The 120,958-nt window shown below is 49.0% G+C and overlaps 1 protein-coding gene and 1 pseudogene across 3 annotated transcripts; one reads left to right on the top strand and one right to left on the bottom strand.

The window, feature by feature from the left end:
• Positions 1-6,593: 6,593 nt before the first annotated feature.
• On the bottom strand, positions 6,594-97,094 carry IQSEC2 (IQ motif and Sec7 domain 2). Of its 3 annotated transcripts, XM_025373579.1 has the most exons (15): positions 96,158-97,094; positions 66,325-66,354; positions 29,908-30,169; positions 28,572-28,973; positions 24,322-25,217; positions 22,766-22,927; positions 22,159-22,281; positions 21,014-21,180; positions 17,067-17,206; positions 15,526-15,651; positions 12,911-13,010; positions 11,860-12,021; positions 10,042-10,215; positions 9,501-9,550; positions 6,594-8,903 (listed from the first exon to the last, which is right to left on the bottom strand). In XM_025373579.1, the coding sequence occupies exons 1-15, from the start codon at positions 96,862-96,864 to the stop codon at positions 7,938-7,940; spliced, it is 4,467 nt and encodes a 1,488-aa protein (XP_025229364.1). In that variant the 5' UTR covers positions 96,865-97,094; the 3' UTR covers positions 6,594-7,937. The 3 variants fall into 3 exon arrangements, with proteins under 3 accessions (XP_025229364.1, XP_025229365.1, XP_025229366.1); XM_025373580.1 differs by lacking the exons at positions 9,501-9,550; positions 66,325-66,354; positions 96,158-97,094 and adding exons at positions 53,826-53,921; positions 55,895-56,013; XM_025373581.1 differs by lacking the exons at positions 6,594-8,903; positions 9,501-9,550; positions 10,042-10,215; ... (10 more) ...; positions 66,325-66,354; positions 96,158-97,094 and adding exons at positions 40,261-41,000; positions 53,826-53,921; positions 55,895-56,013.
• Positions 97,095-97,697: 603 nt separating this feature from the next.
• Positions 97,698-99,830, top strand: LOC112616284 (annotated as a pseudogene).
• The last annotated feature ends 21,128 nt before the right edge of the window (positions 99,831-120,958 follow it).

The following is a 120,958-nucleotide window of genomic DNA, read 5'->3' as shown; positions in this document are numbered from 1 at the left end:
ATCATCTATGTCATTCATCAGCTGTGGACCTACTGCATGTAGTTTGAACACCTACTGTGCAAATATTTGAGTACTTGTGTACATGCTGATTAAGTAATTTTGTTTTCCCCCATCAGACTATGAATTCCTCAAGGGCAGGGACCATGTGGCCTTATACCTCCTTAGCACTTGGTGTGTTAAGCAGTAAATTAATGTTGAGTAAACAAAAGAAAAATGAATAAATGTCCTTAGCATATATTGACTGAAAAATATGTATACTTTTTGCAAACATTTCCTGTTTAACATATTAAACATCCACTGTAAGCTTAAGGCAGGTAGGGAGTGTCATACCTTCGTGCAGTTAACTGTTCCTAATCAGATACTGTGCCAATTAGGTCCATCCTGCCTACTTCAGGACTGAGCTAAAGACATCCTAGCTGAGGGAACAGGGCACACAGGTAGGAGCTCATGCCCTGGGCTCAAAGAGTCATGCCTTACAGTCCCACCAGCTCTGCCATTTTCTAGTTTGTAACCTTGAACAAGTCCCAACTTCTGTAACTGAAATGGGGATACTACATACCTTGCAGAATTGCCGTGTACTTGGCACATAGCAGGCCCTCAGTATCTGGTAGCTGTTATTTTTATTTCTGAGAGTCAACAACCAATATGCCAAAACTCATTAAGAATCTCCTTTGTGTCAGACACTGTGCTAGTGCTTTTATTTTTTTTTTTTTATCACCTGAATCCTTATATTACCTTCAGTGTTCAAGATCTTTATCCCCACTTGGCTCGTGTGGAGACTTGTCCCAAGTAACAAAGATATTAAGTGACATCTTTCTAGTTTTCTAGGTGTCAGGGAAAACCTCAGCCCCTCTCCACCAGAAACACAGGTGGATGGTCCAACTGAACAGCTGTCTGGACAGGAAGCAGGAAAGCTAGGCAAAGTGATGCTATTCACAGTAATATCACTAGCCTCTCACATGGATAAGCATCTAATTGCCTACATGGCTAGTTCATGCCAATTATTTCCCTTAGTCTTTGCAACAGTCTTCGGAAAGATGTAGGTGAATTTACCCAGTCTGTAGATGAGGAACCAAGTTTCAGAAAGATTAAACAACTTGCCCAATGTTACACAGGAAGTTGCTGACTCTGGTCAAATGCTTTTCCTGTCGTTTGCCCTCACCAGGAATAGAGGAGGTGAGGGAAAAGGGAGCTGCTGGGGTGAGAGGTAGGGTGGTGGGGCAGGGCCCAGTCCTTGGCAATATGGGGCATGCAGGGTCTGGAGCTTGGACTGCCCATCGGGCAGCACCCCCAGGCCACCGTGGCTGTGACTGTGATGGTGGTGGTGGTGTGTGAAAGAAGCAGATGAAAAGGAGGCAGAGGCCTGGCCAGAGAAGGATGAGGAGAATCTAGAAGGTGGGAGAATACGGTAGATCCTAGGCTGAAGGAAGTTCAGCCTTTCCATCCAGAGGCAGTTCAGGGAAGGACAAAGAGCATGAATCAGGAATCAGGAGGCCAGATTTTGGGTCTCAGCTCTGCACAGTCTTCCTACAGGCTTCTTTGAGGTACTTTAGCCCAGACACATCCCTGTTCTGGAAAATTAAATAGAAATCACGTAGTCTTTGAAGCCAATGAGATAGAATTTATTCGTTTACAAATATTTATTAAATTTCTATTATGCACCAGAAAATTTTCTGGGCACTGGGAATATAATGGTGACCAAGACAGACATAGTCTCTACTTTCCTGGAGCTGACATGCACCCACTGAGATCTGCCAACTACCTCACCTTCCTGAGCCTTTTCTCCTTTATATAATGAAGCTAAATAATCCCTTCCTCACAGTGTTGTTAGGAGGATTAGAGATAATGATGACTGCCATTCATCAAGGGCCAGGTGCTATGAAGTAGGTATTGTTATCCCCATCCTACAGATGAGGAAACTGAAGCTCAGGGAAGTGTAAACTTATTCACCTCACATGGCTAGTAAGTGCAGGACCAGAACTCAAATTCAGGTCTGTCTGACTGTCGTACAACTCTACCTGTAAAAGTCTCAGATGGTGCTCCCAATGTAGTAAGGCATTCAGGAAATGGGTTTGTTCCCCAAGCCATGGGTCTTGCTGGGGGCCAACCAGAGTCTAGGTGCTGCAGACTTAAGAACTGGGATGCATCAAGGAGCTCACCCCAGGCTGGGGGCTGGCTTGGCCTCACCTATCCACCTGGGAGACAGGGTCTGACATGGAGTTGGTGCAGAGCAGTGACTGGAAGGCTCATCTGGGCTCAAAACCACACTCACCCCATTCGTGTTTTGTGTATCAACTGGGCGACACTGACTTTGTGTCTCACTTTTTTGGTTTGTAAAATATGGTCTCTTCCAGTTCCGAAGTAGGTTTGAGCTGTTGGTTCTGATTCCTAAATAGCTCTAGAATCCATCCCCTCCTCCTCACCATCTTCCACTCCTCTTGTGAGCCTTTTACTATCTCTAGCCTTTACTCTTAAAAGAGCCTCCTCAAGGTATCTGTGTGAACTCATGGTTTATTAGACAGAGGCAGAGAGAGAAATATCGACGTCTGGTATAGAAATATAGATGTATAGTATGTGCTTAATACATATACATAACAACAAAATGATTTATCCAAAATAATGTTAATTCAAAATGAATTATGACAGTAGTGGATTACAACTCACTGGTTAAAATAAAAATCCATGACTCCACGTTGATATAAGTAAATAAAGTGAGAGAAAAGGGAAAGTAGAATTCTAAATTATATAGAAGGAATGATGGAACTAGAAAATCATCAATGGATGCTCAAACCTTTACAAAATAAAAGAGCAAGCTCTTCAAATATTGCTGTAACACCTAGTGCCCAAATCTTGGTTTCTAAATGTCATTCTCTACTAAAAAAAAAAAAAAAACCAGGGCTCCTTGGAAGGGCTCATAAAAAGATGGAGATGTGCCACAGGACACAGGGGCTTAGAGGGCTTCTTACTGGCCAAATCTGGGGTTGTGAATATCAAAATAAAGAATGATGTTAATGGGTTATATATAAACCATTGAGTGAAATAAACAATCATTAAGTCCATAAGGATATAAATAAATACATGTAGAAGGGAAAGCCCTCCCTTATAGTGGAAAGCCAACTAAGACATGCCCAGGCCGGGTGCAGTGGCTCATGCCTATAGTCCCAACACTTTGGGAGGATTGCTTGAGGCCAGGAGTTTGAGACCAGCCTGGGTAACCTAGCAAGACCTCCATCTCTATAAAAATTCTTTTAATTAGCTGGGCGTGGTGGTGTGTGGCTGTGGTCCCAGCTACATGGAAGGTTGAGGTGGGAGGATCACTTGAACCCAGGAGTTCGAAGCTGCAGTGAGCTATGATCGCACCACTGCACTGGGCAATGGGATGAGACCCTGCCTCAAAAAAGAAAAAAAAAATACATATTGAAAGAATGATGGCATTTGAAAATCACCATTTGACAACCTCAGCCATAATAATTGTTCCAGTGAAGGCTAAAACTAGTGAGTGGAAGTTTGAGAGTAACAACATTTCCATTCATCTCTCCACAAGATACTCATTCACTACAATGGGGAAAGTGGTAACTTTACAGTGGAGATATTAGATAGCCCAATTTGTTACCTGGTCTTACTTTAGCTGCTGCTGAGGCCAGCGTGAGAAACCTGTTGGCAACAGAGTAACAGGGAGCAGCTGGGGAGACCTGCCTGTCTCCACGCTGCACCATGTGCTGTGCCTACCGCTGGAGCTCCAGTTCCCTTTCCTTTCTTACTGTGCTACTAACACATTGCATTCGCTCACACCTCCAGGCCTTTTCATGCGCTGCTCCCTCTAACAAATGCCCTTCTCTGTCAGGCTAAGTCCTACTCACCCTTCAGGACTACTCCACTAAAAGGGGGGGGCTCCAGAAAACGATGCCTGACCCCACCCACACACCCCAAGTTGGGTTTTCCCCTCCTCTGTGTTCCCACACACCCAGGGCTTCCTTCTGGGCGTGTACTTACTTTATCATCTTCACATTATCCCCACCAGGCTGTCTGTCCACTCCTGAAACTCTTGCCCTACACTGTCTGACGTGGTAGCCACTTACCCACATGTGCTTATTTATTTACATTTAGATTTAATAAAATGAAAAGTGCAGTTCCTCAGTTGCACTAGCCACGTTTTGAGTGCTCAGTAGCCACATGTGGCTAGTGGTTACCATATCGAACAGCACAGGTATGGGACATTTTGCTTATCACAGACAGACCTTACTGGACAGCACTGGAGAACAAACATAAGAACTCTGAGATTCTAGGACCTTTGTCCTTTGTGTTTGTTTGTTTGTTGGTTGGTTTGTTTTTGAGACAGAGTCTCCCTCTGTCACCCAGGCTGGAGTGCATGGGCGCGATCTCGCTCGGCTCACTGCAACCTCCGCCTCGCAGGTTCCAGCAATTCTGTTCTTTGTTATGTGTTGTCTCTCCCCATCTGTATCCCCAGAGAGATTGGCAGCAGCACCTTTGATGTAAGAATAGTCAATGGGCTTGCTGTCTTCAGGTCCTCAGAGAAATGGGGAAGTGAGGAGATTAACTACCCCTCCACAGTCTGGACAGTGCATTTCTGGAGGGGTGGAGGGGGTGAGGAGCACAGACAGCCCAGCGCTGGGACTGCAATGAGGACTGGAGGAGGAGAATTTAGGAAACAGTTGAAGGAAGCATGAGGAGCTCCCAGAGGGGCCCGGAAACTTGGTACACAGGTTGCATCAATCAGTAAATCAACCAATGCAAAGATATCTAACTCTGAGACTTAGAAAGAACCGTTCGTTCATTCATTCGATCAACAAAATTTTAGTACCATCTGTGCTGTGCCAGGCACTATATGGGGCAATGCTCTGGATGGGGATGATTCAGACCAGTGTCACTCCCACGCCACTTAAGGTATGGCGGGGAAGGATCTCAGAGAATGTGATGAAGGGCACATTTTGTGAAGGATGGGTTCTTCAAGCCCATCTTGCAAGGGTTGGGAAAACCTTCATTAGGGATGTTGGGGGGAGTATCGTGGCAGGGGGGAAAGGCACAAGTAAAATGCTGAGTTTAGAAAGTACACAGAGGCATTTTTGGGGAACAGTAAGTGGATGGCCAATGTGTGGGTGAGGAATGAGAGTTAGGACCACAGAGATTGGCTGAGCCACCTTGTGGAACACCTCCCATGTAAAGATAAGTGGTCTCTGTAGGTGGCTTACTGTGTGTCTGGCCATGAGGTAGGCACTTCACATGCATCTGTTAACTGTCCTGCAAGGTTATTATCCCCATCTTACAGGTGGAAAGCCAGGCTCTGAAGGGTTCGGTGACTTGCCAAATGCAGCACAGGCAAGTCACTGAGCCAGGATTTGAGTGCTAAAAGCTGAGCTTTGGAAAAATGCGACCAGAATCAAGCTGAAGGTAGGGAAACGATCGTGCAGCTTGGTCCAGCAGGGAAGAAAACTAAAAAATGTTGATTGGACTTGATTCAGGACCTTGTGGGTCTAAGCTCTTCAAACCCTCACGTCTGGTCCATAAGGCAGCATCAAATGTGTAGGTGGCCCCAGCTGCTGCTTTTGCTAGTTGTCTTCCCTGGGACACCTTTAAACATGCATACAAGGAAGAAAACAAATAATTGGTCCGAGCTGCTAAGAGCGAGGCCATCCAAACCATTCCCTTTTAGAGGCCATTCCAGATTCTAGGAAGGCAGCAAAAATAGTGACTGAATGCTGCTTCTGGGGAGCCTGCTGACTTTAACCAAGAACCATGGCTCAACCCCACTTCTCCTGCGCTAGGCTAAGATCCAGGACATAATCAGTGATGCTAGAAACACGTCCGTTTCAGAGGGAAGAGGTTTGGGAGGACTGGAAAGGGCCCTGGGGCTAGAAGTCAGGAAACCCCATCCTGACTTGCTGAGTGGCCTTGGGAGAGACACTTCCCTTCTCTCAGCCTGTCCTCTTCTCTGTAAATGAAAGGGAGTCCAGCTATTTGTTATCTAACATCCCAAGTATATATGCAGAGCTCTTAAAATGTATCTAGCCCTGTGCCTTCCAAATCACTCTCCCACCCTCAAGGATAGAAATGTGGCCAGCCACTGTGGGGATGAGGGAGAAGCTCCCAAGCCAGGCCAGGCCAGCCACATCCAGGGTGAGAGGAGATGCCCCAAGAGTGGAAGGAAGCATCCATCCTATGAAAGGAAGAGAAGGGAACTAACTTGCTCAGCTCTATCCTGGCTCCTTGGCATCCATTACTCCTGGGAATCATCATCATCTCCATGTGGCAACGGCTTATCAGCCCAAGTTTTACACTGAGGAAACGGAGACTCAGAGAGGGTGACTCTCCCGAATTCACATGCCTAGGAATGAAAACCCCAGGATGTGAACTGGATCAACTCCAAAGCCCATACTCTTGCCACTCTGTCACGCAAACTGTGCATGAAATGAGATAGAAAAACCTCCCTCACTCCCACCTCCCTCCAAGCAAAGCATCTCATCCACCCAGGTGCCTGAATTTCTAACATTAGCGCATCACCTCCCTGGGCTAAGGCCTCTCTCCACGGGCTCCACAGTGGGGAAGGGGCGCAGAAGTAGGAGGCAGAGGCAGGAGGTGAGCACAAGGTCTTTTATGAGGCATCAAATATACATTCTTATATACAAGGAGGAAAAAAGACAATGCCTGAACCCCAGCTCCTCTCCATACAGCCCCTTCCACTGTCACCCTCCCCCGCCCCCAAGCCCCAGTGGCCCTGGCCCTTCGTACAGCCAGGGTCCCTCTGTCTGTCTGTACTGTAGCCCATGGTGGAGAGGGGAGAGGGAGACAGGAGCTGAGTGAGGAGCTGGATATGCGGGGCAAGAAGAGGAGCTGGGGCTTGTAAAAAATATATTTATAATAAATAAACAGGGCTGCAAAAGGGCTGGAGAGGCAGCGGAGATTCTGATGGACAGAAGGACTCAGGCATTCTGGCTCCCAACCCCAGCTCTGATGGCTTCAATCTCTGCCTCAGGAAGGACATCTTGGGCTCATGGTGGCCCTTTGGGAGCCTCTCTCCCCAGGGCTGATGCTGGGTGCCCTGCCCCAGCGCGGTGTGTGTGGGCGATATCTGTAAAGTGCATTGTCTTCAGTTGTAGGTGGGGTAGGTGTAAGGGAATGGGGGGGGGGGCATGCAATATGGGTGAGGGAGGGCAGTGCCCTTCTCATCCCAGACCTGAGCCCCCCCAAAACCTGTCTGGACTTTGATCAGGATAAGAACGTTGCAGGGCGAGGCAAGTTCCTGAAGCCGAAGAGGTCTGGGCTGGGGCCTACTGGAGAAAGGGCATAGACTGGCTCGAGAGAGGAAGCACTGCCCCACGTGGGGCCAACATAAGCAGGGTCCCACCCACCGAGTGCATCGACAGTCCGTGTCCTCCAGCAGGCAAAAAGACACATGGAAGTGTGTGGCCAGGCCCTGAGGTCAGAGAGAGGGCCAAGCCAGCTGAGGTTTGACCACAACTCTACAGAGCACTCTCCTAGCCCCACACGGCCAGAGGAGCCCCGAGGAAGCCTTCACCTCGACAGCTTTGGACACCTGCCCTTCTCCGCCAGCCAGAGCTGACAGGGAGCTCACACAGGCCCAGAGGTCTGAGGCCACAGAGCTAGACCTCCAGGGAAAAGTGGGGAAGAAGAAGACAGGAGAAAGAGAACGAGGATCTCTGGAAGGCCCTCACCACTCCCCAGCACTGGAGCACCCTGAGTCCAGGCTTCAAGTGGCAAGGATCCTCGAATCTGGAAGGAAACCCCATGGCAACTGCTGGGGGTGAGGGGACGGGTCCCAAGGCAGGGAGGACATGGGGAGGAGGACATTGCTATGTGTATATATATTTTTGAAAAAACCGAGGAAGCAAAGAGGGTGTAAGGTCCCTCTCCTGTGGTTCCCCAGACTTTCCTGTTCCCCAGCTCACTCTCTCCATTCATCAGACCACGGTGCTGATCCGGCTTGGCTTGGCCTTGGGGTTTGCACTGGGGGGGTTGGCTGTGCCAGGGGGCCCAGAGGCGTGCAGCGGGCCATGGGGGGAGGTGGGCGGAAGGGGTGAGTGCGGGGGGTGGGGGGAGGGGGGGGGGAGGGGGGGGGAGGGGGGGGGGGGGGGGAGGGGTGAGTGCGGTGACAATGGTGACGGGGGGGGGTGGGGGTGGGAGTAGGAGCCCCCTGGTGGCCGGGATCCAGGGCCCCCAGCCGCGCCTGCTGCTGGCATCATCTGTGGGTGGTGGCTGAAGATGAAGTGCTTAGGGCCCTGTTTGTGGGCTGGAGGGTGCTGGGGAGCAGGACTGTACAGGGGCAGTGGGGATGTGGGCTGGTGCAGGGGGTGGCGGCCATGTGGAGCAAACTGAGGGTGTCCTCCAGCTCCCCGTCTGGGTGCCCTGCCTGGCCGGCCCAAGGTATAGTGTTGGGGCCCTGGGACTGGGCCATGGGCGTGGAAGTGGCGATGTGGCCCCACAGGTGGGGCTGAGGCGGGAGGCGGTGGAATGGAGCCTAGCTGGGGCAAGGGTGGGGGCTGCTGGGGAGGTGGGGGAAGAGAGGGCTGCTGGGGTGGGAGGTAGGGTGGCGGGGCAGGGCCTGGTCCTTGGCAATACTGGGCATGCAGGGCCTGGAGCTTGGACTGCCCATCAGGCAGCACCCCCAGGCCACCGTGGCTATGGCCGTGGTGATGGTGGTGGTGGTGGTGGTGCGTGGAAGAAGCAGATGAAGAGGAGGCAGAGGCCTGGCCTGTTGGCGGTGGTGGCATCTGGAAGGGCCCCTTGCCCCGCTTGCTTCCAAATAGGGAGCCCAGGAAGGATGAGGAGTTGGAGACGGGCCTCTGGCTCTTGTACTCCTCTGGCGGCGGGGGTGGGGGCGGAGGTGGCATCCTCTGGTGAGGGCGTGGACTGCTAATAACAGACCCCTGGAAGGGGGGAGGGGGGAAGTCAGGCCAGGCTAGATGCCCTAAACCCCCAGCCCTAAATTCCACCCCTGTCCCTGAGGGCTGGAGCTGGGGAGATAGCGAACCCCAAGTTGTAATAAAAACCAAATCACAGTCCTGTACTCATATGTGGAGCTCCCCAGCTTGCAAAGCTCGGCTGTCACATCCACTATCTCATCTGAGCCTCAGCTGGGAGAGGAGAAATTAGCAGTACCTCCTCCTCATCCCCATTTTGCAGGCAGGGAAAAGGTTAGGCCCAGAGAGGCAGAGTGACTCGCCCAGGGTCAAAGAGCAGGACTTGGAGGTAAGAGCTTCTCGTGGCCCAACTCCAAGGGCATCCCTACTCGCCGTCGGCCCTGGGGTTGAGAGGGGGCACGGGAGAGTGGAAGACAGGCTGAGAGACAGGCAGAATGAGGACAGACAGAGTTGAGGACAGATGGAGAGAGTGGTTGGCTGGGAGAGGCAGCCGCACGGTTCTCAGCAGGGAAGGGGGGAGCAACAGGTCCCCTCCTCCTCTGGGTCTCCATGGCCGGGGCAGGGCTCATGCAGAGGACGAGTGGGGCAGGAGCTGGCACTTACTTCGATGGTGCTGTCCAGCGATCCCACGCTGTTACGCCGCCCCCGCTTCCCTGCACCCACAAGCAAGGAGCCCAGCGTCAGAGCAGCAACCCCCCCTCCCTACCCTGCTGGGCTCCAGAGCTGGGCACCAGGCCTGGGCCCCTCCCGGGGACAGACACCCCATTATCCCTTTCCCCCATTGAAGAGGGGGAGGTGGGGAGGAGGAGAGGTGGAGAAGGAGGAGAGAGAGGAGGAAAAGATGGAGAAGGAGGAGTGGAGGTACAGGAGAGACAGAAGAGGGAGAAGAGGAGGAGAGGTGGAGCAGCAAGAGAGAGGCACCAAGACTGTGGCCCCACTTCACATTCCCTGGCCCAAACGCTGGGCTCCCCCTGCTCTGACCTGGCTCCCAGGCCCCCTGTGGCGCAGCGCCCAGGACTCTGGGTGAAGGCAGGGTGCGTGTGTGTGTGGCAGGTGGAGGGAAGGCTGGTGGCCAGTGACAGGAGGCAAAGAGGACACCTGGTCCCGTGTCTCCCCAGCCAGGGCAGGGGCCCAGAGGGCTTACCTGCATCAGAGAGGTCTCGCAGGGAACTGCTGAGTGCGCCCCGTTTGAGCCCATCGCCTGCCCCGTAAGTGTCCTCCAGGCTACTGCGGGCCATCGTCCCATTCACTGAGTCCTTGGCCCCTCCAGGCTGTGAGGCGTTAGGCCGCATCATACCTTTCTGCTTCTCCAGCTCCGCTGGGTGGCAGTCAGGGAGACAGGGAGCAAAGGTCAGGAACAGGAGTGAGAGCCCATCTGACTGACCCTAGCCCTCCGTCCTCCTTCCTCCTCCCTCCTCCCTCCCTCTGTCCCCAGGCTTCCTGTTTTGCCCCTTGGACGACCAGCCCTTGTCTCCCCCAAAACTGCAGCTCCATCACCGAAGTACCCTTAGTGCCCAGCTCCCGTCTTGCACCCTCCCTTCCTGCTCAGCCTTCCCTTCATCCCTCTTGGTGCCTGCTCTCCCTGTTCCATTTCCCTTCCTTTCACTCTTATGACTTCTCCCCTCCCATGCCCTCTTGCAGTCAGGTCTCTCAAAGCACCCCTGCCCTTCAAAAAAGAGCTTCATGGCAGATGGTTCACAGTAAGGACGGGAAGGCCCTTCTAGCCTATGGCAAAGGGCAATCTTTCCAGAGTTCAGTCAGTTCTCAGATACCTTGCTCCAGAGCAGAGGGGCTCCTGGAAGGGCAGGAGCAGGAAACTGACAGGAATCAAATCCTCTATTAAGTGCCAGGCAATATGCTGGGTGCTACACATACTTGATCTCTCTCAATCCTCACAACAGTTCTGAGGTCAGTATTAGCATCCACATTGTGCAGAGGAGGAAACTGAGAATCCGAGAAGTCTTAGAGCTTGCCCAGGGTCATACAGCTGGAAATGGCGGAGCCGACATTCTGGAAGCAGGTCTGCCTGATTCCAGAGCTTGGGTGCTTCCGGCCTCCTTACAGCCCCACCTCCCCACAGAGCTCATAGAAACACGTGTCTACTGGCCTCCCCTCGTCTTGGGCTGCTAATCCCTCTCTCAGGATTTTCCCAGGGTCTCAAAGGATCTGGTGAACTGAAACTTCTATCCCTGCCTCGCTGAGGAGTAGAGTGGCCCTGGAGCTGTGAAGGCCTCACCAAGGAGCTGTCCGCCGCCTCGTCTCTCTTTTTCTGTCTGCCTGCCTCTTTCTCCTTAACACCATGTTACTTAACTGTGACTGCTTAGCCTGGAGAAGAGAAAACTTGGAGGGCATCGGGAGGAATGAGATGTAATCACTATTTTCCATTATATATATATGATCAAAATGACTTGGTGTGACCCCTGGAGAGGATAGGCCACTGGGACTCAGCTCAGGAATTGATATGTGGGCAGAGGAGGAGAGAGAGTGGGACAGGGAATACAGATTTTTTGAATGCCTAAGATGTGTTGGGACATTTCGGCTACCTTGTCTCATTTCATCTCCTTGACTCCGTGAAGGAGACTTCATTACCCCAAATTCGTGTAGGAAGAAACTGGGGCTAGGCGGGTTAGGCAATTAGCTCCAGTTCACCCAGATAACGAATAGCATACCTGGGACCTAAAACTACAGTCCTACCTCTAATACTCTGATTCTTCTCCCTGATACCTTTCACTAGAAGGAATAGTTGGCTCATAATTAGAGTTTGGGATAATAATGGGGCTGGGAGGTAATGAGCCCCTTGTCACTGAAGGTATTCAAGCAGAGGCTGAAGAATTCTTGAAATGAGCATGGGAAGGTTGGACCAGCTAACCCTCAACTCTGAGATTCTCAGAGGATAGGATTCTTGGTTTCTGCAGGGCACTGTTTCAGGAGATGGGGGAGGAGACGTGGCTGGGCTACTCACACTCCACACGGTATTTCTCCATCTCCTGCACCTCCGCAATGGATTCGCGCAGGTCGGATGTAAAGCGCAGCCGGTCCTGGAGGCTGGGGGCATTGAAGATGATGAGGACTTTTCGCTCCCCACCAGGTACTGCAGACAGCAACTTGATCCCAAACTGGTAATCTGTGGAGAAAGGGGAGACTGGGCACCTCTGTTGGGATTGGTGGAGGTGGCTCATACCTAAAATAATTTTTCTTTTCTGTTCTTTTTTTCCTGAGATAACATCTCTCTGTCACCCAGGCTGGAGTGCACTGGTGTCATTATGGCTCACTGCGGCCTTGAACTCCTGGGCTCAAGTGATCCTTCTGCCTCAAGCCTCCTGAGTAGCTGGGACCATGGGCACGCACCATATGTGCAGATAATTTTTTTATTTTCAGTAGAGATGGGGTCTTACTATATTGCCCAGGTTGGTCTCGAATTCCTGGGCTCAAGCAATCCTCCTGCCTTGGCCTCCCAAAGTGCTGGGATTACAGGTGTGAGCCGCCACACCTAGCCCATGAAATAATTTTTCTACTGTCTAACTCTGATCATGCCTCTTCTCCATTTGAGCATATTTAGCAGCTCCCCTTTGCCCCAAAGCCCTCAAACTCCTGGTAGCTGTGGCCCCCTTACTTCCTGTACTGCAGGATGTAAAGGCATACAACTCTGCACTGCTGTCTTGAAACTCTTTCCTTCTCACCTCTACCTCAACTCACATTGCTACTGCTGCCCAGAGTACCATGAAACAGAGCTCCTCCTGGTTCATCCTTCAGAGCACAGCGTGATCACCATTTCTTTGGCCCACCAGAGAACACATGCACTGTGGTTCTCTGCAAGACTATGAGCTAACCAGGGGCTAGACCCGAGTCATACTCCACCCTGGCCTGCCCCTCATCCTGGGACCAAGTAGGTGCTTCGGAGACCCTTAGCCTGGTTGTAAGGGACTCCAAAAACTGGAGCTGGTAGAGATGACGGGTGAGCATGGGGGCCATGACATAGACTCTTGGAAGCTGGGATCCAAGAAGGGACTCACATGAATTCTGGAAGAGCTGCATGTGCATTTCCACGAGGGGGAAAGACTGACGGAAACTGTACGTCACCAAGATCTTCTTCTTCTGGAAAATTTTGGTGACCTTTGGCAGGGGTGGGAAAAAGACAAGAGGCAGCGTTTTGGGTGGGGAATTTCCACGTGGCACCTATTTCTGGTAACCACCCTCCCCTCCCACCCCATTAACAGACATACACACACAAATACACATGCCCACAAGCTGGGGAGAATGGCAGCTTGAGGGACAGAATGGGAGACATGGAAGAAAACGCAAGTTCCTGATGTAATGACCACGCACCACAGACATTTACCACATTTCCAGGAACTAACTAAATCCTGCTCCCTCCAGGAAGCCTGCTCCAACATCCCACAGAGATTTGTAAACCCCTTTTCTGAGCACCGGAATGATGATTCAGTACCTTTCCCTTGTCAGGCGCTATGCTAGTCCTCTGAGTGTGTGATCACCCCCTGCTGGACTGGAAGGCAGGAGTCTGGTTGTCGGGTTCTGTCACCGGGCCTCACCAGAGCCTGCACTTAATGGCAATCTCTGCTGAACCCATGTAGAGAGTTAACAAGTCTTCCTCTCAACAACCCAACGTCTTTGTCGAGTACTTGGGCACTCTGGACTCAACTAACACAGGTTGCAAACACCTCAGGCGGTCTGCAAGTGGCTCATAAAAGGAAATGTTTTGATTTCAGGATGGCATAATGACACAAAGCACTTTTTTTAGGTCCTTTGGGCTGTGAGCTCCCTGAGAACAGGGACTAATTCTGATTCATCCTGGCATACCCAGTGCCTAGCATACAGCTGGACACACACCAGTTTCAGTACCTGAGGGATGTCTACACATTGACTGTGTGGGCCAGGTACTCCTTGGGATAAGGCAGATTCCACATATAACCTCTTATTTCATTTCATCCTCATAACAACCCTGTGAGGTAGGGGTTAGCTCCATTTCACAGAGGAGGAAACTAAGGCTCAGAGGGAGCATGGAAATACTTCAGCTAAAGCAGCAATCCTCAACCGGGGGTGATATTGCCCCCAGAGGACATGGAGCAATATCTGGAGACATTTTTGGTCGAAGGGTTGCTACTAGCACCTAATAGGTAGAGACCAGGGTGCTGCTAAACATCCTACAGTGCACAGGACAGTCCCTGCAAAGAATTATCCAGCCTCAAATATCAACAGTGATGAGACTGAGAAACCCTGCTCTAAAGGAGAGACCACAGTGGGAACAGGATCACTGTCCTCAAAACCCTGGACAGTTGTCTTGGAGCAGAAGGACAACACTTGTTCTTTGTGATGCCAAAGGTTAAGTGCAGATGGTTGGAAGAAACCCACAGGGAGACAGATTCTATCAGTCAGAGCTGCCTAACAAGGCAACTGGCTGCCTTAGAGGAAAGCGGCTTTCTGTCCCTGCAGTCATACATCCAGTGGGCCATCTAGGAAGCTGGACCCTGAAAGTCCCTTCCAACCAGCAAAGTCCTAAGAGTCCCATCCCTGAAAGACAAACATCTCTATTTGTAATGAGCTCAGTTTTAAGAATCACTTCAAGCATTTTTTTTTTTTTTTTCTTTTTTTTAGACAGAGTTTCACTTGTCGCCCAGGCTGGAGTGCAATGGAGAGATCTCAGCTCACTGCAACCTCCGCCTCCTGGGTTCAAGCGATTCTCCTGCCTCAGCCTCCCCAGTGGCTGGGACTACAGGCACGAACCACTATGCCCAGCTAATTTTTTATATTTTTAGTAGAGACGAGGTTTCTCCATGTTGGCCAGGCTGGTCTCGAACTCCTGACCTCAGGTGATCCACCCGCCTCGGCCTCCTAAAGCGTTGGGATTACAGGCATGAGCCACCGTGCCTGGCCCAAGCATCTTTTTCAAATTTTGTTTTTATTATTTGTGTATTTATTTATTTATTTATTTAATTTTTTGAGACAGGATCTGGCTCTGTTGCCCAGGTTGGAATGCAGTGGTACAATCACAGCACACTGCAACCTCTGCCTCCCAGGCTCAAGTGATCCTCCTGACTCAGCCTCCCGAGTAGCTGGGACTACACACAACAGGTACACACCACCATGCCTGGCTAATTTTCATATTTTTTGTGGAGACAGGGTTTCGACATGTTGCCCAAGCTGGTCTCAAAACTCCTGGGCTCAAGTGATTCAAACTGCCTTGGCCTCCCAAAGTTCTGGGACTGTAGGCGTGAGCCATGGTGCCCGGCCCACTTCAAGCATCTTGATTACTGAAGATTTCTAGCCTGACCTGGGGGTCACAGGTTCACCCCTCTTCACACAACCCTATGGGCCACTGAGGTGCACAAGGATATTTCCTACCACTTCCCAGGTTGTAAGTCTGTCATCCCTTTGGTCCTCATATATTCTGTCCCTGTGCGTCTGTTACTATCTCCAAAGGAATCTGTGAGGAAAAGGAGGGGCAGAGAAGGCCTGGGCCTTGCCTGAGACCATGCGGATGGCATGGCAGAACACCTCGCCTGCGACACTCCACACACCACACCACACACCAACATCAACATGGCTCACACCAGACTCAGGTGTCAACCTCACTATCCCCCTTCCATCTCCTCCCCCACAGTGCTCATACCACAAGGAGATCATTGAAGAGGAAGACCTCTCGCTGATGCAACCCTAGCCTCTGGGGGCGGTTTGGATCTGGCACCTCATAGAGCTGGCAGCAGCAAACCAGTCGACGGTGAGGGAGAGACAGGACCTAGACAGGCATGGAGAAACAGGTGTCAGCAAGGCCAGCCCACAGCTTCAGGCCTCCTGGCACCTTAAGTTTCAACCACAAAAAGTTTACCTCTCATACATGTGTATCACTCTGACATAAGGGGTATCAGCAACTAAGGCCTAAACTTTTCTTCTACCTTGCCTTTGTCCCTCTGTCTGGAATATCTTTCTTGTCCAGCTCTGCATGGTCATATTTCAACTCCCCTTCAAATTTCCATCCCAGCCAGGCATGATGGCTCACGCCTGTAATCCCAGCACTTTGGGAGGCCGAGGTGAGCGGATCACCTGAGGTCAGGGGTTCGAGACCAGCCTGGCCAACATGATGAAACCCCGTCTCTACTAAAAACACAAAAATTAGCTGGGTATGATGGTTGGCGCCTGCAATCCCAGATACTCAGTAGGCTGAGGCAGGAGAATCGTTTGAACCCAGGTGGTGGAGGTTGCAATGAGCCAAGATCATGCCAGTGCACTCCTGCCTGAGTGACAGAGTGAAACTCCATCTCAAAAAAAAAAAAAAAATTCAATCCCAAAATTATCTCTTCCAAGAAGCCTTCCCTGATTTCTCCAGGCTGAAAATGGCCTCTTTCTCCTTTCTCTTCTCCTAAACTGGACCATAAGGCAGAAGTATTATATGTGTCTTTGTCTCACACCCCAACTGGTCTGTGAGTGCCCCCAAGGACAGAGACCACGTCTGATTCATATATATGAATGCCCAGCACCAACTCTGGTGCCCAGTAAAATGCTGGGCTCAGTGGAAAGGCATCCACAAATGTTTGTTGGCTAAAGCCTGTTCTTTTTTTTTTTTTCTTTTTTTCAGATGGAGCCTTGCTCTGTCACCCAGGCTGGAGTGCGTTGGCACGATCTCAGCTCACTGCAACCTCCACCTCCTGGGATCAAGCGATTCTCCTGCCTCAGCCTCCTGAGTAACTGGAACTCCAGGCATGCACCACGACGCCTGGCTAATTTTTGTATTTTTAGTAGAGACAGGTTTTGCGATGATAGCCAGGCTGGTCTGGAACTCCTGATCTGAGGTGATCCGCCCACCTCGGCCTCCCAAAGTGCTGGGATTACAGGCACAAGCCATTGCACCTGGCCTAAAGTGTGTTCTTGCTTTGGTTTTCTGATAACCATTAGCTTGGCCCTTCACTTAGGATGGACAGGCAAAGCCAGAGGCGAAAACGATGTTAATATTTATACAGTACCCACTATGGGCCTTGGAATGTGCTCGATGCATTCACTCTGCATCACAGCCTTCTGAGGAATGCATTATCACCCACTCCGTATTGCAGGTAAAGGGCACCTGGGGCTCAGGGAGGTGCAGTGACTCAGGAGGTGCACTTAGTGGCAGAGGCAGACCTGAACCCTGGCCCCTCTGCAGCCTTCCAAGGCACTTACTGGTTTCTTTCCAACAATCATGCGCTCCACAGCCTGCACCTGGGACACATGGTCATCGTTGGTCCGCAGTTCACGCCCCTGGATGCGCTGGTAGATGCCCACCAGGAGGTCTCGGGGGATGTCTTCACCATTGTCAACCCCTGGGGGAGGGAGTAACACAGGGATATGTCACATAATTATGGGCACTGGGTGGTAGGGATGCTCCACAACTCCCACACCCAGGCACGGGCCATGACAGTCAGGACTGAGGGTCAGTGGGTATCCTCAGCCCCTTAGCCAGGATTGGGGCAGGGAGGATGTCCTTCAACACAACAGCCAGTTGCTGTCTTCCCCAGGGTGGGAAATTTTCTCTCAACAACTCAGAATACACTGTAATTAAAACAATCAGATACTATTGTTTGCCTTTCTAATTAGCAAAAATAATTTTAAATGAAATCCAGTGCTAGGAAGAGTGCAGGGAAGTGGGCATGTATGGTAACATAACTCTTTTGGAAGGTAATTTGGCAAGAATCTAAATGTTTGTACACAGTGATTCTTCTTCTAGGAATCTACCTTAAGGAACTACTCAGAAATATGTGCAAGATGTATGTGCAAGAATGCTAGTGCAGGCCGGGCATGGTGGCTCATACCTGTAATCCCAGCACTTTGGGAGGCCGAGGCGGGCAGATCATGAGGTTGGGAGATCAAGACCATCCTGGCCAACATGGTGAAACCTCATCTCTGCTAAAAATACAAAAAATTAGCCAGGCGTGGCAGCGTGTGCCTGTAGTCCCAGTTATTTGGGAGGCTGAGGCAGAATTGCTTGAACCCGGGAGGCAGAGGCTGTAGTGAGCCAAGATCGGGCCACTGCACTCCAGCCTGAGCAACAAGATTGAGACTCTGTCTAAAAAAAAAAAAAAGAAAAAAGAAGATTGCTAGGACAGGCGTAGTGTAATCCCAGCACTTTGGGAGGCTGAGGCAGGTGGATCGCTCGAGCCCAGGAATTCGAGAGCCAACCTGGGCAACATGGCAAAATCCCATCTCTACAAAAAATATAAAAATTAGCTGGGTGTGGTGGCACACACCCGTGGTCCCAGCTACTTGGGAGGCTGAAGTGGGATACTAGCTTGAGCCTGGGAGGAGGAGGTTGCAGTCAACCATGATTGCACCACTGCACTCCAGCCTGGGCAACACAGCAAGACCCTGTCTCAAAAAAAATAAAATAAAATAAAAAGAATACTCACCAAGTGTTACTTATGGGGACAATTTGAAACAACCTAAATTTTAACAATAGAGGAACAGTTAAGTAAAGGATAGTATATCCATTTAATAAAATAGTGCACAGCTATTAAAAACTTGACATTTACAAAAACATTTCGATAGCTTGAGAAAATTACAGTAGCAAATTATGTGAAAAGAGTAAGACAAATTGCATGTATGGTATGATCTGAACTATATAAAAAGTTACATATGCATGGGGGGAAAGATTAGAACGCACCAAAACATTAACTATGATTGCCTCTAGGGGGCAAATTTTGGGTGATAAAAAGAAATTTTCTAATTTTCTGAATCTTCCAACATTTCTGAAACAAGTATGTATTACCTTCATTTATTTGCTTCTTTATTTAATAATTAGAGGGGAGGCCGGGCATGGTGGCTCAAGCCTGTAATCCCAGCACTTTGGGAGGCCGAGACGGGCGGATCACGAGGTCAGGAGATCGAGACCATCCTGGCTAACACAGTGAAACCCCGTCTCTACTAAAAAACACAAAAAACTAGCCGGGCGAGGTGGTGGGTGCCTGTGGTCCCAGCTACTCGGGAGGCTGAGGCAGGAGAATGGCGTAAACCCGGGAGGCGGAGCTTGCAGTGAGCTGAGATCCGGCCACTGCACTCCAGCCTGGGCGACAGAGCAAGCCTCTGTCTCAAAAAAATAAAAAATAAAAATAAAAATAAATAATAATAATAATTAGAGGGGAAAAGATACACACATACACACACACACACACACACACACATTGAGAGACAGAGGGAAAAAGAATGGATGAATGAATGATGGCAAAATTATAGGAGACAACTCCAAATGGCCTCTGATCTAACTCCCTCCTCCCATCTTCACCATCCTTCTCCATTTCTGATTGCTGAGTGAAACCTACTCACTCTTCTCTCTAAATCCTCTACTAGAGAAAATGTTTTCTGGGCAGGACGTGGAGGCTCACACCTGTAATCCCAGCACTTTGGGAGGCCGAGTTGAGGCAAGGAGTTTGAGACCAGCCTGGGCAACATAGCAAGACCCCGTCCCTACAAAAAATTTAAAAATTAGTTGGGCATGGTGGCCCGCGCCTATATTCCCAGCTACTCAGGAGGCTGAGGTGGGAGGATCGCTTGAGCCCAGTTCAAGGCTGTAGTGAGCTCTGCTAGCACCACAGCACTCCAGCCTGGGTGAGAGAGTGAGACCCTGTCTCTGAAAATAAAAAACAAAAAAACAGAAAACAAAAAGGAGAAAATGTTTTCTTCCTTGGAAATGCCACATCTCCTCCTTGGACAGGTGCTAAAGAAACATTCTATATCACACTGACTTTCTTACCAGAGCAGCCACAGCTGCACAAACCCAATGGGCAGCCAATTTGTCTTGTTTTCAGTTTGCTTTTTCTCTTTGACTCTATTTCCCTCTTTCTTTTCTGCTTAAATAATCTTAACATCTGTACCATTTTTAGTAGGCTGCTCTTTGGTGATAGGGAGGGCTCGACATCAGTAGAATAAGCAAAAAGAGCAAGGTGACACCCTTCATCTGGCATTCAAGGCCCTCATATATTAGAACCTCATATATTGGGACCTTCCCAACTCATCAATGACCTCATCTCAATTGTTGTTCTTTTTTTCTTCTGAAGACAGAGTCTTGCTCTGTCACTCAGGCTGGAGTGCAGTGGTGCAATCTTAGCTCACTGCAACCTCTGCCTCCCGGGTTCAAGTAATTCTCCTACCTCAGCCTCCTGAGTGGCTGGGATTACAGGCATGCACCAACATGCCTGCTAATTTTTGTATTTTTAGTAGCGATGGGGTTTCCTCATGTTGGCCAGGCTGGTCTGGAACTCCTGGCCTCATGTGATCCACCTGCCTCAGCCTCACAAAGTGCTGGGATTACAGGCGTGAGCCACCGTACCCAGCCCTCAGTTGTTCCCTAAAGAAAATAAATGTTCCTGCCTCTGCGTCTTTGGTATTCTCACTGGTAGGTAAGCCCTCCTCTATCTTTATTGTGTCACCTTCTCCATGCCTTCAAGACCCACCTTAAAATAAAAATACTGCCTCCTCCGGGAAGCTAGCTAGAGGTGGGCTCTTCCTCCTTTGAGCTCTGACTGCACTTTTGGCCTCTCTGATGTCACTGTTCACTTTCTGTCTTATGTTAGTTATCTGGGTGCTACAAGTCAGCCTCTCCCACACACGGGGAGCTCTCTCAGAACAGGGAGTATGGCAGATTCCTCTCCATTGTCCTTGGCACCCATCATGGGGCTTGGCACACACTAAGTGCTAAGTGTTGACTGGCTGGCTGGTTGTTTGGTCGAGTGATAAATGAATAAATGAATAGAGGAAAAGATATGCAAAATAATTAAATGAGTCCTCATGGGCATAAATAAGAGAGGGAAAGAGGGAGTGAGGAAAAGAGAAGTGAATGACTGAATGAATGAATCAGAATAAAGCCTTGTAAGAGTCAGGACTTTAAGCTATCATGTTCACTGCTTGAACCCCAGGACCTAGAAACCTGGTGCACAGCAGAAGCTCCGTACAATGGGCAAATGACGATTTGAGTGAATTAATAAGTGAATATCCTGGGAACATCCAGCTAGGGCAGAAAGTGACAGCATCACAAATTAATTTCCAAGGAACAGATGGCATCTCCTGCATCCTTCCCCACCTTAACCCCCACTTTCCCTTCCCAGGCGAAGGGCAGGAAAGGCTGATAAGGAAGTCACCTCTCAGGTTCTTGATGAAGTCATCTAGTTTCATCTTTCGTTCAGCCTTGACGCTGGGACTGTACATGTCGGTATTGAGGAGGATGATGGCAAAAGCAAGGATGAAGATGGTGTCTGGGTTCCGGAACTGGCGCACAAGGGCTGGGTTACAGACACAGTACCGCTGGCTGCAGGGCAGGAGGGGTCAAAGCCAGACTCAGGAAGCAGCCATCTCTGCCTATCCACCACCCACCCAGTCTGATACCAGCAACCCTTTCCTGCAAGAAATACTTTCTTGATCTCTGGGTCTGTCCTCTTCAGAGCTTCCCCTAGACCAGCATGTAAAAATTACAATCGCTACCTTTTACAGAGCTCTTCCAGGGGATTTATATACATTGTTTCATGTAATCCTATCATAATCCTGCAAGGTAGCTATTGGCAGTCCCATTTTAAAGATGAAGCGACTGAGACTCAAAGTGACAAGGTAACTTGCCCAAGGTAACAGAGCTGGTAAATGGTGAAGCCAGGATGAAAACCCAGATATTTCTAACTGCAAAGCAAATCCTTCCCCCATTGTGGGAAACAAGTTCTCAGCAACTCCTGTTTCTCTTCTAAATACCCTAAAGTGGCAGAGCCAGGATTTAGACCCCGGCCTACCTGATCTCCAAAGCATTTATAGTAGAGTAAAATGGTTAAGGGCATGGATGGATCATGGACTTAGACACATACAAGTTCAAATCCTGGTTCTACCACTTATTCACTGTATGACCCTGGGCAAGTTACTTAACCTCTCTAAACTTCTGATTTCTCCTCTATAAAATGGGAATAATAATAGAAGTGCCTACTTTATGGGGTGGTTGTGATTATTCGGTGAAATAATCGTGTAAAGTGCTCAGCTCAGCACCTGATACCTAATAAGTGCTCCGTGAATGTTAGCTGTTATTGCTGATGTTGTTGTCACTTATCGAATGCCCATGTCCCAGAGGCTGAGCTAGATACTTTACATGCACTACCTCTGATCCTCACAATTGCCTTGCAAGATAGGATTTATCATTTCTGTTTTATGGTGAAGAGAGTATGAGGCTCAGAGAAGCGACTTGTAAACACATACTACGTCGATGCCCACAGGAGGGAGGGGCAGCTTCACAAGTGGGAGACAGGCACACCTGAAGGCTTCGATGAGTCGCTCCACTTTCTGGGCCTCACCCTGAACCCGGATATGGGACTGGAACTTCCGGAGTGCATCATCCAGATCCATTGAGGAGAAGTCCATCTCATCCACCACACAGCTAAGGAGCAAAGAAGGGGGTGTGGTGCTTTCAATTCCTCTGCAGAAAACCTCTGACCCACCTGGACCTGCTCAAATGGACCAACACCCCCACTGATACACTCCCAAATTCAGGACCCATGGCCCGAGCAAGTACACATGAGGACAGAATGTTTGAAATCAAATCCATCTCAGAAAATTGAGGCAAGGCATGTGGTCACTAAAGGCCCTTTCCATCGAGCCACTCATTTCAGAGACGGGAAAACTGAGGCCCAAAACAGGCCACAGGATGAGCACGTCTTGCCCAGGGCCACATAGAAGACTTTAGGAATAGAGCCAAACAAGATCAGACCCCTTTGGGGCAGAAGGGTACGGGGGCAGGAAGGTCTATTCATCCTGTTTTGAAAAGCTTATTTGAGCTAAAGGGACAGGCTGCCCCCTTCCTCCCTCTTGCTGTCCTTTTCCAGGAATCCCTGGCCCAGCCTGCCCCATCCTGGGGTCCTCACTCCAACACGTCTCTGTTGAACTGCTTCTGCCGGTTCCCTAGGAATTCCCCTATCATCTGCCGGCTGAGGCCTTTCCGCTCCAGGATGAAGTGAGCCACTCCCACCGGTGTGTCTGACAGGAAGCCTCGCTCGATCAGATACTGGATACCCTTCTCTGGCTTCCTGCAGAAAGAGGGGAGGTAGATGAGATGACTGTCCTCCTGGAACTGTGCTCTCTGTCTCATTTGTTGAACTCATTTTGGGCCCAACTAAGTCCGGCCTCAGAGGACCAACGAAGTCAAATACATAATTTGATCCAATCCCATCATGGCGCAAATGAGAAAACTGAGGCCTAGAGAGAAGAAGCCACTTGCCCATTTCGAGGAGCTTCAAAATCCCAAGGTATCTTGAACCCAACATCCCCCTTCACTGGAGCTACACCACAATAGAAAGAAAATCAGTATCTAATGAGAGCTCGCTCTACGCCAGGAGCTCTGACCTTCCCAGCAAGAACCAAGGAGCAAGGTTGAGCACCTTCCCTGTGAGTCACAGACCCACAGAGTAGGGAAGAAGTGAAGAGGTTACTTTGTTCCATATCCCACATCCCACACAGGCAGGTCTCACCAACTTCCTCTGAGTGTTTCTATAGACAAGGTGCTCCCTAGATTTCCAGGGAGCTGGGCCAAAATCTGGGTCACAGTTATCCCATATTCAGAATCCCAGAACCTTAGGACCCCACAAGGTTAAAATTTAGAAGGGATGGTGCCATAGGAGTCTCAGATCCGTCACTTCCCAGTTGTATGACTTTGGACAATTCCTTTTACTTCTCCAAGCCTTGGTTCCTTATCTACAAAACAGGAACACTACTGCCTGCCTTGCTGAGTTATTGTAAGAATGAAATATAGGTGGCAGTGTTTAATAAGCTATAAAGATGTAAGGCATTCAAGTAATGGCTTATATTACATTTAATGTTTTCTAATTACATCTCATGTTTTCCAATTATTTTCTAATCAAATGTCACACTCCCACCTCACTCCTAAACACCTGACAGAAGACCAGGCACCTAGGAAGAGCTTAGTCACAGTCACTGAAGGGTCTAGCACACCACCCTGCCCCCAACATCTCTCACATACACATTCTGCTAGTGGTAGGTGGAAGAATAGAAGCCCAGGGGAGGAATGCACCTTGCCCAGGGCTATGCAGCGAGTCTGGCCAAAGGCCCACTCGGGGGCCAGATCTCCTGTTTCCCAGGCTAGGGCTCTTTCTACACCATATCACCTCCCCTCTAAAAAGGGAAGGTGGGGAGGACAAGTTTCAGAATCCATTTAGTGGGGTCATCTCACCCAAGATCGCACAGTCAGCCAGAGGCAGTACTAGGACTGCCCAGGTGTGTTAAGGGACTCTCTACTCTTTCACCCTGTTGCCAATCCTCTTCCCTGAATGTCTGGGGAGAAATACCGTTCCACAAAATGAAAGGATGGCAGAACCGGGATCACTGCGTGGAGTTCTGTCCCAGGAGCCCAAGTACCCGTGGCAGGGTAGGAAAGGGCGAGCAGGCTAGAACGGGCAGCACGCACTTGTTGAAAAGGTTGAGGCCGATTCGGTAGTGCCGCCTCTGGACCACATCATTGTTGAAAGCTGGCGAGTCCCAGCTGTGCCTTGTCTCCCGCTGGTAAGTCTGCTTGCACAGGCCGGTGGCCGGAGGCTCCCTTAGACTGTCCCGAGAAGAGGAGCCGGAGCTGCAGTTGATGGTCTCATTGGAATTGCTGGAGCTCTCGAGGCTCTCATTATCTCCACCGTCAGAGTTCTCGCCTGCTGCCTCGCACTTCCCCAACCTCCGACCCCCAGCCACACCACTGGGCCCAGTGCCACTGTTGGGGGCTGGTGGCAGGGGCCCTGGTGGGGCTGGGGCTGGGCCCTCAGGGGCTGGGTAGTGGCGGTGTGGGATCGGGGCCCTGCCTGGTGGCCCCTTGTGCTTCAGGGTCCCATGGGGGCTGCAGCCATCAGCCTCATACACCAGCTGGCGGTGGACAGAGCCGCGATCTGAGCGGTCACTCAGGTCCACGGAGCTGTCACTAGGAGGCTCAATGGTAAGCAGGGGAAGGTGGGCGGCCCGCAGCCGGAAATCCCGGCACTCCAAGCACCCGGGACCCCTGCGAGTGCCTTCCTCACGGCTACCGTCTTCCCGGGTTCCTGATGGCACTGGTGGAGGAACTGGCGGGAGAGGGGCTGGCGCCCAGAACTCGGGCCGGCCCTGGGGTGGGGGTTCTGTGCTGGGCAGTCGCTCAGGGGATTGTTGGGGAACTGTGTCATCCAGGTAGAGGGGAAGGTCACTGAAGGATGTGGCCGAGCTGTCCTCTTGCTGTTCCTTTGACTCCCGCTTCTCCAGCTGGGCTGAACCTGGCTCCTCAGACATGGGCCCTGACGGGTGGCAGTTCAGGGCTTCGTCGATGGATTCAGCCAGAGACTTTACCTGTGCAGGCGGGGGAGGAGAGGAGGGAAAGGGAGAGAAAAGAAAGAAAGATAAAGGGAAGAATGGTGGAAGGTGGGAATGAGGGAGGGGGGTAAGGGAAAAGGGGGAGTCTTCCTGGTAGGTCAGCAAGGAGGGTGGATTCCCCTCCCCCAGCCCTGACAAACTCTCTGTGGTCTATAAAATGACTCCCAGGGAACCATTGTGAGCTCACAGGAGCTGGGACTAATGCCCACGAGTTCCCCCACTCAGCTCACACCCCAATACCTCCTTTGTGTCCATTTAGACTCAAGCCAAATGTTACCTCCTCCCTGATTCAAGCCACATTCTTGCCTCTGCCATCCCCCAGGGCAAACCAAAATCCCAGCTTCCTCTGTGGGAATTCTCTTAGGAAATCCATAACATTTGACCTTGAGCGTCTGGACCACAGCTGGTAATGCTCTTTCCCTGTGGTATCCAGACTCTAAACTGACCGCTCATGATCCCTGCCTCCTGGTATTCACACCCTAGGGTACCACATTGTACCAGAGTTAGTCTGTGTGACAAACAGCATATGGCAGAAGTGAATGTATGTCACTTCTGAAATTAGGTTTTAAAAGACTGCAGAGGCTGGGCATGGTGGCTCATGCCTGTAATCCCAGCACTTTGGGAGGCCAAGATGGGAGGATCCCTTGAGCCCAGGAGTTCAAGAAAAGCCTGGGCAACATGGCGAGACTCTACCTCTACAAAAAATAAAAACATTAGCTGGGTGTGGTGGTACACACCTGTAGTCCCAGTTACTCAGGAGAGTGAGGCAGGAGGATCACTTGAGCCCAGGAGTTTGAGACTGCAGTGAGTTATGATCACGCCACTGCACTCCAGTCTGGCAACACAGCAAGATCCTGTCTCTAAAATTTTTATTTGTTTTTTTGAGACAGAGTCTCGCTCTTGCCCAGGGTGGAGTGCAGTGGCACGATCTCAGCTCACTGCAACCTCCAACTCCCAGGTTCCAGTGATTCTCCTCCCTCAGCCTCCCCAGTAGCAGGGATTACAGGCACGCACCACCATGTTTGGCTAATTTTTATATTTTTAGTAGAGATGGGGTTTCGCCATGATGGACAGGCTGGTCTCAAACTCCTGACCTCAGGCGATCCGCCTGCCTTGGCCTCCCGAAGTGCTGAGATTACAGGTGTGAGCTACTATGCCCGGCCAAAAAAAAATTATTTAAATTTTTTAAAAAAAGACTGCAAAAAAAATTTTTTTTAATTTACAAAATTAAAAAAAAAAATTTAAATGACTGCAGCTTCCATCTTGAGCACTCTTGGTCGCTTGTCACTTGTACTCTTTCTCTCAGACCCCCCAACCTGGGGAAAGCCCATCACGAACAGTCCTATAGAGAGGCCCACAGGGTGAGGCATTGAATCCTCCTGCCAACAGCCAAGTGAGTGAGCTTGAAAGCAGACTGCCAGCCCCAGTCTAGTCTTCAGATATTGCAGGCTCTCCCTACAGCTTGACTGCAACCTCATGAAAGGCCCTGAACCAAAACCACTCAGCCATGCCATTCCCAGCTTCCTGGACCCTAGAAACTGTATGAGATAATAAATGTTTATGGTTTAGGCTCAGTCTCTTGGGTCAGTTTTAAGCTACCAAATTTGGGGGTAATTTGTTACACAGCTAACAGATAACGGATATACTTCCCCATCAGACTTCAAGAGCACTCAGAGCTGGGACCAGACCTAGTTCCCAGACTGATCTCCTATTCCCCATTCCTCCCTTGAGGGGTGGATCCAGGCCTGGTTTCTCTTTCTAGCTCAGCTCAACACATTGCTTGACACAGAAGAGATGTTCAATTAAATCTTTGTGGTATGAATGAACAGATAAATGATATAGATCTTCCCTTCAATATTCCTGTCCTTCCCTCCACCTCTTCACCAGGTCCAAGGAGGCATGCCCAGGCTGATGGCAAGGCCAGATCATAGAGGTTAGAGCAGAGTGACTTTTTCTCTTATAAGGCTTCATCCATTCATTCAACAATCTCTACCAAGTACCTTCTTGGTTTTAGGAAGAAAACTAACATGTACTTAGCAGCTACTATGTACTAGGCGTTTTCATATACATTACCTGTATAGTTGCACTGAGTCTTCCAAATAGCTCTAAAAGGGTTTTCTCTCCATTTTATTTTCTCTCCATTTTATTGATCATGTTTCAGTGTGGTTAAACAGTTTGCCAAGGCCACACAGTTGGGAAATGGCAGAACTGGGATTCACACCTGGGCAAGTATGTTGACACACCCCAACCCTAGAACGATCTCCCACTACCTTTACTGCGTTACAATCCCACCCCTCCACGCTTTTGCTGATGCAACGCCTATGTAAGCAACACCCTTCCAAGTATTTCTAACTTGCTAAATCTTTTCTGTCTGGCAAGGCCCATCTCCAATGCTGTTTTCTCAAGTGGGTTTTCTGTGGTTCTCCCAGAAGAAAGTTTCCTCCCCTTCCTCTGGGTTCCCAAGGTACCATACATTGTACTATATAGCCTTTCTCATGTCTCAGAGCACACTCTACTTCAGGAGACAGTAATGCACACATGTCTGCCATTTCCTACTGCACTGGGATCCTTGAGGACAAGGACCAATTCCAGGTCCTTAGCCTCAGTCTCCTCCTCTATTAAATGGGAATAATAATCCCTGTCTCACAGGTCTGGTGTGAGGCATACACAGCACTGGCACACAGTAGGAGCTCATTACCTGTGAGTTAAGCTTTATTTTATAGTAGATCAAGTTCCAAGTAGTGAGAACTTTTTTCTTATTTGTTCTATACACCCATATATATTTTTTCCCACAAGAAGGGAACAGCATGGAACACCCATATTTGTAACTTGCTTGTTTTAACGATGTAATTTCTGGCTGGGCGCAGTGACTCATGCCTGTAATCTCAGCACTTTGGGAGGTCGAGGCAGGTGGATCACCTGAGGTCACGAGTTTGAGACCAGCCTGGCCAACATGGTGAAACCCTGTCTCTACTAAAATACAAAATGAGCTGGGCGTGGTGGCACATGCCTGCAATCCCAGCTACTCCGGAGAGTGAGGCAGGAGAATCACTTGAACCCAGGAGGCGGAGGTTACAGTGAGCCAGGATCGTGCCATTGCACTCCAGTCTGGGTGTCAAGAGCGAAACTCTGTCTCAAAAAAAAAAAAAAGTAATTTCTATCTTGCCAGTTCTTTCTCATTATTCTCACAGTCCCAACTCAAATGGTAGCTATTTGCTGTTATTAAACGCCTGCCACGCAACTTCTTTCAGTTTGCAATTTAGGTAAAAAGTAGCAGGAGTAGCCAGAGCATGGGGATGGAGAAGAAAGGCCCTTTTCAGGGATCCTGACCTGTTTGGAGAAGGAGTCCTCTAGTTCTGTGATGTCATTAGAAAACTCTCCAGATGTGGTGACGGAGCTTCCACCACCATCGATGCCCCCACCACAGGAGCCCCCATATGGGAGCCCCCGTTCAAGCCGGTGGCTCCGGGCACCAGCCATGGCACCCTCGTCCAGCGAGGCAGGCTTGCCCTCGAAGTACGCGGGGTTCTGTGCCTTCTCATACTCCTCAAAGGAGAACTGCATCCGCATGTTGGAAAGGATGATGCGGCGGGACATGCGGCTCTCTGAGGCTGAGCTGCGTAGCCGCTCAAAGTTCTTGTTCATGCGGTACTGGCGGAAGGCTGTCTGGATGGTCCTGGCAGCTCTGCGGCTCAGGAAGGAGCCCCCATACTTCCTCTCCAGCATTTCCACCTGGCAGAGAAGGGTCGAGGGGAACAAGGTCAGAAAGTCATGGCAGCCTCATCTCCCTAGGCACTAAACCACACCACCCCCACTGGAGTCACCGCTGACTGCTTACAGCCACCAAAAGCGCCAGGCTAGGTGCTCAGTGTTGTCTCCTCACTTGAATTTCAGATAACACTGGTCAAATGGGATTGGATTATGTTTTGTTTTCTTATTTGCAAGAAGAACATATTGATCATTTGAAAACAGGAAACAAACAGAGAAGCCGATAAAAAGAAAGCAAGGTAAAAATACATGGAGAGCAAGAAGGAAGGAAAGGAGGAAGAGAGAGAATGAGAAAGGACAAAGAGAGAGGGAGAGAGAAAGGAAGAGAAGGAAGGAAGGGGAGGAGGGAGGAGGAAAGGGAAGGAGGGAGGGAGGGAGGAAGGAAGGAAGGAAGGAAGGAAGGAAGGAAGGAAGGAAGGAAGGAGGGAAGGAATTACCTCCATTCCAAACACCTAACTAGAATATGTCCTTTGGTTTAGGGTATATGTTTTCGTATATGTCCTTCCAGTTTTTTCCTATATGTAGTATTTTGTTTTCCCTCCACCTTTTTTTTAGCTAAATAATCTATTGTATGGCACTCTTCTGAAAAGGTCAACTGATATGTGTGCTTCCCGTTAGACTGAGTTTTTTGGGGACCAGATCCAGGACTCATTCATCTTTACATCTCCAAGACCTGGGCAGGGAGCTCAGTAAATGTTTCTTGAGTGAATACAAGCCTCAGTGGATGGGTGGTGAATGAGCGCATCCCCAGTGTGGTGAAGGGTCCTGGGCCAGTCTTCTCCAATTCCAGCCTCATTATCCCTCCCTGATTCCACCCCTAAGAGCCACATCCCAAACCCTCCCCTGGCGCTCTCTTGCATCCCGACTCCCATTCCCAACCAGACTGCCTCTTCTGCACCTTCTTGTCCTGCAGGTCTGTGGAGAGTTCATAGCTGTCCGATAGGGCCTTGGAGCGCTTTATCTCCTCCTCCTCCTGCTTCCTCAGGGCGACACTGGCTGGCTGGAGGCGTGCCCGTTGAGCCCAGGGAAGGCCCACTCCAGCAGGGGGGCCCCCCATGTGGCTGCTGGAGGGGGGCAGCTGGCTCAGCCGGTAGGGGGGTTGGCTCCCAGGACTATCAACCGCTGTGCTCAGGTCACTGCCTGGGGCATCACCCTCCACACTGTGGGGATGAGATAAGATGAGCCAGGATGTTGGGACAGGAGAGGGGCCTACTGGGCCAGACTGAGAGTGGGTGAGCCAGATCCCTGCCCCCCATCCCATCCACCCCAGCTTCCTCACAGATATAGGGACCCAACACTTACAGGCCAGGGTGAGTCCTAGCTCTTGGACTGTCTCCCCACTCCCACCCAAGTCCCTTCCCTTCCAGCCCCCTTGCCTTCACAGCAAGATCCTCTTAGACTCCTTTCCCTCAAGGATCTGTTTGGTCCCGTCCTCCTCACCCCTCACAGCCTTCTCCCCGAGACCACTCCCCTCCCAGTCTTGTCTCTTCATGCCCTTTTTTCTGTCCCCTCACAGCTCCACCCCTCCCCACAGACCTCTTCCCCTTACAGCTCCATCCCCTCCTGGCCTTGTCCCCAACACAGTGCGCTGTGATTTCCCTCCCAGTCCGAGTCCCAGCACCACCCCAGATTAGCTCCTTCGAAGCGCCACCCCCTCCCAGCCCTGTCCCAGCTGTGTGAGGCCCACCCCTGCACCCTGCCCACCCAGACTCTCCCCTCACCTGCCCAGCCCTGCCCCCTGCAGCCTGGCCCCTGCCCCCTGGTGCCTGAACTCCAGGCCAGGCCAAGCCAGTTCCCAGGGTTCCCTGGCTGCTAGGGCAGGGCCAGCAGCAGGGCAGGGCGAGCAGCAACAGTGGGAGGCGCCTCCCATCCAGCATCCTCACAGGTAAAGAGCAGCCCTGCGGGGCAGCTTCCTTTTTCTCCTCATGGCCTCCTCTGCTCAGCTGGGGGAAGGGGGCAGGGGGGTCTCCACGCGTGGCAGGAGCTGGGCCCCGGGATTGCCCGCCCTGGTTTCCCAGAGCTGTTGTTCCACCAGAACTGCTCCCATGGTGCCATGGCAACCAGGCTGCCAGGGAACCCAGGTGGCGACAGAGCCCAGGCGCCTTGAGCCGAGCCTGCATGGTGAAGAGCTACAGAGGTGGGGAAGACAGGGAAGGAGTCGGGCAGGAAGGAACACGAAGGTGAGGCATGGAGGAGGCTGTGGGGGGAATAGGTGTGGCTGGGACCCAGAGAATGGTCTCATTATGGGGGGCACAAGGTTGGAGGCTCTTGGCTGGTAAACAGGCAAAGGGGTACTCCCCAGCCCCTATTTGGCAGAGGGGAAGGCAAAGGGCAGAAATGGGCTGGGGTGGGTACTGGGGGGGACCCTACCAGTGCAGGAGCTTGAGCTGCAACAGGCCTGCCAGCCTCGCAGCAGAGCGCTTTGCACTGGGGGCTGGATGTGGCGTGAAGGCTGCGCCCACGAGGCCCGGTCGCGGGCTGCAGCACTGTGGAGCTCGGCTCCGCCCTGGGGGGAGCTCCCACCCATTGCTCACCCTCCACCCCAAATTATCTTCCCTCCGGGGCCTGGGACGGTGGCCCTGACATCACCGCCGCTCCAGGGTTCAGCCCCAGCTCAGCCCACCCCCGGCATCTAAGATGTTCCTCTCCTCCCTGCCAGAACTGCAGGATCATGCCCACTAATCTCTCAAACCTCCCCTCCCAGCACACGGCTCAAGCCCAGTTTTGATCAACTGTCTCCTGTATGCATGAACCATCATCTATAACTTCCACTGCTCAGAAGAGATAGCCCAAGTCCCTTATTCTGGCATTTGAGGCTTCTCCAAGATACAACAGCTAATATTTATAGACCATTTAGTACATTTAGGTACCATTGTTACCACTTCACACTGAATAACCTGTTTACTCTTCAAGACAACCATATGAGATAGGTACTGTAATTTATCTTCATTTTACACCTAAAGAAACTGAGGCCCAGAGAGGTTAAGTAACATATCTATGGTCACACAGCCACTAATGATAGAGCCCGGATTCAAATCCAGGCAGTCTGACTCCAGAGCCCACAATCTTAAACATTAAGCCATACTTCAGGGTTGGCTGCCAGCCCCCTACTCCATCCACCTGTCATTCCAGCCTGGCCCAGATCCTGCTTTTCCCAAATGCTCCACTGCTTTCTATCTCCAAAACTGCTCATACAGTACCTACCACTTGAAATGCAATCCCCATCGTCTCCGCCATCTGCAATCTGAGAAATTCCCCCACATCCTAGTTCCGTCAAGATTCAGGTCATATGCCACCACTAAGAAGCCCTCCTGAATCCCGCCTCCAGCCAGAAATTATTGCTGATCCTGTTCAGAGCTCCCACACACAGCACATGTCTGTCCTGCTTTTTATGGCACAGGTTAGCTTTGGCAAAGCGTGACAGCTATTTGTGTTCATGACTCCCAGAATCCCAGCTCAGGAAGAGTTTGATAATCTCCCAGCTAACACAGAGCACACGGCCTGGAACACAGTAGGTGCTCAATAAAAGCTGCCGTCCAGAGGGAGTCAATGAATGTGCTCAGGAGGCTGCTCTAAGAAATACTTTCTCCTGAACTTTTACCATAGCCTCCAATCTCCTCTTCCAACCCATTCTTCACCCTGTGGCCAGTGAGAGCTTTCAAAAGTACAAATCTGGGCCAGGCGTGGTGGCTCACTCCTATAATCCCAGCACTTTGGGAGGCTGAGGTGAGCATGAGGCCAGGAGTTCAAAACCAACTTGGGCAACATGGCGAAAACCCGTCTCTACTGAAAATACAAAAATTAGCCGGGCGTGGTGGTGGGCGCCTGTAATCTCCTGCTGAGGCAGGAGAATCGCTTGAATCCAGGAGGCAGAGGTTGCAGTGAGCCAAGATCGCGCCACTGCACTCCAGCCTGGGAGACAGAGTGAGACTCTGTCTTAAAAAAAACAAACAAACAAAAAACAAACAAACAAAAAAAACCCAACAACAACCAAAAGTACAAATCTAGGCCAGGCACCATAGCTCATGCCTGTAATCCCAGCACTTTGGGAGGCCAAGGCACGTGGATCACCTGAGGTCAGGAGTTCAACACCAGCCTGGCCAACATGATGAAACCACATCTCTACTAAAACTACAAAAATTAACTGAGCATGGTGGGCCTGTAATCTTAGCTACTTGGGAGGCTGAGGCAGGAGAATCACTTGAACCCAGGAGACGGAGGTTACAGTGAGCTGACATCGCACCACTGCACTCCAGCCTGGGAGATAGAGTGAGACTGTCTCCAAAAAACAAAAAAAGTACAAATCTAGTTGGGCACAGTGGCTCACACTTGTAATCCCAGCTACTCCAGAGGCTGACATGGAAGGATCACTTAAGGCCAGGAGTTGAAGACCAGCCTGGGCAACATGGCAAAACCTCATCTCTACCAAAAATACGAAAAAATTATTCGGGTGTGGTGGCGGGCCCCTGTAGTCCCAGCTACTCGGGAGGCTGAGGCACAAGAATCGCTTGAACCCGGGAGGTGGAGGTTGCAGTGAACCAAGATTGTGCCACTGCACTCCAGCCTGAGTGACAGAGCGACACTCCATCTCAAAAAAATAAAATAAAAATAAAAAATTAGCCAGGCGTGGTGGCACGTGCCTTTGGTCCTAGCTACTAGGGAGGCTGAGGCAGAAAAATCGCTTGAGCCCAGGAGGTCAAGGCTGCAGTAAGCCGTGATGGTGCCACTTCACTCCAGCCTGGGCAACAGAGTGAAACCCTGTCTCAAAAACAAAAACAAAAACAAAAAAAAAACCATTCTAACCTAAACTCTCTCACTAAAACCCTTCCACAGTGCCAGATAACTCACTCAACAAACAACAACTGAGCACCTTCTGTATGCCAGGCACAGTGCTGGGTGCTGGAAATATACTAGTGAGCAAAATGCACAAGAACATTCTCAGGGAGGTGATGTTCTAGCGAGGGAACGGGTGTGGCTGTGACCCAGAGAATGGTCTCATTATAGGGGGCACAAGGTTGGAGGCTTAGAGAAGAAAGAAACAAGTAAATATATCCTGCCATTTCAGGTAGCGGTGACGTGCTAGGAAGGAAAATAAAGCAGATTGCAAAAAGGTGCTGTTTGAGATGTGGTGCTCAGGGAAGGCCTTTCTGGAGCAATGGCATATAAGCAGAGTGCTGACGGAAGTGAGAGTAAGTTGCATGGCAAAGGCAGTAGCAGTCCAGAGAGAGGGTACAGCCAGTGCAAAGGTCCGGAGGTAGAACAGAGTGAATGAGAGGAGATAGGAGATAAGATCAGAGAGGTCATGGGGGCCAAATCGGAAAGGGCATGAGCCTACAATAAAGACTTTGGTGTTTGCTCTGATTGAGGTGAGCAGAGGAGGGACATGATCTAACTTGGGTGTTCCAGGAATCAGCAGCCATGGGATAACCTTCAACTTCCTCAATGTGGCCACGGATGGCTCTCCTGACTAGTCCCCCCACCTCATATATTCTCTGCCCCATTGCCCCAACCTGGCTACCTCCTGCTCAGCCTTCAACACTCAGCTCAGGTGTGCCTTTCCATGCCTGCCTGCCTGCTCCACACAGGCTGCCTTACACCAGCTCCTCTCGGGCTGCTGTAGGGCCCTGTTGTCACCTCTAATTCCTAGGACAAAGGCACTACTTAGCTCATTGAATTCTTGAAACTTATCAAGGCAAGCACCATTAGCCTCATTTTATAGATGAAGACACTGAGGCTCAGAGAGGTGATATAAACTTGCTCAAGGTCACATAGTTATTAAGTAAAAAAGCTAGGATTCAAACGCAGGGCCCAGGCTTTTCATGACATCTTGCTGCCTCTCCTCACTCCCAGCTCTGTGCTGCCCCTGGCTCTGCACTCTTTGGCAATTCCTCCCTTGAGAGCTCACCCCCTGTTTTGGTTGCAAAGGGAATAGCGGCAGGGAGGTCGGGCTGTCAGCACAGCCTCCCACAAGGGAGCCTGGCAAAAAAAAAGGAGGGTGCTTGAGGGTGTTGCTTCTGATATCACACATACTGCTGAAGAAACAGCACTGGGGATGTGGAATCCCTCAAGTCAGAGCCCCCAGAACAACACTCGGGAACATGCTGATCACATGGAAAATCTCTCTTCTTCTTTTTCTCCCGCACACATACACACACATGCGCACACAGAGACAGAGAGCGAGCCTGTTGTAGAGTAAGATGCTGGGCAGGCCGAGGCTCAGGTCCTGACTGCCACTGACCAGCTGTGTAAGCCCAGGCATGTCACTTTTCCTCTCTGCACCTCAGTTTCTCATCTGTGCAGGGTCAAGCAAAACCAATTCCTTCTTTGGATTCCTGGACTTCAGAAAGGGTCTGGGAGCCGCCCCCACCCCCTCCCCCGGACTCTTCCCAGCCAGGAGCAAAACATCTGCATGTGCACACACACACACACACACACTCACACACATGCACGCAGAGGTACAATAACACAGACACATCCAAAGGCAGACAAACCTAGAAACAAAAACACATCCACAGACACATGAAAATAGACACAAACACATGCAGACATGCACATATACGGACACGATCACACACACACACACATGCCCATGTGCACTGTCTGCTGGGCTATTCTGTGGGGGAAATTGGAGAGCATCCTCTGCAGAGGGGGAAATAAGCTATGTTACACAAATAACCACAGTACAAAGCAGAAAGTTATCAGGGCTGGGGAACAGAGGAAGTGCTGGGGGAGTGCAGGAGAGAGATCCCTTCTGTTTGGGGGTGGTTGAGCAGAATAAAAATAAACTCACACTTACTGCGCACCTTCCCTGTGTCAGGCATTTTCCACACATTATTTAATCTGCATGGCAAACGTGAGGGAAGAATTAGGATTCCTATTTTGCAGATGAAGAAAAAAACTCCAAGAGGGGAAATGACTGCCAAAGGTCTCAGAGCTAGCAAGTGGCAGGACAGGGATTCAAACACCAAAGCTTGTGCTAGTTCCTCTGCTGCCTGGAAGGCTTCCTTGGGGAGGAAGCTTGTGGACTGGGTCTTGCCTGGAAGGAGTTGGTAGAGATGAAGAGTGAGGGAACATTGTGTGCCAAAGCACTAAGATGGGGAGAAGCAGTGTAGGATGTTCCACAGGGATCTGGGGTTGGCCTGCCCATGGCAGGAGCACTAACCCTCCTCGAATGCTGCTCCTAATGGGAGGTCTTCTCTCCCTCCTTCCCTTTATTGGCACTGCCCGGAACCAGGCAGCCAGCAGGGGATGGGATCAGGATGCAGTTGCCATGGAAACGAATGGGGGCTGTTGCCATGGATATCATAAGATGAGGGCAAGAGGAAGCTAGGGATGGTGAGGACTATCCCCATGACAACTTAGGTGGCAGTGGGGGGAACGGGATGGACCGGAAGTAGAGACAAGAAGACAAGACGAGGAGGTCATTGCACCTGGATGGGGCCAGGGGCTTTGGGTTCTGGAAGGAGCAGACTGGGCCAGAAGACTGGACCCAGTGGCAGGGGAGAGAGGAGGCAGGGGGACTGCAGCCACCTCTCCCTCCAATATTTCTTCGACAAGCTAGTTCTGCTGCCCAATCCCAGTGTCACAGGGATTCTAAGCCCGAGTCCAGCCTCGCTTCGCACAGGAACTGACAGGGGAGAAAGAAGCCTTTGAAGGAGCTGAGCTGACTGGGTATGCAGTGGGCATACACAGGCTTTGGGAGCGCACAGACCTGGGTTTGAATCCCAGCTTTGCTGCTGTGCAGCCCTAAAAATAATAGTTGTCATTTATTGAGTTGTCATTTTGCTAGGCTGAGCAACTTTGCAAGGTCTGGGTTGTTCTCTCTGAGGAGGACAGCACAGATGATGAAACCTGCCCGAAGCCTTGAAGCTCGGCACTGGTGGAGCCAAGATTCAAACAAAAATGTATCTGAACACAAAGCTCGTGCTCTTAGCACCACCCCATCCTCTGTTGCAGGCACTACTGAGCAGTCCCTCCAAGGTACAGTCCTTGCATTCTTCATCTCCCCGTGCCTTCCCACAGTGGCACACAAGGGATTGGATGCTGGGTAAATATTTGTGGAGTGGGTGAATGAGGAAGCAACCCAGGAGGAAGCAGGAAGGACTGAGTTTAGATGGAAGAAGCTCCTGACTTCAAGAGCAATGACTCATGAATGTGGCTGGCCAAGGGTGGCAGAAGATGCACAGAGCTGGGATGGACTGGACGGACTAGGCTTTATGAACTATCCAATCCCACAGACCCAAATGGAAGTCCAGAGAGTCAAAGTGACTTGCCCAGGGTTGCACAGGACAAGAATCGCCCTCACTTCTGGCCAGCATCCCACTCTTAGCTTCAGAAGCCCCTCTGAATCGGGCCTGTCTCCCCACCTCTCACCTCCCACCCTGCCCTGTAAGTTCCTCAATGTCATAGGCAACAGCAGACTACTTGCAATTCCTATACTACAGCAAGCTGATCCACATCACCAAGCCCATGCTCATACTCTTCCTTTGTTTCTTCTGCCCAGAATGTCCTCTGTCTCCCCTTCACCCCTGGACTTGTTCGGTCTGGGTGAGCTCATCTTCATCTTGCAGTACCCTGAGCAGGTTGGTCCTTCTGGGAAGTCAATGCTGACTCACTCCTGCCCCTCGCAGAACATGACAGGGTCAGTGACTCCCTCCCCTGTGTCTTGTGCATACCCATATATCACAGTGAGTCTTTCTCCCTGGCTAACTTGTGGTTCTCTCTTAAAGTGTCCGTCTCCTACCCCACACCCCCGTCCTGTTTCTCAAGGGCAGCGACCCGGTGCGATTCACCTTTTCGAACCTATGGCGCTCATGCCAGAGCTAAGCACACAGCAGTTACTCAGCAGCCACCCTGGGTCCTCGAAGACCACAGGTAGAAATCACGTGTGTCTGTGTGTGTGTGTGACCATCCTGCCTGACAACTGTCACCCTAAAGGCCACAGCCTCACATGCTTAAAAGCCACCCACACCCAGCCTTGTGATTACATCCACCAGACACACACATCAAGGCTGCCAGGTACATAAAGTCACCACTTCACACAATCAACCTCACACTCAGAATTCCTCACACCCAGTCTCACATCATCACATTTCCTCAGCCCTGCAGCAGTGTGCACAGTCTCGCGACCGTGAGACCTGCAGAGCCTTGTGCAAAGACATGTGTGAGGATGCCCGGGCACATGGAGACCATGCGTGCACACATATTTGTCTCACGGCTGATCAAAACCCTGCCCCCTTCCCACAGCACAAGGCCTCTGCCCGATTCAGTCAATTCAGTTGCCCATAGGTCGGGAGGGCCATCTGACCCTGACTTGCCTCCTCCCTCCATGTAGTTGAACTCCCGTCCTCACCCCCACACTTGCTTCTCTCTCCATTCAGTGGAAGGGTGGAATGGTCTCCTCGTCCCCAGTCCCAGGTCTCCTACATTCACACACCCTGGAGAGCGGAATGAACAGAGTAATGTACCCACCATTCCCCTGCATGACCCTGGAGTTCTCCCCTAGGTTTTTGTCTATGTGGTCCCTGTCTCCTGTAATGCCTTCTCACCCCTTGCTACCTCTTCAAACCCTTACCAGCCTTCAAGGCTCAACTCTTGCACCGCTTCCTCCAGCAAGCCCTCCTGGACACCACATCTCCCCACCCACCTTGACATCTCCTTCCTTTCTGGGCCAGGAACAAAATGTGCTCGTTACTGAAGCCATTCCTGTCCAGTCATTTTAACCCTTTGCATCCTTCCTACTTTCCCAAAGGATTTCTCATCTCCCATCTCCCCTGGGAGATGGAGAACTCGCAGAGGACATAGCCACTGTCATGCTTTCAAAAAAAAAATCTTTTTGTAGAGATGAGGTCTCACTATGTTGCCCAGGCTGGTCTGAAACTCCTGGCCTCAAGCCATCTGCCTGTCTCAGCCTCCCAAAGGGCTGGGTTTACAGGTGTGAGCCACCACACCTGGCCTCTGTCTTACTTTGGATCTCTCACAGTATTTAGCGTCAGGTCTTGTACCCAGTAAGGGCTCAAACAATGCTTTGTTGGGTAGAATGAGGAAGAGTAAATAAGAGAGACAGGCAGGGAGGGAGGGGAGAAATAAATGAGACTTTGAATGGGTGAATGAGTAGATGAGTTGAGCAAGTAAGGCAATAAGTGAGGGAAGGAGGTGAGGTTCTAGGAAACCTAGAGGTTCAATGTGATAGGGATGCTGAAGGGAGGGAGGAAAGAAAAGACAGGAGAAAACTCTCACTTGGGCCTTAATCAAAATAAGAACCACCAATCACAGCACACTTGCCCAACAGTGCACAAGCCCCTATGCTGGACTCGTGTTCTTTCTTGTTAATCTTCATGACAACCCAGAGAGGTAGATATATTCTCACTGTACTCAGGAGGAAAACAAAGCTCAAGGAGAAGAAAAAACTTGCTCAAGGTTATACAGATGTAAGTGGCAGAACCAGAAGGTAAACTCAGATTTGTCTAATACCAAAGGCTCAGAGAGGAAAAGTCAGGGGTATGAGCCCACTTTGGGGTCTCCCGGTTGTGCTCCTAACACAGACACATCATGGAAAGTGTGACTCCTACAAACCCATAAAGGACATCTTCCACCCTCCAGTTGACAGCCTCCAGGGAGTCTTAGAACCAGCCTCTGGCCAAGTGCAGGGAATATTTAGGGTTGCTGCATAGGGGGGAAATGGCTTCCTCTCAGATTCAGAGATCCCTAAAGTTGTAGAATCAGAACCTTAAAAGTAAACGATCAAAGAATCTAAACATTGCAGAATATTAAAATTGCATCTTCAGAATTTGTTCAAATGGTAGAATTATGCAATCTTAAAACCACAGGATTGGAGAATCCCAAAATCACTGCATTGTAGAAATAGAAATCATAAAATTGCAGTGGAATGTGTCACTGAATCATTGTCTATTAAATTCACATAATCATAGCTTCTTAAAACTGTAGCATCTCACATTCACAAAATGTCACAGCTGGAAGAGCCATTGGAGACCCTCTAATCCAACCCTTCTCCTTTCTACAGATGGGAAAACTACATGTCAGAGAGGTCACGCGACACGTCCAAGGTTAGCCTGCCCGTGTTGGGAGTCATTCACGCATTTATTGAGTGCCTCCTGGGTGTTGACGAAACCACGAGTCAAACCCTACTCTCTTTCCCGGCCCCTATTCCCAGTCCTGAATAGGAAAGAGGGCAAGGCCCTGGTGGGGATGGGAAGAGGGAAGTAGGGGTGGGTGGAATATACATCAGACAGAGAGAAGAGATCAGCTTTTATTGATGGAAATTCCTTTGTACACAGCAACACGTACTCTGAGAGGCCTTTTCCTCCTGATCATATTTACAGAGCACTATGGGAGTGGCAGAGGGCGTGGGGTGAGGCCTTCAAGCAGTGGAGGAGATGGCAGCAATGGCCACAGCAAGGGAACAAATGACAGGGAACTAGACAGGCTGGGTCCTGCCCCCGTCTGGTCCTCTGAGCCCTAGGCACCCTGCATCTCTGTTTGTGCTCACAGAGGACAGAGGTAGGTCCTTGGGATGTCATTTGGAGACCTCTCCAGTAGTGGCAGGCTCCAGGGTGCCTGGGAAGTGGGAGTGCGGGTACAGGAGGGTCCAGGTTCCAAGCTCCAAGCTCCAAGTTCTGCTTCTCCCACATTTTAGTCGGACCTAGGGCTCCAGCTCTCTTTAATTCAGGGGCTGGAGTCCAGAGGAGACAGCAGTGGGGATGGGAATTCCAAGAAGGAGGTGGGGGGAGAAAGGGGTATGATGCTTGCCCATCTGGTTCCTGAAGCAGGGGACAGGGTCCCATGGGGGATCTGTGTGGGCATGGGCAGGGGGAAGGAGGGGCTGGTTAAGGCTTTTGCTTCTGCATAGAAAATGGCCCTTGTCCTCTCAGTTACCGAGAGGAGGGACTACTGCACTCGGAGGCCGGACAGCAGAACTGGTGAGCGTCTTCCTCTTCCTCTTCCTCAGTCTCCTCCTCCTCCTCCTCTTCCCTGGGGCCAGGAAGGGCGGGGTAGAGGCCACAGGCGGCGGGTGACAGAGAGAGGCAGAGGCATTAGTTTGCAGAGCAGGGGAGATACGCGAAGGGCCAGGACCGGAACCAGAAGTTGGGACGAGAATGGGAGTCAGGGTCGGGAGGCCAGTGTGATGGATTATCCAGGGCCACACCCAACTCAGTGTGCTGGGACAGCCCTCCCCCACACCCAGCCTGGGCTCAGTCTTAAGGTCACCCTCAGCGTATATCAACTCCCTTTCTAACCCTGCCAGGTGCCTGACCCTCATTTTAATATAATAACAGCAACCTGCTCTCATTTTGCACGCATCATCTCACTTAGCCCCTACAACAGCTCTGCAGAGGAAAATTTTAGAGATGAGGAAATTAAAGCTCAGAGAGGTTAGATAACTTGCTCCAGGTCACACAGCTGGGTAAGTGGTAGAGTCAGGATTTGAACCCAGAGTTCTTAGAGCTCCAAGTCTCAGACTCATCCCACTAGGTCCTTTGGGTGAACTTGGCGCTATCTCTAGAAACCAACCCCGTTCTTGAAGGACGAGGATTTGTATTTCCTGAAGGTTCAGGCTCAGGAAAATGGGAGATACTTGGAAATGGAGTATGGGAAGCCCACCGCTTTGGAGGCAAACAGACCTGGGTTCAAATCCCAGCTCTACAAGTGGTTCCAGGCTATATGCCCTCTAGCACATTACTGTCACTCTTGGAGCCTCAGTTTCCTCATCTGTAAAAATGGGGCTCGTGATGTGAACCTCCCAGGACTGTTGCAAGAACTAGAACATATATCAAGTCTCTGGCAAACAACAGCAATGGGAACATGGTGGTAATTATTGTTAACTACTCGTAAGCCAAATCTAATTCCCAAAGTGGCCGTCTGCCCACACAGAAGCAGCCATAGCAGTGGGAGAAGAGTCACTGAAGGAACAAGCACCTATCCCTAGGGTGCTGCTGAGCAGTACCAGGGGCCAGGCTGCACGTGGCATTCACTGGTGCTGGGCTACAGTTTCATATGGTGGATGGACAGACAGTTGGGATGGGAGGGGACCAGGTGGCTTGGGAGTGACAAGGCTGACCTTCTGGAGACAGGCAAGGAAACAGTTACCTTCATTCCCAGACCCCTTGGCTCAGGGGATGCAGGAATTATGGAATCCAGGAAACTGGAAGAATGGGAAGAGGTGGGAAGGAATGCAGACAGGGAAGGGAAGGGAAAAGAAGGGAAGGCACTGCTGTCCATCTGATGGACAGACAAGCACACACACGCACGCACACGCCTTTCTCAGACTCAGAGCTCCCTCTGACACATTGTTCCACGGACTTCCTGAATCAGCGAAATCACATGAAGCAGTTCTGGGCAAGTAGCCCTCCCTTTCTGAGTGTCCCGTTCCTCATCTATAAAAAGAGAAGATCCACACCTCTCGAGGCTGTCATGAGGAACAAATAATATTCCATTCCCACCCCTCACTCCCCTCTTTTCCAGGCCAGGCCACTGCTTCCTCTCCCCCTAACACTGCAGTCACCTCCTGATTTCTTCTCCCTCCATTCTTGAACCACATTAGCCTTCCTAAAGCCCACCTTCAAGCATGCATCTCTTCTACTCAGACACCCACTGCCTCCTGGATAAAGTTCAGGGTCCTCAAGTTGGCATTCAAGGCTCTCCCATCATATGGCCTTACCAGGCCTTTCCTGTTAGATGGCAAAAGCGCAGGCTATGGAGTCAGATGGACCTGAGTTTCAATGCCAGCCCCATCATTTACTAGCCGGATGACCTTGGGTTCATTTCTTCACCATTCCGGGACTCACTTTCCTTACCTGCAAACTGAGGAAATACCTATTCTGCAGGGTCCGGTGGGACTAAAGGAATTCAAATATGTACTAAGCAAGGCTGGTGCTTAGTGCATGGTAACTATTATTATAACAACCATTATAGTGGTATCCATGTTCCTTACTCACGCCCAGCCTTCATCAAGCTAGCTTGTTCATTATTCCATCAGCATGCCCGGCCTTTTCACATCTCTATGTGTGTGCTGATTCTGTTTCTTCCACTTAGAATACTCTTCCCTCTGCACAGGTCTTTGCCTATTACCATCCTTTCTGAATTTCCTGACCCAGCTCAAGTGCCACTTCCTAAGGAAGTCCTAGCCAGAAGTATTCTCTGCTTCCTCCCAGCTCCAGCATCCATTCCCTTGGCCAGGGCTCTCCATTTGTTGCTTTGAACTTTCCTGAAGCATTTTTTTCGCTAACCCCCCAATACCCTTGTATCCCCACCACTACCACCGCTTTGCTCCTCTGTAAGAAAGAGGGGGCCCCTCTAGCATTTAAGGCCAGTCTCTTCACCTGGACTCTGGAGCCCATCCCCATTACCTCCTCCACAATAATCATCCCCTCTCCCTCCTGCGTTTTCAACCTCTCCCCTTCTGTTGCCTCCTTCCTATCAACATTTATAGAAGCTCAAGTCTCTCCCATCTGGGAATAAAAACCCTCTATCTGCCCCCACATCCCCCTGTGTCCCTTTCTCCTCTTCACAGCTAAGCTTCTTCTTAAGAAACCCGTCTACACTGGCCATCTCTGTTTCACTTCAGTACCTCCCACGAGCTCTTCGACCCACTGCAATCTGCCTCATGCGCCCACCACTCCACGGAAGCTGTTCTGAGGAAGGTCGCCCAGGCCCTCCTGATGGTTAAAGCCAATAGACTCTCTTCCGCCCTCAGCTTACTCCCCACAGGCTGCAACATTTGACACTCTTAACAAGGCCCTCCTCTGCTAGGCCCTTTCCTTCCTCTGCTTCTGTGAGCCCACCCCCACTGCTTTTCCTCCTACTGCTCTGACCCCGCCCCCATTTCTTCCTGGGCTCCTTCCCTACATGTTGGTTTCCCCGTCCCAGTTCTGCTCTGGTCCTCTTCTCTTTCACTCCACACTTTTTCAGTGATCTCATTCCATTTCATAACTTCAGGTGTGGATCCCTCTCCCGGGTCCCGGACCCGTCGAGCCCGGAGCTTGCTGGACAGCTCTACCAGGACGGCCCTTTGGGCCTTCAGTTCTCATAGGGATCTCTGACTTAGCATCTCACCATTGTCCTTAAGGCACCACCATTCATCCAGTCACCTGAGCCCAAAACATACCTTGGAGTCACCCTAGATTCTTCCTGCCCCCTTAGCAAGTCTGTCACCAATTATTGTGGACTCTACCTCCTAAATAGCTCCAAAACATAGACTGTGATGTCGCCCCTACCATCTCATCTTCTACTCCTCTCGCTCCTTCTTCAGCCTTTTTCCCATCACACTGGTCTCCCTGCTGCTCCTCAAACAGACCAAACACACTCTTGCCTTGGGGCCTTTACACCTGAGGTTCCTTCTATCTGGAACATCGTCCCTGAGAGGTACAAGGCTCACTCTTTTACCTCCTTCAAGCCTCTGCCCAAATATTTTCTCATCAGAGAGGCCCTCCCTCTCACAAGGCACCCCAACATTCTCTACCTTATCACCCCAGCTTTATTTTTCTTCATAGCACTTACTGACATCAGATACACTCTAGACATTTAGTTGTTTATTTATTTATCTGTCTCAGTCACTGTAAGATCCATCAGGAAAGGCATCTGTTCTGTTCAGTGCTAAATCCCTAGTGCCTAACACAGTGCCTGGTATTCAATAAATATTTGGTGAATGAATGAATCCAACGCCAGGCATGAACATTCTAACTTACTGCGAACTCCAGCCTCGGTCATCTCCACCTCCTCCTCTCTCCCCAGTTACCTCTTCAGTCTCTGACTCCAGTCCTCTCTTCCTCCCAATCACCTCTCAAATCCATCTCCTCGGCTCTATGCCCACGACCTTGGCTTCTCTCTCCCTTGAATTACTGCAATAGCCTCCTCCCTCATTTCCCTGCTAAAATGCTAATTTGATCATGTCACTTTTCCTCTTTTCCTACTCAAGAACTGTTCATGGCTCTCCAGCTGCCTACCAAAAAAATAAAATAAAAAGCCTGTACTCTTCAGACAGCTGCTTGAGGTAAGCCTGACCTCTGCACCCTCCAATGTCTGATTTCACCTTGCTCACCTCCAGGCCTTTGCAGACACTGTCAGCACCTCCTCCCCCATCTCTAACTCTCAGAATCCTCACGGACCTTGAATGACTGGCTTAAACACAGCTTTCTTCAGGAAACTTGACCTGACTCACAAAGCAAAAGTAATTCCTCTGCAAAATCCGCAGGGAAATGAGTATTGCCAGTGTCATTTGGGATCTCTGAGAACCAGGGGTAGGATGAAAGTTAGTAAATATGTCTGAGACCAAGGACTCTGGAGGCTGGGTGAGCATTAATAGAGGTTCCCTTTTCCCCTTGCACTATTACCCTGGCATGGACTCACGTCCCTCTGGCCCTCTGCTAACTTTGACTCATCCTCGCCTCTTCCCTTTCCCTCACCTTACACATCCACAACAGTTTATATCATCTGACACTTCTATTGAGTCTATCTCATTAATAACTCTCAAAGGATTTGGATTCTATAATTTGAAATTAAAATGCTTCTCAACAAATGGTGCTCACTGGAGTCGTGCAACACAGTAGCCCTGCTCAAATCCATTTCTTCTCTGCCAATACCCCAGTTTAGGCCTTCCAGCTGGTCTCCCTGCACACAACCCATTTTTCATACTGACTGCTAATGTGATGTTTCTAAAACACAAATTTTGCCAAATTACTCTCCTATTTAGAATCCATTCAACTGACACTTTGTCACCAACAATATTGGTTCTCAACCTTTTTGGGGGGAACGCAAACCCCTTTACCAATTTAATGAAAGCCATGGACCATCTCTTCCACCAAAAAATGCACATAGGTATATGCATGCAACATTTTGCATTCAATTTCCAGAGGTTCGTGGGTTTCCTGAAGCCCATCTGAGACCCATGCACCCCAGGTAAAGAACCTCCGGACCTTCCCAATAACATCCCGTTTCTTTTCCATATGCTATATGCTATTCCTTCTGCCTGGAGTGCTCTTCCACACTTCACCCTTCTGTCCCTGGCTCTTACTTAACCTTTAAGACCCAACTCTTAGGCTGAGTTGACCTGTACCAGCCCCAGACAGGGCCAAATTCCTTCCTCTGGGCTTCCATACCCTTCAGTGTTCTCCTCTGTCAGAGCCCTTCTCAATCTCCCTGAGTGACTGGGAACTCATGGAGGGCAAGAACTGTTACCCAACAGAGACCCTGGTCACAGCAGTACTCCAAAAGTATCTACTGAAATGAACACTAATAATAGCTACTCTTTCCTGAGTACCCATTATGTGCCAGCCACTCAAATTCTGAATGCATTCATCTGAATGAGCTCAGTTCATTCAGTAAATGAACCCCATGATGTTGGTGGTATTGAGTCCTGTTTAACAGATAAGGAACTAGGCTCAGAAGCGTGAAGTGAGTTGGTGAAGGTCAGCCAGCTAGTGAGTGACAAAGTTGGGATTGAGATTGCCATGAATGCCATGGCAAGTAGTGGTCCACCATGCCTCACTGCCCTGGACTGTGAGATTGATTAAGAGATGGTATCAGTAGAAGAGGACCAAGAACCAGGGCCAGAACTCCCTACTTGGAATCCCTTTCCCAGGAACGCCTACTCTTATTTTCCCTCCTGCATCACCTTTATATAAGCCAAGACCAAGCACCTGGTTCTCTCTTCTTATGATGCAACCTGTGTACCCTGTACTCCTCTCAGCCTTCTCATCCCAAAGCCCTGCTATGGTCAGGCCCATTCTTTGCTCCAGAACCATCTCCAGATACACACAGCTTTGAGATTGAATCCAATCCGATGCTACACAGTTGGCTATGAGGAAAGCAAGACACAAGTAGTCCCCCCTCTTCTAGAGCTGACAGTCACCCAGGAGCCTTCCATGCATTATCTCCAATACTAAAGACAGCCCTAAGAGGTAAGTTGGCATTAGCCCCATTACATAGATGAGGAAATAGAGGCTCAGAGGATAAATGACTTGCCCAGAGTCACCGAGTTGGTAAATGGCAGAACTCGGGCTTGAATAAAGGTACTGACTCAACTATTTTTCCCGTATGAAGTCATCCTGCTTGGAAGGGCCAAAGAGTGAACAAGACCATTTCTGGTGGAGGAAGGGGATGAAGGAAAGCTAGCACTCTTCCAAGACTCAGTACAAACGTCCCCTCCAGTAGGAAGCCTTCCCAGATGGGGTTAATTGCCCCTCATCTGGCAGCCTTCTGGGCCTACTTCTGTCCCATCCCAAATCACACTATGGTGTCATTGTCTACGTGCCTTTCTCCCTTCTAGACTTCAGCTCCGGGACAGCAGGATCAAATACAATTCATTCCGGTATTCCACCAAGGGTCAGCACAAGGCCTTATCTAAAGCAGGCAAGACAGAATACTTGCTGAATGAATGAGGTGGTATCTGAGCTAATTATTAAAAGGATCTAAACAAAATCTGAACAGCTGGATACAGGGAGAAGATATAAAGGAGGAGGGAAATGAATTAATAAAAGCAAGGAAATTAGACCAAGGAAAAAGGCCAGTAATTTTGAAATTATGACAGGGTGTTCATAACATGTTTTCATTGTTGTTATGGGGGTTATCTTTTCCTTACAAAAATGGGATCATACTATAAACCCTGTTCTTTTTTTTTTTTTTTTTTTGGGGGGGGGGGGATGGAGTCTTGCTCTGTCGCCCAGGCTGGAGTGCAGTGGCGTGATCTTGGCTCACTGCAAGCTCCGCCTCTGGGGTTCACGCCGTTCTCCTGCCTCAGCCTCCTGAGTAGCTGGGACTACAGGTGCCCGCCACCACGCCCGGCATTTTTTTGTATTTTTAGTAGAGACGGGGCTTCACTATGTTAACCAGGATGGTCTCGATCTCCTGACCTCGTGATCCGCCCGCCTCGGCCTCCCAAAGTGCTGGGATTACAGGCGTGAGCCACCACACCTGGCCTATAAACCCTGTTCTACAACTTGCTTTCTCCATGTAACAGTAAGTCTTGTAGATCTTGCTGTGCGAGTATACAGAGATCTACCTTTTTTCTTTGGATCTGCTACAGAGTAATCCATAATATGGGTACATCATGGACTAAGATCTATTCTCTACTAATGGACATTTAGGTTGTTTTAATTTTTCAGTATCACAACCAATGCTGCACTGAACATCTCTGCATATGTCTCAAAGTATTCTTGAGGGTTAGATTCTCAAAAGTTGAACTGCTGGGTCAAAGGAATGCACATTTTGTTTAAAGTACACATAAAAGTTATTTCCGTTACTTTAACATGTTTGCAGACTGGCTACAAAGAAAGATTATTCCTACTCACATAATCTTGTCTTTCTTTTGAGAAGCATATATCATGCACCTTTTAGTTAAGAGTTGGTTGAGAATGATATCCTACAAGGGCATGTGATAAAGAGTTGCACAGTCTGGCTTACGTTTGTAGTTTAGATTGCGGTGTTTTAGAAAAGGCCTCTGGCTGGCCAAGTTGGGGTCCTTCTGGAAGCAGTATCTTGGAGAAATCTAGCTCCAAGATATGGTTCTCAGCATGGAAGAATTTAGGATTCTGGTGGTAACTGACAAACCAGCCTCATAAAAAATGTTACCAATTTGCACAAGGTATCTGAGAGGTTCTGTTTCTCCAAAACCCTTCCGATATTTTTAATTTGGATACCTAAAAATGGCACTTCATTGCTTTAGTTACATTTCTTTAACTATTAGTAAGCTTGGGCATCTTTTCTCATTTATTAGCTAATTGTCTATTTCTTCCCTGAATTGCCATATCATGTTATCTCTCCATTTTGAATGGGTTTTGTATCTCTTCCTTTCTAGTTTCCAGAAGGTGATATAGATATAGGCAGAGATATTAACCTTTTGCCTGATATCTGTGTAGCAAATACTTTCTCCTAGCCTGTTGTTTATGTTTTAATTTTGTGTATAGTATCTTTCTCCACACAGTTTTAAATTTCAATGTAGCCAAAATTATTACTCTTTATGTTATAGCTTAAGGGTTTTTAAGTCATGCTCAGGAAGGCTTTCTCCACCCTAATATTATTAAAATATTCCAGACATTTTTCTGGTACTTTTCTGGCTTTTTTTTTTTTTTTTTTTTTTTGACAGAGTCTCCCTCTGTTGCCTAGGCTGCAGGGCTGGAGTGCAGTGGCGAGATCTCGGCTCACTGCAACCTCCACCTCCTGGGTTCAAGCGATTCTCCTGCCTCATCCTGCTGAGTAGCTGGGATTACAGGCATGTGCCACCAGGCCCGGCTAATTTTTGTATTTTTGGTGTTTTGCCATGTTTCCCAGTCTGCTCTTGAACTCCTGAGCTCAAGCAACACCCGCCTCAGCCTCCCAAAGTGCTGGGGTTACAGGCATGAGCCACTGCACCTGGCCTGTATTTGTTTTCATATGAGACAGGGATTTCACTTAAATTCTTTTCCCAAATGGGTAACCAATAGTCCCATCTCATTTATTGACTCCCCACTGATCTGAGATGTCTTTTGTCATAAATTAAATTCCCATATGAACATGAGTTTGTTTCTAAACTCTCTATTTTGTTTCATGTCTGTAGTCCTCTATTTCTGTGATGACAGAACATTTGAAATTATTGCAGCTTTATGGTAAGTTTATATCCAACAGAACAAGTTGCCCTCATTCTTTTGTTTTTGTTTTTTTTTTTTTGAGACTGAGATCTCGGCTGACTGCAAGCTTTGCCCCCCAGGTTCACACCATTCTCCCACCTCAACCTCCCGAGTAGCTGGGACTACAAGCGCCCGCCACCACGCCTGGCCAATTTTTTTTTTTTTTTGTATTTTTACTAGAGACGGGGTTTCACCGTGTTAGCCAGGATAGTCTCGATCTCCTGACCTCGTGATCCGCCCACCTGGGCCTCCCAAAGTGCTGGGATTACAGGCGTGAGCCACTGCACCCGGCCACCCTAATTCTTTTTCAAAATTTTCTTAGTGATTCATGAACATTTACTCTTCCAAATGAACTTTAAACTCCAATCACTCAAATCCCAAAGAAAATACCACTGAAATTTTAATAAGGAATGCAATGAATGTTTTGACCAAATTGGGAACAAAATGTCATTTTTACCACAGTGACTCTCATCCAGGAACAAGATATAACTTTGTTTTACTCAAGTCTTCTTACAGCCGTTGATGAAATTTTATAGTTTTCTATAGAGAAGTATTTCACATTTCTTGTAAATTCATAGTGGTTTTATAGAATTATTTTTTCTATTGTGAATGGGATCTTTTCTATTATGTGTTCTAATTAGTTATTGCTGGTACTCAGAGAAGTTAATGGTTTGTGTGTATATTTGTCTGTGTCTACTCAGTGCACTGACTTTTCTTCTTAGTTCTACTAATTTTTTATTATATTCTCTTCGATTATCTAAGTAGACAGTCATATTATCCTTAAATAATGCTAATTCTAACTCTGTCTTTCTAACATTTATATCATATATTTCTTTTGTTAATCCCACCGGTTAAAACTTCCAGAAAAATATTGGTTAATAACAGTGATAGCAGCCATCCTTATTTTGTTCCTGAATTCAATGGAAATGTATCTAGTGCCTCACTGTTACATTTGATGATTCTCTTTGGTTTCTGATAAAAATTCTTTACCAAGTTAACGAAGTTTTCATGATTCCTAGCTTACTATATTAGTCATCTATTGCTGTGTAACAAACTACCCCAATACAGCAGAATAGATGTATAATTTAATCAGATCACTTTTCAGCATTTATGGAGATGATTATATGATATTTTCTCTTTAATATCTTAATACAATAAATTACAATAACATTTCCTAATGTTGAACAATCCCTGCACTCTTGGGGCAAGCTTTCATTTGTCACAATACATTCTTCTTTTACTACACTGATGGATTCCATTTGATAATCTTCTATTGAAAATATTTGTTGCTCTATTAATATGTGGTATTAGGCTATAGTTCTTTTTGTTTGTTTGTTTAAACCTGTCCAGTTATACTAGCCTTATAGAATGAACTGGGAAGCTATCTATCTTTTCCTATTATCTGATCTTTCAAGATTTGCTAGAATGTCCATCATACCAGAACTTCCAGAATACCAACTGGACCTGGTACCATTTCTGGGGAGAAAACTTTGAGCCTCTTTTTTTTTTTTTTTTTTTTTTTGAGACGGAGTCTCACACTGTTGCCCTGGCTGGAGTGCGTGGAGTGCAGTGGCGCAATCTCGGCTCACTGCAACCTCCGCCTCCCAGGTTCAAGCGATTCTCCTGCCTCAGCCTCTCAAGCAGCTGGAATTACAGGTGCCTGCCACCACATCCTGCTAATTATTTTTTACTTTTTACTTTTAGTAGAGACGGGGTTTCACTATGTTGACCAGGCTGGTCTCGAATGCCTGACCTCGTGATCCACCCGCCTCAGCCTCCCAAAGTGGTGGGATTACAGGCGTGAGCCACCGCGCCCAGCCACTTTGTCCGTCTTTTAAGTTTCTTCCACACTTTTCCATTTTATTCAGGTTTCCTGTCCCTCCTTAAGTCACTCTGGTAATTTACATTTTCCTAGAAAACCACCCAATTAATCTATATTTTCACACTTACTGATATAAAAGTGTATACAATTTTTATTTTATTTTATTTTATTTATTTTACTTTGAGATGGAGTCTCACTCTGTCACCCAGGCTGGAGTGCAGTGGTGCGATCTTGACTCACTGCAACCTCTGCCTCCCAGGTTCACGTGATTCTCCTGCTTCAGCCTCCCTAGTAGCTGGGATTACAGGCGCACTCCACAACGCCCGGCTAATTTTTGTATTTTCAGTAGAGGCGGGGTTTCGCCATGTTGGCCAGGCTGGTCTTGAACTCCTGACCTCAGGTAATCTGCCCACCTTGGCCTCCCAAAGTCCTGGGATTACAGGCATGAGCCACTGCAGCCAACCAATATTTTCTTTTTTTCTTTTCTTTTCTTTTCTTTTTTTTTTTCTTTTTGAGACAGAGTCTCACTCTGTCACCCAGGCTGGAGTGCAGTGGTGCAATCTCGGCTCACTGCAAGCTCCGCCTCCCGGGTTCACGCCATTCTTCTGCCTCAGCCTCCTGAGTAGCTGGGACTACAGGCGCCCGCCACCACGCCCGGCTAATTTTTTGTATTTTTAGTAGAGACTGGGTTTCACCGTGTTAGCCAGGACGGTCTCGATCTCCTGACCTCGTGATCTGCCTGCCTCGGCCTCCCAAAGTGCTAGGATTACAGGCATGAGCCACTGCGCCCGGACCCAATATTTTCTTATAATAACTTTTTTTTCGTCTCCTTAGAATCTATGGTTAAATCCCCTTCCTTATTTTTTATTGTATTTATTTATTTAGCCTTTTTCTTAGTCATATCTGCCAAAGAATTTCTACCAAACTAGGTAGAGCTGGTCTTTCCAAAAGTCATATTTACTTATTAATACTTTATCAAATCTTTTGTTTTCCATTTCATTAATTTCTGGTTTTATTTGTAGTAATGATTCTGCTTTGTTTTGGTTATTTCTAGCTTCTTGAGTGGAATAATTAGTCCATTTAATTTAAACCATCTTGTTATTTAATAAAAGAAATTAAGATTATAAATCTTCCTCTGGGAATCCCTGTGCCCGTATTTTATAGGTTTTAATTTGTAGTATTTGTTTGTTTGTTTGTTTTTGTTTTTGTTTTTTGAAATGGAGTCTCGCTCTGTCGCCCAGGCTGGAGTACAGTGGCGCCATCTCAGCTCACTGCAAGCTCCGCCTCCTGGGTTCACGCCATTCTCCCGCCTCAGCCTCCCGAGCAGCTGGGATTACAGGCGCCCGCCACACGCCCGGCTAATTTTTTGTATTTTTAGTAGAGACAGGGTTTCACCGTGTTAGCCAGGATGGTCTCGATCTCCTGACCTCGTGATCTGCCCGCCTTGGCCTCCCAAAGTGCTGGGATTACAGACGTGAGCCACCGCGCCCGGCCAATTTGTAGTATTCTCACTGACATTTATTCTAAAGAGTCTATAAATTCCACTCTTATTTCCTCTTTAGCACAAGTATTTTTAAACTTCCAAATGGGGAGGAGGGCCTAGCCTTTTTGCTGTTGCTGTTAATATTTCCTTTTATTGAGTTGTAATTAGAAAACATAAAATAGGTTTTCTAATTAATTTAGAAATAATGTTCTCCAGCCAGGCGTGGTGGCTCATGCCTGTAATCCCAACACTTTGGGAGGCCGAGGCGGGTGGATCACGAGGTCAGGAGTTCGAGACCAACTCTGGCCAACATGGTGACACCCCATCTCTACTAAAAGAAAAATATAAAAATTAGTTGGGTATGGTGGCACATGCCTGTTATCCCAGCTACTCGGGAGGCTGAAGCAGGAGAATTGCTTGAACCCAGGAGGCAGAGACTGTAGTGAACTGAGATCACGCCACAGCACTCTAGTCTGGGCGACAGAGCAAGACTCCATCACGGGGGAAAAAAAAAAAAAAAAAGAAATAACGTTCTCCAAAGATATGGGCAGATTGTTCCCTCTGCCTAACCGCCCTTCCTCAGTCTATTCAACTGGCAAACTCCTATTCATCCTTTAAAAAAGCTGGAATTTCACATAGTCTAGGACCAACCACTCAGGCCTCTTGGGGCAGGTCTCTAGGGAAGGATTGTTTTAAGGAAGGACAAACTACAGATAGATCCTGAATGTCCTCTTTGGTCTCCTGACCTGATCTCCCAGGCACTCTCCTCATACACTCTGACACCCATTCCACAGGCACAGCGGGGGCTCAGGGAGGTGGGAGGGGCTGGCAATGACACTGTATATTTGCCTGGAAGGAGGAGGAATTGGGGGAGGGATGGGTCTAGCTCTTACCTGCTCTCTGCCAGCCTGCCTGAGGGGGTAAGCTTCATGGAGTCAAGGACCTGAGTAGGACAGCAATACTGGTGTAGAGTATGAGACGCTGTGGACCTGAGAGACAGCAAGAGACAGAGAGAGAGACAGAGAGAGAGACAGGGAGGGAGGGAGGTGGCAGGGTGGGCGATGGGGGCAAGAAGGTGAGAGAGTGAGTGCGGGAGGGGAAAAGGGAAGGCTGGGAGGAATGGAGGATGGGAAATGGAAGAGGAGGGGGGGGAGGCAGGGAGGGAGGAAAGGAAGGAAGATAAGAAGGGAGAAAGGAAAAGAGGAAGGGAGAGAGGGAGGAAGATAGGGAGAGAGGAAGGAAGGAAGGAGGGAGGGAAGGAAGGGAGGGAGGGAGAGAGGGAGGGAGAGAGGAAGGAAAGAAGGAAGGAAGGAAGGGAAGGAAGGAAGAGGAAGGAAAGAAAGAAAGGAAGGAGGAAGGAAGGAAGGAGGAAGGAAGGAAGGAAGGAAGGAAGGAAGGAAGGAAGGAAGGAAGGAAGGAAGGAAGGAAGGAAGAAAAAAAGAAAAAAACCACAAAGTCAAGAAAGAGAGGACGGCACTCGAACCACATACAGAACACAATGACAACAGGGGGCAGTGAAGACGAAAGAGCCGGGCTGGGCCTCCTGTGTTCCAGGTGACTCCGTGGGGACCTCAGCCACAGAGACGCTGGGACACCACAGCAGGGAAGGGGGAAGGCAGCCCTCCTCACACCAGACGCCACAGGGGTAGGGAGGACGGCAGGGGAAGGGGGGATGAAAGAGAGGGGGGAAAGATGCATGGGGGCTCCCCTGAGAGAAGACCGCTCACAGAAAGGGAGGAAGGGATGGAGGAAGGAGAGGCTCTGGGCCCAAAGAAGGGGGAGAACCCAGGTGGGTGGGTAGGGGGAACACTGAAGGAAGAGAGGGAGAGAGACAGAGAGAAACCGAAAGAGACAGAAAAGGAGAAAGACAGAGAAAGAGGAAGACAGAGAAAGGGCGAGACAAAAGACACAGAGAGAAGCCAGAGAGAGGCAGAGAGCACCAGAGCAGAGGAGGGTGAGGACGGAGGAGGCTGACAAGGTCTCAGTGGTCTTGGTGACAGGATGGGACTCAGGGCTGAGTGGGTGAGGCAGAGGATGGGGTGGTTCCAGGTAGGAGTCTTTTTGCTTTGAAGGCCAGTGCTTTACCCCCCCACCCCAAGGCAGGGCCCACACTCCACCCCTGATGCTGCGCCCCCACCACCCCTAGTGCAGGGTCCAAAGACCCCTCCACCTTGTGCCTCCTGCGATTAAAGTCCAGAGAATGGCCAAGGGGAGGAGGAGGCACAGCAGGGCAGGGAGGCTGAGGGCCTGGTCCCTGCCCTACCCAGTGCAGTGCAGATGCCAGAGGTGTGCCAGTCAGCCGGAGCCAGAGCAAGCTGGGAGTGCAGCCGACCTCTCCAGGTCAGCCAGGCCCTGTCCCCCACAAGCCCATAGAGGCAGACTGTGGTCAGGGCCTGGCCATTCAAAAGCCCATGTAAAAGCCAGGAGACGTGGCCAGGCCAGCTGTGAATTCGAGGATGTCCAAATCTGAGAACCTTACAGAGAATCTTTGAATCTGAGACTCTTCTTATCGAAGGTTCTGAATTAATCATCATCAGGGCGACGGCTTCTCAGGTGCCAGTCTCCAACCCAAGTCCTTGACTCATTATCTCTTTTGAATCGGAGACTCAGAGACCCTTAGGCTGCTGGAATGTTGGTGTTAGAATCTCAGAGGCCTCAAGCCTGGAGCCCTGCAGTGCCTCGCACACAAGGTTAGTAGAGCAGGGGTAGGAGCCAAGCTCACTCCTCACGGGCCACAAGCTGTGCTGCTCAGGGTTCCAGGGTTCTTCCAGAGCTGGGCACTTGGATGCCCATGGGCTCTCCCACTTGAACTGGCTCCCTCCCCCAGGCCAAAGGCCTCTCAGAGTCCAAGAAGGGAGCCAGGAACCAGGAAGCCAGGAGGCTGCTGAATCAGCAGCCCAGGGACTGGGTCCAGGTCTGGGCAGGAAGGGAGGGGGCCAGGCTGCGGGGCCCAGGTTCCTACCTGCTGCTCCTCCCGGGGGGCTCCATGGGTCTGGACCTGTCCCAAGGGCAGGCCCCCTGGCCTAGCCGGTGTCTCCACCGTGTCACCACCCCCTCCTCCCCAGCCCTTCCCTAGAAGGAGGAACCAAGAAGGCGGGGCCAGGCCAGCTGGGCTGCGGGCCAGATTGCAACTGGAAACTTTGCTCCTTCCCCTACTCCTCCAGGAGGGCTGGGAACCCCTCCGAGGAGGAAGCGGCCTGGAGAGCTCTCAGTCCCTCCTCTGGGCCAAACCCCAGGCTGGGCTCCCTCAGTGCACCTCTGCTAGAATCTCCCCACGCACCCCATCAAGTTTGTATCGCTGGCTCTATTCTCCCGAACAGAAAATTGAGATGGAGAGAGGTGAAGTAATACTGCTAGTAAGTGGCAGAACTCCAATATCGAGACCCGGTTTGGCTATTCCCAAACCTGGAATCTGCCCCTTCAGCCATATTGCTACCTTGTGAATACAGAAACCTTTCCATAGACGCTTTTCACAAATATCCTTCTTTTCAGCACAGTTAAAGAGACTATGTTTAGGAGTTGTTCTGGGACTCTGTGTACTAAGTAAAATTCAAATCACCCATTTTGGGGTATCAAGATGGGGCCCCAGTCAATATTCTTTCCCACTGCAATAAGCTCTCACTCTTCTGCGTTGTTTTCTAGACTGGCTGAGAGAAATGCTTCCTGAAGAGAAGACAGAAAATCAAAAGAAATGCCAAGAGGCTGTTCTTCCGAGGAAACTGCCCAGCCTGACTTTACGGATGGGGAAATTGAGGCCTGGAGAGAAGGGTCTTACTAAAGTTCATGCAGCAAGTCAGAGTAGACTCCAGGTGCCCTGGCTCCCTGCCTGCCTGTTACAGCAACCTCTCTGTCCTCCACACGGGCGGGACTGGAGAAAGGAGAGAGTTTTTCGGCTTTGAAGGATGTAGGGCTCCTGAGAATATCACAGGTCCAGCTCAAAGTGCTCCTGTCCTTTCACAGCCCTGGAGCCCAGGCCCCTGGCTGTTCTGAGCAGAAGGCGGCCCTGGGAGGGGCCAGGGGGCCAGTGATCTAGAAGAAATAGAAGCTGACAGGCAACAGGCCAGCCTTCCTGCCTCCCTGCTGGGGCAGCTGGTTCCTCTCAAGAAAGCCAAAGCTACTGAGAGAGAGAGGCCCTCCGGACCACCACAAGGTTGGCATCTGTGGGTCCTTGGTGGCCTCCTCTCCCTCTGCCCACCCCTCAAAGCCCTGGTCCTCAGGGCTCTGGCCTTAGCCCCTGCCTTTTTTTTTTTTTTTTTTAAACTCTCCTTGAGGAACTCTCCTAGCTCCTGCAGCAGCTTCACCTTGTGCCCATTTGTACTTATTGCCCTAAGAGCTGAACCCTCTTGACCTGGCAGGAGCCGAGAGACATTAAGTGTAGTGCTGGGCCGGGTGCAGTGGCTCATGCCTGTAATCCCAGCACTTTGGGAGGCCGGGGGCAGTGGGACGGGTGGGGAGCGGTGGATCACCTGAGCTCGGGAGTTTGATACCAGCCTGGGAAACATGGCAAAACCCTGTCTTTACTAAAAATACAAAAATTAGCCAGGCGTGGTGATGCACACCTGCAGTCCCAGCTACTTGGGAGGCTCGCTTGAGCCCCAGAGGTGGAGGTTGCAGTGAGCTGAGATCACGCTGCTGCACTCCAGCCTGGGTGACAGAGCAAGACCCTGTCCAAAGAAAAAAAGAAAAGAAAAGAAAAGAAAGAAAGTGTAGTGGTAGCTTTAAGGGATGATGCTGTGTGACTTTGGGTAAGCCCCTTTCCCTCTCTGGTGAGACAAAGAACCTACACTTTGGTGCCTGGTAAAGCTGGGTACAAGTCCTCGCCCTATCACTTTTTAGCTGGGTAAGCCCTCTGAAGCTCAGTTTGCTCATCTATAGGAGAGGAGTGGCAATTCTTACCTCACAGTTCTTGTAGGGATTTGGTAGGTAGACAAAGTGTGCACATGGTGAAGAGTCTCAGCCTGAACCTGAGAGAGTCTGACCCTTCTCCCAGAGAGGCAGAGGAGACCCATGGGAAGCCTGCTTGTTTCAGGGATAGTGAGGAAGATTTCTAAGAAAATATCCCTGAACCTGGGACCACTTTTGGAATTCAGTCATAGCTGAGCATGCTGAACAGACTCAGATGATGACCCACCAGGGCCTGAAGGGAGGAAGGAATGAAGGGTGAGGAGCCTGACCCAGCCACGGGGCACTGGTAGGGCCTTCACGTGCTTATTCGACAGATACTGTGGCCCAGGCACTATCCCCAGTGCTGGATACAGCAGTGGCTAAGGGTAGACAATGTCCAGCTCTCACGGAGCTTATATCCAAGTGAGAGGAGACAGACATTCATCAACTAATGCAATTCAACTGAGCAAAATGTAGAGACGGCAGGAGGAAAGCATTCCAGGCAGAGGAAACAACCCGGACAAAGGACCTGAGGTGGTAATTCCAGCAAGCACGAAGAGGCTGACGTGGTGGGGTGGGAAAAGTGCAGGGGAGAAAGGTGAGACTGGAGATGGAGGTGGGGGCCCAGCATGCAGAGCCTTGGAGGCCTCGGTGCGGGTTTCCGTATCTATAGGAAGAGCAGTTTGGAAGCCTGTGGTTTGTGGACAGGCATGTGGGGTGGGGAGTATCTTTGAAGCCCCTAAAGTTGTATGAAAAGCTTTAATTTCCGGGGAGAACACCTCTAGCTTTGATCAGATCCTCGCATGGGTCTGTGATCCCAAAGGGTAGGGAAGCTTCTTACATGATTCCATTCGCTAAGTGCCCATGATGAGCGGGTGGCAGGCATCCTAGAATCTTCCGTGAGCTAGCCCCTATCCCACACCTCCAGCTAGTCTCAGCCTTCTCCCCACCTTCAACCTGCACCCCACCCAGACAGAAGCACCTGCAACTCTCAGCTACACTCTGCTGCGCCAAGCCTTATTAAAGAGAATTTGTGTCAAATGCTCTGTAATAGTACCTCTGTTGTCCCACTGTGCCCCCACTGTCATCTCCCCACCTGGCTGGCTCCCCATTGTTCTTCAAAAGTCAGCTAGATGTTGTGCTCTCTGGGAACCTGCCTTAACCCCACCCAAGCAGGTTGGGTCACCTCCCTTGTGTCCTTCTGCCCTGCTCTTCTCTCAGCTGGCTTCTCTCAACACTGTGTTCAGATGCCTGCTGCCCCTTCTCTGTCAGGATCTCTGTGAGAGCTCTGTGTCTTGTTCATCCCAGTGTCCCCAGCACTCAGCACAGGGCACCTGGTCGCACATGGTGGGGGAAAATGGACAGAGGTGGAGGCTGCAAGGTGGGGCAGTGGACACTAGAGGGCACTGTGGCCACTAGAATCCCAGCCCGCTGCTGGCCAGGCAGCCCCAGGAGGCTCCCAGGCCGACGATTGTCACATGGAAACTGTTGCTGGGTCCTGCAGCTCCTCAGCTCTGGACTTAAGCAACCAGGGCCACAGTTCCAGCCTCCCGATAAACCTTCTGCTCCCTTTCCAGACCAGGCCATTTCTCATGACAGTGCCATCTCACTGCAGATACTCCTTTAGTTCTTCACAAATGTGGGTGCCAAACACTCTTCTCGCAGTTCTGGCCTGCAACACTCTGCACTTCTCCTTGCCCCAGCCAACCCCTCCCCTGGCTAACTTCTACTCATGCTCCAAGCTTCCACTTAGATGTCGGCTTGGAGACGCCTCCCTGGCCCTCAGGCTGGGTTGGGTATATTTCCATGGTGCTCCCACAGCAGCCTGCACTTCCCCTATAATTGTCTGTAATTGTCTGTCTCCTTGTCTATTTCCTGACCAGACAGTGGGCTTCATCACAGCAGGGCTGTTACTCACCACCCTATCAGTCACATTTAGCAGCGTCTGGCACATTGTAGGCACTCGATAAATCCTTGAATGAAGGAATTTGAATGGATATGTGGATGGACAACTTGAGGCAAGTCATTTTACCTCTCTAGGTTTCAGTTTCCCCACCTGTAAGTCACCCCTACTTAGCAGGGTGGCCACAAGGATTAAAGATAATGTGTCTCCAGTGCTCTGTAATAGTACCTGATATTTAGCAGACATTTTCTGACTCAAAGCAATTATTACTATTTGGAACAGTGAGAAAAGGGCAAGGGGAGGAGTTGAAGGAGACTGCCCAGAACCTGGGATAATGTCTCCCACTTAGGTTTACCATTTAGATATGGAAGATGGCTTTAACAGCAATAATAAAACTACCAATTTTATTAAAAGTAACAGCACCTACTGTGTGCCAGGCCAGAATCAGGAGGCCTCTGAGGAGGTGGTGGGAAGCCCCTAGTCTCAGCCAGAGGATGCAAGGCCAGGGCTAAGGCCAGAGCTGTGGACATTGCTCCTGTGTCTGGAGAACAGTCATTACTGGCACGGCTGGTTCCAGACTCTTTATTCATAGGTGAAAATTTGTCTAAAGGGTCATTAATTCCCTCTGTAATTAATGTAAAACCTGCAGGGTTTGTATTAATGGAAAAGTAAGCTCCAGTGTCAAGCTGATAACATTGATAATGTGTACTTGTAATTATACACTGGAGATAACTATAAATTCAGTCACTGAACTCATAAAATATCAAAATTCTTGAGGCCACCAAGAGCTGGGTAGCAGCTGTCCCATCAGTAGCTTTATACCAGTTGCTCTGAGGTGATGAAAAATTACCACAAGCTGGTAGCAATGGTAATATTCACTGTACATTTAAAAGCTTTTTCAGCATAAAATAAGAGGGCACTTTTAGACAAAACAGCATGTTTTGATGCAAGGATATGGAACTTGAAAGCACAGTGAGCAAAGGTCATCTTGCTATAAAATAGGAACCAAAAACAATCTTACAAGCGTTTGCCTCTGAGCCGACCAGGCTCTGACCTCACTTGGGTACACATAAAAACTGTGTTTACTGCAGAAGAAACACGAAATACCAAGTGTTTTCTCTCTCTCTCCTCTCATCCAATTCTAAGGGAATCAATTTTCTCACATGGTCCCTTGCCGCCTTGTGTTACCAACAGGCTGGAGGATCACTGCAGTCCAACGGCAGGAGGGGCGGATCCTGAAGCTGGAAAAGGTCATATAGCTTCCAAGTTGATGGCCATGTCAGGCCATGGGCAAGCAGAGGAGGCTGGTCCAGAGAGAGAAGTCCATGAAAAAGAGATGATAGGCTGGGCGCAGTGGTTCACGCCTATAATCCCAGCACTTTGGGAGGCTGAGGCGGGCGGATCACGAGGTCAAGAGATCGAGACCATCCTTGCCAACCTGGTGAAACCCTGTCTCTACTAAAAATACAAAAATTAGCTGGGCATGATGGCACATGCCTGTAGTCCCAGCTACTTGGAAGGCTGAGGCAGGAGAATTGCTTGAACCCGGGAGGTGGAGGTTGCAGTGAGCCAAGATCATGGCATTGCACTCCAGCCTGGGCGACAGAGCAAGAATCCGTCTCAAAAAAAAGAAAAAAGAAAAAGAAAAAGAAAAAGAGATGACAGGGACCAGGCAAGCCATGAGAAATGGAGAAAGATGAGACATGGGCCCAGGAGATGCAGAGAGCGAGACAGCAACCTTGGTCCTCGACTTCCTGGTCCCACTTCCAGTTGGTGTGAGGCCTGGCAGTATTTCATTAACTGTTCTTAGATTCTGTGAAATGCAGCCTCACAATAGTCCCCCTCATTAGCCCTTTATTCTTGAGCTAGCTTGAGTGGGCTTCCATTCCTCACAATAAAGTGTACCCAGACTAAGACAAGTGAAAATTGGGAATGTAAGTGCAGGGCTTGTGTAAGCAAAATCGCATAAAGAACACCTAGGTAGAGAGGGGTGAATGCAATTGTCCAGCATTTGTGTTTGTTCATCCGGAAGCTCCCTTGTTCCCTGACACTTACAACCACAGCCACACGCTCCACACATTCACACACGCTGACATTCAATGGTACACAGAAACAAACGCAGCAGCAACCAGATATGGTTCTCTGCAGACCCCCTGACATGCAGGGCCACATGCCAGCATGCAGTGTTGCACTTTGCTCTTCACAGCCACACTGCCATGCAGCAGTGCACACCCACATGCATGAACACAGAGGTGCTGCCCGTAAGGCTCAGAGCAGGAGTCGAAGCTTCACTGAGCTCCATGCAGCCTCCCTCCCCAGCTGCCAAGTGACTCATCCCCAGGGCTGCTAATTAAAGCCAGGACAGAGGGGACAGAGGCAAGGGGAGGGGAAGAGAGAGAAGGCAAGTTTATTTCGGTGCCAACCAGGCACTCAGCCAGTTTAGGGGTCACCCACTTCCTGGGGCTGGGCCAGGCGGTGGCAGAACACAGAGAGGAAGGGGAGGAGAAGAGAAATCTCTTACCCTTTCTTGCCCTTCTTTAGCTTTCTGGAAAGGTACCTCCTCCTCTGTCCCACTGTCAGAATCCAGTTCTGACTCCTCCAGACTTCTGTCCTTACAAAATGACTGTCTACCCCATCATCACGCTCCCATTTGGGCTGACCCGAGCTGGCTCATCTGTGTCTGCAGCAACCCCAAACTGGGAAGCAGTAAGTGGCAAGATTCCAGGCAAAGGAAGTGGTAGGAACAGGGCAAGGTGGGCAACCAGGCTGAGCCAAACGGGAGGCATCATGGGAGGTGACGCAGCTGGATGGCTCTGGGGATGGGTAGTGTCTTGGACATGTGGATGGGAGAGCCACGGATCGTTCATGAGGTCTTGGCCATTCCAGATTGCCAAGAGGTCAAAACAAGAGATTATCTAATCCAAACTCCTGTAGGACAGATTGGGGCACTGAGGCCCAGAGTGGGAGGCTCCTCCTCCCACTTCTCCTCCAACTGCAGTGGTTCCCGTTGCCATAGGGACGTCCCTGTCTCTGCGGGTGTCAGCAGCTCCCCCACCCCCTCCCTCCTTCCCTAGCAACAGGCCACCTCCTCCCGCTTTCATCCTTGCGTGTCTAGCAACCCCAGCCCGGTCCCCAGAGCCAACAAGTTCAGGTTGACCCTCACTGCAGCCGTGCCTCTAGGCCTGGGCCCCCTCATCTTCTGGTGAGGGCCTCATCAGGCCCCTCCTGCCCTCTCTGTTTTCAAGTTCTACACCTCTTCACATTCTTCCAGCCTGACTATATAGCGTATGACAACAGATTGGGTTAGGGGAAAGCGGAGGACACTAGTTTGTTGCGCCACTATTTCACACTGAGCGTTGCTTTACTTTAAGTTCTCTCATCAACCCAGAAAAGTCAAGACTGTTGTTTCCATTTTACTCATGAGAAACTAAGAACCAGAGAAGTTAAGTGATTTTGCAAAGAGCACACAGCTAGGAAGCAGGCTCTGCTGCTAGCTAGCTTTGTGACCTCGAGCCTTGGCCAATCCCTCTCTGGACTTTGGCTTAAGGTGCCTTTAGGTCAGATCTGTGACAACTTCTCAGGGATCCACAAGAAGTCCAGGCACCTTTCTCTGCCCATGCCTACCCCCCACCCCCATCACCAGCTGTTCTGCTCTAATTAGACACCACACTTCCTCTGGCACCCCATACTTAGAAGCCCTCAGGCCTGGGTCATGCCAAGGGTGGCTTGCAATCTACCGACTCTGCTCTGTCCTTGTTATTCAGTTCCCATAAAAGCCCAGGCCTAGCGCCTCTCCTGGGTGTTTCTTCTACCCCCCAGCCCTTCCCCTTCCACAAACGCATGCACGCACACATGACGTTTATTAGATGAGGAAACTGGGATTCCAAGAGATGAACAGATTGTCCAGTCACACAACTAGAAAGCAACCTACCCCCAAATGGAGGCCTGTGCTTGGATCCAATGTTTCTGCCCTTCCTATGCCACAGAGCCTCGCCTCTCTCCTCCAACTTTCCCCAGCTCCCAACTGATGACAGAAGGTCGCTATGACCCAGCCCTGACCCGCATTCTGACCTTACTGCTCTTTTCCTGCCTAAATCTTCTATTTTAGCCCCACGGATCGCTCCCTGTCTCTAAACCCACCCGCCTCGCTTTCCTCCACAAGCTGATCCCACCTCCAGGGACACCCTCCTTATGCAAATCTGCACGGCAGTCCCTGACAGCCCTGCTCAGACACTGCCTGCTCTGGGAAGCTCTCCTTCACCTTAACTGGAGCGGATTCAAAAATTTACAAGTGGGTCCCTACCCAGCCCTGGTTGCAAGTTCAAATTGCCTTCCCACCATGTTGTCAAGATCTTGCCCCACACACGCCACGCTTTAGCCCCTTCCCATAGCCTGAGTTTGACCCTCGCTTCCCAGATGCTGACTCCTCTAGGCCCCTATAGCCTCCTTGACTGTGGGCCCAGGACGGATGTCAGGAAGCGTGTCTGAATAAATTAAATGCTGGCTTTGGAACCAGACAGCCCAAGACACTGACTCTCTCAGAACCTCTTCCCCTGATCTGTAAATCAGGGATTGTAATCCATGCCTATTAGGGCTGTTGTGAGCATTATATTCCAAGTTGTTAGTATGTGAGGAACAAATGATCATTGCTATAATTGCTACTATCAGGATGAGGATGAGGATGAGGATGATGATTATTATCTGCCAGGCTGTCGAGAGCTCCCGTGGTGATGGTATGGGTAGCACTCTAGGTTGGCGCCAGGCAGACTTGGGTTTGAATCCTGGCTCAGGATCCATATATTAGCTGAATCCACATATTAGCTGCCTGGCTGCAGGCAAAACCCATAACCACTCTGAGCCTCAGTTTCCTCAGCTGTAAAACAATGATGATAAGGCCAGCCCAGGTTCTACCTACAGTGTCACTGGGAGGATCAAACAAAAGAAAGTCCCTGACAACTTCTGTAAGTTGTAAAGGCCCAAATGTATATCATCACATGACTTATGATTATGCTCATTATTAAATGTCCTGAGCTCTATGTCCCAGGAACTTCCTTGCTGGGAAAAGCTGATAACTAGAGATGTTTTCAATCTTCTTCTTCAACAAGTAGCAGGTACATCACTGGGGATGCTTGCAGGAGCCCTGTGCTCGGGGTCAGCTCAGGTGGCCTCTCTCCAAACCCACGGTGGGACACTGAGATCTATTCCCTTTGCTAGACAGGTGCCTTCCTAAGTGCTAGCACAAGCTGTGCCCGTGACATGCTCCTTGGCTGCATGCTGGGTCTAATTATGTCTTGTCACAAACCCCTTTCCTGGACACTGGGACTGATTACATTAAGGCTGGCCTGTGTGTGCTCATCCCACAGCCCCAATCTTGGCTCTGGGTATCCGTGTGTTTACCCCAGATCCCCTGTCTGGGGTGCTAGAACAGAGGGTGTCTCATTAGACACTTTTGTCTGTATGCTGGCATCCTCTGTCCCCAGCCCATAGCCCCTGCCTGAATGACAGGACCAGGGCTGCTGCATACAGTCGGGCAAGTTGTGCCTTGCACAAAAGGTCACAGCCAAAAGGATACGAACAGGGGCTGATATCCAACCCATGCTCTGCTCAATGGAGCCACTCAGAGGGGGTGCCCTTGAATGGGACATCTTTTTCTATTCTTCACAAAGGTGCCAATTATGTTACTGTCAGCTGTAGCTGGGAAGGACTGTACCCATCTGTGCCTCTGCTGCCTGGGCTCAGCTCAGCTCAGTGGCCTATCCCATAGCCCCCAGCCTGGATGTTAAGGCTGAGTGGGTCCTATCCTGAGCACCCTCATCATTCCTATATAATCCCTATACTTGACACCTCTGCCTTCATGAAGCTTCTGATGGGGTAAGGCCTGGGAAATGCACGAAGGTCCCTTGTCTTTACCTTTACCCAAGTTTTACTCCTGCCTCCCCAACTGGCAGATTGAACACATCTTTAAAGCTTACTATGTCTACCAATGGGTCAGTAATAACAATAACAACAACAACAAAAAAAAACAAAAACAAAAACAAAAACAAAAAACAGAAAATAAAATAAAATAAAACGTACCAAAGCTTGTAAACTTTTTTTTTACCAAGCACACACACAAAAAATTTTCCTTGTCACCATAATGTATAGTTCTAATGTCTAGAATGTGTTACATCCAGAGTCCATTCAAATCCCACTACTCGGGGCTGGCACAGATTCAGGGTGGAATGTGAACGCTAGACCAGGGAAGCTCAGCATCAGTCATGCCCTCTTCCCCCGGGAGGAGAAGGTGGAAAAGGTCCTGGGTCCAGAGCTGACCTCTCAGCTTTCACATCTGGGCAGCTCCTATGAGCCCCTATGGTGTTCAGCCAAGCCCCCAAGTCAACTAGTGTCAGAAAGACTAAGGAACAGTCTTGAACCCCCTCCCCACAGCTGCCACATCCCCCAACTGCCCTCCCACTCCACTCCATAGCCACCCTTAATACCAACAGGGAAGACACCCTTGAGTTGGCCCCTCCCCCTGCCCATGGATCCTACAGTTACAAACCAGAGGCCCCCACCCCAGGCCCTGCCCCATCTCCCAACTAGTACTAAAGAAAGGAGGTACTGACCTGACTGTTCTGGAATTCTCACCATCAGATCTGAAAGGGAAACAGAGAAAAAAAACCAAAACAGTCAGTATATGCTCTCTACTTTTCTCCCTCTGTCCTAGGTAGAGTAGCTTTGGGGGCCTTGAGGCCTAATGCACATCACAAAAATGAGGGGAAGGGTATTTCATGCAGAGAGAAGAGAATAGCAAGTGCAAGGCTGAGAGACAGTAGAGTGCCTCGCCAGTTGAAGGGATGGAGAGGAAGACGGTGGTGCTGGGGTGCAGTGAGCAAGGGGAAGAGTGGTCAGAAGTGAGGTCAAAGAGGCACCAGGAACCAACCATGTGGGGCCTAGTGGATCACAGTGAGGAGCGTGGCTTTCCTCGAGGCAGCCAGTAGCCATGGGCAGGGGCAAAGCCCAAGCTTGAAACACAGAAAGACCTAGGTTCAGATATTGGTTCTGCCACTTACCAGCCCCATGACCTGGGCAAGTCACTTCACCTCTCTGAGTCTGAGCCTCAGTCTCCCCATTTGTGACATGAGGCCGATCCTCACGGGGCTGTTGGGATAATTAAACCCTTTGGAACCCGGTAGGCAAATGCCAGGTATTATTAACACCATAGAAGAGGCTTTGCCAACTGCCTGGTCCAACCTGCTTATTTTCCAGATGAAGGGAACGAGGTTGAGGGGATAAATGAGTCAGCCGCTGGGCTCCTTTCTACTACACTGGTCTGCCGTTTTCATTGTGAGGCCTCTTTAGAGGCAAAAGAAGGGCAAGAGAAGAGAATGGAGTTGGGACATCACTGAGGGAACCAGGGAATGAGTGAAATCTGAACCATACCCTTCCCCTCCCACTACGCCTTCCCAAGAAGAGTGTGAGAGTGTATACGCAAGTGCACACACACGTGTGTACACGTGTGTGTGCACACGTGTGTGTGTAGGGGAGGGAGGATCAGGACAGTGGGGCTGGTGTCCACTGCATGCAGGGAAGGGGCGGAGGAGGACCATGGAAGTTGAAAGTGGAAGCGTGTGGGACACGGACTTCCCCTTCGTCATCTTCCTCCATCTTCACCTCAGGCCTCCCACCCTCGATCATGCTGCAAAGGAGACAGAGACGAATACACCACAGATTGTCCTCAGCTGAGAGAGCCAAGACATGGCTTTAGTGAGGGGAGTGTCCACCTATGCTAAGCGCCAAATGACATAGGTACACACAGGGAGAGGAGCAGGTGGGCCTCAGAAGGGAGCATTTGTTGAAAGAATGAAAGGAGGCCCCGCTGGCGAGGTGGGGCAGGCAAGCAACAGGGTGCTGCAACCACAGCACTCCCGGTTCCACTACTCACAAGCCACGGAATCCTAGGGAAGAAACTTCACTATGTTGAGTGTCAGTGCTTTGCCTTGTAAAATGGGGCTTTGGGGGTGGGCTGCGGTGACAGTCACTCCCTTTATGGGGTGTGGCTGTGAGGCTCAGCCTGGCACAGTGCCTGGCACATGGTACATGCTCAGCAGATGCCAGTAGCACCAACCCTTAGCCTTCTCAGCGCCCTGAAGGAACAGAGGACCAGGGCCACAGCATGCCTTATCACATTTATTAAAATGTTCCATCTCCCTCTGCAGCAACAAGATTGCTTCTGAGGCCTGGCCCAATTATTCTCAGGTACCAGGTCTGAGGCGCCTGACTTCAATGACTCCCCAGATGCCTACAGAACTGAGGCCAAGCCCCTCAGCCTCTCTCCCTAACACTAACCCTCTGCTCCAGGCAGGCCGATCTCTTCACCACCCACCTACCCCCAAACCCAGCACACATGTGTTCAGTCTGCTGTCTACCAGGCCCTGCCCTGGGAATACAACCTCTCAAGGAGCTCATGGACTGGCCACTTACCCCAATCTACCCAAGGGTTTAAACAACACTTCTAATCACCCCCACCACCACTGTGAACAAACTATGAGTACCTACTGTGTACCAGGCAATAGTGTTAGCCTCTTTTTGTACATTATCTCCTTTGATCCTGCAAAGTGGAGGTTATTCATCCAACTTTAAGATGATGAAACTGAGACTTAGAGAGGTCAAAATGACTTGTCCAAGGTCACGCAAGTGGAGGAGCTCAGAGTGAACCCCAAAGTTCATGTTCTTACCACCACGCTCCACTATATCAGAAGCTCAGTGCCGGGCACATACGCACTATGAGGGTGAGTTCCCTTATCTTCATTCCTCAATATCAAGCCAGAGAGGCACCAACAGACCTTTCCTCTCCAGTGCTCTTTCATCTGAGAGATTATGAGAAACGCACCTCTGCTCCAGAAGTATTTCTATTTGATATGTGACAATCCTCAAGAAGGCAGCAAAGGGGAGCAAAAGAGCTCCAAATCATGATGCAGTGGGGAATTCGCCAATTCTCGCTATGGACTGATTCTTACTAGCTTGAGGGTGCACAGCATCATATGGCTCTCAATGTGGGAGTGCAGCTCACCCCAGGGTTCATCACCCTTTATGCATTTAGCATATTATTCATTATGTATAGAACAACCATCAGTGCTATCCTACACCTCCTCAGAGGCTCATGTCCTGCCCAGTGGTCATGAAGCTGAGCCACCATTCTTTTGGGAGGCAGTATAGACTGGTAGAAAGAATGCTAGGTCCTTTTATGGCTCATTCCCTAATTGGCAGTATGAACTTGGACAAATCTCATTTCCCTCTGGACCTTGGTTCTTCACCTGTAAAGTGATGGGGCTGTGTTAGTTGAGTTCCAAGCAATCTTTAGGTCTTAAAATATTCTATTTCTTCAGAATCCCAAAGTTTATCTCTTTTATCAACTAGATTCTGCTGTCTGCAAGGAGAAGCAATAGACCCAAGGACTAGATCCCTCTTCATCAATCCATGTCAGTAAAGGAGACCGCTTTCTCCTGCTATTCCCCACAGCCATTTATTTATTTATTTAGAGACAGAGCCTCGCTCTGTCACCCAGGCTGGAGTACAATGGCACTATCTTGGCTCACTGCAACCTCCGCCTCCCAGGTTCAAGTGATTCTCTTGCCTCAGCCTCTTGAGTAGCTGGGATTACAGGTGCCCACCACCACGCTCTGCTAATATTTGCATTTTTAGTAGAGACAGGGTTTCGCCATGTTGGCCAGGCTGGTCTCGAACTCCTGACTTCAAGTGATCCACCTGCCTCGGCCTCCCAAAGTGCTGGGATTACAGGCGCGAACCACTGCCCCTGGCCAGACTTCTCTTAATGAAAGGCAGCTTAGGCCCCAGGATTCTCAAGAGATTTGGATATGCCAACTCCCATCCTCAGTAGTGACAGCCAATAAACAGTAACTTGTTGGAGCTTTGAGGATAGTAACCATATTTTCTGAATCAAAAACAGGCATGTAATCTGACCAGGGACTTTAATGTTGCTTCTTCCACGTATAAGAAGCAATTTGGAAGATGGGAGAATAAATGGCAGAATATTGAAAGTTCCTGAGCCTTTTGGGGACTTATGGGGAAGACAGAGCAGAATGGCTGAAAAGAACGGAGGCCCTGGAGCTGCTGTGTTGGAGTTTCTGCCCTTGCCTCTTGACTAGATTGCCTGCCATGCTCCAAGCCATTCATAAGCAGTAACTGGGGAACAATATGGTGCCTCTTCCCAGGAACCTGAAATTAGATCAAGAAGGTTGTCCCTGAAAGCAAAACTAATTAAATAAATACAAAATGCATCAGAAATGAGATATGTGGAGTAACTTCAATGATCACAAACTGGTCCTCAAGGAGAGTCTGAATAACATGCCTAAAAGATCATGTCTCCCACAGAAAGGAGACTGGACATCAACAGAAGTAGATTTTTTTGTTTTGTTTTGTTTTGTTTGAGACAGACTCTCGCTCTGTCACCAGGTTGGAGTGCAGTGGTGCAATCTCGGCTCACTGCAACCTCTGCCTCCTGGGTTCAAGCGATTCTCCTGCCTCAGCCTCCTGAGTAGCTGGGATTACAGGCGCCTGCCATCATGCCCAGCTAATTTTGTATTTTTAGCAGAGACAGGGTTTCACCATGTTGGTCAGGCTGGTCTCGAACTCCCGACCTCAGGCGATCTGCCCACCTCAGCTTCCCAAAGTGCTGGGATTACAGGCATGAGCCACCATGCCTGGCCCAGAAGTAGATTTTTTTAAGAATGAAACCTGAAGGGCAACTATGAACAGGGCTCCTCCCAGGAGTGTCCTTAGGAAAAAGAGACAGGTGCCCTGGCCCAGAAATCATGCAGGTCTCTCCAAAAGCTGAGAACCAGCCCCAAAGCAGCCTTGCACTTTCTCTCCTGAATATCACCTTACACCTAACTGCAAATGTCTTTGTGGGCAGCTCCTTTCTCACACTGACTGCTAAAGGAACTTTTTTTTTTTTTTTTTTTTTTTGAGATGGAGCCTCACTCTGTTGCCCAGGCTGGAGTGCAATGGCATGATCTCGGCTCACTGCAACCTCTGCCTCCCGGGTTCAAGCCATTCTCCTGCCTCAGCCTCCTGAGTAGCTGGGATTACAGGCATGTGCCACTGTGCCCAGCTAATTTTTGTATCTTTTTGTAAAGACAGGGCTTCCCCATGTTGGCCAGGCTGGTCTCGAACTCCTGACCTCAAGTGATCTGCCCACTTCAGCCTCCCAAAGTGCTGGGATTACAGGCATGAGCCACCGCACCCAACCATGTTTTTTTTTTTTTTTAAATAGATACGGGGTCTCACTATATTGGCCAAGGTGGCCACAAACTCCTGGGCTCAAGCAATCCTGCCTCAGCCTCCCAAAGTGCTGGGATTACTGGCGTGAGCCACTGTACCCAGCCTAAATGCTGTTTTGACACACATGACTGTACAGTGACCACTTCCATTCACTCCAACTGTCCTGCAACTGAATAACTGTGCCCTCCTCTCATTCTACCATCAGGGTTATATCACAAAGTTTGGGTTAAATCAACATTGGTGGTCTACATTTTTTTTTTTTGAGACAGGGTCTGGCTCTGTCACCCAGGATGGAGTGCGGTGGCACGATCTCGGCTCACTGCAACCTCTGCCTCCTGGGGTCAAGCAGTATCTCCCACCTCAGCCTCCCGATTAGCTGGTATTACAGGCACGCACCATCATGCCTGGCTAATTTTTGTATTTTTTGTAGAGATGGGGTTTCATCATGTTGCCTAGGCTGGTGGTCTACATTATGATGATTGCATGGATACTAATAATGGATTAATCATATGACATACTATGATTACATTTCCTTTCCCGTACAATTTTTTATTTTCCCTGCTATTGATTACTGTCTATATTTTTTCTTTTTTGAGACAGGTCCTCATCCTGTTGCCCAGGCTGGAGTGCAGTAACATGATCACAGCTCACTGCAGCCTCAACTTCCTGGGCTCAAGTGACCCTCCCACCTCAGTCTCCCGAGTAGATGGGACTACAGGCATGCATCACCACACCTGGAGAATTTTTGTATTTTTTGTAGAGATGGGGTTTCGCTATGTTGCCCAGACTGGTCTCGAACTCCTGGGCTCAAGAGATTCACCTACCTCAGCCTCCCAAAGTGCTGGGATTATAGGCATGAGCCACCGTGCCCAGCCTGATTACTGTCCATTATTTTTTTGTCAGCTTAGTTCTCTTCATACAAATGATCAATTCTCCCCAAACTGTCAGAAGCGCAATTCTCCTCTCAATATGCTTTGACATATCAGGTAATCCATCCTACTCTTTGTTTCCCTTAAAAACACCCACCTTCCTCCTGCAATCTAGGCTGGCTGCTCTCTAGGCCTGCCCAGATGTTGCCCTAAGAACCTCTCTCTCAGGCCAGGCGTGGTGGCTCACGCCTGTAATCCCAACACTTTGGGAGGCCGAGGTGGGCAGATCACCTGAGGTCAGGGATTCGAGATTAGCCTGGCCAACATGGTGAAACCCTGTCTCTACTAAAAATACAAAAATTAGCCGGAGGCAGCGGCGAATGCCTGTAATCCCAGCTACTCGGGAGGCTGAAGCTGAAGAATAGCTTGAACCTGGGAGGCGGAGGTTGCAGTGAGCCGAGATTGCGCCACTGTACTCCAGACCAGATGACAGAGCAAGACTCCATCTCGAAAAAAAAAAAAAAAAAAAAAAAAAAAGCCCCTCTCTCTTTTCCATCATCTAGGAATTCCCTTCACCTCTCCTTTGCATTGAACTTTCTGTTTTCTAGATTCCGTGGCTTTTTTTTTTTTTTTTTTTTTAGAGTTTATGCCCATATTTTGCTGGAGCACATTCCCCAGGACTTCCTGAGAAAGGAGGCATAGGACTTAAAACCTTTAGATCTTACATACCCTCATACTTGATTGATCATTCAACTGAGTATAGACTTCTAGGTTGGAAATTCTTTTCCCTCAGAATACTGAGCACACTGCTCCATCATATCCTAGCTTCCAGTGTTGCTGTTGATAAGTCCAACGTAATTCCTTTTCTTGATTCTTTGTATATGATGTTTTTTCTCTGGAAGCTTTTAGGATCTTCCCTTTAATCCCTGGTTTCTGAAATGTCACAGTGGCATATCTTGGCATGGGTCTTTTTATCATTTATCTTGCTGGGTACTCAGCAGGAGTTTTCATTCCTTCAGTTCTAGGAAATGTTCTTGTATTATGTCTTTGAGAATTTCCTTCCTGCTGTTCCCTCCATTCTCTATTTCTGGAACTCCTATTGTTGGCTGTTGGAGTTCCTCAATTGATCCTTCAATTTTCTCATCTTTTCTCTTCTGTTGTCCCTTTGTCTTGTTATTCTGCTTCCTAGGATATCTCCTCACCTTTTATTTTCTAATCCTTCTGCTGAAATTTTTATTTTAGCTCTCACTATTTTTAATGTCCCAGGTTTCTTCTCCTCCCTTCATTACCTTCCAAGTTCCTTTTTTATGTTTGTTTGTTTGCTTTTTCAACCTGTCTTCCAAGTTGATGGTTTTCCTCAAATAGCCTTGGACTATCTGATCATCTCTGGCTACCAAGAGCTTGGGGTTTTTAAAAACATATGCTGAGGTTTTTTCTTTTTTTTTTTTCTTTTTGGTTTAGAGACAAGAAGGTCTTGCTATGTTGCCCAAGCTGGTCTCAGACTCCTGGGCTTAAGTGATCCTCCCACCTCAGCCCTCTCAAAGTGCTGGGATTACAGACACAAGGCCACCATGCCTGGCCCAGTGTACTGAGGTTTAGTTTACATTAAAATAAAATATACCTATCTTAAGGGTCCTTGGCTGGTGATCCTTGATTAGTTCCCATGACACTACGAAGCTGCTTGGAAGCTCTGTGTGCAGGTGGGGCTTGCCAGGTGGTGGGCTTCACTATCAAATTACTGGGCTGAAAGCCTGTTCTTTTGTTAGAAGACTTCTAAGTGTCAGCTTTTGGAGGCCTTTTTTTCTGGGGCCTTTCAGTTTTCCCAGAGAACAATCCTTTGATCTCATCTGTGTACCTGACTTTGGTGTCCTAGAAGTGGGGGAGTGGAAGGAGGTTGGAGTCCCACTGTTTTAAGTGGAAGGAAGTTGGGGTTCCACTGTTTTAGGTTGCAGATTCCTTCGCCTGCAGGCCTGTTTCACCCCATCCTCCACTGTACTTGGTGACTTCAAGTCAAAGCCTCTTAACTTCAGTTTCTCCAAAGAAGCAACCTCCATCGGCAGGGATGCAGCTGGGAGTGGGGGACTCACTGTCTGGATGGGGTTGGGGAAGGACCAAAAAAACAAGACCTTTTTTTTTTTTTTTTTTTTTAAGACAAGGTCTCTCTCTGTTGCCCAGACTAGGTGCAGTGGTGTGAGCATAGCTCACAGCCTTGACCTCCTGGGCTCAGGCGATCCTCCCACCTCAGCCTCCTGAGTAATTAGAACCACAGGTACATGCCACCACACCCAGCCAATCTTTGGTTTGTTTGTTTGTTTGTTTGTTTGTTTGTTTGAGACAGGGTTTTACTATGTTGCCCAGGCTGGTCTCAAACTCCTGAGCTCAAGCAATCCTCCCACCTCGGCCTCCCAAAGTGGTGGGGGAATTACAGGCATGAACCACTGTGCCCAGACAGAAAAGATTTTCAACACTCCCATTCTCAGGTCCATATTTCATCCTGCCTTCCGAGGATGTACCTTCAGTACCTCTCAATCCTGAGCACTGCTGGGATTAGAATAGTTTACTTCTGGTCAGCATCCCAGACCTTATGTGTTTCTACCTTTTTTATTCCTTTTTTCATATTTTAATGAGATTTGGGAAAGCAACAGAGAGAAATAAGTTTATCCAACTCATTGTGTTTAACAGGAAGCTCCCTTTCTTATTCCAGCCAACTCCTATTCATCCTCCATGACTCATTTAGGCACCACCTCCTCCAGGAAGCGTATATTAACATCCCTAGACTGGGTTAGGAGCCCCACCTCTGTTCTCCCACAGTATCCTTTTCTTGCCTCCATCACGGCCCTGATCAAACTATTCTGAAATTGTCTATTTCCATGGCTAACTCTCCCAGCGACTGGGAGCTCCTGGTAGTCAGGAGCTCCGCCTCATTCCTGCTTGGACCCGCATATCTCAGAGTCTGGTTTCCAGGTGTATGGAGTAAATATGTGGTGATGAAATAATGAATAAATGAATGACTAAAAAAATGAATTGGACCTAGCTAGAGGGACCATCTAGAAAGGGAAATAAGCTGAATACAATTGTCCCTATATAAGATCAGTTCCCTAAAAGATATAAGTTCCTTTGATGCTGTGTGCGCAAGGAAGCCTATCGCAGCATGATTTAAATCAGTGAAAAACATGGGCACAGCTTCTACACCCTATATTTTTATTTTTTTATTTTTATTTTTTGAGAGGGAGTCTCGCTTTGTCCCTCAGGCTATAGTGCAGTGGCACGATCTTGGCTCATTGCAAGCTCCGCCTCCTGGGTTCACGCCATTCTCCTGCCTCAGCCTCCTGAGTAGCTGGGACTACAGGCGCCCGCCACCGCGCCCGGCTAATTTTTGGTATTTTTAGTAGAGACAGGGTTTCACTGTGGTCTCGATCTCCTGACCTTGTGATCTGCCCACCTCGGCCTCCCAAAGTGCTGGGATTACAGGCGTGAGCCACCGCGCCGGGCAACACCCTACATTAAGAGGATGATGAAGTCCATCGTGGTATATCAGTTGCCACTAAAAATGATGGTTATGAAGAATATGCAATGACATGGGGAAATGCTCAAATGGAAAAATCAAGAAAAAAAAACTGTATGTGTAAAATCATTTCAACTACATGAAAAAAATGCAGAGAACAAGGGCAATACACCAGATGCTCAGAGTGGTTGCCTCTGGGTGCTGTAATTATGTGTAATGTTTTTCTCCTCTACTTTTCCTAGTTTTTCTAAATTTCCTAATTTAAAAATGCATTGAAAGTATAATGTTTAAAAAGCTACTAAGAAATTAAATTGGTTAAGTAGCCTGAGAGTACTGGGAACAAAATACTGTGAAGTGGGGGGCGTAAGAATCAGTGCACATGTCCACCAGGGCTTGCTGGGAGAGCTCCATTCTTCACCAGCCAGAGCCTCTGAAGGCCCAGGCCCACAGAACACCCCTTGTTCCCTTCCCTGCAAAGTAGGACCTAGCTTAGGAAGTCAAAGGAGGAGGATCTTGGAGGCCAGCCTATTACGAATCACAATCTCATGGGTTGTACTGATAAACAGAAGGCCCTACACTGGGGCCCACACTTTAGGGGCCACTCTCCATCAGGCGAAATGTCTGTAATGCCATCAGGACCCATCAGGATCTTTGGCCCTGTCCCTTCTAGGCTGCACTTCAAGCACCAAGGACCTCAGAATTTCTTGCCTAAATTTCTTGGGCTTACTTTCGGGAATTGCATGGTCTTATTACCCAGGTCCATCTGTTAGGCCCAAGGAGTGGCCTAAGGGGAAGGGGAGATAGACAGGGCTTGGACATGTTGGCTGGGGCATCTACATATCTCAAGGCTCCATATGAACTATGGGAGGGAAGAGAAGCGTGGAGGGTCAAGGGCTTCTACTGATAACTTGCTTGGGCCCTAGAAATGTAGAAGCAGGTAAGTCTATAGAGCCTTAGGCCTCAGGGTTTGTAGAAGGCCCTAGCCTTCACAGATCTGGGTTCAAATCCATTCATTTGCTGTGCAACCCATGGATGAATCCATTCTCCTCTCTGAACTCAGTTTCCCCAATTATAAAATAGGCATAATAATTCTGACTTCAGAGAATTGTGTTGAGGTTTGTAGAATGACAGTAGTTATGAGTCCAGGCTTTAGGTCAGACAGGCCTGGATTTGGGTCTCAGCTCTGCCTCTCCTAGCTATGCAATTTACGACCCTAAGTTTCAGTTTCTTCATCAATGTAATGGAGATAATAATAGCACTAATATGATAGGGCTGTTGGGAGGATTATGGTTATAAAGAATATGTGATAACATTGGAAAATGCTTAAATGAGAAAATGCTGCTTAATAATGGTTGTGCAAACACTGGCTGTGGTGGAGTTGACTGGGCCTTCTGCACTCCCCAGGCTCGTGCAGCTTTATTTTTCCCCATAGCACTTACCACTACTTGACATATTATGTGTCTTCTTGTTTATTTGTTTCTTTTCCACGCCCATCCCAGACATCCATACACTAGAATCTCAGCTCCACAGAGCAGAAGTTTTGTCTATTTTGCTCACTGTTTCCAAGTGCCTGGAACAGTGTGAGGTACTTAGATGTCCTTCAAATTTGAATAGTTAGCCAGGTGTGGTAGCAACAGAGAGAAATAAGTTTCTAGGCCTTCCTCAGGCTGAGGCAGGAGGATCACTTGAGCCCAGGAATTTGAGGCTTCAGCGAGCTATGATCACGTCACTGCACTCCAGCCTGGGCAACAGAGCACAACCCTGTGTCAAAAAAAAAAAAAAGAAGAAGAAGAAGAAGAACCAGTTAACTAGTTATCTGCCATGAGGACAAGGGTAAAAAGGCATCTGGGGCCAGGCATGGTGGCTCATGTCTGTAATCCCAGCACTTTAGGAGGCCAAGGCAGGAGGACTGCTTGAGCCCAGGAGTTTAAGACCAGCTTGGGGATCACAGGGAGACTCCGTCTCTACAATGAAATAAGAATTAGCCAGGCATATTAGTGTGTGCCTATAGTCCCAGCTACTCGAGAGGTTAAAGTGAGAGGATTGCTTGAGCCCAGGTTGAGACCAGCCTGGGCAACATAGCAAAACTCTGTCTCTACAAAAATACAAAAATTAGGCGGGCATGATGGTGTATACCTATAGTCCCAGCTATTCAGGAGGCTGAGGCGGGAAGGCTGCCTCAGCCCAAGAGTTTGAGACAAGCCTGGACAACGTAGGGAGACCCTGTCCCTACAAACAACCAAAAAATTAGCCGGGTGTGGTGGCCCATGCCTGTGGTCCCAGCTACTCGGGAGGCTGGAGTGGGAGGATCACTTGAGCCCAGGAGGTAGAGGCTGCAGTGAGCCATGATCACACCATTGCACTCCAGCCTGGGCAACACAGTGAGACTCTGTCAAAAAAAAAAAAAAAGGCATTCAGTCATAGGAACAGTCAGAATAAAGGCATGGAAGCATAAAGAAGCCTGACATGCTTAGGAAACTCTACATAGTTCAGTACAACTTGAGTGTAGGGTTAGGAAGGAAACAGAGTGGCTTGAGGAATGAGTGGAGCTATAGCCTTACCCAAAGGAGCATGCAAGCACTTCCCTAAACCACAAGTGGCACAAAGACCTACCTGTGACAGCGAGGAAGGAGAAAAGCACTAGGGGGAGGTAAAGATGATTCCCAAGTTCAGGTGACACCTAAATCATGACAATGTAAAAAGTGAAAGTAGGCCGGGCACAGTGGTTCACGCCTGTAATCCTAGCTCTTTGGGAGGCCGAGGCAGGTGAATTGCCTGAGGTCAGGGGTTGGAGACCAGCCTGGCCAACATGGTGAAACCCCATCTCTACTACAAATACAAAAATTAGCCAGGCATGATGGTGGGCGCTTATAATCCCAGCTATTCAGGAGGCTGAGGCAGGAGAATCGCTTGAACCTGGGGGGCAGAGGTTGCAGTGAGCCCAGATCGTGCCACTTGACTCCGGCCTGGGTGAAAGAGCGAAACTCCGTCTAAACAAAAAAAAAGTGAAAGTGAAAACCTTTTGAAAGATGATTCAGGTAGCCAATTCAGGTAGCCAGGTGCAGTGGTTCACGCCGGTAATCCCAGCACTTTGGGAGGCCAAGGCGGGTGGATCACAAGGTCAGGAGTTGAAGACCAGCCTGACCAAGATGGTGAAACCCCATCTCTACTAAAAATACGAAAAAAATAGCTGGGCATGATGGCAGATGCTTGTAGTCCCAGCTACTTGGGAGGCTAAGGCAGAGAACTGCTTGAATCTGGGAGGCGGAGGTTGCAGTGAGCCGAGATTGCACCACTGCACTCCACCAGGCAACAGAGTGAGACTCCGTCTCCAAAAAAAAAAAAAGAAAGATGATTCAGGTAGAGAGGAAAACTCCTTTCTAAGGAAGTCAAGAATCAGACCCAGAAATGACAAAAAGTATAGAGAACAGGTGGATGAGGTAATGACAAAAAGTATAGAGAACAGGTGGATGAGGTAATGGTGTTACGCAAGAAAGTCTCATGAAGATTATTTAAAAAGAAGAAATAGAACCATAGGACAAATCAGAAAGCTTGTCAGATACTGGAATCACTTTTAGTAATGGAGACAAACAATCTTGAAAGCAAAGATGGAGGTAAACGGCAAAATGAAGGCCATGGTGGTTTCAGTGGCTGGCTATCCTTTTGCGGGTGATTTTTGTTCCTATAGTCCTTGTTTAACACAACTCACTGTACAGGTTCTGGGATGATAAAAATGATGTTGATGATGATGGCAATGATGAGGAAGATTGCTATATACTTCAAATGAAATATTTGTCTATCACTTTTAAAATGTCTTTTTCAGGAAATAAAGAGACAAGTATCACTTCACATTTACATTTTGAAGAGAAGAAAGGCAGAGATTACAACCAAGAGAGCCTCGAATACCAGGCAGCACAGCGTGAACCTCATTCTGTAGTTGCCAGGGAGCCCCCCTGGGAGGCTTGATCCAAGGAGTGATGAGGTCAAAAGCTGCCTTCTTAGAGAATACCTTCTCTAACCTCATGCTCCTTTCAATCATAAGCAAATACTATATGTTATATAATCATAATAAAGTAACAAGCAGACTTTATTTGGGCCTTAGCATATTCTGCCTTATAATAATCCAAATAATCATAAAGTTACTATTTATTTATTTATTTTTCTTATTTTTTTTTTTTATTTTTTTTTTATTTTTTATTTTTTATTTTTTTTTGAGACGGAGTCTCGCGCTGTGTCACCCAGGCTGGAGTGCAGTGGCGCGATCTCGGCTCACTGCAAGCTCCGCCTCCCAGGTTCAGGCCATTCTCCTGCCTCAGCCTCCGAGTAGCTGGGACTACAGGCGCCCGCCACCACGCCCGGCTAGTTTTTTGTATTTTTAGTAGAGACGGGGTTTCTCCATGTTAGCCAGGATGGTCTCGATCTCCTGACCTCGTGATCCGCCCGCCTCGGCCTCCCAAAGTGCTGGGATTACAGGCTTGAGCCACCGCGCCCGGCCTATTTTTTATTTTTTGAGACAGAGTCTCACTCTGTCACCCAGGCTGGAGTACAGTGGCGCAATCTCGGCTCACTGCAACCTCTGTCTCGCAGGTTCAAGTGATTCTTGTGCCCCAGCCTCCCGAGTAGCTGGGATTACCGGTGTGCACCACCACGTCTAGCTAATTTTTGTATTTTTAGTAGAGATGGAGAATCACCATATTGGCCAGGCTGGTCTCGAACTCCTGGCCTCAAGTGATCCACCTGCCTCAGCCTCCCAAAGTGCTAGGATTACAAGGATGACCCACCCTATTTATTTTTTTAGACAGGGTCTCATTCTGTCACCCAGGCTGGAGTGCCATGGCATGATCATAGTTCACTACATCCTTGAACTTCTGGGCTCAAACAATCTTCTGCTCTCAGTCTCCTGAGTAGCTAAGACTACAGGCATATACCACCATGCCCAGTTAATTTTTTCATTTTTTGTAGAGATGGGGTCTTGCTATGCTGCCCAGGCTGGTCTCAAACTCCTGGCCTCAAGCAATCCTGCCTCGGCCTCCCAAAGTGCCGGGAGTACAGACATAAGCCACCATGCCCAGCCATAAAGTTACTATTTAGTTGCACCTACAATGGTCCACAGTTGTACCTACTACTTTGCACAATCTTCATAACTGTTGTGCAAAGTAGTTCTTCCCATTGTATGGATGCAGTCACTGAGGTACGGAGGAGCAATGTGACTTACCCAGACTCACACAGCTAATAAGTAGTGGAGCCGAGATTCAAGTCTAGGTTTGTCTGATTCCAAAACCAATGCTTTTAACTGCTACAGCTGCTGCTTCCTTCTGTCATCCCAGAGCCAAGTGGCACTTCATCTCCCATCCCAGCCTACAAGCTTGGCCCCTCTCCCTCATCTGTCTCCTGTCTCCCCACCACACAGTGCAGCCCAAGCCCCCACCCCACGAACACGCAAGTAGCGCTTCTAGAAGAGACAATCATTCAAGGATGGAAAGGGGGAACACCAAAAAAGGAAGGTGGGGTTAGGCACAGGCATTGTAGCACAGATCAGCTCGGTACTACAATGAGAGAGACAGAGAAGAAGCAAAGGAAAACAGAACTAGCTCTCTAGCCTTACCTTCTTTCCTCCCTCTGCTGGAGGCAGAGGGATAGAGGGTCAGCCATGATGGGAAAGAGTGGGCAGAAGGGGGAGCAGCTAGCACAGCCCGCTGTTGCAGAAGCCTCAGTTCAGCCTCCAAGCCCCCTCCTGAGCGCTTGGGGCCCATCTCTGGCCCACTTGCTCCCATCGCCTGGACAAAGAGGCTGGGCTGCCCTCCAAGCACCCAGCCAATCCCGGCAAAGCCCAGCTCATAGCAGACGGAGAGCCTCTCAAGCCACAGAGAGGGCACCCAGAGAGGTGGAGGGGCTGGCCCAGGGGTCCAGAGGGAGGCAGGGGCAGGATTGGGATCAGAACCCAGGTGTCCGGTTCCTCGACTGAGGGCTCGCTTGACTCCATGGTCTAGGCAGGAGAGGTTGAGGGAAGGGGTGCTCTGGAGGCCACTGGAGGAATGCTTATGATAAGGGCTGGGGCCAGAAGCAACACAGGCCCAAATGAGGTCATTCAGACTTGGCTATGTGGGGGGCCTACTAACAGTTTCCAGTTTCAGTCCGGGTTGAAAAAGCAAAACAATCATTTTTTAAAGTAGCTTTCGCCTTAGTTTCCACCTCAAGGGCATAAATGTTTATCTCCTTTCTCTCCCAGGATCCCACCATAATGAAAGTGAAGGAATAAAATAAAGTATGAACTCGTAACAGGGAGGAGGATGGGAGAGGGTGAGATCAGTGGGTGAGAGATTCCAACAAATTTCTGGAAGCAAAAAACAAACAGGAGGGTGTTCACAGTTGAGGGAGATCCAGGAACACCACTTAGGGGCTTCCAGCTGAGGAGGGAGACAGTCAGGCCAGCAGAGGCCCAGAGAGACTCCAGACTTGGAGATGCCAGCTGCAAGAGAGGGTAGGAGGAACCAGGGCACTGGACACAGGGATAAATGGAAGGTAAGTATACCACATCCTTCCTTCCCTGCCACCCCAACCCTGAGACCTAGAACACAGGCCGCCTGGCATTCACCCCTAGGCAAAGTATCAGAGGGCTGCTTGCTAAAGGAATTAAACTATCTGGGATGAGTCAAGACACCTAGTGGCATGTTGGTGCCCCCAAAATAAAGTGCTATTCATTCTGGTCTTTGGGCATTATAACAACCAACTCCCTGCCAGCTCACGAAAATGAAGCCAGTGAGTAGACAAGCAAGCCTGGATACGCAGGCAGCTCACCGCTCAGTCAGATTTTCTTTCTTTCTTTCTTTCTTTCTTTTTTTTTTTTTTTTTTTTTTTTGTAGAGACAGGGTTTCATCATGTCATTATATTGCCCAGGCTGGTCTCGAACTTCTGGGCTCAAGCGATCCTCCTGCCTCAGCCTCCCAAAGTGCTGGGATTACAGGCATGAGCCACCACGCCTGACTCAGTCAGACTTTCTATTAACTTATTCACATACCATAAAATAGAAAGTATGAGAGAAAAGGTAAGCAGCTTACCGGATCAACAGCCTACAGAAAGTTCAACACCCAACTAACGGACATTCCCAAACAAGAAAACAGAGCAAATTAAGGGAAGGGAATGATCAAAGAAATAACATAAGGAGAGGGCCAGGTATGGTGGCTCACGCCTGTAATCCCAGCACTTTGGGAGGCCAAGGTGGGCAGGTCACTTGAGGTCTGGGGTTCCAGACTAACCTGGCCAACATGGTGAAACCCCATCTCTACTAAAAATACAAATTAGCTGGGCGTGGTAGCACACACCTGTAATTCCAGCTACTCAGGAGGCTGAGGCAGGAGAATCACTTGAATCCAGCAGGTGGAGGTTGAGCCACTGCACTCGAACCTGTGCAACGGAGTGAGGCCCTGTCTTTAAAAAAAAAAAAAAAAAAAAAAAAGGCCAGGCATGGTGGCTCGCGCTTATAATCCCAGCACTTTGGGAGGCCGAGGTGGGTGGATCACCTGAAGTCAGGAGTTCGAAACTTCACCTCTACTAAAAATACAAAAATTAGCCAGGCATAGTGGTGGGCACCTGTAGTCCCAGCTACTAGAGAGGCTGAAATGGGAGAATCACTTGAACCCGGGAGGCAGAGGTTGCAGTGAGCCAAGATCATGCCACCGCACTCCAGCCTGGGTGACAGAGCGAGACTCCATCTCAAAAAAAAAAAAAAGATACTTAGTCCTTCAAACTGAAAGAGCTGCCTGAGTACCACTCAGGGTGAATAAAAAACAGACCTTGCTCGGAATGCTGGTTACCTAGGGGTTTGGTTTATAAAAAGTAACTGTATCACTTGTGATATGGTCATATCACTTCTGATATGAGCACTTTTCTGTATGCACATTATATTTTGGCATGAAGTTTTGAAACAATCCTGGGAGTACAAAGGTTGTATAACTGTGAGTGATGAGGTATAATTACAGTACACTATTTGGCCCTGTGATGACTGATAGTGACATAGTCATAATCACATAAACAGTGTACTGCCAGGTAATTTTTATAATCAATCTCTCTGGATAAAGCATTGAAGATATAATTATTTTTACAGAATAGAATGCAAATGTAATCTACCTTGCTAGATACACAAGTACAGAACATAGAGACTGGAAGGTGGAAGAGGGGAAGGAGAGATGGAGGGAAGGATGGCACTAATAACTATGTCTTACAAAATATATGGTCAAGAGATGCTGTGGAAAACCGATGAAATAAGAAGTCACAGTTTAAAATAGTTTTAATAATAACTAATAGAGGAGCCCAAACAGTAATAAAACTCTCAAAATCTGGGAGGGGGCAGGCGCAGTGGCTCACCCCTGCAATCCCAGCACTTTGGAAGGCCGAGGGATGAGGATCACTTGAGCCTAGGAGTTCGAGACCTAACTGGGCAACATAGCGAGAACCCGTCTCTAAAAAAAAAAAAAAAAATTAAAACTTCGTCAGGTGTAGTGGCATGCACCTGTGGTCCTAACTACTCAGGAGGCTGAGGCAGGAAGATTGCCTGAGTTCAGGAGTTTGAGGTCATAGTGAGCTATGATCACACCACTGTACCCCAGCCTGGCCCACTGAGTGAGACCCTGTCTCAAAAAAAAAAAAACCAACTGGGAGGGAGTGCTGAGAAAGAGTCAGCTGTTGTAAATAAGCTAAATTATTTTGTCATAGTAGGAAAAAGTCAAGATAATGTTTAAAGTTGATAAATAGGAAATACCCATTCAAGCATGTTATTTAGAGATATGAAGTTACCATCAGAAGAACTAAATGGGAAAAGTGGTTGCATCTGGGGCTGAGAAGCAGGGGATAGGAAGACATCAGCTTTTTACTACATGAGTCCTTATGTACTATTTTGCCTTTCAAAAACTGTGTATGTGCATTGCTTTGATTTAATTTGTCTAAACAAGCCCTTCTCTTTCTTTAGAACTCTGGCTTCCACACTGTAAATATGAAATGGGGAGGCTGATGATTCTGGGTGACATGAGGTCCTGTTCTCCAATCTATGCTTCTTTTGAGAACAGGAGGTAAGAGAGGCGGGTGAAGGGCTGGCCCCTCCTAACTGACCCCTTGGCTCCTCACAACCATCCATGCAGATACTGTCTCAGCTGCCCCAGCCTGCTCCACCCTCTGGTCCTCTTCAAATCCCACCATCGCCAGTCCAGCCTCTTCAGCCTTACATTCATTCAACTATTTACACCCATTAGTTACTTATACCTGCTCGAGTCACAAAGGATTTGAGGGTGCTTACTCCAATAACACAGAATAGAAATTGAACTCGAAAATAAGAACTCTGAAAAAGAAATCAACAAAGATGCTAGAGCTATGCTTCAAATTAACTGGTGGCTGAGGCAAAAAGGAAGAGACAATGAGCTATGACAGCTTCACATTGGGAAGGAAGAAATATACCAGTTTTCAGGGGAAGCAAAGCTTTGATTCGTTAAGTCATTGTCCATGGGAGATTTCATGAAAGAGAAGAAAAATGACTATTTATGGAGCACCTACAGTATCAGGGAATGCCATCCAAATTATCTTGGCTAACCTTGAGAAATATGCCAGGCACGGTGGCTCATGCTTATAATCCCTACACTTTAGGAGGCCGAAGTGGGAGGATTGCTTGAGCCTAAGAGTTCAAGACCAGCCCAGGCAACATGGGGAGACTCTGTCTCTACAAAAAAAATAGCTGGTCATGGTAGTGCATGTCTGTGGTCGAAGCTACTTGGGAGGCTGAGGTAGGAGGATCACTTGAACCCAGGATGTCGAGGCTGCAGTGAGCTGCGATCGCACCACTGTTCTCCAGCCTGGCTGATAGAAAGAGACCCTGTCTCAAAACAAACAAACAAACAAACAAACAAAAAACTTGAGAAATAGGCATTGTTATCCCATTTTACAGAAAAACTAAAATTCAGAAAAGGTAAAATGACCTAGCTGAGGCCATCCCACGGGTTGGGGTGGAACATAGATTCAAACCCAGGTCTGTCCGTCTCCAAAGCTCATTCTTTGTGAATCAGTATCATCGTGCCTCAAAACAAAGACACCTGGGGTAGAGCTGCCCCGCCCAAGGTAATGGGGATATACTAAAGACAGACACAGGTCCATTCTCTTCCATAAAAACAGAAAAACAGGGATGACAGACCTGGCTGTCAGGCCAGAAACTGTCTCTGAGCTGCCTCAGTTATAGCAAATGAAACCATGTAAGACAAAAAACAGCAGAAAGAAGGCTGGGCCTGAGCCAGGGGGAGAAAGAGAACCTTGGGTTCATTCCCCAGCCATGATTCTAAATTTGATTTCAGAGAGGTTGGAACAGAGCAGCGGGTCTGTCTGCCATCAAAGCAAGAGTCCTTTAGGTGATGCCCCTTCATCACTTTCTCCCCAACAAGTTGCCTAGTTTCCTTTTGACCGCAGTTTTCTCATCTGTGGGACATAAATATGATAATCCCTGCAACTTTCATGGGATTTCAAGGCAGGAAACAGTGTATTTTATTTTATTTTATTTTATTTTATTTTATTTTATTTTGAGACAGGGTCTCACACTGTCACCCGGGCTGGAATGTAGTGGTGAGATTTCGGCTCACTGCAACCTCCGCCTCCCGGGTTCAAGCGATTCTCCTGCCTCAGCCTCCCAAGTAGCTGGGATACAGGTGCCCCCTACTACACCCAGCTAATTTTTTGTATTTTTAGTACAGACAGGGTTTCACTGCGTTGGCCAGGCTGGTCTCGAAATCCTGACCTTATGATTCACCTGCCTCAGCCTCCCAAAGTGCTGGGATTACAGGCGTGAGCCACCGCACCTGGCCGAAACAGCACATTTAAGAAAAGATGCACCGGGCGCAGTGACTCATGCCTGTAATCCCAACATTTTGGGAGGCCGAGGTGGGCAGATCACCTGAGGTCGGGAGTTCAAGACCAGCCTGACCAACATGGAGAAACCCTGTCTCTACTAAAAATACAAAATTAGCTGGGTGTGGTGGTGCATGCCTGTAATCCCAGCTACTCGGGAGGCTGAGGCAGGAGAATCCCTTGAACCCAGGAGCGGGAGGTTGCAGTGAGCCGAGATCACACCATTGCACTCCAGCCTGGGCGACAGAACGAGAGACTCTATCTCAAAAAAAAAAAAAAAGAAAAAAGAAAAGATGCTCTGAATGCTGGCATTCATACTAGGGTGACTCTTCTAATCAGCGTTCTCTTTTCTGCTCACACCCTGACTGGCCTTATACAAGTCCTTTCTCTCTCTGGGCCTCAGTCTTCTCATCTGTAAAATGAACAGCTTCGGTTGGATGATTTGTCAGAGTCCTTCCAACTTGTAGTTTCTTGATTTCTATGCTGGTATTACTAAAACCCTACTGGTCAAGAACGCTGCCACTCCTCTGAGCTTCCATAGCAGGCTGCGCTCCCCCACTATCATCATCTTTCTCCCCACATAGATTATCTCTACTCCCACTGCCCAAGCGCAGGCCTGATCATCTCTCATCTAGACTGCTGCACCAGCCTCCTCCCCGGATACCCTCCAATCTACCTTCCAAACTGCCCTCTAGAGGGATCTCTCCAAAATGTGGCTCTTGACATGTTCTCCCACACCACACAATAGGCACCTCTCCCCCAGTTTAAAATGTTACTTGGCCAGGCATGGTGGCTCATGCCTGTAATCCCAGTACTTTGGGAGGCCGAGGCGGGTGGCTCACCTGAGGTCATGAGTTTGAGACCAGCCTGGCCAACATGGCAAAACCCTGTCTCTACTAAAAATACAAAAATTAGCCAGGCATGGTGGCGCACGCCTGTAATCCCAGGTACTCGGGAGGCTGAGGCAGGAGAATCGCTTGAACCTGGGGTGGGGAAGAGGTTGCAGTGAGCTGAGATCGTGCCACTTCACTCCAGTCTGGGCGAAAGAGCAAAACTCTATCTCAAAAAAAACCAAAAATAAAAACAAAACAAAAACAAAAACAAAACAGCAGAAAGCTCCTGACGCTGCTAGTGAAGTGTCCTCATGATGTGAGCTGACCAACCCTCCAGACTCCCCTCTGAGCCTCCCTGTTTGTGCTCTAGTTTGTATTGAACTCATACAAAAAAAAAGAAAAAGAAAAAAACCTCCCCATACATATATCCTGCTGGGCCCATACCTCTGTGTGTTTGCTCATGCTGGCCCCTCTGCCTTAACCTCCCTTTTGCCCCCAATTCCCACCAACCCACATGCTGTCCTTCTTCACCTACCTAACTCCAACTCATCCTCCAAGCCTCAGCTCAGGCATCATCTCCTCCAGTAAGCCTTCCCTGACAGTCCGGGGTGATGTCCCTCCTTTGAGCACCTGTGGCCCCCTGTGCTCCCCTCTGGCATAACACACTGGATAGCACACTGCAATCATCTATTTCCACCACCACCTTCTCCACCCAATTATGAGCACCTCGAAACCAGGAACTATATGATACTAATCATGGAATTCTCTGCCTGTGATGGCACAAGGCATGGCACATCCTGGCATGCAATATTCACTGGACTGACCTCTCTCTCTGAAATGTGGTGAGCTGCCACATGGCTTCTCCTCCTGTCCTCCCACAGCACAGAGCTTTACAGAGTTACTATTAATAATAATGACTATCGCTGAGTAAACACATACTGTGTGCTCAGTGCTTCACCTACGTCATCTTATTTAATTTTCACAACAATCATAATGAGATGGGTTGTTTATGAATTGGCTGGCATATCAGATATACAGTTGTGTGAGATGCCTCCCAGATTTATAAGAAAATGTGGGGGAAGGGCCAAGTCAGGTACTTTTCATTACAGATCTAATGACAATAATTCTAAAGTGGTTATATGAAGGAAAATGTCAGTTTTATTCAGGTGAATGCAGTATGCTGTATCCTGGAATCCAGTAGGAAATCACAGGGCCTGGATATGCAGTCATATCACTCCTTTAAAAAGGCATAAAAATCACATCGCTCCAAAGAAATGCACTAGTGAAACACTAGTGAAACGGTACCTATCAGGTGATGACAGTGATACATTTACATCTAAAATGTTAGAGGAATAATCCTGATCAGCCGTGTAGCTCTGGCTTGTCATCTCTGTTTTGAAAGGGATGGGATGCATCGGTCTTTGCACTGTTGTGTGTTTGCCACATTCCGCCTCTAGGGGGCAGGGCAGTCTCATGTATTATTTTCCATTCTCCGCTTCCCAGCCTGATCAGGACCTTGATGTACGGTATGCCAGACAGCCAGGAAATTTTCTGATACAATTTTTTGAGGGGGGTAGGGGGCTGGCAACATGAATCTCAAGCATCAGAAAATACAGTTTTATTCCTATTTACTACTTGAGAAAACTGAAGCTCTGAAAGTGATTTGCCTAGAGTCACACAAAGTCCTTCCATGGCACCATGCTTTCTCTGAATGCTAAGGTCCCAGAGAGCTTCAACTACTAAGCACTGGGGAATGGGCTTCCCCATGTAAATGCTTCTAACAGGCAGGCTTGGAGAGAAACCAAATACCATGAGGAAGCTGTAGTAACTGGCAAATTATGTTGCCCTAAACGAGCTTCCCCAAAAGAGGAAGTAAGTCACTTACTAAGCATTCTTCCCCATGACCAATGTTTATGATCCTGCCAGGGAACACTGCAGTGAGTGAGGCAGAGGGGCCAAGTCTTACGTCAACCCTGAGATACCATGTCCAGCTCAGGGTCTGAGCTCAAGAAAGGTCTGATGGATAAATAAGCAACTTCCCACTGGGCTGAGTGAACTGCACACAGGTCCTGTGCAAGCCTCTTTGCTCCTTTCAGAACAGAAGACTTGGCATCGAGGGTCAGGACCACAGCCTGACATGATAGGGAGAGATAATGAACAGCAGATTGGTCTAAATGTCTCCAAAGTCTCATCCAAGTCTGCTATCTTGACATTCTATGAATCGGAAGGCTGGTGAGCATGAGAAGAGACAGCAAAGGCCAAAATGGCTCCAGGGAGCATGAGAAAAAAGCCAAAGAAAAGCCAAAAGAATTTCTTTTTCCTTAGAGACGGGATCTCGATTTGTTGCCCAGGCTGGTGTGCAGTGGCACAATCATAGTTCACTGTAACCTCAACCTCCCCGGCACAAGTGATCCTCCCGCCTTGACCTCCCAAAGTGCTGGGAGCTACTGTGCCTACCCCAAGAGAATTCTGAAGTTGTCATTTCCTACTACAGGAGTCCTGGAAGGAAGAAAATATTAGGTACCTTTGACCATTAGTTCAGCAGGACTCAATCAGACATTCATTTGTCTACTCAGTATTTATTAAGCAGCTACTATGTGCTGTGCTACGTGTTTCCAAGCTTATAGCTCCTTCACGCATGCCCGCAGCACATAACACAGAACCTGACACACAAAATGCACTCAGTGTATGTCAGTTAAATGTAAATCTGAAGGGGCTCTCGGTCTAACAGAGGGGACATGAGACTTAAACAACCATGAAGGAATAAAAAGGGGCAGAGTGTTCACTGAGAGGGTCAAGGATAGACCAACCATCAGAGACACCAGCAAACAGACAGAAGAGGTAACAGCTGAGTCCAGCCTGGGAACTGGGTACAGCAGCCCAAGAGAAGGGAACAACATGAGCAAAGACTTAGAGGCTAGCAGAAGGCCTGAGTGGGCTAACCAGGGGGACACACGGGTCAGCCTGGCTGGAGCACAGTCTGTAAAAAGATGAGAGGAAAAAGGCAGACTGGGGACAGATCCTAAGAAGACATTGCAGGGCAGGCAGAGGAGTTTTCGGGCCAAAGAGAGAGTGAAACTACTGGAGCTGGACCGCAGAACATGGTCTGGCTGCACCTCATCAGAGGCTTGATGGAGTGAGAGCAGCAGGGGCAATCTACTAGGAGACCATGGCCAAAATTCAGGGGGTGATGGTGAGAGGGAGCCTGCCTAGAGCAGCGGTCCTGGGAGCTCTGCTGGAGGAAGCTAGAGCCACACACCTGGAGCAGCTCTGGTGCCTTTAAAGCCTGCCTGCGGGAGGCAGTGGTGTACCATAGACTTGGAAGCCAGACAGTTCTGGGCTCCATCTGCCTGAATAACCTTGGGCAGGTCACTGTACCTCTCTGATCCTTGTTTCCTTGTCTGAAAAAATGAAGATAATAGGCCGGGCGCGGTGGTTCATGCCTGTAATCCCAGCACTTTGGGAGGCAGAGGCGGATCACCTGAGGTCAGGAATTCAAGACCAGCATGACCAACATGGTGAAACCCCATCTCTACTAAAAATACAAAAGTTAGTCGGGGGTGGTGGCACGTGCTTGTAGTCCCAGCTACTCGGGAAGCTGAGGCACTAGAATTGCTTGAGCCCGGGAGGTGGAGGTTGCAGTGAGCCGAGAGCGTGCCACTGCACTTCAGCCTGGGCGACAGGAGCGAAACTCCATAAAACAAACAATCGAACCAACACACCCATCTGGCAGGGGCTCTGTGCAAATGAGACAAGAAGTAGTGCTCCAGGGTGGGTTAGAACACTGCAGACCCTGCAGCCCAACTCCCTGGGCTCCTCCAGCTCCTTCACAGTTCTGCCATTTATTCATTGAGTGATCCTGGGTATGCTATCCAACCTTTCTGGACCTCATCAGTTTCCTCATCTGTCAAATGGAGTTAATAACAATATCTAGGCCGGGCGCGGTGGCTCAAGCCTGTAATCCCAGCACTTTGGGAGGCCGAGACGGGCGGATCACGAGGTCAGGAGATCGAGACCATCCTGGCTAACACCGTGAAACCCCGTCTCTACTAAAAATACAAAAAACTAGCCGGGCGAGGTGGCGGGCGCCTGTAGTCCCAGCTACTTGGGAGGCTGAGGCAGGAGAATGGCGTAAACCCGGGAGGCGGAGCTTGCAGTGAGCTGAGATCGGGCCACTGCACTCCAGCCCGGGCTACCGAGCAAGACTCCGTCTCAAAAAAAATAAAAATAAAAAAAATAACAATATCTACATGAGAGGATTCATGTGGAGACTGAATGAATTAATACATGGAAAGCGCTTAGAACAAATAGTGCTTAGCACACAGTAAGAGCAGTGAAAAAATGTTAGCTATTATTACATAAAGCCACATAGCGTGGGGCCTGGCAGAAGGCTGAGACTCACTCGGTACACGTGTGGCCTCTTCCCCATGCTCCAGGCCTTTATTCTGCTCCCAGCAAATTCAGAGACCACGGTAGGCAGGGGTGGGACAGATGAGGAAAGGGCAGGCAGCAAGTCTGGTCTGACGTCTTCCTCCTGGCAGCCACCTCCATGAAGGGACCACTCACATTCCTTCCATACCCCTCATCCCTCACCTGCCACCCAGGTACTCAACCAGCAGCCTGGCCTGCCCTGATCCCTCCTTCCTCTGAGAACTTCCACTCCTCACCACCGTTGCCACTCATTTTGTCCTGAGCACTGTCTCTATGGCATGGTTAGGCCTGCAACCCTGTCTCCCTGGATGGAGGGGAGCAGGGGTTCTGCAAGCACTAAGAGCGCGGTGTTTGCTCAGCCTGGTGGCCCCTCCTGCACTGTGCACACAGCCAAGAAATGTTTGTAGATGATAACAACCCCATTCTTGCCCCAGATCTAGATAGAGAAGCAAGACTCTCATTCTCATTAAATTCAACATTACCATTTCCTCCCACATGAAGATAATGCTCACAACACAGTGGGAGGGAAGATAAATGGTTTTCCCTCCTGGGAAGGAGAGACACCCCCCGGGAAAAGTACCCAAGACCCCAAAGGAGAGACTTCCCCTGAGCCTCTCCCTGGGCTCGCTGTCTCATGTGCTGTCTCTCAGTGGCCTTAGCCCCGCGGGGAGCATGCTGACATCCCACTGCAAGCAGAGGACAGCATGTGGTAGACCATACATTGCCCTAGCTGTCAAGAATACCACGTTGGGCCGGGCTTGGTGGCTCAGCACTTTGGGATGCCAAGGAGGGAGGATCACTTGAGCCCAGGAGTTTGAGAACAGTCTGGGCAACACAGAGAGACCCCGTCTCTGCTTAAAAATTTTGGGGGGATAGCAACCAGAAGGGCCAGCCTGGTATTCTTTTTTGCAATAATTGCTCACTGCAGCCTCGAACTCCTGAGCTCACTTAAGTGAGCTATGTTTGCAACACTGCACTCCAGCCTGAGTGACAGAGCAAGACCCTGTCCCAAAAACAAACCAAAACCAAAAAACAAACAAAGAAAAAAAACAAAAAACACCACCAGGCCAGCCCCTCTAGTTGCTATCTCCAAATGTAAGCCAACTTGCGGGGTGGGTGGGGGTGGGGGTAAAGGAAGGAGAGTTGCCACCATACCAGCTTCAGCCCACCACCACCTACAGCAGAGCCTGAGCTGGGCCCATGCAAAAAGCGTGGGAAATGCAGCTCTTCAGTGTGGAGCAACTCAGCAGGGGCCCCTAGCACTCCTATAAATCATTCTAGGTGGCAGAACTGCAAGGGGGCCAAACCAAGATCAAGAACAAAAGCAGAGCTATTCTCCAATCAACCAGGCTTGGGGCGGGAGGGGGGGGGGTATGTGGACAATTCCAGGTAAAAAGACCTGAGCATTAGTCAGGACCAACGACTACTAAAAAGCAAGCAAACAAAACCTTCGCATACAGAGGACCCAGGACCAAAAGGAGGTAGGGACGCATCTCACTCTATCTGCACTGGAAAGGCCACACCCTGAGCATAGCAAAAGGGATACTGGCATCCTGAAACCTGTCCAGAGGGGACGGTGCAGGAGGATATGGGAATCCTGGGTGGATGACATGGATGGGGGTGTACATGACAGCTGATGTCCAATGCAGTAGAGGGAAAGTTCACAGGATTGGGAGTCTGTCTTATTAGTAATGTAACCTCCGGTGGGCTTCACTTCTCTGATCCCCCAGTTTCTTCTGCTGTAAAATGTGGATCGTGGTGACAGAAGCACGGGATCATTGGGAGGATTAAAGAAAGTCCCTAGGCACAGCGGAGCCCCCCAACAAGCTGCAGCTCGGCCCAGGCACCACTCTCCCCTCTTCCTCCACCAGGGGGAGCCTGGGGACCAAGAGAGCCCAGCCTATACCCGCTCCACCTAGCCTCCCCCAATGCTGCAGCCTCTGCTGCTAAACTCCCACCCTGCCTGCCCTCGCTTCCAGCGGCTTCTCACCCACTCCTTACAAACCCAGAACAGACCTAGCAGGGGAGTCGCTTGCAGCAGCAGCAGTGACAGCAATGGCTACTGCATCAACAGGCCCTCCTGATGCCAGGCCAGGAGGGAGAGGGGAAAGGAGGGAGACAGAGCCTTCTTCCCTGCTGCCGTCAACTCCCCACTCATCCCAGACTCATCTCCTCCTGCTCAAATCCTCTAGAGACCTAAGGCTCTCCTGGCCTCTCCCAGCTCAGTGCCAGTCCAGGTCCTGAGGCTAAGAGACTCCTGTGGGTTGGAGAGCTCTAGAGAAAAAATACCAGGCCTTGGAGACAGGAAGACTTGGGTTCTACTCTCAGCTCCATTAGCAACTAGTAGGGTAACCTTGAGCGAGGTCCCTTCATCTTGGAGCCTCAGTTTCCCCATCTCTAAAATGCAGTTGCCAACACTCACTGCAGAAGGCTTGTTGTGAAGTCCAAAAGAGGTAACAATGGGTGTGCAAACAGTTAATATATGGTCAGGAGAGAAACTTAAAGTACTATCTAAACCCCTTTATTAATCCAGTAGGAAATGCAAAGCAAGGAAACGCAACAAGCGACCTGGGGGTTCACAAAAAGAGGGAAGGACCAAGAGGTAGGCCTGCACGGATAGCAGAAACATGGAGCTCAGGAGCAAACAGGCAACCAGTCAGCCAAGAGATTCAGACCAATGTCTGCAGGGTGGAGAGCCAGAGTCATGGAATCCCATAACTGGGGACCACCAGATCATTTCATTGGGCTTTCTACCTGATTCAGGAATCATGCTTCCTCCAGTTCTCCCAGACTCCCACCCGAGCTCGACTGAGAGCTCCAGGTCCAGCCAGCTCCCACCTCCATCTCTCGAGGCAGTCCACTGCACCACCAGAAGGCCAGGTTGGAAAGTTCTTCCTAATCTATCCCAAATGTTCTCACTGTTACGGGTTCTGCCCACTGAAGCCACACATAATGAATCCGCTCCCTCTGTCACAGGCCTGACCCCTCTAGAAAAGTCTTCTGCAGCCAGGCTCAAAGACCACCATACCCCATGCAGTCTTCCTCTGCCCCCGGCCCACCACGGCCCTCTCCTGAATGGACCTTGGTCTACCTCTGTCCCTCTTCCAGTGTGGCACCCCAAGGCACACAGTCAGTCCTCCCGGACTGAGCTCGCAGCAGCCCTGCCTGGGCAGGAAAGCCCATTTCCTTTGCCCCCAGACTCCTCAGGGGCAGTCCACACTAAAACTCAGCTTAGGGTGTGCTGCAGTGGAGCCCAGCCGAGCCCTCAAGCTCCAGCTGCTGCTCCTGGGGCCCAGCCATCTCAACCCAGCACCCCAGCCTGCTGCCTCACCACGGGGGAGTTGCAGAGCGCTGTCTCTCGGCAGATTTCCTGAGGCAGAAGGTTTCCCCACCCCCAGCCCAGCCTCCAAGAGACACTCCACTGGTTGTGGCACATGGTAGGACCAGCTGAGCAGTGAGAGGAGGGGGAAGCCTGTCCATTTGCTACAGGACTTCAGACTTGCTCTGTAGTGTGGCTGGATTAAACACAGAACCATCAAATCTGAGCTGGAGGGGTACTTCAAGAGTATCCAAGGCAGACCTTGCCATTTAAAAAGACACGGGGGGAACTGATGGCCTAAGAGAGAAAGAGACTCAGTCAAGGTCACAAAGCCAATCTGCAACAGAGCTGAAAGGGGAACTCAGGTCTCCCAACTCCCAGCTCAGTGTTCCTTCGAATACAGCAGAAAAGAAATAAGGGAGCCTTTAGGGCAGCCTTGGGAGCCTGCACGCCCTTGACTCTCTCAGCCTGATACATGTATCCCAATCAGCTCACCGTGGTATCTACACAGAAAAAGTGGACCCAGCCCATGTCCCACCAACCCAAGAGACAGTGCCAAGGTGTCCCAAATAGACACACAGACCCCAGTGCAGGAACTGGAACCGATTCAGTAGAGGGGCAATCTAGACTTCCCTTCCCGGTAGGGCTCTTTAAATGGGTGTTGTTTTCCTTGAAGGGTGGAGAGGGGGTGGACTTTGAGGAACTAGCCAAGGGCTTGGCCTCCATCTTTGCTCCCCCATCTTTGCTCCCCTCGGCCAGAATGTGCTGCAGTTCCCCTCAGAGGGATGTCTCAGCCTCCAGCAGCCATTCTGGTCCCCACCTGCCTCTCTGGTAAGGGATGGAGATGAGGCAGCCAGAGGAGAAAAGATCAGGCAAAAAGAAAACGAAAAAAAAAAAAAAAAAAGGCGGGGGTGGGGGGTCTTTCTCTCCCCTGGGGCTCTAAGTAGACACCCTCGCCGACCATAAAAATTCCAATCGGCATATCCAAAATAAATAAATAAATGAAAACCCATCTTCTGGCAAGGATGCAGCTAGGGGTTGAAGAAGTGGAGGCGGGGGAGGCGACGATGACTGCTCTAGTCCCTCGCTGGCCGTGGTACCGGGAAAGAAGAGACGCCTGCACTCATCTGGCCAACCCCGTCTGGGGTGGCCAGGGAAGGGGTGTCGGCTGGATAAGGGGGACCGGGCTTCTCCTCTGCTGGCGGGTTGGGACAGGAGAGGAAGACACGGAACCAGACACTGGCTTCTTACTCTATCAGCTGGACAAGTTGGAGAGGGATCTAGAGGGAAGAGCCAGGGGTACAAACACACATTCCTTACTTTCTCTGGAGGGTCGTGGCCGGGCTGGTGCTGGTACTAGTGCTGTGGCCTCCGCCGGCGCCGGGACTGGAGCTCCTGGATGCGCCACGGCTCAGCTGGCCCCGCTCCCGCGGTGGCCGCGGCCCCACGCCCACCGCCGCCGAATAGCCCGCTTCCTTCTCGCGGCCCGGGTGCGCCGACCCGGCCTCCCGCCCGCCACGCTCGCGACCCAGGGCTGGGTTCTCGTGGTGCAGGTGGCACTGGGCCACGTCACGCTCGCGGGCTGTGTAACCGGTAGTGTCCTGGAGCGGGTAGGAGGCATCCCGCTCCTTGTCCCGATACACAGCCTCCCGATTCTGGTAGGCGCCTTCGCGGTTCGGGTAGCCCACGTCCCGGGCCGCCTGGTGGAACTGGCTCTCCCGCAGCTCGCGGTGGTGGAACTGGGTCTCGCGCAGGTTCTGGTACTGGCTCTCGCGGCCCGGGCTATCCCGCGCGCCGTGGGGGTCCCGGTGCAGCTCCCCGCGGTGCAGCTGGCTCTCCTCTCGCAGGTCGCGGTTCTCCTGGGTGAGCTGGTCCAGCTGGCCCTCCAGCTCCTCGATGCGCCGCCGCTGGGTCTCCAGCAGCTGCTGCTGGCTCTCGATAATGTTGTTCAGCTCCAGCAGGTACTCCACGGCCCGATTTGGGCTCTCGGATCCCGGGCCGCCCGGGGGCCCCGACCCCGCCTCCATCCTGGCGGCCCAGGGGCAGGGGAACGGGCAGGAGAGCCCGGTCCCCGCTCTCTCACGGCGCCACCCTCCCCCGGGCCCAGCCGGGGGAGGGGGCCGGCGGGACGCGAGGGCGCGCACCGGGCTTGAGGGCCCGGGGGCCCTAGGGGGCCCGGGAGACAGCGCTGGGGCCGGCGGCTCGGGGAGCAGGAGCTGAGGCTGCCGCCGCTGCCGCCGCCACCACCACCACCACAGCCACTGCTCGGGAGGACGCGGCCCACGGCGCTCCGCCCGCTGCGGAGTCACTGCGCAGCGCGGCCGCGCGGGACCGCCCCGGCCGCCGGCCCGCCCCCCGCCCCTGCCCCCATCCGGCTCGCCCGGCCCGCCCCCGCGCGCCCCACCTGCGGCTGCCACCCGCACCCGCAGCTGGACTGGCCCCAAGGCACCGGCGCCCGGCCAGGGCCAGCCCCATCACAGCCCGCAAGAGATCTCTCCATTCCACCCGTCCCAGGGTCCTCACTTAACGAAGCCTAAAGAAGAGCTCCTTACCAGAGTCCGCCAGTCCCTCGGGCTAGGGATCTTCATCCAAAGCCATCCCGGGAGGAACCCCCATCCCAGGCAGTCCCCGGGTCCAGACAACCCGTGGACTCCCCATCCCCTAGGTCTGCCAGTCCCAACCAGTGTCAGATTCCGCTTCCTAGCCAACCCCTGTGTCTCCTACCTCAGGCGACCTCCCTCCAGCCCCCATCATGGGCAGTCGTCCCTGAGTCTCCCATCCTAGCCAGTCCCTTGACTGTCTGCAGCTGCCCTCATCCCAGGCATCCCTTGGGACTCCCAGAGGATGCACACACACACTCATGCACAACATCGCAGGCATCTCCCACTCCAGCCAGCCCTTACACTCTCCATTCAAACCCAGTGCCCAGATCTCCTACCCCACCCAACCCCAGAATTCCCCATCTCAGCCAGTCCTCGGGTCCTCTAACCAAGGCAGTCCAGGATCTCTCAACTCAACAAGCCCTGGGACTCCACATCACAGCCAGTCTTGGGATCAAGGCTCCATTCATTCAACCAACCCTCATTTCCTGCTCTCCTTTAGAAATGCTCTCCCCATTCACTCCATCATCCCCATCCATACACTGAAACTGTACCCGTCCTTCAAGACTTAACTCAAATGCCACCTTACTGAAGCCAACCCTGATTTCCTCAGCCAACAGTGCGAGCTGCTTCTCTCTCTCTCTCTCTCATTCTCTCTCTCTCTCTCTCTCTCTCTCTCTCCTCTTGACCTCCTGCTGCACTCCCTATCTTGTGGCATTTGTGGAACAAGTGGAACTTGCTTTACAGCACATTCGTTTGTGTTCTTGTTTTTATGTCCTCTGCCAGACGGAGCTCCTTAAAGACAGAAACGTGTCTTAATTTATCTTTGTGAGCAGGTTGGGTTAGAGGAGAAAACATGAGTTTTACAGTCAGACAAAACTGAGTTTAAATTCCATCTTCTCCTCTCTTAATTTCTTTTTTTTTTTTTTTTTTTTTTTTTTTTTTTTTTTTTTGAGACAGAGTCTCGCTTAGTCGCCCAGGCTGGAGTGCAGTGGCGCGATCTCGGCTCACTGCAAGCTCCGCCTCCCGGGTTCACGCCATTCTCCTGCCTCAGCCTCCCGAGGAGCTGGGACTACAGGCGCCCGCCGCCTCGCCCGGCTAATTTTTTGCATTTTTAGTAGAGACGGGGTTTCACCGTGTTAGCCAGGATGGTCTCGATCTCCTGACCTCGTGATCCGCCCGCCTCGGCCTCCCAAAGTGCTGGGATTACAGGCGTGAGCCACCGCGCCCGGCCTTCCTCTCTTAATTTCAATTTCCCTATCAATAACAGCTACCTGACAGGGTGGTCTTGGATAAAAGCATGCAAAAACACCTTGCACAGAAAAGACAACCCACAGAATGAGAGAAAGTATTTGCAAATCATGTATCTGATAAGGGACTTGTACGTAGAATATATAAAGAACTCTTACAGCAAAAAAAAAGATAACTAATTTTTTTTTAAATGGGCAAGGAATTTGAATAAACATTTCTCCAAAGAAGATATACAAATGGTCAATAAGCACATGAAAAGATGCTCAACATCATTAGCCATCAGGGAAATGCAAATCAAAACCACAATGAGCTCTCAGTGCTACCCATCAGGCATTTCCTGCCTTCTCCCATAACCTAAAGGGAAACTTTCACAGTGTCTGGAGACCTTAATGTCCTGCAGATGAAGGAAGACGATATCCTCAAATTCCTTGCAGCGGCACCCCACTTGAATGGCACCAACCTTGACTTCCAAATGGAACAGTACATCTACAAAAGGAAAAGTGATGGCATCTACATCATAAATCTGAAGAGGACCTGGAAGAAGCTTCTGCCATTGTTGCCATTGAAAACCAGACTGATGTTAGTGTTATATCTTCCAGGAATACTGGCCAGTGGGTTGTGCTAAAGTTTGCTGTTTCCACTGGGGCCACTCTTATTGCTGGGCGCTTCACTCCCGGAACGTTCACTAACCAGATCCAGGCAGCCTTCCAGGAGCCACGTCTGCTGGTGGTTACTGATCCCAGGGCTGACCACTAACCTCTCACAGAGGCATCTTATATTAACTTGCCTACCATTGCTCTGGGTCACACAGAGTCTCCCCTGCACTGTGTGGACACTGCCATCCCATGCAACAACACGGGAGTTCCCTCAGGGGGTCTAGTGTAATGGATGCTCGCCCAGGAGGTTCTGCACGTGCATTGTACCACCTCCCATGAACACCCATGGGAGTTATGCCTGATCTCTATTTCTGCAGAGATCCTGAAAAGATTGAAAAGGAAGAGCAGGCTGCTGCAGAAAAGGCTGTGACCAAGGAGGAACTTCAGGGTGAATGGATTGCGCCAGCTCCTGAGTCTACTGCTATTCAACCTGAGGGTGCAGATTGGTCTGAAGGTGTGCAGGTGCTCTTTGTACCTATTCAATAATTCTCTACTCAACTTTGGAGCACTCAGCCTGCCACTGGAGGCTGGTCTGTAGCAGTTACTCTCAGATAGCTGAATGGATAGGAATAACCACTGAGTGGTCTTAAGCTGTTCTTCCACAGGCTCTTGAACAGAAAACGGAAATCAAGTTGATGGAAAATAAACATCAGTTTCTTAAACACACACACACACACAGAGGGGGAGGGAGAGATAGAGAGAGAGAGAGATACTACTTCACATCCACTATGATCGCTAAAATCCACAGGACAGACAATGAGAAGTGTTAGCGAGCATGTGGAGAAATTGGAACCCTCATTCATTGCGGATGGGAATGTAACATGGTGCAGTCACTTTGGAAAACAGTCTGGCAGTTCCTCAAAATGTTAAACATAGAGTTACCATATGATCCAGGGATTCCACTCCTAGGTATATATCCAAGAGAGATGAAAACATACATCTACACAAAAACTTGTACATGAATGTTCACAGCAGCACTATTTGTAATAGCCTGAAAGTGGAAGCAACCAAATGCTCATCAGTTGATAAATGGATACACAAAATGTGGTATGACCACACAATGGAATAGCATTCAGTCATTAAAAAGGACTCAAGAACTAATACATACTAAAACATGGATGAACCTTAAAAACATTATGCTAATGAGAGAAACCAGTCACAAAAGACCACATATTGTATGATTCCTTTTATATGAAATCTTAGAATAGGCACATCTATAGAGACAGAAATTAGAGTAATGGTTGCCGGGGGCTGGAGTGTGAGTGGCAAAATGGAGAAAGATTGCTAAAGGGTATGGGGCTTTTTTGGAGGGCGATAAAAATGTTCTAAAATGAGGCTGGTCCAAAGGCAGTGAGTTATCTCAAATGGTTCACAGTCAATTACAGATCGAACTCCTTGTTCTACTCTTTTCCCATCTCTCACTACTGCACTTGACTAGTCTTAAAAAAAAAAAAAAGGCCGGGCGCGGTGGCTCAAGCCTGTAATCCCAGCACTTTGGGAGGCCGAGACGGGTGGATCACGAGGTCAGGAGTTCGAGACCATCCTGGCTAACATGGTGAAACCTTGTCTCTACTAAAAAATACAAAAAACTAGCCAGGCGAGGTGGCGGGCACCTGTAGTCCCAGCTACTCGGGAGGCTGAGGCAGGAGAATGGCGTAAACCCGGGAGGCGGAGCTTGCAGTGAGCTGAGATCCAGCCACTGCACTCCAGCCTGGGCGACAGAGCCAGACTCCGTCTCAAAAAAAAGAAAAAGAAAAAGAAAAAGAAAATGTTCTAAAATTAAACTGTGATGATGGCTGCACAATCCTGTCCATATGCTAAAAACCACTGAATTGTACCCTTTACAAGGGTGAATGTTATGGTATATTAATTATATCTCAATAAAGCTTTATTAAAAAACAACACCTTGCACAGAGCTATCACATAACAACAAATACAATGGTAATAGTTAACATGTCTCTGGCGCTTACTGTGTGCCAGGCACTGTGCTACACGCTTTACATATAAGGACTCACTTAACCCTCATGACAATCCTATGAGGTAGGTACTGTTATTACTTCCCAGCTTACAGATGAGGGAAGTGAAACAGAGAGGTTGAGTGACTTGCCCAGGGTCACACAGAGGCATAGTGAGGATACTCAGATGATTCATTCTCACTTCTCACTTTATATTTTCCCTCAGTACCTTGTACAAAATAAGTGCTCCATAAATGTTAAAGTAATACAGTATATCCACCAAATATGTCCATTCATCCAACAAACACTTGCAGAACATTATGTTCTAGGTAATATGTATGTTCCCATCCTTATCTTGCTTATTCTATTGTTCAGATGTCCTGTGGAGTTGAAAGCAGATGGGTATTTAGATTCATTTACAAACCATTTTGAGTGTCTACAATGAGTAAAGCACTGCTGTCGACCACTGAAGATATAGCAATGAACAAAAAAGGACAACGATCCTTAACCTCATAGTGCTAACATTCTAGTGGGAGAGAGAGACAAGAAGCAAATGGAATATGTAGGGCACATTGGATGGCAAATGAGGTTGAATAATGTCCCCCCAAAATTCATGTCCACACAGAAACTGAATGTGACCTTATTTGAAATAAGGGTCTTTGCAGACATAATCAACTTAAGATGAGATCACACTGGATGAGTACAGGCCTTAATCCAATGACTAGTGTCCTTAAAAGAAGAAGGAAAATTAGATGCAGAAACACACATACGTGAGGAGAACGCTGCATGAATCTAGCCATAGAGATTGGAAAGATGAATCTATAAGCTGAGGAATGCCAAGGACTGCCACAGTCACTAGATGCTGTAAACCACAAGGAAGGATTCTCTCCTAGAGCCTTCAGGGGGAGTATGGCCGCGTTGACACCTGGATTTTGGACTCTCACCCTCCAGGGCTGTGAGGGAAACCACTTCCGTTGTTGTAAGCACCCTGTCTGTGGTATTTTGTTATGGCAGCCCTGGGACACTAATACAGATGGTGATGGGTGCTCTGGAGAAAGACAAGGCAGCAAAAGATGATAGAGAGGCTTCGGTGAATCACATACAGCCTCTGCCCTCAGGGAGCTCCCAATCTACTCAGAGAGTCACAACCATAAGTCACAAACATGACTAATGAGACAGAATGTACAAAACGCTAGAGCTGAGGCACAAGGATGGCGGGGAAGGGTTGGGAGGTCTTTATGGATGTGAAGGTCTTTGAGCTAAGCTAGGATTTCAACAGGTAGAAGGTACTAGAACTGGGCAAGACCTGCTAATAGGAACCCTGTGCCTGTGAGGAAAGGAACAGGGTCAGGAAAACAGTGTCTGTTTAGGAAACCACGTGTAGTTTGGTTGAAGACAGCACAAGAGACATATGTGGTGTGTGTATGTATGTGTGTAGCAAGGGATGGGAGATGGGAAGACAGAGCTTGATTCAGCTTAGAGAAGACTCCATTGCCAAACTGAAGGATCTGGATCTTCCCTTAGAGGCAATGAAAAGCCATGAAAGGTTTTTGAGCAGGAGAGTCACATGGTAGGAAGAGTGACATGGTGGGAGGGGAGGGGCCCACGTGGATATTGCATGCACCGAGTATCACACACTACAAGGTGAGTTTAGCATTGGTTCATTGTTGTTGTTCATCAAAAACTGTGGTACTACCTTCTTTACCCACCTGCTGCCTCCCAGAGTCATTTCCCAGAAGCCTCAGTCCCTGGGACCAGCTTTGCCAAGGAACGTGGAGCTAGAGCAGGAAAGAGCCTTAAAAACCACATCTCACCACTGCCAGGATCCAGTCAACAAGAACCCGTCAGAATACTGAGAACCATGAAGCATTTGCCTCAGATCCAAAGGTGGCATCTGTTCAAATTGGTTTTTCCTACTGGATCCTCACAGCTCTCTCCCTTCCGTGAGCAGACCTTTTCTCCCAAACCTGTTAGCTGCCAAGCACGAGGTGGGAAAATCAAAATGAAAAAAACACTGGTCTGGCTGGGCACGGTGGCTCACACCTGTAGTCCCAGTACTTTGGGAGCCGGAGGCGGGAGGATCGCTTGAAGCCAGGAGTTTGAGACCAGCCTGGCCATCATGGTTAAACCCTGTCTTTACAAAAATTAGCCAAGCGTGGTGGCGCACGCCTGTAATCCCAGCTACTGGGGAGGCTGAGGCAGGAGAATCGCTTGAACCCAAGAGGCGGAGGTTGCAGTGAGCTGAGATCGTGCCGCTGCACTCCAGCCTGGATGATAAAGCGAGACTCTGTCTCAAAAAAAAAAAAAAAAAAAAAATTGGTCTTTCTCTCAGACTTTACAGTCCAGAATATCAGAGCTGAAAGGAAGGAACTTACAGGTAAATTCCTTCTCCAGATAAGAACACTGAGAACCAGAGACAAGTGATTTGCACACAATTGCTATGATCAGTCACCACTAGGCTATGACCCTTTTCTTAGGCTATTTCCCGCAGTCTGGTGTTCCAAAGAGTCTTAAGATTGCAGACTTTAGAGGGCAGAAAGGTAGGAAAGTAGCCATCTGTGAGGAACATAGAAGAAAAAAGAAAGGGAAAAGGAAGATTCTCTTATCTGTGGGGATCCCTAAAGAGATAGCAGTGCTTAAAACTGAGACTGCATTTGGCTAATTAATTAATTATCCTTCCAGCCCCCTTTCCCCTAGTGGGGGAAGGGGTGAGACGAAACCAAAATACCTATCGGTCTCAAACAGCTGCACAGAAAGCAAGTCTAATAGGCAAGTCTGGGGTTTCGTTTTAGGAAAATTTTCTCTCTGAAGATGATTTGTAAGCTTGATCCTGTCAGAACATAAAACCACATAACCCAATGTGTTTCCAATTTTGTCCTAGCTGCCATAAAACTTTGAGCCAAATTCAGAGTCCAATTATAATCCAGTTCATTTTAGGTACCTGGCAACATCTATTCGTGCTTCCTTTACATGGTCTCTGGTCTGTTTTCTTCCACATTTTTATCCCTAATTGTCTTTCTTTCATGTTATAAACTGATGAGTCGCCTAATATCCTCTTTAAAGTAGGCGGGATATAAATCTTACATAAACTAAACTATATTTACAGATGCTAAGGGGATTTGAAACAATGAAGAACATTTGAAGGAACAGATGATATTTGGCCTAGAGGAGAGCAGGCTTATGAGGACATGATTACTGTCTTCAAATATCCAATAGGCTGTCAGGGGGGCAATGTAGTGGAATTATTCTGCTTGGCTCCAAAGGGCACAGCCAGAAGCAATGGGTGAAAATTACTAGGAGATGATCCCAGAGAGAAGAAAGCTCTCACAGGCGATGCTTGGCGAAGATGGCGAGTTCACTGTCATTGGAGGTCTTCAAGTAGTGGCTGGACAGCCTCATCAGGAGGGTCTGTTGCCTAGGGAATGGAAACACTAAATGGAGGAGTTGAATAAGATAATTTTGGCCAGGCACAGTGGCTCACGCCTGTAATCCCAGTACTTTCAGAAGCTAAGGTGGGAGGATCACTTAAGCTCAGGAGTTTGAGACCAGCATGGGCAATGTAGTGAGACCCTGTCTCTACCGAAAAAAAAAAAAAAAAATTAACTGAATGTGGTGGCATGCATCTGTGGTCCCAGCTACTTAGGAGACTGAGGCAGGAGGATTGCTTGAGGCCAGGAGGTTGAGGCTGCAGTGAACTATAATTGTGTCACTGCACTTCATCCTGGGAGACAGGGCAAGACCTTGTCTCTAAAAAAGAAAAAAAAAAAAAAAAGATAATTTTAAAGGCTCCTTCCAGCCCTGATTTGCACTACACCGTCCTAGATGTAGAAAAGAAGTCTGGCCAGGAGGTAAGGAGGGGGGACAGGAAAAAAAGAAACAAAGGTCCTTTGAATACTGGAACATTCCAGCCAGAAGCGATGAACCCTGACAGCCCCTGAGACACTCCTAAAAGGAAGAATGGTCCATACACAGAACTCAAGCCTGCATTTCCCCAGTCATACTGCATGTAACTCCTACAGGGCAGGAGAAATCGAAAAATCCGTTCCATTGCTCTCCACTGCCATCTAACTGGCTATTATTCAAGGAAGAACAGGTCAACACGGCTGGAGCGGAAAGAACCTTAGAGATCATGTAATCCAAACCCCTCATTTTATAACCGGATGAAAAGAGGCTCAGACAGTGAAAAGGACTTGTCTCCTTGTTCACTACTCCACCAGGGCTGTGGTGGAGTTCACTGTCATTGGAGGTCTTCAAATAGTGGCCGGACAACCTCAGCAGGAGGGTCTGTTGCCTAAGGAATGGAAACACTAAATGGAGGAGTTGAATAGATAATTTTGGCCAGGCACAGTGGCTCACGCCTGTAATCCCAGCACTTTGAGAAGCTAAGGTGGGAGGATCACTTAGGCGCAGGAGTTCAAGACCAGTGTGGGCAATATAGTGAGGCCCTATCTCACTGAAAAAAAAAATTGGCTGGATGTGGTGGCATGCATCTGTGGTCCCAGCTACTTCGGAGACTGAGGCAGGAGGACTGCTTGAGGAAGCCAGAGACAGTTTTGTTGACCTTTCAATCCCCCAACCAGGCTTGGCCGTGGGTTCTTGCCCACTGTAGGTGAACAGTAAGCAGTTGGAAAATGGAACTGAATTGCCCAGAGGCGCTGCAAGCAGAAGCTAGGCCTTTCAACCCCCAACCTATGATGCTTTCCATAACAAAATCTCATTCAATTCAGTTCAACAAACATTTATTGGTTTCTCTATGTGCCAGACCTGGAGCTACAGTAAAAGATAAACCAGAGGCAAGCTGTGCCCTCAAGAAGCAAACGTTCCTCCAGGGAGCTAGGCTCTTCCCACCTCGGGCCCTGCACACCTGCTGTTCCTTTGGTGAGGAAAGTTCTCTTTGCTGCCTTTGCCCACTTAACTGCCTATTCATCCTTCAAATCTCAGATCAAATGATGGTTCATCAGTCGCCCTTTCTCTCACTCCCAAACTGGGCAGATCCCTCTGATACATTCTCTCAGTGAGTCCTTTTCGTTCCTGAACTTAGCAAGTTTGTAATTCTATATTGATTTGTGCAGTTCTTGGTTTGCTAATCTCCTACCTCCTCATTAGACTGTTAGCTCTACAAGGGCAGATACTGTGTTTTGCTCCCCACTGTGTACCATAAGCCTGGCCAAAACCCAGGATAAGCAGTCTGTGTTTGTTGAATGCATGAATTGACAACCTAATCGGGTATGTAGACAGATAAATCATAACTACAATCCAATGTGATAAGAAGTATAAGGTAATAGAGAAATCATTTCCATTTCTTTCTTTCTTTTTCTTTTCTTTCTTTCTTTTTTTTTTTTTTTGAGACAGAGTTTCACTCTTGTTGCCCAGGCTGGAGTGCAATGGCGCGATCTCGGCTCACTGCAACCTCCACCTCCCAGGTTCAAGCGATTCTCCTGCCTCAGCCTCCCCAGTAGCTGGGATTACAGGCGTGTGCTACCACACCCGGCTAATTTTGTATTTTTGTAGAGACGGGGTTTCTCCATGTTGGTAAGTCTGGTTTCGTACTACCGACCTCAGGTGATCTGCGTGCCTTGGCCTCCCAAATTGTTGGGATTACAGGTGTGAGCCACCGCACCCGGCCGAAATCATTTCTTTAGAAAGGAGGAGGCCAGCTCCTGCATCTATGGAGCTGGCCTTGGCTAGCCTTGCAGAATGCATATACGGCCAGACAATCAAAGCATGGCGCAAACGGTATAGCCTCATGAAAGCGCCCGTTGTGTTCAGACAAACCAAAGCTACTTGTCAACATCTCTCCATTTCCCCAGTCCCCTAGGAAGCAGGCATTTCTGCCACAGTGGGACAGCCTGGTCACCACCTGCTGACCTGGATTTGGGCACAATCGGCAGTGAGACCACAGGGCAGAACTGAAAGGAAACTCCTGGAATTCGGAGTTCACAAATCTCTCTCTTTCTCAGGATTCTGCTCTCCAGGAGAAAGAATGAGAGATCTGATTGGGGCCGGGTGCGGTGGCTCACGCCTGTAATCCCAGCACTTTGGGAGGCCAAGCCGGGTGGATCACCTAAGGTCAGGAGTTCGAGACCATCCTGGCCAACATGGTAAAACCCCGTCTCCACTAAAATACAAAAAATTAGCCGGGCATGTTGGTGCGCGCCTATAGTCCCAGCTACTCGGGAGACTGAGGCAGGGGAATCGCTTGAACTCCGGAGGCAGAGGTTGCAGCAAGCTGAGATCGCGCCACTGCACTCCAGCCTGGCAACAGAGCGAGATTCTGTCTCAAAAAAAAAGAGAGAGAGAGATCTGATTGGTCCTGGAATGAGGGATCAGTTCTGCACCTTTCCGGTGGGGTAAGACCTACTCCCAGGCATAAGAGAGTATTGCCCTCTAGTGGTAATAATAATGATAATGATGATGATAATGATAATGATAACAACAACTAGTGGATGTGGTCCTTGCTTGAGAGATCAACCATACCCGTTTGCCCAAGATTGTTTTATCACTTGAAAGACCCACATCTCAAGAAACCTCTGAGTCTCAGGCAAGCCTACTCCTTGATGGTGTTCAATGCACTCGTATACACATGATCTCATTACACGGCTCCAAACCCTCGATGCCAGGAATCAGGATTCAGTCTCCACAGATCTGTAGAGCTTTAGAGATCCAGCCCGTTTTCCAGATGAGGAAACAAAGCCCAAAAGAAGGGAAAGAATTTCCTTCTTCAGCATTACGTTACAAATTAATGGCAGAACGAGAATCAGCATCTAGGTGTCCAGGCCCACAGCCCCGGGCACTGTTGCCCCTGGCTGGCATGCCCTCAGCTACTTTGTCAGTTTGTCTGGGTCCCATGTCCTCCAGACTCGCTAAAGTACTCACCCCTTAATCCTTTCAGAAAACTTCCTCCTCTGAAAGCCTGAAACATTCATTTGACACCTGGCATGTGCTATAGGTACCGTTTTTTATCCCTTAAATGTATAGCTCAAAAAAGGAAAGCTCCTCGGCTCCCCGCAAGCCCAACCCCCAGAGATACTAACAAGGAGAGTGGCCTCTGGTCAAAAGAGTCTCAGGAGTGGCCCTAGTTGGTCCAGGGCCCTAAGGAAAGTGTATTTGGCACTGTAGAGCAAGAAAGGAAGCAGAGGGAGGCTTTTGCAATCACCAGGTGGGATGGATTTGAGAGCCAAGAGCTGAGGAGAGGTGAGAAGGCATCCCTGCAGCCTCAAGACAAAAGGAGAAAGTGAGAGCCTTTTTCGCCCCAGGGATGCCGCCAGGGAATGGGTCCTGCTTTTTCTGCTGCCAAAATTGCAGTGCCCTTCTCCGTTCCCCTGGTCCCTGACAAGGACCCCCAAAATCAGCTCTTGCCTTTCCCCTCCACTGAGACAAATTTGCAAACTCCCACATCTCTGTGGAAACGGCAGAGAGCAGGAGAGAAGAAAAAAGGAGAAAAAATCCACCCACATGCCAACAAACTGGAAAAAAAATAACCCAGGCCTTGTCGCACTCAGCTGTTGGCTTGCTGCTCCCTCCCACTGTGGCGGCTGCTCCTGCCTCCTGGACAGGGACCCGATGCTGTGCAGTTCCCCTTCCCATCTGGAGCTGGCTTTTGTCAATGCCCCTTGTCCCTACCCCCACCCCAGCTCTGGGAGAGAGACAGTCCTGGAGTCCAGCAGGAGGAAAGCTGGAAGGGAGGACTGGCAGAGCCACCCAGGGCTGTGGCTGACCACAGACTCTGCCCATCACCGTCTCCCAAACTATGGAGGGGACCTTCCTCCCCTCCCAGGGAAATAAGGAGATCGGGCACTACCCACAAGCTGGCTCTACCAGGCCACTTCTGTCTCAGAGGCTGTCCCCTGCCTCTTCTGTCCTCCCTCCCCCAAGCCCTTCCCCTTGGCTGCCTCTCTCTACCATTTTCAAGCTCTGTTTTCAGTCTAACTCCTTCTATTTTCATCTTTTTGTGCCCTCGCCTTTCTTCACCTTCTGCTCCAGTTCTGGGCACCATATTTAAACAAAGCAAAACAAAACAAAATGGAGTATGTTGCTAGGAAAGGAGGGATGTAGAAATCATCGCTATTAGGGAAACGGAGATGCCTTGCCTGTAGGAAGGAGGATATGGACTCAGAGGAGCATGGAAGCATAGAAACACAAGGAGCTTTTTGGATAACCTTATTTTACAGATGAGGTGATCGAGGCCCAGAGAGGGAAGAAGACCTGGGGCTACCATGCAGAAGAGGGGACAGCTTTGTTCTGTGGGCCTCCAGAAAAAAGAAGGACCAGTGAGTACGATTTATGAAAAGGCAGATTTATGTATTTATTTATGTATTTTGAGACAGAGTCTCACTCTCATTGCCCAGGCCGGAGTGCAGTGCCGTGATCTCAGCTCACTGCAGCCTCTGCCTCCAAGTTCAAGCAATTCTCCTGCCCTGGCCACCCGAGTAGCTGGGATTACAGGCACACACCACCACGCCTGGCTAATTTTTGTATTTTTAGTAGAGACAGGGTTTCACCATGTTGGCCAGGCTGGTCTTGAACTCCTGACCTCAAGTGATCTGTCCGCCTCAGCCTCCCAAAGTGCTGGTGTAACAAGCGTGAGCTGCCCAAGAAGGCAGATTTAAATGACAGTTTTGTTTCTTCCTTCTAAATCCGTATTCCTGTTGTTTTGTTTCTTTGCCTTGTTGTGCAGGATCTCCAGTTCAATTCTGACCAAAAGGGATGATAATGGGCATCCTTGTGCTGTTACTTATGTTAAAGGGAAAAGGTGTCAATGTTTCATCATTAGACATGGTCTTCACTGGAGTATTCGGAGGATTTTGGAGGATACTCTTTACTGTTTATCAGGTTGGGAAAGTTTCCTCTCATTCCTTTTTTTTTTTTTTTTTTTAAGATAGGATCTTGCTTTGTTGCCCAGGCTGGAGTGCAGTGGCGCCATCACAGTTCACTGCAGCTTTGACCTCCCAGGCTCAAGCGATTCTCCCACCTCAGCCCCCCTAAGTAGCTGGGACCAGAGGTGTGTGCCACCACACCTGGCTATTTTTTGTAGAGATGAGGTTTCACCATGTTGCCCAGGCTGGTCTGGAACTCGGCTCAAGCGATCTTCCCATCTAAGCTTCCCAAAGTGCTGGGATTACAGGTGTCAGCCACCGTGCCCGGCTTGCTAAGAACCTCTTTTGTTATGAACAGGAGTTAAGTTTTATCAAATGCTTCCTCAGCATCTTTTCTAATGATCATACATTTTTCTCTTCTAATCTGTTTATATGGTCAAGAATGCAGCATTTAGTTCAAGAAGATAGGTGAAATTTCTAACATACAAAACTATCCAAAGAAGCACTAGCCACCCCACGGACCAAAGTAGTCAATTCCAAGTCACTGGAAATGTTCAAGTAGAAGTGCAGCCACTCAGTAAATATCTGGGTGTCAGGCACTGTTCTAGGTTCTGGCTACTTAGTGGTGAAGAAGATCCCTGCTCTCCTAGAGCTCACATTTTAGAGAAAGGATAACAGACACAAACAACCAAACAAATATATGAACAAGAACATTTCAAAAAGTCAAAAGTGTTATGAAAACAAATGAATAAAACAAAAAACAGTACAAAGGTAGTATGTTAGGGTAAAGATGGAGAACAAGATGAAATAGGTTAGTCAGGGAAGGATTCTCCATGGAGGTGAGAATTGAGGTAAGCCTGAATGACAAGAAGTCATCAGTCATTTCATGAGGACCCAAAGGCGTGGGATCCCAGGGTGAGAGATGAGCTTGGTGTATTCAAGGGAATTCAGAAAGAAGTCCAACTGGAAGCAGCAAGAGGAAAGACTGGTACTAGATGAGGTAGGAAAGAAGTTCTGGAGTAAGATGGTGTAGGGCCATGCCAGCCATGGAAGACATTTAGTTTTTATTTCAGATACAATGAAAAGCCACTGGAGGATTTTGAGCTGGAAGTGACATGATCTGAATTTTGTCTTTTAAAGCTTACTCTGTCTGATGTGTGGAGAATGGGTTATAGTGGAGGCAAAACCAGAAACAAGAAGGTCAGCTAAGAGGCTAGTTATGAAGCCAGTTAGACAGTCCAGGCAAGAGACCATGATAGCTTGGGCTAGGATAGTGACTGTGGAGAAAGATATGTGGACAGATTTGAAATAGATTTTTACCTGGGCAGCACTATCAATCAATATGATCTAATTGAAATTTATAGATACTTCATCCAATAACAGCAGAATACACATTCTTCTCAAGCTGACATGGAACATGCACCAAGATAGACTGTATTCTGGGCCATATAACACACCTTAACAAATTCAAAAGGCTGAGTGTGGCGATCACACTGGTAATCCCAGAACTTTCGGGAGGTCAAGGCGGGAGGATTGTTTGAGGCCGGGTGTTCAAGACTAGCCTGGGCAATATAGCGAGACCCTTTCTCAACCAAAAAATTAAAAATAAAAAAATAGCTGGGCATTGTGGTGTGTACCTGTAGTTCCAGCTATTCAGGAGGCTGAGGCAGGAAGACCTCACAAGCCCAAGATTTCGAGGTTGCAGTGTGCTATGATTGCATCACTGCATTCCAGCATGAGTGACAGATTGACACCCTGTCTCTCTAAAAAAAAAGAAAAGAAAAAAAACCCCCACAAATTTAAAATAATAGAAATCATACAAAGTATGCTCTCAAATCACAATAGAAATAAAATGGAGCCGGGCGCGGTGGCTCACGCCTGTAATCCCAGCCCTTTGGGAGGCCGAGGCGCGCCGATCACGAGGTCAGGACATCGAGACCATCCTGGCTAACACGGTGAAACTCTGTCTCTATAAAAATACAAAAAAATTAGCCGGGCGTGGTGGTGGGCACCTATAGTCCCAGCTACTCGGGAGGCTGAGGCAGGAGAATGGCATGAACCCGGAAGCCGGAACTTGCAGTGAGCCGAGATTGCGCCACTGCACTCCAACCTGGGGGACAGAGCGAGACTCTGTCTCAAAAAAAAAAAAAAAAGAAAGAAAATAGAAATCGTCCAGGTGCGGTGGCTCATGCCTGTAATCCTAGCACTTTAGGAGGCTGAGGTGGGCGGATTACCTGAGGTCAGGAGTTCAAGACCAGCTTGGCTAACATGGTGAAACCTCATCTCTATTAAAATACAACAATTAGCCGGGCATGATGGCGGGTGCCTGTAATCCCAGATACTCGGGAGGCTGAAGCAGGAGAATCGCTTGAACCGGGAGATGGTGGTTGCAGTGAGCCGAGATCGTGCCACTGCACTCCAGCCTGGGTGGCTAAGCCAGACTCCTTCTCGAAAAAAAAAAAAGAAATAAAATAGAAACCAGTAACTGAAAGATGGCTAGGAAATCGCCAAATATTTGGAAATTAAACAACAAATTTCTTTCTTTTTTTTTTTTTTGAGACGGAGTCTCCCTCTGTCACCCAGGCTGGAGTGCAGCGGCCGGATCTCAGCTCACTGCAAGCTCCGCCTCCCAGGTTCACGCCATTCTCCTGCCTCAGCCTCCCGAGTAGCTGGGACTGCAGGCGCCCGCCACCTCGCCCGGCTAGTTTTTTGTATTTTTTAGTAGAGACGGGGTTTCACCGTGTTAGCCAGGATGGTCTCGATCTCCTGACCTCGTGATCCGCCCGTCTCGGCCTCCCAAAGTGCTGGGATTACAGGCTTGAGCCACCGCACCCGGCCTAAACAACAAATTTCTAAATAACATAGAGATCAAAGAAGAAGTCTCAAGATAAATTTTAAAATATTTCAAATTAAGTGAAAATAAAAATGCAACTTATTAAAATGTGTGAGATAGTAGAAAATCCCAAACAATCTATAGGGGGCACCACTCCTGGAACTAATGAAAATATATAAAGCAAGGTCACAGGGTACAAGGTCAATACACAAAAAAATCAATTGCTTTCCTATATACCAGCAATGAACAATTAGAATTTGAAATTTTAGGAAAGCAATACTGTTTTCTTTCTTTCTTTCTTTCTTTCTTTCTTTCTTTCTTTCTTTCTTTCTTTCTTTCTTTCTTTCTTTCTTTCTTTCTTTCTTTCTTTTCTTTCTCTCTCTCTCTCTCTCTCTCTCTCTCTTTCTTTCTTTCTTTCTTTTAGACAGAGTCTTGCTCTGTTGCCCAGGCTGGAGTGCAGTGGCATGATCTCGGCTCACTGCAACATCTGCCTCCCAGGTTCAAGCAATTCTCCTGCCTCAGCCTCCCAAGTAGCTGGGATTACAGGTGCACGCCACAACACCCGGCTATTATTTTTTTGTATTTTTAGTAGAGACAGGGTTTCACCATGTTGGCCAGGCTGGTTTCGAACTCCTGACCTCAAGTGATCCGCCCACCTCGGCCTCCCAAAATGCTAGGATTACAGGCATGAGCCACCACGCCCGGCCACAATACTGTTTTCAATAGCAGTAAAACAATGAAATACTTAGGAATAAATATAACAAAATATGTACTGGACCCAAATCTACAAAACTACAAAACATGAATGAAAGAAATCTAAATAAAGGGAGAGCTATTCCATGTTCATGAAAAAGAGGACTCAATATTTTTAGGATGTCATTTCTTTCCGACTTAATGTATATATTCAGTATCATTTCAGTCAAAATCTCAGCAAGCTATATTATAGCAATACTGAAAAACAAAGTTGGAGGATTCGCACTATCTAATGTCAAGATACCACAGTACTATAAAGCTATGGTACACAAGACAGTGTGGTTGAGTGTGGAAAAAAACAAACTGTTTTTGCTCTGCTCTCACAGAACAATCAATACAGATTTCTGTGACCAGATGTGTGGGAGTACACACACTAAATGAGCAATCAGTTTTGTTGTGGACACCGGATGAATGTCCTCTAATTTCATGTAATTTTGATACTAACTACCCGGAGATGGCGTCAGATCTCACAGGTTGAGAGCTGTCTCCAAGAATGCCATGTTCCCTTCGCTCATCCTCACCTCCGCCTTCAGATGTGACTCCTGGTTGTTTTACCAGTGTTTTTGACGGACTGGCTATAAACTAAGTTTCCACAACCCCCTCACTGAGTTCCATTAATTTGTTAGAGTAGCTCACAGAAAAGTTTCTATTCCAGATAAAATGAAAAGGGGAAGTTGTCAAAGTTTCATTATTTCACCATTAGACATGGTCTTCACAGAACTCAAGGAAACACTTACATACATACATATATTTATTTATTTATTTATTTATTTTTGTTTGTTTGTTTGTTTGTTTGTCTCGCTCTGTCCCCAGGCTGAAGTGCAGTGGCTCAATCTCGGCTCACTGCAACCTCCACCTCCCAGGTTCAAGTGATTCTCCTGCCTCAGCCTCCCAAGTAGTTGGGACTGCAGGCATACACCACCATGCCCAGCTATTCTTTTATTTTTATTTTTAGTAGAGACGGGGTTTCACCATGTTGGCCAGAATTGTCTCGATCTCCTGACTTCATGATCCACCCACCTCAGCTCCCCAAAGAGCTGGGATTACAGGCGTAAGCCACCATGCCCGGTACTTACTTATATTTATTAGAATTTTGGGTTTTTTTAGTTAAATAATCATTTTATTGCTTGAGCACATAGACAATTTATGTGACCAGGGCAGAGGCTGTGGATGACTCATATTTCCAATCAAGAGGGAGGACTCGCTTAGTGTTATAATATCGGGCCAAATGATGAATCCGGCTATCAGAATCAGATAGCATTTAGTATCCTTATCTGATTCGTGAGGGAGTCAGGCCCTTGGCCAGTTTGTCAATCTGCTCCTTCACGTCATCGGAAGTCAATGTCAGCCACCAGGAGCATGCATGCGACCCATGATGGCAGCAATCAGGCAGCAAAAGGATAATGGATTATTATAAGGAATATTACAAGGAATATAGATGAAAAGATGCATGGGGCAAGGCCTGTGGGAAGGGGCACAGTGCTTCACGCCTTCTTCGAGTATGCCACCCTCCAGGAGCCTCCACGTGATTTGCTGTCCGGAATCTCCCCAAGCTCTGGCCTTTTGGGTTGTTATGGAGGCTTTATTATGCAGGCATGATTGATTAAATCATTGGCCATTGTGATCAGCTGAACCTTCTGGGCCCCTCTCCCCTCCCCTGAGGTGGGGAAATGGGGCGGAAAGTCCCAACTCTCTAATCCTGCCTTGGTCTTTTTGGGGACCGATCCCCAGTCCTGAAGCTACCTAGGGGCTGTTGGCCATCAGCCAACTCATTAACATATAAAAAGCCATCACTTTGGAGATTTTAAAGGATTTTAGGAGTTATATATCAGGAAAGAAGGGGGGACCAAATATACACTTTATAATAATCACCGCGGTGTTAAAGAAAGAATGCACACAGAGATCAATAGAACAGAGTGGAATATATTTTGAGGTAAAGCCAACAGATCTTCTTGTAAATATGAATTGAGGAAAAAGAAGGAATCGAGGACCATCTGTAAGAGATGGGGGAAAGATCAGGTTAGAGAATGTAAAATGTCTTCCCAACTTTAAGTTTTAATCAAGAATTTTCGGGTCTATGATTCTTTGAGCTGCCCCCCATATTCCTCCTAACACTACAGCTATTCTTGGGGCTGAGGTCTCCCTAATTACTGGCCCCACACCGCCAAGCTCAGCCCCCCTCCCACTTCCCTTTCCTCTTCTATGGAGGGGTGTTGAGGGCTCTGCCAGTGGGAGCCAATGAGCAGGGTGAATGCTGCCTCTAGTCTTGGTTTGAAGAGGCTTCAAGCTATGTGTGTCAAAGATCCCAGTGCCCTACAATCAGTGTGTTAATGAAGCAAGAGACAAGCTGGGGAAGGGAAAGAGAATGAGTGAACGAGGAAAGAAGATGAAGAAAGAGATGGGGGGGAAGGAAAAAAGAGTAAGTGATCTGTGGGCATGTGGGGAGGGGAGCAGGCCACATTGGCACACCTGGGGCCCAGAGCATCCAGCACTGCTGGCCTCTGTCCATGGCCACAGCAAGATCCCCCCATTTGCAGCTGTAAGAGAGCAAAGAGGCTGTTATTGGGAGACACAGTCCTCTGTAGTGACTACATCTGGTCAGGTGGGAGAATGGATGACGAGGAATGGGCGCATTTAGAGAAGTGGTTCTTTTTTTTTTTTTTTTTTTTTTTGAGACGGAGTCTCGCTCTGTCGCCCAGGCTGGAGTGCAGTGGCCGGATCTCAGCTCACTGCAAGCTCCGCCTGCTGGGTTCACGCCATTCTCCCACCTCAGCCTCCCAAGTAGCTGGGACCACAGGCGCCCGCCACCTCGCCTGGCTAATTTTTTGTATTTTTTAGTAGAGACGGGGTTTCACCGTGTTAGCCAGCATGGTCTCGATCTCCTGACCTCGTGATCTGCCCATCTCGGCCTCCCAAAGTGCTGGGATTACAGGCTTGAGCCACCGCGCCCGGCCTAGAGAAGTGGTTCTAAACCTTTTGTTCAGTCACAGACCTGTCTGAGAATGTGATGAAAGTGATGGCCTGCACACTCTCCCCAGAAAAATGCCACTAGACATCATCATACCAAATTTTGTCTACAATTCAGCACGTTCATGGATGCTCTGGAATCCTCCAGGATCCATGAGCCTATGTGTCAAATCTCCGACTTATAGAATATTAGGAGATAAAAATCAACATGATTAGTGATGGATTGTATGTGATGGCTGATAGAGTGGGTCGGAAAGGAAGCCTGGGTTTAATGGCTGAGGTAGCTGAGTGGATGATGGAACCATTCACTGAGACAGAGAACACCCAAAAGGGAACAGGTTTCTGGGGAAAATACTGAATTCAGTTTTGGACCTGCCAAATTTTAAGTGTCTGGAATGTCCAAGGGGAGATTTCCAGGAGGTAGTTGGACATATGAATATGAAGTGCAGGAAAGAAATATAGGCTGGAGCGAAAAAGTTGGGAACCATCAACACGTAGATGGTTATTAAAGCTATAGGAATGGGTGAGGTCATCTACCAAGACTGCACAGAATGAGAGCCTGAACGTACAAATAGACAATGGCCAGACCGCATATAAAAACAGAACTCTGACCTACAACCTGCAGTAACCTGCCCAGGAAGCCCACTTCTTATGTATAATAAACAGCCCAGGAAGCCAGCCTGCCTTAAGTCAGACTTGCAGGAAACCAGCTTGCCGCCTCTAGTGACAATCCAGGAAGCTAAGCAAATATTTCTCTAACAATTGGCCCTGGTCGGGCGTGGTGGCTCACGCCTGTAATCTCAGAACTTTGGGAGGCCAAGGTGGGCAGATCACCTGAGGTCAGGAGTTCGAGACCAGCCTGGTCAACATGGTGAAACCTCATCTCTACTAATAATACAACAATTAGCTGGGCGTGGTGGCATGTGCCTGTAATCCCAGATACTCCAGAGGCTGAGGCAGGAGAATCACTTGAACCTGGGAGGCGAAGACTGCAGGGAGCCAAGATCATACCACTGCACTCCAGCCTGGATGACAGAGTGAAACTGTGTCTGAAAAAAAAAAAAAATTGGCCCAAATGGCCAGGACTTGATGAATAACTAACAGCTTCCCTAATTTTTGTCCCTGCTTCCAACTTAGTACTAACCAGAGAAAGACAAATATGTATCCCCAACCAACCACAAAGGCCACCCCGCTTCTAGCTAGCCGCCTCCAGCTTCCCCCACCAATAGCCTCCAGTCAGGGCACACCTGAAGCCTTCCCTTTTCTCCATGCTAAAGCTTTCCCACTGCTCTGCCTGCCTTTGAGTCTTTGCCAATAGGAAAGTGATGGTGGCCGACTCCCTTGCTATAGCAAGCTCTGAAAAAATAGGCTTTGCTTTTCTTATTTGGTGAGTCTTCATTTATTTCCACAAAAATGAGAAAAAGGCTGGGACATAGCCTTATGGAACACCAGATTCCAAGGAAAGGGCAGAGGAAGAGGGGCCCACAAAAGGGACTGAGAAGTAGTGGCCAAACAGTAAAGAGTAAAGCCAGGAGAGTGCGGTGTCACAGAAACCAAGGGCCAATCTTCCAAATGGAGGGGAGAGCTCAACAGTGCCAAATGTTACTCAGACAACAACTGAGTAACAACAGTGCCAAATGTTACTGGCACTGGCTGCATGGCCTGTGGACTATGGGGCAGTCCCTGTTCCATGGCTGTGTGCTGCTGGTCATCAATACACTGGGCTGTGGTATGCTTATGGTGGCCCGGGACAGTGCGTGACAGTCCTGGGAGGTCTACACCCAGCTGACCAGATGTTCCACAGGTGGCACTCAGTGAGCATGTTTGCAGTGGATGGCAACGTGGATCCTTTCCCGCACTACTGGTACCTCTGTCTGGACTGCCTACTCCCTGTGTCTGGCCTCTGTGGCCTCCCAAGTGCCCTCAGGAAGGTCCTCATGGATCAGCTGGTAGCCTCTCCCATGCCGAGCATATGATACTTCTTGGGCCTTGGCTGCCTAGAAGGCCAGACGCTGGGAGAGAGCTGCCAGGAGCTGCAGGACAAGTTCTGGGAATTCTACAAGGCTGACTGGTGCATGTGGCCGGCTGCACGCTGGTGAACTTTCCCTTTGTGTACACCCCACTCCCAGTTCCGAGTCACCTACATCAATGGCCTGACATTGGGCTGGGACACATATCTGTCCTACCTGAAGTACCCGTTCCTCTGACACCCCAGGCTATATGGCCTGGGCACCTGAGCAGACTAAGCTGCCCCCCCCTCCCCAGGGGCAAGATGCAAGACTGACTCCCAGAAGGGGAACAGGGTTGAGCGTGGTGGGTCATGCATGTAATCCCAGCACTTTGGGAGGCCAGAAGTTTGAGACTAGCCTGGGCAACATGGCAAAACCCTGTCTCTACAGAAAATACAAAAATTAGGCTGGGCGCCCGGCCTTATTTATTTATTTATTTCATACACCTGGAATTTATTTTGGTGTAAGGAATTAGATAGAGATCCAATTTCATTTTCACCAAAATCACAAGCCAGTTATCCCAACACCATTTATTATACAATCTATATTTTCACCAATGAATTAAAATATCTGTCAATTACTAAACTGTCCATAGGCAAAGTTTTTTTTCTGAACTTTCTATTGTGTTCCACTGATCTAGTCAGTTTTGTACTGGCATCACTGTTTAATTCCTATAGCCTCACAATGTCTTTCAATAAGTGCTAAGAATAGTTGGTACGCATTAATCATTTTCAGAATTTTCTTGATTATTTCTAGATGTTTACTCTTCTAAAGGGATACAGTTTAGAAATGTAATATCAACTAAAAATTATTTGGGTTGCATTAAATTTATAAATTAATTTGGAGAGTATTAACATTTTAATAAATGAGTTTGCCCATCCAGGAACCAGGTATGTCTCCCTGTTTATTCAAATATGTTATATCCAGCCAGGTGCGGTAGATCACACCTGCAGTCCCAGCTACTCCAGAGGCTGAGGCGGAAGGATTGCTTGAGCCCCAAAGTTGGAGACTGCAGTGAGAAATGATCGCACTGCTGCACTCCAGCCTGGGTGACAGACTGAGACCCCATTCTAAAAAACACAAAACCTGGCCGGGGGCAGTGGCTCATGCCTGTAATCCCAGCACTTTGGGAGGCCGAGGCGGGTGGATCACCTGAGGTCAGGAGTTTGAGACCAGCCTGGCCAACATGGCGAAACCCTGTCTCTACTGAAAATACAAAAATTCGCCAGGCATGGTGGAGGCCGCCCGTAATCCCAGCTACTTGGGAAGCGGAGGCAAGATAATCGCTTAAACTGGGAGGCAGAGGTTGCAGTGAGCCGAGATCGTACCACTGCACTCCAGCCTGGGCGACAGAGGGAGATTCCATCTCAAAAAACAAAACAAAACAAAACAAAACAAAAACCCCCCACAAAACACAAAAACCCCAAATATATCCTATAGGGGAGCTTTTTTTTTTTTTTTTTTTTTGAGACGGAGTGTAGCTCTGTCACCCAGGCGGGAGTGCAGTGGCTCAATCTCGGCTCACTGCAACCTCCGCCTCCCAGGTTCAAGCGATTCTCCTGCCTCAGCCTTCTGAGTAGCGCCCACCACCACACCTGGCTAATCTTTGTATTTTTAGTAAAGACGGGGTTTCACCATGTTGGTCAGGCTGGTCTCAAACTCCTGACCTTGTGATCCACCCACCTCGGCCTCCCAAAGTGCTGGGATTACAGGCGTGAACCACCACGCCCGGCCAAGGGGAGCTTCTTAACTATAGAGTGAGATTTCCAGAAGGTACAGTAGAAAGGTTTTGAAGGAAGCAAAGCAGTTCAAGATTGGCTCAAGGGAGGGAAAATGCAGAGTGTAAGAAATACAGGCGAGGCCAGGTGCAGGGGCTCACACCTGCAATCCCAGCACTCTGGGAGGCTGGGATGGGAGGACTGCTTGAGTCCAGGAGTTCCAGACCAGCCTGAGCAACATAACAAGACCTTGTCACTACAAAAATAAATAAATAAATAAAATAAAAATAAAAATAAAAATTAGCCAGTTGTGTCAGTGCATGCTTGTAGTCCTAGCTACCCAGGAGTCTGAAGTGGGAAGATCTCTTGAGCCCTGGAGTTTGAGGCTGCAGTGAGCTATGATAGTGCCACTGCATTCCAAACTGGGTGACATGGCAAGACCCTGCCTCAAAACATAAAAAGAAATACAGGAGCGAGCAGATGATAAAAGGAGTTTATATAAAAGATGGTTACTGTATTAGTTATCTATGGCTGAGTAACAAATGGCCACAAATTTTGTGGCT

Source organism: Theropithecus gelada, chromosome X, assembly GCF_003255815.1.
Source record: "Theropithecus gelada isolate Dixy chromosome X, Tgel_1.0, whole genome shotgun sequence".
Taxonomy (NCBI): Eukaryota; Metazoa; Chordata; class Mammalia; order Primates; family Cercopithecidae; genus Theropithecus; species Theropithecus gelada.
Note: the sequence above shows the minus strand (reverse complement) of the source record. Positions and strands in the feature narration are given on the sequence as shown.

Excerpts from the sequence above, each read along its gene's own strand:
- IQSEC2 (XM_025373579.1), bottom strand. The coding sequence starts at position 96,864 with ATGGAGGCGGGGTCGGGGCCCCCGGGCGGCCCGGGATCCGAGAGCCCA. Across the intron at positions 28,974-29,907 it reads CAGACCTGCAGGACAAGAAG|GTGGAAATGCTGGAGAGGAA; the intron begins GTGCAGAAGAGG and ends CTTCTCTGCCAG. Across the intron at positions 10,216-11,859 it reads GGAGAAATACCGTGTGGAGT|CGGAGCTGGAGAAGCAGAAA; the intron begins GTGAGTAGCCCA and ends ACTGCCACCCAG.